General features: G+C 49.5%; 1 protein-coding gene and 1 pseudogene across 6 annotated transcripts; one reads left to right on the top strand and one right to left on the bottom strand.

Annotated features, from left to right (window-relative positions):
- Positions 1 to 28,561: 28,561 nt before the first annotated feature.
- On the bottom strand, positions 28,562 to 140,639 carry LOC139228531 (tyrosine-protein kinase JAK2-like). Of its 6 annotated transcripts, XM_070859611.1 has the most exons (25): positions 140,485 to 140,639; positions 123,127 to 123,255; positions 117,183 to 117,396; positions 115,708 to 115,831; positions 109,332 to 109,449; positions 105,991 to 106,136; positions 100,005 to 100,302; positions 95,665 to 95,784; positions 92,745 to 92,902; positions 86,853 to 86,964; positions 85,560 to 85,740; positions 76,368 to 76,492; positions 68,245 to 68,376; positions 66,698 to 66,785; positions 64,987 to 65,120; positions 54,554 to 54,692; positions 53,204 to 53,355; positions 51,001 to 51,151; positions 49,899 to 50,038; positions 47,240 to 47,429; positions 39,178 to 39,302; positions 34,274 to 34,446; positions 32,398 to 32,515; positions 30,914 to 31,021; positions 28,562 to 29,450 (listed from the first exon to the last, which is right to left on the bottom strand). In XM_070859611.1, exons 3-25 carry the CDS (start codon positions 117,373 to 117,375, stop codon positions 29,346 to 29,348), a joined length of 3,330 nt encoding a protein of 1,109 aa, XP_070715712.1. In that variant the 5' UTR covers positions 117,376 to 117,396; positions 123,127 to 123,255; positions 140,485 to 140,639; the 3' UTR covers positions 28,562 to 29,345. The 6 variants fall into 6 exon arrangements, with proteins under 6 accessions (XP_070715712.1, XP_070715711.1, XP_070715714.1 ...); XM_070859610.1 differs by lacking the exon at positions 123,127 to 123,255; XM_070859613.1 differs by lacking the exons at positions 123,127 to 123,255; positions 140,485 to 140,639 and adding an exon at positions 124,208 to 124,317.
- Positions 113,708 to 113,946, top strand: LOC139229508 (U2 spliceosomal RNA; annotated as a pseudogene).
- Positions 140,640 to 144,179: the final 3,540 nt, after the last annotated feature.

Raw genomic sequence — 144,179 nt, 5'->3', positions numbered from 1 at the left:
TGGGTAATCCTTGCCACTGGACCAAGACCTCGCTCTGTCAAGCCCGTGTGGTGGCTGGTGTGCAACAGTCACCACACGTTAAAAAAATCCACCCACAGGCATCTTCCACCCTTCAACATGTAGTTCTGGACCTGGAATATTAGGTCCTTCATTGAAACATCTGTGAACTCATCCCTTTTCTGTGCGGAAGCAAGTCATCCTCGATACGAGGGACTGCTTAAGAAGACAACAATGACTACACTCCAAAAAGTACTTCATTGGCTATAAAGTGCTTTGGGCCATCAGGTGGTCGTGAAAGGCGCTATATAAATGCCAGTCTTTACTTCCTTTTGTCACATTTCTGTCACATTTTTCTGTTAACATTTTCCATTATAAATTCCTGTCTTCATATTATTAATGAAAAATGCCTATGTAAACTCGTCACACTGTAATTATACCCTCCCACCAGTGGTGGCGATGTCAATGCTTCATTTTTACATCCCCCGCTTCTTCAGCCAGCACTGCTTCCGACCAACTCTTCTTCTCTGATCCTCAAATCGCTGTAACTTTTTGCTAATTAACCATAAATAATATAAACCAAAGCCTATCTAAAAATAAGGACGAAATGTATGACTTTAAATTTGGGACTACGTTATGTCTGCGCGCCCTCGTCTAATTATTCACCTGATAACTACACTTTATCTGAACATCTGCATGCATTGCCATGGAAGGTCAGCTTGTATCTTATTAAAATTCTTTCACAGGGTATGCGCCTCCTGTCTGAAAACCTTACTTCCTGTGTCACAATTTTTGGTCATGTTTTTGTGTTAACATTTACCATTTTAAATTGCTATGTCAACATTTTCCATTCACTTTTGCTATGTCAGCTGTCACGCTATAGTTGCAGGCTCTGGCCATTAGATGGCATGGCGGAGTTCATTTTTAAAGTCTCTCTCCCAGCTCCATTGTATTTTTAATGGTGGAAAGACTTTGGGGAGTCAGGAGGTGAGGCACTCACCGCAGAATACCCAGCCTCTGACCCGCTCTTGTAGCCACAGTATTTATGTGGCTGGTCCTGTTAAGTTTCTGGTCAATGGTGACCCACAGGATGTTGATGGTGGGGGATTCAGCGATGGTAATGCTGTTGAATATCAAGGGGATGTGTTTAGACTTGTTGGAGATAGTCATTTCCTGGCACTTGCGTGGCGCGAATGTCAAGTCCGAATGTCAACCAGGTCTTGCTGCATGCGGGCATGGACTGATTCATTATCTGAGGGGTTGCGAATGGAACTGAACACTGTGCAATCATCAGCGAACATCCCCACTTCTGACTTTATGATGGAGGGAAGGTCATTGATTGAGCAGCTGAAGATGGTTGGGCCTAGGACACTGCCCTGAGGAACTCCTGCAGCGATGTCCTGGGGCTGAGGTGATTGACCTCCAATCACCACAACCATCTTCCTTTGTGCTGGGTATGACTCCAGCCAGTGGAGAGTTTTCCCCCTGATTCCCATTTACTCGGGCTCCTTGATGCCACACTCGGTCAAATGCTGCCTTGATGTCAAGGGCAGTCACTCTCACCTCACCTCTGGGATTCAGCTTTTTGTCCATGTTTGGACCAAGGCTGTAATGAGGTCTGGGGCCGAGTGGTCCTGCCGGAACCCAAACTGGGCATCGGTGAGCAGGTTATTGGTGAGTAAGTGCCGCTAGATAGCACTGTCGACCACACCTTCCATCACTTTGCTGATGATTGAGAGTGGACTGATGGGGGGGATAATTGGCCGGATTGGATTGATCCTGCCTTTTGTGGACAGGACATACCTGGGCAGTTTTCCACATTGTCAGGTAGATGCCAGTGTTGTAGCTGTACTGGAACAGCTTGGCTAGAGGTGTGGCTAGTTCTGGAGCACAAGTCTTCAGCACGACAGCCGGGATGTTGTCAAGGCCCATAGCCTTTGCTGTATCCAGTGCGCTCAGCAGTTTCCTGATATCACGTGGAGTGAATCGAATTGGCTGAAGACTGGCTTCTGTGATGGTGGGGACTTCAGGAGGAGGCCAATATGGATCATCCACTCGGCACTTCTGGCTGAAGATGGTTGCAAACGCTTCAGCCTTGTCTTTTGCTCTCGCGTGCTGGGCTCCGCCATCATTGAGGATGGGAATATTCATGGAGCCTCCTCCTCCCGTTAGTTGTTTAATGGTCAACCACCATTTATGACTGGATGTGGCAGGACTGCAGAGCTTTGATCTGATCCGTTGATTGTGACATCGCTTAGCCCCGTTTATAGCATGCTGCTTCTGTTGTTTAGCATGCATGTAGTCCTGTGTTGCAGCTTCCCCAGGTTGGTACCTCATTTTTAGGTACACCTGGTGCTGCTCCTGGCATGCTCTTCTACACTCCTCATTGAACCAGGGTTGGTCCCCTGGCTCGATGGTAATGGGAGGGTGAGGGATATGCCGGGCCATGAGGTTACAGATTGTGGTGGAATACAATTCTGCTGCTGCTGATGGCCCACAGTGCCTCATGGATGCCCAGTTTAGAGCTGCTAGATCTGTTCTGAATCTATCCCATTTAGCACAGTGGTAGTGCCATACAACACGATGGAGGGTGCCCTCAGTGTGAAGACAGGATTTTATCTCCACAATGACTGTGCGATGATCACTGCTACCAATGCTGTCATGGACAGATGCATCTGCGACAGGTAGATTGGTGAGGACGAGGTCAAATAGGATGAGTGCAGCTCCAACAACACTCAAGAAGCTCGACACCATCCAGGACAAAGCAGCCCGCTTGATCGGCTCCCCATCCACCACCTTCAACACTCACTCTCTCCACCACCGGCGCACCGTGGCTGCGGTGTGTACCGTCTACAAGATGCACTGCAGCAACTCGCCAAGGCTTCTTCGACAGCACCTCCCAAACCCGTGACCTCCACCACCTTGAAGGACAAGGGCAGCAGGCGCAATTCACACACCATCCTGACTTGGAAATACATCGGCCGTTCCTTCATCGTCGCTGGGTCACAATCCTGGAACTCCCTCCCTAACAGCACTGTGGGAGTACCTTCACCACACGGACTGCAGCGGTTCAAGAAGGCGGCTCACCACCACCTTCTCAAGGGGCAATTAGGGATGGGCAATAAATGCCGGCCTTGCCAGCGACGCCCACATTCCGGGAGCGAATAGAAAAAAACATCGCCCAGAGGGTAGAAAGCACGATATTCAAACCCTCTGCATTACCCGTGTGTCACTGTGGCCAAGAGCTGATTGCTGACGATATTTGTGGATGAATGCATTTCACATTCTTTTAAAATAAACAAATACTTGCTTTAAAACAGCGGCCAGAGGAACGCCATGTGAACACGTCAAGCGCGCATCGCTGACAGTAATTTCTGGGCTGGGCTCGTTAATGGTGTCTATTCCTCTGTAACTGAACATTATCACTTTTATCACATTTTGCTAATTTTTAATCGTCTAAAGCACAGTCACATCCCTGGGGTTTGGGCATCTCTGCCAAATCTGGGCGTATTTGTCATCCAAGTGCTAGTTGGGCCATCTGTCACATTCTGCAATATTAGCAAACTGCAAAAAAAAAATATCCTGTGAATCTTTCATTGAAAGATCAAGCTCAGCGTCAGGGTGATGAGGGATGGGGGGCTTCATTATGAGGAGGGGTCGGAAAAGCTCGGACTGTTCCCCTTGGAACAGAGAAGGTTACGAGGTGACCCAATAGAGGTTTTCAAGATGATGAGACGTTTTGATAGAGTAGATGGAGACTAACTATTTTCTCTGGCCAGTGGGTCAATAACCAGAGGCCACAGATTTAAAATCATTGACAAAAGATCTAGACGGGGAGATGAGGAGAATTTTTTTCACTCAAGAGAGGTGTCGGAATCGGGACATAATCTAGACGGACACTCCCAGGGCAGTGCTGAGGGAGTGCTGCACTGTCGGAGGTGCCGTCTTTCGGATGAGACGTTAAACCGAGGCCCTGTCTGCCCTCTCAGGTGGACGTAAAAGATCCCGTGGCCACTACTCGAAGAGCAGGGGAGTTATCCCCGGTGTCCCGGCCAATATTTATCCCTCAACCTACATCATCAAAACAGATGATCTGGTCATTATCACATTGATATTTGTGGGAGCTTGCTGTGCGCAATTTGGCTGCTGCATTTCTTACATTACAGCAGAGACTAGACCTCAGAAAATACTTCATTGGCTGTAACATTCTTTAGGACATCCTGAGATTGCGAAAGGTCCTATAGAAATTCTAGTTCTTTCTTTCAATAGCTCCAATGTCTTTCTTATCCTATATTTTTTGCTGATATCTTTTCAAATCCTTCTAGTTTCTTCCTTCAAAGAAATGAAACAGATAAAAGCCGTATCTGTCCGTAGGTTCTTTGGATCTTGCTGGCCACTGAATGTTCTTGAGGCCAAAGAGTTCTTTGGCTTCCATGATCTACAAAAACCCTCACAGCAAAGGAAACAGGGAGTGAGTGAAGCAAGGGAAAAACTTGTATACACAGCGCCTATCCCATCCTCAAAACGTCACTATGTGCTTCACAGCCGATTGCAAACGTCTAACATGCAGTCGCTGTTGTCAGAAAGAGAAGAAGAGAAGGACGTGAGGAAAGAGGGAAAGATAGAAACATAGAAAATAGGTGCAGGAGTAGGCCATTTGGCCCTTCGAGCCTGCACCACCATTCAATAAGATTATGGCTGATCATTCACCTCAGTATCCCCCCCAACCACCCCCCCTCTCTCTCCCCCCACTCATCCCCCCCTCTCCCTCCCCCCCCACCCACCCCCTCTCTCTCCTCCCACTCATCCCCCTTTCTCCCTCCCCCCCACCCACCCCCTCTCTCTCTCCACCCCCTCTCCCCCCCACCCATCCCCCTCTCTTCCTCCCCCCCCACCCACCCCTTTCTCTCTCTCTCTCCCCCCACCCACCCCCCCTCTCTCTCCCCCCCACCCATCCCTCTCTCTTCCTCCCCCTCTCTCTCTCTCCCCCCACCCACCCCCTCTCTCTCTCCCCCCCATCCATCCCTCTCTCTTCCTCCCCCTCTCTCTCTCTCCCCCACCCACCCCCTCTCTCTCTCCCCCCCACCCATCCCTCTCTCTTCCTCCCCCCCCCACCCACCCCCTCTCTCTCTCCACCCCCTCTCCCCCCCCACCCACCCCCCTCTCTTCCTCCCCCCACTCACCCCCTTCTCTCTCTCTCCCCCCACCCACCCCCCCCTCTCTCTCCCCCACCCATCCCTCTCTCTTCCTCCCCCCCCACCCACCCCCACACCCCCCACCCAACCCCCCTCTCTCTCTCTCTCTCTCTCTCTTCCCCCCCTCTTCCCCCCCCCCCCCCCCGCAAAGCAAGCTCTTCCCCCACAACAAAGGTGAGAAGGGGGGTGGAGAAGGGAAGGAGAGGAAGAAAGGGGAGAAGGGAGAGAGAAGAAGGGATGGTGAAAGAGGAGAAGGGAGGGAGGGGGAGAAGGGAGGGAGGGGAGTAAGAGGAGAAGGAGGGAAGAATGATACCTGGACTTCAAGGGTTAAGTTACAAGATTACACAAACTAGGGGTGTATTCCTGGAGTTTAGAACCTTCGCTGCACTCCCTCATTCTTGCTATTGAGGGAGTGCAGCGAAGGTTCACCAGACTGATTCCCGGGATGGCGCGACTGACCTATCAAGAAAGACTGGATCAACTGGGCTTGTATTCACTGGAGTTCAGAAGAATGAGAGGGGATCTCATAGAAACGTTTAAAATTCTGACGGGGTTAGACAGGTTAGATGCAGGAAGAACGTTCCCAATGTTGGGGAAGTCCAGAACCAGGGGTCACAGTCTAAGGATAAGGGGTAAGCCATTTAGGACCGAGATGAGGAGAAACTTCTTCACTCAGAGAGTGGTGAACCTGTGGAATTCTCTACCACAGAAAGTTGTTGAGGCCAATTCACTAAATATATTCAAAAAGGAGTTAGATGTAGTCCTTACTACTAGGGGAATCAAGGGATATGGCGAGAAAGCAGGAATGGGGTACTGAAGTTGCATGTTCAGCCATGAACTCATTGAATGGTGGTGCAGGCTCGAAGGGCCGAATGGCCTACTCCTGCACCTATTTTCTATGTTTCTATGTTTCTATGTTTCAAAGAGGCGATCTGATCGAAGTTTTCAGGATATTAAGGGGAACAGACAGGGTAGATCGAGAGAAACTATTCCCACTTGTTGGGGAGTCTAGGACTAGGGGCATAGTCCAAACATTAGAGCCAGACCTTTCAGGAGTGAAATTAGGAAACACTTCTACACACAAAGGATGGTAGAAGTTTGGAACTCTCTTCCGCAAACGGCAACTGGGTAAATTGTTAATTTTAAATCTGAGATTGATAGCTTTCTGTTAACCAAAGTTATTAAGGGAGATGGGATAAAGGCGGGTACATGGAGTTGGGTCGCAGATCAGCCATGATCTGATTGAATGGCGGGACAGGCTCGAGGGGCTGAATGGCCTACTCCTGCTCCTATGTTCCCATGGGGAAGCGAGGGAGGAGAAAAAAGGGGAGAAGGGAAGGAGAGGAGAGAAGGGAGGGAGGAAAGAGGGAATGGGAGGAACGAGGAAGGGAGGAATAGAAAAAGAAGGGGAGGAAGGGGGGAGAGAGAGAGTCAGAGGTGAAATAACGAGACTTGCATTTATAACACACCTTTCCCACCTACAGGGCAGAGGAGATGGCTGCAGAAGCAACTCAGTGAATGGGGAGAGGAAGGGGCCCTTCCACCCAACCTGCAGATTGATGTTATGAGGTGCGTTATAAAGTCAACATATAACCAACACTGATTGAGGGTTAAATATTGGCCCAGGACACCGGGGAGAACTCCCCCGCTCTTCTTCGAAATAGTGGCCATGGGATCTTTCACATCCACTTGAGAGAGCAGACGGGGCCTCGGTTTAACGTCTCATCCACAAGACGGCACCTCTCCCTCAGTACTGCACTGGGAGTGTCAGCCTGGATTTTTTTTCTTGTGCTCAAGTCCCTGGAGTGGGACTCGAACCCACAACCTTCTGACCCATTGACACCAACCTCTAGCAAAATGCACAAACACTGCAGAATGTTTACACACTGCATTAAAAATCCTATCGCAACATATTACAGCTTAAATGAACCTGTCGCCCCCTTTCCCACCCCCCCCCGCGGCCTGGGTGGAGGGGGCTACATATTTAGCTGAGGCCCCCCAGCACAGGCCCTATAGGTAGGCGAATTCACCCCCTGGTGGGAGTTGGGGAGCCCCTGGGCTACAGAGAAGGGGTAAACCAGGTGAGAGTTGTACCACAAGTAACCAGTCCAATGCTGGAACCAGCGAGCCTCTGTCCTGGCTGCACCAGTGACACCGTGTACCGGGATACGGATATAATCCCTGACATTCCCGAGCTCGTGAGGCAAGAGAAAGCAGGACAGAGTGTCAGGTGGAGAGGCGTCTTGGGGCATCTTAGCGGGCAGTTGGGCAGCAAGCCCGGCGGGCGGAGGTGAGGTCAGACTGCGCCCATGCCCAGCTCGGTTAGGCTGCTTCAGATGTGTATCACGAGCAGGAGAGCACCAAAGGAGCAAAAAATAAAATAAAACAATGAAACAAAGAGAGAGGTGAAAAGACAAGTATTTCTCGCTTTCTGCCAAAGAAGTAAGTAGGCTGTGCAGCTGGCATGCTATCAGTTTGGGAAGGAACACAAAGTTCGGCAGAACATCAAAAAAAAAGCTGCGCGGAGAACCTTTGTGTCGACCCTGCGATGTTGCACTTCATGTTGGCCAGCACGAGAAACATGCATAGGGCTTCTCCATCTGCAAACATGTTAATTTGTTGCATCGGGGGCTGGAAAACATTTCAGGAGGCTCTAGCCAAACTTCATGGGCGATTTGCACTTGTGCAAGGGTGCTCTGGGCCTGTTGAGAACCATCTGTGCATCGAGGAATCCAACACCAGCAGCTGCACGTCACCAAGCCTCGGAAGCGATTTTTGTCTGATTCGAAGCGAGGGAGGACGGGGTGAGACGTTGAGAGCCGCTGGCCGTTTGCCTCGAGGGCCTGGGTCCGAGCCGGCGGCGGACTGCCCTCCCTCTCTCCACTGTCGGGCCGTTTGTGCAGTCACTCCCGTCGTTCCTGAGAGGACGACAGCAGAACGGAGAGGCTGTGACATGTCAGGATAGACGAGGGGGCTCTTTGCTCGAAGAGGCTTTTAAAATTATGAAAGGGGCTTTGAGAGGATAGAGGTAGAAAAGATGTTTCCACCTGTGCGGGGAGTTCAAAACTAGAGGCCTTCAATATAAGATAGTCGCTGATAAATCCAACAGGGAAATAGCGCATTCTTTACTCAGAGAGTGGTGAGAATGAGGAACTCGCTGCCTCAGGGAGGGGTTGAAACATAGAAACATAGAAAATAGGTGCAGGAGTAGGCCATTCGGCTCTTCGAGCCTGCACCGCCATTCAATAAGATCATGGCTGATCATGCAACATCAGTACCCCACTCCTACTTTCTCTCCATACTGTTGTGTATCTGTAAAGCATGCACTCCCATGTTCCGCCACCAGGGAGTGCATCCCCTGAAATCCCAAGGGATCCCAGCATCCCTTGGGAGCACTGTATATAAGCCGGCCCCTAAGGTCTGTTCCTCACTCTGGAGTGTCTTAATAAAGACAGAGGTCACTGTTACTTTAACCTCCCTGTGTGCAGCCTCACCTGTCTTTGGAACACAACAACTGGTGACGAGTATACGAATCCAACGCAAAGATGCAGCAAACTGTGGGCATCCTGGAGAAGTTCTCGACGGGTGAGGACTGGGAAGCCTATGTCGAACGGCTAGACCAATACTTTGTAGTCAATGAGCTGGATGGAGAAGGAAGCGCTGCAAAAAGGAGAGGGTCCTCCTCACGGTCTGCGGGGCACTGACCTACAGCCTCATGAAGAATCTTCTGGCTCCGGTGAAACCCACAGATAAGTCGTATGAGGAGCTGTGTACATTGGTTCGGGAGCATCTTAACCCGAGGGAGAGCGTGCTGATGGCGAGGTATCGGTTCTACACGTACCAGCGATCTGAAGGTCAGGAAGTGGCGAGCTACGTCGCCGAGCTAAGGAGACTTGCAGGACAATGTGAGTTTGATGGCTACCTGGAGCAAATGCTCAGAGACTTTTTTATACTGGACATTGGCCACAAGACCATCCTACAAAAACTTTTGACTGTAGAGACACCGACCCTCAGTAAGGCCATTGCGATAGCACAGGCGTTTATGTCCACCAGTGATAATACCAAACAAATCTCTCAGCACACAAGTGCTAGCAATGTTCATAAATTAACTGGAACTGTGTTTGCGAGCAGAAATGTACAGGGCAGAAACCACGAGTCTGCAACTGCCAGCAGGCCTCAGGTGACCCAGATGACTCAGAGTCCCCAACAAAGGATGAATGCAAGGCGATTCACACCTTGTTGGCGTTGTGGAGGCTACCATTCAGCCTATTCATGCCGCGTCAAAGGGTATGTTTGCAAGAGTTGTAGAACAATGGGGCACCTCGAACGAGGTTGCAGACGAGCTGCAAGCTCTGCAAAACCTGCTAAACACCACGTGGTAGAGGAAGATCGGTCCATGGTGGATCAAAGCAATTTCGAGCCTCAGAGACATGAGGCAGATGCTGAAGTACACGGGGTGCACACATTTTCGACGAAATGTCCACCTATAATGCTAAATGTAAAATTGAATGGCTTACCCATAGCCATAGAACTGGACACTGGCGCTAGCCAATCCATCATGAGTAAAAAGATGTTTGAGACACTGTGGTGCAACAAGGCATTCAGACCAGCCCTGAGCCCCATCCACACGAAACTGAGAATGTACACCAAAGAGCTCATCACTCTCTTCGGCAGCGTCATGGTCAAGGTCACCTACGAGGGCACAGTGCACAAACTGCCACTCTAGATTGTCCCGGGCGATGGCCCCACACTGCTTGGAAGGAACTGGCTGGGCAAAATCCGCTGGAACTGGGATGACATCCGAGCGCTATCACATGTCGATGAGGCCTCATGTACCCAGGTTCTTAACAAATTTCCTTCCCTTTTTGAGTCAGAGATTGGAAACTTTTCCGGAGCGAAAGTGCAGATCCACTTTGTTCCAGAGGCACGACCCATTTACCACAAGGCGCGAGCGATACCTCACATGATGACGGAGAGAGTGGAAATCGAGCTGGACAGGCTGCAATGCGAGGGCATCATCTCCCCAGTGGAATTCAGTGAGTGGGCCAGCCCGATTGTTCCAGTACTCAAAGTGATGGCACTGTCAGGATTTGCGGCGATTATAAAGTAGCTATTAATCGTTTCTCACTACAGGACCAATACCCGCTACCTAAGGCAGACGACCTATTTGCGACGCTGGCAGGAGGCAAGACATTCACCAAGCTTGACCTGACTTTGGCCTACATGATGCAGGAGCTGGAGGAGTCTTCGAAGGGCATCACCTGCATCAACACGCACAATGGACTGTTCATCGACAACAGATGCCCGTTTGGAATTCGGTTGGCTGCAGCAAACCTCCAGAGAAACATGGAGAGCCTACTCAAGTCGGTACCACGCATGATGGTTTTTCAGGACAACATATTGGTCACGGGTCGGGACACCGTCGAGCACCTACAAAACCTGGAAGAGGTCCTCCAGCGACTGGATCGCGTAGGGCTGCGGCTGAAGAGGTCGAAATGCGACTTCATGGCAACAGAAGTGGAGTTTTTGGGGAGAAAGATCGCAGCGGATGGTATTCGGCCCACAGACGCCAAGACAGAGGCTATCAGGAACGCACCCAGGCCACAGAACGTCATGGAGCTGCGGTCGTTCCTGGGACTCCTCAACTATTTTGGTAACTTCCTACTGGGGTTAAGCATCTTCTTAGAGCCCCTACATGTGTTATTGCGTAAAGGTGAGAACTGGGTATGGGGAAAAAAACCAAGTAATTGCTTTTGAGAAAACCAGAAACATTTTATGCTCCAACAAGCTGCTTGTATTGTATAACCCTTGTAAAAGATTTGTGCTAGCATGTGATGCATTGTCGTACGGAGTCGGGTGTGTATTACAACAAGCTAACGTTGTGGGGAAGTTGCAACCTGTCGCCTATTCCTCCAGGAGCTTGTCTAAGGTCGAGAGGGCCTACAGCATGATTGAGAAAGAGGCATTAGTGTGTGTGTTCGGGGTAAAGAAAATGCATCAGTACCCGTTTGGCCTCAAATTTGAGCTCGAAACCGAACCGAACCGAACATTAAAACGGACTGCAAAAGCTTCTATAGATATGTAAAGAGAAAAAGGTTAGTATAGACAAACGTAGGTCCCCTGCAGTCAGAATCAGGGGAAGTCATAACGGGGAACAAAGAAATGGCAGACCAATTAAACAAGTACTTTGGTTCGGTATTCACTAAGGAGGACACAAACAACCTTCCGGATATAAAAGGGGTCAGAGGGTCGAGTAAGAAGGAGGAACTGAGGGAAATCCCTATTAGTCAGGAAATTGTGTTGGGGAAATTGATGGGATTGAAAACTGATAAATCCCCAGGGCCTGATGGTCTGCATCCCAGAGTACTTAAGGAGGTGGCCTTGGAAATAGCGAATGCATTGACAGTCAATTTCCAACATTCCATAGACTCTGGATCAGTTCCTATGGAGTGGAGGGTAGCCAATGTAACCCCACTTTTTAAAAAAGGAGAGAGAGAAAGTAAACAGGGAATTATAGACCGGTCAGCCTGACATCGGTAGTGGGTAAAATGATGGAATCAATTATTAAAGATGTCATAGCAGCGCTTTTGGAAAGAGGTGACATGATAGGTCCAAGTCAGCATGGATTTGTGAAAGGGAAATCATGCTTGACAAATTTTCTGGAATTTTTTGAGGATGTTTCCAGTAGAGTGGACAAGGGAGAACCAGTTGATGTAGTGTATTTGGACTTTCAGAAGGCTTTCGACAAGGTCCCACACAAGAGATTAATGTGCAAAGTTAAAGCACATGAGATTGGGGGTAGTGTGCTGACGTGGATTGAGAACTGGTTGGCAGACAGGAAGCAAAGAGTAGGAGTAAATGGGTACTTTTCAGAATGGCAGGCAGTGACTAGTGGGGTACCGCAAGGTTCTGTGCTGGGGCCCCAGTTGTTTACATTGTACATTAATGATTTAGACGAGGGGATTAAATGTAGTATCTCCAAATTTGCAGATGACACTAAGTTGGGTGGCAGTGTGAGCTGCGAGGAGGATGCTATGAGGCTGCAGAGTGACTTGGATAGGTTAGGTGAGTGGGCAAATGCATGGCAGATGAAGTATAATGTGGATAAATGTGAGGTTATCCACTTTGATGGTAAAAACAGAGAGACAGACTATTATCTGAACGGTGACAGATTAAGAAAAGGGGAGGTGCAACGAGACCTGGGTGTCATGGTACATCAGTCATTGAAGGTTGGCATGCAGGTACAGCAGGCGGTTAAGAAAGCAAATGGCATGTTGGCCTTCATAGTGAGGGGATTTGAGTACAGGGGCAGGGAGGTGTTACTACAGTTGTACAGGGCCTTGGTGAGGCCACACCTGGAGTATTGTGTACAGTTTTAGTCTCCTAACTTGAGGAAGGACATTCTTGCTATTGAGGGAGTGCAGCGAAGGTTCACCAGACTGATTCCTGGGATGGCGGGACTGACCTATCAAGAAAGACTGGATCAACTGGGCTTGTATTCACTGGAGTTCAGAAGAATGAGAGGGGATCTCATAGAAACGTTTAAAATTCTGACGGGGTTAGACAGGTTAGATGCAGGTAGAATGTTCCCAATGTTGGGGAAGTCCAGAACCAGGGGTCACAGTCTAAGGATAAGTGGTAAGCTATTTAGGACCGAGATGAGGAGAAACTTCTTCACCCAGAGAGTGGTGAACCTGTGGAATTCTCTACCACAGAAAGTTGTTGAGGCCAATTCACTAAATATATTCAAAAAGGAGTTAGATGTAGTCCTTACTACTAGGGGGAATCAAGGGGTATGGCGAGAAAGCAAAAATGGGGTACTGAAGTTGCATCTTCAGCTATGATCTTATTGAATGGCGGTGCAGGCTCAAAGGGCCGAATGGCCTACTCCTGCACCTATTTTCTATGTTTCTATGTTTCTATGATCACATGCCCCTCATATCCCTGTTTGTTGAAAATAAGGGGATAAATACTAATGCCTCAGCCTGCATACAAAGGTGGGCACTCGCGCTATCAGCGTATAACTATACCATCCACCACAGGCCAGGCACCAAAAACTGTGCGGATGCTCTCAATCGGTTACCATTGCCCACCACGGGGGTGGAAATGGCGCAGCCTGCAAACTTGTTGATGGTGGCATAGCCCGCAGACTTGTTGGTGATCATGAAAATGATAAATCAGCTATCACGGCCCGCCAGATTAGGACTTGGACCAGCCAAGATCCTCTACCGTTCCTTGTAAAAAAACTGTGTACTGCATGGGAGTTGGGCCAGCATCCCCGTTGAAATGCAAGAGCTAATCAAGCCGTTCCAGCGGCGAAAGGACGAGCTGTCCATTCAGGCAGACTGCCTGTTGTGGGGTAACCGCGTAGTGCTACTCAAAAAAGGCAGGGAGACATTCATCTCAGATCTCCACAGCACACACCCGGGTATAGTAATGATGAAAGCGATAGCCAGATCCCACGTGTGGTGGCCCGGTATCGACTCTGACTTAGAGTCCTGTGTACGGCAGTGCAGCGTGTGTGCTCAGTTGAGCAACGCGCTCAGAGAGGTACCACTAAGTTTGTGGTCCTGGCCCTCCAGACCATGGTTGAGGATCCATGTCGACTATGTGTGCCCGTTTCTCGGTAAAATGTTCCTGGTGGTGGTGGATGCTTTTTCAAAATGGATTGAATGTGAAATAATGTCGGGAAGCACAACCACCGCCACCATTGAAAGCCTGAGGGCCATGTTTGCCACCCACAGTCTGCCTGACATACTGGTCAGTGACAACGGACCATGTTTCACCAGTGCCGAATTTAAAGAATTCATGACCCGCAATGGGTTCAAACATGTCACCTCGGCCCCGTTTAAACCAGCCTCCAGTGGGCAGGCAGAGCGGGCAGTACAAACAATCAAACAGAGCCTCAAACGAGTCACAGAAGGCTCACTCCAAACCAGCCTGTCCCGAGTACTGCTCAGCTACCGCACGAGACCCCACTCACTCACAGGGGTGCCCCCGGCTGAGCTACTCATGAACAGGACACTTAAAACCAGACTCTCGCTGGTTTACCCCAACCTGCATGATCAGGTAGAGAGCAGGCGGCAGCAACAAAATATAAACGATGGTCGCGCCACTGTGTCACGGGAAATTAATCTGAATGACCCTGTGTATGTGCTAAACTATGGACATGGTCCCAAGTGGATCGCGGGCACGGTGATAGCTAAAGAAGGGAGTAGGGTGTTTGTAGTCAAACTAGACAATGGACAAATTTGCAGAAAGCACCCGGACCAAATGTGTGGGCCAAATGCCGTCCGCCGCGATCTTTCTCCCCAAAAACTCAATTTCTGTTGCCATGAAGACGCATTTCGACCTCTTCAGCCGCAGCCCTATGCAAACCAGTCTCTGGAGGACCTCCTCCAGGTTTTGTAGGTGCTCGGCGGTGTCCCGACCCGTGACCAATATGTCGTCCTGAAAGACCACCGTGTGTGGTACCGACTTGAGTAGGCTCTCCACGTTTCTCTGGAAGATCGCTGCAGCCAACTGAATTCCAAACGGGCAGCTGTTGTAAATGAACAGTTCCTTGTGCGTGTTGATGCAAGTGAGGCCCTTCGAAGACTCTTCCAGCTCCTGCGTTGTGTAGGCCGAAGTCAGGTCGAGCTTGGTGAACGTCTTGCCTCCTGCCAGCGTCACAAATAGGTCGTCTGCCTTAGGTAGCGTGTATTGATCCTGTAGCGAGAAACGCTTAATAGTTACTTTATAATCGCCGCAAATCCTGACCGTGCCATCACTTTTGAGTACTGGAACAATGGGGCTGGCCCACTGGCTGAATTCTACTGGGGAGAAGATGCCCTCGCTTTTCAGCCTGCCCAGCTCAATTTCCACCCTCTCCCTCATCATGTGGGATACCGCTCGTGCCTTGTGGTGAATGGGTCGTGCCTCTGGGACCAAGTGGATCCACACCTTCGCCCCAGAAAATTTCCAATGCCTGGCTCAAAAAGGGAAGGAAATTTGTTAAGAACCTGGGTACATGAGGCTTCATTGACATGTGATAGCGCTCGGATGTCCTCCCAGTTCCAGTGGATTATGCCCAGCCAGTTCCTTCCAAGCAGTATGGGGCCATCGCCCGGGACAATCTAGAGTGGCAGTTCTTGCACCGTGTCCTCGTAGATGACCTTGACCATGGCACTGCCCAGGACAGTGATAAGCTCTTTGGTGTACGTTCTCAGTTTCATGTGGATGGGGCTCAGGGCTGGTCTGAATGCCTTGTTGCACCACAGTCTCTCAAACATCGTTTTACTCATGATGGATTGGCTAGCGCCAGTGTCCAGTTCCATGGCTATGGGTAAGCCATTCAATTTTACGTTAAGCATTATAGGTGGACATTTCGTCGAAAATGTGTGCACCCCGTGAACTTCAGCATCTGCCTCCTCTCTCTGATGCTCGAAATTGCTTTGATCCACCATGGACCGATCTTCCTCTGCCACATGGTGATTAGCAGGTTTTGCAGAGCTTGCAGCTCGTTTGCAAGCTCGTTGGAGGTGCCCCATTGTTCCACAGCTCTTGCAAACATACCCTTTGAAGCGGCAGGAATAGGCTGAATGGAAGCCTCCACAACGCCAACAAGGTGTGAATCGCCTTGCATTCATCCTTTGTTGGGGACTCTGAGTCATCTGGGTCACCTGAGGCCTGCTGGCAGTTGCAGACTCATGCGTTCTGCCCTGTACATTTCTGCTCGCAAACACAGTTCCAGTTAATTTATGAACATTGCTAGCACTTGTGTGCTGAGAGATTTGTCTGGTGTTATCACTGGTGGACATAAACGCCTGTGTTATCGCAATGGCCTTACTGAGGGTCGGTGTCTCTACAGTCAAAAGTTTTTGTAGGACGGTCTTGTGGCCAATGCTCAGTACAAAAAAGTCTCTGAGCATTTGTTCCAGGTAGCCATCAAACTCACATTGTCCTGCAAGTCACATTAGCTCGGCGATGTAGCTCACCACATCCAGACCTTCAGATCGCTGGCATGTGTAGAACCGATACCTCGTCATCAGCATGCTCTCCCTCAGGTTAAGATGCTCCCGAACCAGTGTACACAGCTCCTCATACGACTTATCTGTGGGTTTCACCGGAGCCAGAAGATTCTTCATGAGGCTGTAGGTCAGTGCCCCGCAGACCGTGAGGAGGACCGCTCTCCTTTTTGCAGCGCTTCCTTCTCCGTCCAACTCGTTGGCTACAAAATACTGGTCTAGCCGTTCGACATAGGCTTCCCAGTCCTCACCCTCCGAGAACTTCTCCAGGATGCCCACAGTTTGCTGCATCTTTGCGTTGGATTTGTATCCTCGTCACCAGTTATTGTGTTCCTGCACAGATGAGGCTGTTCACAGGGAGGTTAAAGTAACAGTGACCTCAGTCTTTAATAAGACACTCCAGAGTGAGGAACAGGCCTTAGGGGCTGACTTATATACAGTGCTCCCAAGGGATGCTGGGATCCCTTGGGACTTCAGGGGATGTGCTCCCTGGTGACGGAACATGGGAGTGCATGCTTTACAGATACACAACAGATAGGGTGGCTAGAAAGGGCTCATTTCTCTTCGCAGAGGGGTCAACTACCAGGGGGCATAAATTTAAAGTAATGGGTAGAAGTATTAGAGGGGAGTTGAGGAGAATTTTTTCACCCAGAGGGTGGTGGGGGTCTGGAACTCACTGCGCGAAAGGGTGGTAGAGGCAGAAACCCTCATTGCATTTAAAAAGTACTTGGATATGCACCTGAAGTGCTGTAACCTGCAGGGCTACGGACCTAGAGCTGGAAAGTGGGATTAGGCTGGGTAGCTCTTTGTCGGCCAGCCCGGACACGATGGGCCAAATGGCCTCCATCTGTGCCGTAAATTTCTCTGATTCTATGAAGAGTGGAGGAAGCTCGTATGGAGCATAAACACCGGCCTGGAGCAGCTGGGCCGAATGGATTGTTCTGTAAATTTTATGTAATCCTCAATCCAGGTTCGAGCCAGCGTGGTGGTGAGGCTCGAAGGGCCGAATGGCCTACTCCTGCACCTATTTTCTATGTTTCTATGAGTCTACAACACAATATTACTCTGTCCAGACCCCTCATGATTTTGAACACCTCGATCAAATCTCCTCTCAACCTTCTCTGCTCCAAGGCGAACAACCCCAGCTTCTCCAGTCTATCCCCGTAACTGAAGTCCCTCATCCCTGGAACCATTCTGGTCAATCTTTTCTGCTCCCTCTCCAAGGCCTTCACATCCTTCCGAAAGTGTGGTGCGCAGAATTGGACACAATGCTTCCGTTGGGGCCGAACCAGTGTTTATAAAGCAACGGCCACCACACGTTAAAAAAGTTCAGGCACAGGCATCTTGCACCCCCTCAATTGGAGTTCAGGACTGGAACATCGGGTCCTTCATTGAAACATCTGTGGACTTGTGGAAGCAAGTCATCCTCGTTTGAGGGACCGCTTATGATGATGATGAGAAAGCTTCATCATAACTTCCTTTCTTTTGTACTCTCTGCCTCTGTTTCTGAAGCCCAGGATCCCGTAAGCTTTTTTAACCTCTTTCTCAACCTGCCCTGCCACCTTCAACGATTTTCACACATACACCCCCAGGTCTCTCGGTTCATGCACCCCCTTTAGGATTGTACCCTTTAGTTTATATTGCCTCTCCTCATTCTTTCTATCAAAATGTATCACTTCGCACTTTCCTGCGTTAAATTTCATCTGCCACGTGTCCGCCCATTCCACCAGCCTGTCTAATGTCCACGAAGTCTATCCCTAGCCTCCTCACTGTTCACGTTACTCCTACGTTTTGTGCCGTCTGCAAATGTTGAGATTGTGCCCTGTGCACCCAAGTCCAAGTCGTGAATATACATTAAGAAAAGCAGTGGTCCCAGTGTCAACCCCTGGGGGAACACCACACTCATCTTGTGCCTGTAATTGTGGACTTTCCCGTCTCGGAGTTTGGTTGGCTCTCCAGTTGCCGTGAACGATGTCACACACGGTTCAGCAGCTACGGCGAGCAGTGATATTTGCAGGTTGTGTTTAGTCCTTTCATAAATCACACTTATCTTGACGGTGAAATGCCCCAACAAGCTTTCCCATCATGGCGTTGCGCTTTTAGTTTTGTCACCTGTCAGGCTGAATGATGTGGAAATGTCCTCTCACTGTATCACCCATGCAGTAAATCAACGTGCTTACTTCTCTAATTCCACTCTGTCTGTCGGCCTGACGTCCGGTGACGTTTCCATGGAGTTGCTGTAGCAACATCTGTTTCTGTCGTAATTAGTTTTGCTTGACACTTATCGCGGGCGGAGGCGAAAGATCCCACGGCCACTATTTCGAAGAAGAGCAGGGGAGTTCTCCCCGTGCCCTGGCCAATATTTATCCTTCAAACAATATCACTAAAAAATATAGTTTATCTGGTCATAATCACATTGCAGTTTGTGGGACTGCCACGGGAGGGAGGGAAGGAAGGAAGGAAGGGAGGGAGGAAAGGGATGGAGGGAGGGAGGAAAGGGATGGAGGGAGGGAGGAAAGGAAGGGAGGGAGGGAGGAAAGGGATGGAGGGAGGGAGGGAGGGAGGAAAGGGATGGAGGGAGGGAGGGAGGGAGGAAAGGGATGGAGGGAGGGAGGGAGGAAAGGGATGGAGGAAGGGAGGAAAGGGAAGGAGGGATGGAGGAAAGGGATGGAGGGAGGGAGGGAGGGAGGGAGGAAAGGGATGGAGGAAGGGAGGAAAGGGAAGGAGGGATGGAGGAAAGGGATGGAGGGAGGGAGGGAGGGAGGGAGGAAAGGGATGGAGGGAGGAAGAAAGAAAGACTTGCATTTCTTTAGCGCCTTTCATCTGAGACATCCCAAAACACTTTACAGCCAATGAAGTACTTTTAGTCACTGTTGTAATGTAGGAAACGCAGCAGCCAATTTGCGCACAGCAAGCTCCCACAAACAGCAATGTGATAATGACCAGATCATTAGTTTTAGTAAAGGTGGTTGAGGGATAAATATTAGTCAGGACACCGGTGAGAACTCCCATGCTCTTCTTCAAAATAGTGGCCCTGGAATCTTTTACGTCCACCTGAGAGAGCAGACGGGGCCTTGGTTTAACGTCTCATCCGAAAGACGGCACCTCCGACAGTGCAGTGCTCCCTCAGCACCGCACTGGGAGTGTCAGCCTGGATTCTTGCGCTGATAGTGGGGCTCGAACCCACGACCCGCGAACTGGGAGACGCGAGAGTGCTGCCCACTGAGCCACTAAGCGAGCTTCATTCTATTTGCTGTTGAGATTGCTCTCTGCGCGGAACATGAGTGCAAGGGTTCAGACTGCGGGCATTCACTGCAACCCAGACCAGCACAACCCCGATGTGTGAAGCTGGTCTCTGCGCTGACCACTTGTGCCCATGAGCCAGGACGGGATGCAGATTGTGGACACATGTTTGCGATACAGGCCCGGGTCTTCAGTGGTGTGAGACAAAAGCCTCTTTGTGCGCCTGTTCTGTTGGAGAAAAAGACTTTGTATCCGTCACTGTAGAGGCCTAAGGAGCCCTTTGTACTTGAATCATCCAATCTTTGAGATGTACAGAGAGACGTCTGTTGTGACCTTGTGGGGATCATTCTGTTAATAACAGTGCCTGCCAAAAGGATTAAAAGTTTCCAAAATGTTTCTAAAAAGTTTACCACAGAAGCTGGGATAGCCTGTTTTATTGAATAATCAGAAAGCTGAATAGTGGGAGGCATGGAAAGGCCTGACTCAAGGCCCCTTGATCTCTGGAAACCGTTTTCTTTTGTTTCCCCTGCGTCAGCTGTGACTTCGTGGGCCGCACTCGGGCCTGAGCGAGAAGGACCCCACTAACAGCAATGCACCAATGACCAGATCATCTGGGGTTTTTTTTTTAGTGGTGTTGGTTGAGGGATAAATATTGGGCCTAGAGCACCGCGGGGAGAACGTAACCCCCCCCCCCCACTCTTCTTCGGAAATAGTGGTCGCGGGATCTTTTACGTCCACCCGCGAGAGGGCAGACGGTGCCTCGGGTTTAACGTCTCGTCTGAAACACGGCACCTCCGACAGTGCGGCACTCCCTCGGCACTGCACTGCACTGGGAGTGTCAGCCTGACGGGACGTGTTATACGCACTTCGGTGAAAAAACACTGGCAGTGCCGTTAAAGAAAGAAAAGAAAGAGAGACTTGCATTTATATAGCGCCTTTCACAACCACCGGACGTCTCAAAGAGCTTTACAGCCGATGAAGTACTTTTGGAGTGTGGGCGCTGTTCTTCTCCTTCGGCTGTCCCCCGCCCCCCCCCGGAGTCGAGGAAGACTTGCTTCCACACTAGGAGTTCTCAGGTGACTGAAGAGACCAATGCGGGACCTACAGTCTCTGTCACAGGAGGGGCAGACGGTGGTTGGAGGGACGGGTGGGTGGGGGGCTTGGGTTGTCGTACACTCCTTCCCCTGTTTGCGCTTGGAGTCACTGTTGTAATGTGGGAAACGGGGCAGCCAACGTGCGCACAGCAAGCTCCCACGGGCAGCAAGCTGATGATTACCAGATAATCTGTTTTTAGTGGTGTTGGTTGAGGGATAAACATTGGCCCCAGGACACCGGGGAGAACTCCCCTGCTCTTCTTCGAAATAGTGGCCGCGGGATCTTTTGCGTCCACCTGAGAGAGCAGGTGGAGGGCCTCGGTTAAACGTCTCACCCGAAAGACGGAAAGGGGGCGAGGAATCGGCGAATGATACCCCTGTCTGATTTTTTTCCGCCTGTTAACCCACGTTACCTTAGTTGAGCATCCTGATCGCACAGGCCATTTGGGATGGGACGGTTACAGCACAGGAGGAGGCCATTCGGCCCGGCGAGCCCGTGCCGGCTCTCGGCAAGAGCACCTCAGCCAGTCCCACCACCACCACCACCACCCCGCCCTCTCCCCGGTCTTTTCCTTCCGGTATGTGTCAGTGTGGCTCAGTGGGCAGCAAACTCGCCTCCGAGTCAGAAGGCCGAGGACTGAAGTGCCACTCCATAGACCTCTTGAGCACACAAGTCCAGACTGACACACCAGTGCGGCACCGAGGGAGCGCTGCGCTGCCGGAGGTGCCTCTCCCCCCCGGATGAGACGCCAAACCGAGGCTCCCATCTGCTCTCCCGGCTGGACGTAAAAGATCCCACGGCACTGTCTCGAAGAAGAGCCAGGGGGAGCCGATGGGGGCCGACCCACTGGTCCGTGCAGTTCAGTATCTCACTGAGAACCCATCGAGTCACTGAGGGAATCCCCCCATTTGTTTGTTTTGATTTCCGTTAAGCCCCTGCTGTGGGGAGAGCTGTTAGCCCCACAGCCTTGAGGCCTGCTTAACGGTGGTCCGGACCTGGTCTTCAGTGAGAGCAACACGAACCAGGTCCGCAGATGAAGTACCTCTTGTATTATTGGGATCAGCACAAACAACAATAATGTGGAGCTGTGGTAAGTTAGCAGTTAAAAAATTCTTCTGCATGCTGGCAGCAAATTGAATACTGAGCTGGGTCGATAAGATCATAAGAAATAGGAGCAGGAGTAGGCCATACGGCCCCTCGAGCCTGCTCCGCCATTTAATACGATCATGGCTGATCCGATCATCTCCACTTCCCTGCCCGCTCCCCATAACCCCTTATCCCCCTCTCATTTAAGAAACTGTCTATCTCTGTCTTAAATATATTCAATGTCCCATTACAGGGAGTGCCGCACTGTCAGAGGGGCAGTACTGAGGGAGCGCCGCACTGTCGGAGGGGCAGTACTGAGGGAGCGCCGCACTGTCGGAGGGGCAGTACTGAGGGAGTGCCGCACTGTCGGAGGGGCAGTACTGAGGGAGCGCCGCACTGTCGGAGGGGCAATACTGAGGGAGCGCCGCATTGTCGGAGGGGCAGTACTGAGGGAGAGCCGCACTGTCGGAGGGGCAGTGCTGAGGGAGTGCCGCACTGTCGGAGGGTCAGTACCGAAGGAGTGCCGCACTGTCGGGGGGGCAGTGCTGAGGGAGTGCCGCACTGTCGGAGGGTCAGTACCGAGGGAGTGCTGCACTGTCAGAGGGGCAGTGCTGAGAGAGTCCCGCACTGTCGGAGGGGCAGTACTGAGGGAGCGCTACACTGTCGGAGAGGCAGTACTGAGGGAGCGCCGCAAAGTCGGAGGGGCAGTACTGAGGAAGCGCTGCACTGTCGGAGGGGCAGTACTGAGGGAGTGCCGCACTGTCGGAGGGTCAGTACTGAAGGAGTGCCTCACTGTCGGAGGGGCAGTACTGAGGGAGCGCCGCACTGTCGGAGGGTCAGTACTGAGGGAGTGCACGCACTGTCGGAGGGTCAGTACTGAAGGAGTGCCTCACTGTCAGAGGGGCAGTACTGAGGGAGCGCCGCACTGTCGGAGGGGCAGTACTGAGGGAGTGCCGCACTGTCGGAGGGGCAGTACTGAGGGAGCGCCGCACTGTCGGAGGGGCAGTACTGAGGGAGCGCCGCATTGTCGGAGGGGCAGTACTGAGGGAGAGCCGCACTGTCGGAGGGACAGTGCTGAGGGAGTGCCGCACTGTCGGAGGGTCAGTACCGAAGGAGTGCCGCACTGTCGGGGGGGCAGTGCTGAGGGAGTGCCTCACTGTCGGAGGGGCAGTACTGAGGGAGCGCCGCACTGTCGGAGGGTCAGTACTGAGGGAGTGCCGCACTGTCGGAGCGTCAGTACTGAAGGAGTGCCTCACTGTCGGAGGGGCAGTACTGAGGGAGCACCGCACTGTCGGAGGGTCAGTACTGAGGGAGAGCCGCACTGTTGGAGGGGCAGTACTGAGGGAGTGCCGCACTGTCGGAGGGGCAGTACAGAGAGAGCGCCGCACTGTCGGAGGGGCAGTACTAAGGGAACGCCGCACTGTCGGAGGGACAGTACTGAGGGAGCGCCGCACTGTCGGAGGGGCAGTACTGAGAGAGCGCCGCAATGTTGGAGGGGCAGTACTGAGGGAGTGCCGCACTGTCGGAGGGGCAGTACTGCAGGAGTGCCGCACTGTCAGAGGGGCAATACTGAGGGAGTGCGCACTGTCGGAGGGGCAGTACTGAGGGAGCGCCGCACTGTCGGAGGGGCAGTACTGAGGGAGTGCCGCACTGTCGGAGGGGCAGTACAGAGAGAGCGCCGCACTGTCGGAGGGGCAGTACAGAGAGAGCGCCGCACTGTCGGAGGGGCAGTACTGAGAGAGCGCCGCAATGTTGGAGGGGCAGTACTGAGAGAGCGCCGCAATGTTGGAGGGGCAGTACTAAGGGAGTACTGCCCCTCCGACACTGCGGCGCTCCCTCAGCACCGCACTGGGAATGTCGGAGGGACACTAGTTGATTTTTTCCCTTCTCTCTCATCTGAGCCTGGGACATTCATAGACCGCGTGGCTCAGCAACATACCAGACACCGAACCTACGCTAACATCGTGGTGATATTACTGGACCAGTAATTGTAATCGAGCCTGGACTAATGATCCAGAGACATGAGTTCAAATCCCACCACGGCAGCTGGGGAATTTAAATTCTGTTAATTAAATAAATCTGGAATTTAAACATTACAGCTAATATCACTAATGGTGCCTGTGAAACTTCCGGATTGTCATTAAAAACCCACCTGGTTCACTAATGTCCTTACCTGGTCTGGCCTATCTGCCATCATCATAGGCAGTCCCTCGGAATCGAGGAAGACTTGCTTCCACTCTAAAAGTGAGTTCTCAGGTGACTGAACAGTCCAATACGGGAATTACAGTCTCTGTCACAGGTGGGACAGACAGCGGTTGAGGGAAGGGGAGGGTGGGACTGGTTTGCCGCACGCTCCTTCCGCTGCCTGCGCTTGGTTTCTGCATGCTCTCGGCGACGAGACTCGAGGTGCTCAGCGCCCACCCGGATGCACTTCCTCCACTTAGGGCGGTCTTTGGCCAGGGACTCCCAGGTGTCGGTGGGGATGTTGCATTTTATCAAAGGAGGCTTTGAGGGTGTCCTTGAAATGATTCCCCTGCCCACCTGGGGATCGCTTGCCATGTAGGAGTTCCGAGTAGAGCGCTTGCTTTGGGAGCCTCGTGTCGGGCATGCGGACAATGTGGCCCGCCCAACCGAGCTGGTCGAGTGTGTGGTCAGTGCTTCGATGCTGGGGATGTTGGCCTGGTCGAGGACGCTAACGTTGGTGCGTCTGTCCTCCCAGGGGATTTGCAGGATCTTGCGGAGACATCGCTGGTGGTATTTCTTCAGTGATTTGAGGTGTCTACTGTACATGGTCCACGTCTCTGAGCCATACAGGAGCGCGGGTCTCATTACAGCCCTGTAGACCATGAGCTTGGTGCCAGATTTGAGTTGCTGGTCTTCGAACACTGTCTGTGACTCCAGACCCACAGCAACGTGGTTGACTGTTAACCGCCCTCTGAAATGGTGGCCCAGCATCACCTCCTCGAGGGTAATTAGAGATGGGCAATAAATGCGCGCCTTGTCAGCGATGCCCACATCCTATGAATGAGGGAGTGCTGCACTGTGGGAGGTGCCGTCATTTGGATGAGACGTTAAACCGAGGCCCCCGTCTGCTCTCTCGGGCGGATGCAAAAAAAATCCCACGGCACTATTTCGAAGAAGAGCACAGGAGTTATCCCCGGTGTCCAGGGGCCAATATTTATTCCTCAATCAACATAACAAAAACAGATTATCCGGTCATTATCACAATGCTGTTTGTGGGAGCTTGCTGTGCGCAAATTGTCTGCCGCGTTTCCCCACATTACAACAGTGACTGCACTCCAAAAAATTGGCTGCAAAGCGCTTTGAGACATCCGGTGGCCGTAAAAGGCGCTATATAAATGCAAGTCTTTCATTCCTATGGATAAAGAAATTTATTTAAAAACCTACCGACTGGGAGCTAGCTGCTACAAGGTGGCTTTCGATAGAGTGCTCTGCGACCTTGCACCTGGATTGATTTTTTGCTCCCTTGAGGCTTGTACCATTGCTTTTCTCCCCCATTGTTTGATGGTTACTATTTTTCTTGGCTGCATTTTTTTCCAACCTCAGTCATTCCCTCTCCGACACCCGCCCCACCACCCGCGTACATTTTTTCTGTTTTTCAAAACGGTGCGGGTGCAAACCACTCGGCGAACCCAGAACATTGTACCTGTCCGTTATTTTTTTCATGAATCAGCCTTTGCTTCATTGCTCTTTCTGGTGCTCTTTCCCCTCCGCGGTTTAGCTTTCTCCTTGAGCCAGCGACTGGTCCTCGGGGTAGGAGAGTGAGGGGCGGAACAAGCATCGGATGTTTAAGAAAGAAAGAAAGAAAGACTTGCATTTATATAGCACCTTCCACGATCTCAGGACGTCCCAAAGCGCTTTACAGCCAATGAAGTACTTTTGGAGTGTAGTCGCTGTTGTAATGTGGGAAACGCCAATTTGCACACAGCAAGCTCCCACAAACAGCAATGTGATAATGACCCAGGTAATCTGTTTTTGTTATGTTAATTGAGGGATAAATATTGGCCCCAGGGCAGACGGGGCCTCGGTTTAACGTCTCATCTGAAAGACGGCACCTCCGACAGTGCAGCACTCCCTCAGCACTGCACTGGGAGTGTCGGCCTGGATTTATGCTCCAGTCCCTGGAGTGGGACTTGAACCCACAACCTTCTGGCTCAGAGGCGAGTGTGCTACCCACGGAGCCACGGCTGACAAAGGAGAGGTGCCGAGGAGGGCTGGCATGGTGTCTACTGGACCATCCTACGTTGCTGGATTGGGTCAGTCTGGATTGGACCCAGACTCAGGGCCCAGATGAAACAGTGTTCTCAGGTGGAGGTGTTGGTTGGGTGGGAGTGCAAGCAGGAGTTGGAGCTTGGGGTTAAACCTGGATCTGCTGAGCCTCCTCCCCCAACGCCAACAACAGCTTGGATTTATATAGCACCTTTAACGTAGTAAAACGTCCCAAGCTGCTTCACAGGAGTGTTGTAAGACAAAAGATTTGACCCCAAGCCACATAAGGAGAAATTAGGCTGGGTGACCCAAAGCTAGGTCAAAGAGGTAGGTTTTGAGGATTGTTTTAAAGGAGATGAGAGGTAGGAAGGTGGAGAGAATAAGGGAGGGAATTCCAGAGCTTGGGGCCTTGGCAACAGAAGGCACTGCCGCCAATGGTGGAGTGATAGAAATCGGAGATGCACAAGAGACCAAAATTGGAGGAGTGCCGAGATCTTGGAGGGTTGTGGGGCTGGAGGAGGTTACAGAGATAGGGAGGGGGTGAGGCCATGGAGGGATTTGAAAATAAGGATGAGAATATTAAAATCGAGGCGTTGCTTAACTGGGAGCCACTGTAGGTCAGTGAGCACAGGGGGTGATGGGTCAGCGGGACTCGGTGTGAGTTAGGACACGGGGCAGCGAGCACAAGGATTGATGGGTGAGCGTGACTTGGTGTGAGTTAGGACACGGGGCAGCGAGCACAGGGGGTGATGAGTGAGCGGGACTGGGTGTGAGTTAGGACACGGGGCAGCGAGCACAGGGGGTGATGGGTGAGCGGGACTTGGTGCGAGTTAGGACACGGGGCAGCGAGCACAGGGGGTTGATGGGTGAGTGGGACTCGGTGCGAGTTAGGACACGGGGCAGAGAGCACAGGGGGTGATGGGTGAGCGGGACTTGGTGTGAGTTAGGACACGGGGCAGCGAGCACAGGGGTTGATGGGTGAGCGTGACTTGGTGTGAGTTAGGACACGGGGCAGCGAGCACAGGGGGTGATGGGTGAGCGTGACTTGGTGTGAGTTAGGACACGGGGCAGCGAGCACAGGGGGTGATGGGTGAGCGAGACTCGGTGTGAGTTAGGACACGGGGCAGCGAGCACAGGGGTTGATGGGTGAGCGGGACTTGGTGTGAGTTAGGACACGGGGCAGCGAGCACAGGGGTTGATGGGTGAGCGTGACTCGGTGTGAGTTAGGACACGGGCAGCCAAGTTTTGCATGACCTCTAGTTTATGTTGGGCGAAATGTGGGAGGGTGGCAGGGAGAGCGTTGGAACAGTCAAGTCTGGAGGTGACGTAGGCACGGATAAGGGTTTCAGCAGCAGATGAGCTCAAGCAAGGGTGGAGACTTTTCCTAAAAGATCCAACCTGGGAGTTGTGAGTGGGGGGGGGGGGGGGGGCGGGGGGGGGGGGGGGTCAGAGGCACATCATCTGCTTGCCTCTGAAATGTCTCCAGAGCGTGTTGGAGGATTTCTGGCGATATTCCAGGGTCCCAGGGGAATTCCACCCACCGCGCGCGTCTGCCTCCCAATAGACCCAACGCTCTCTGAGAGCAGGCCTGGGTTCTGTTGTGGGCCTTACAAGAAAAGGCCCAAAGGTGAATACCTGCATAGGCCACCGACCCCAGGGGAGCTGATTACCTTCGAATGACTGCGCACGCAATCAATCACCCTGTGCTCACTGACCTACAGTGGCTCCCTGTTAAGCAACGCCTCGATTTTAATATTCTCATCCTTATTTTCAAATCCCTCCATGGCCTCACCCCCTCCCTATCTCTGTAACCTCCTCCAGCCCCACAACCCTCCAAGATCTCTGCACTCCTCCAATTTTGCCGAAACCGGGTGGCGCTCCGAGAGTTCGGAGGCACAGTGGGGCATGCGGGTCCGTTAGACAGGTTGTCCGCCCCAATTATTCCCATGACCCCCTCCCCCGCCCCCATATGCAACATTCGAGACGGGGGGGGGGGGGGTCCAAGTGAAGCCTCGTTCTGCTGCCCTTCCACCCCTGTGAGTGTGTTTGCTGAAGATCTGGGCAATGTTCTATCTGGCTGAGGCGCAAGCCAGGAACCAACATTCATTCTCAGGATGTGGGCGTCGCTGGCAAGGCCGGCATTTATTGCCCGTCCCTAATTGCCCCTTGAGAAGGTGGTGGTGAGCCGCCGCCTTGAACCGCTGCAGTCCGTGTGGTGAAGGTGCTCCCACAGTGCTGTTAGGGAGGGAGTTCCAGGATTGTGACCCAGCGACGATGAAGGAACGGCCGATATATTTCCCAGTCAGGATGGTGTGTGACTGGGAGGGGAACGTGGAGGTGGTGGTGTTCCCATGTGCCTGCTGCCCTTGTCCTTCTAGGCGGTAGAGGTCGTGGGTTTGGGAGGTGCTGCCGAAGAAGCCTTGGCGAGTTGCTGCAGTGCATCTTGTAGATGGTGCACACTGCAGCCAGGGGGCGCCGGTGGTGGAGGGAGTGAGTGTTGAAGGTGGTGGATGGGGAGCCGATCAAGCGGCTGCTTTGTCCTGGATGGTGTCGAGCTTCCTGAGTTTTGCTGGAGCTGCAACTCATCCAGGCAAGTGGAGAGTGTTCCATCACACTCCTGACTTGTGCCTTGTAGATGGTGGGCAGGCTTTGGGGAGTCAGGTTGTTTTAATAAAACAGGTAAGTGAACAGAAGTCAGTGCAAAAACAATTTCTATATGTATAATTTATTAAAATTGGTACAAAGGCTGCATGCTGTATTGGAAAGAGCAGTAACAATCTATCCTGGGCTTTGCAATATTACCACGTCTGTAGTTAGCTGTCACGATTCCCTGTGATGCCTGCAGGTGGTGCTATACTGGGATTTCCCATTTGAAGCCGAGCTGTGGCAGGTCACGGAGTCCCCGTCACACCAGCTGGTCCGATTAGTACCAGCAGATGGCACTATAGAGCCCCTCACTCACCCAAACCCACAGCTACCAGCGGGCAAACGCCCCAGCCATTCTGCCCAGCCTCAGCATCCGTGCCAGGAAAGATATCGACTGCAAGTTAGCTTAAGCAAGGAAATCTATCAAGCTCACGCTGCCCGTGCCTCCCTTCGCACTCCCCGCTGCACTCGGAGAGGGAGCTCGCTGCTATTCAAACGTCACAAGAGTGCGAGAGAAGCGCCTCCTTTGTGTCGGCCTCCTGCCAACAAATCGCAGCGTGACGTCCGGTCGGATATTTTGGGAAGGCGGCGATTTGCGGGGCAAAACTGGACCAGCCGTGGCAGGGCAATACCCGGCTGCCCAACACATGCCACAGTCACCGAGCCTTCCGGGAGTAATCAATTACGTGACGCGCGCTGAGACACTTCCAACAACTTGAGAAGGCGATATACAAATGTAAGTGGTGTGAGTTTCGTTACGGATCTGTCTGGTGTCCATCGGGAGGGGCAGTGAGGCAACGACGCAGTGCCCACACGGACCTCAGGCTTGCTCGGTGAGTGATGCTGCTCAGCGAATGGCATCTCGCATCGCCTCGATCTTCTGCAGCAAGTCTGCGAACGTCGGTCGTTGCGAGGGGTTGTGGTTCCAGCAATTCAGCATTATGTTGTACATCTGAACAACATTAAAAAAAAAGCGATAAAGATTATCATCAATAATCCATGCCTTTGTTACCTCTACACTTGACTTTTCCAAAGCACTCCCACATTCTACCCTACGTATGAGGAGGAATTTCTTCTCTCAGAGGGTTGTAAATCTGTGGAATTCGCTGCCTCAGAGAGCTGTGGAGGCTGGGTCATTGAATATATATATAAGACAGAGATAGACAGTTTCTTAACTGATAAGGGATTAAGGGGGGGACAGGGAAGTGGACCTGAGTCCATGATTGGATCAGCCATGGTCGTATTAAATGGCAGAGCAGGCCCGAGGAGCCGTATGGCCTACTGCTGCTCCTATTTCTTATGTTCTTATGTTCTTAACTAGAGGTGATCCTGTTATGTATGGAGAAAGAGTCAGACTGAAGACTGTGAGCTCAAAGTAAAGTGTGACCTTAGACTTTTATTGCAGGTCTCCAGAGTGCCTCTCCAACCTGTGAGGCGTCCTTAAATACCTCTGCGCCCAAGGGATTATGGGATCCCTTGGGACTCCAGGGGATGAGCCCTCTGGTGGCTGTACAGAGTATATACAAGTATACATATATAACGACTCCAAAACTCGGCAGCCCGTGTCCTAACTCGCACCAAGTCCCGCTGACCCATCACCCCCTGTGCTCGCTGACCCGTGTCCTAACTCGCACCGTCCCGCTGACCCATCACCCCCTGTGCTCGCTGACCCGTGTCCTAACTCGCACCGAGTCCCGCTCACCCATCACCCCCTGTGTTCGCTGCCCCGTGTCCTAACTCGCACCGAGTCCCGCTCACCCATCACCCCCTGTGCTCGCTGCCCCGTGTCCTAACTCGCACCGTCCTGCTGACCCATCACCCCCTGTGCTCGCTGACCCGTGTCCTAACTTGCACCGAGTTCCTCTCACCCATCAACCCCTGTGCTCGCTGACCCGTGTCCTAACTCGCACCGCGTCCCGCTCACCCATCATCCCCTGTGCTCGCTGACCCGTGTCCTAACTCGCACCGAGTCCCGCTGACCCATCACCCCCTGTGCTCGCTGACCCGTGTCCTAACTCGCACCGAGTCCCGCTCACCCATCACCCCCTGCGCTCGCTGACCCGTGTCCTAACTCGCACTGAGTCCCGCTCACCCATCACCCCCTGTGCTCGTTGACTTACATTGGCTCCCGGTTAAGCAACGCCTCGATTTCAAAATGATCATCCTTGTTTTGAAATCCCTCCATGGCCCTCGCCCCTCCTGATCTCTGTAATCTCCCCCAGCCCCACAACCCCCCGTGGGTGAGCGTGCGACGCCATGGTTAGTGCTACTCTCTCACCTTTGGGCGGAAAATTGCAGAGTTTGAGGCAGCACCTCCCGCCCGGCGTTAAAATCAGCACTCTGCCCCTGTCACCGCCCCACAACCGGCGGGCCCGGAGTTCGACCGCAACCTGGACACCCCTGGCACCTCCTTACCTCTCTGGGACAGTCCTGTGGTGGTGGGAGGCGCTTGGTTTTCAGGACCTCAAGCATCTGGAAGACAATCTGGCCCTGCTTGTCTGAACCAATCATCTGCAGAAACTCCTTTAAAAAAAAGAAATGGAAAAGGAACGTTACTTTGATTCTCGGCCGTCTCCAAACTTTCCTCCCTTGTTCCCGCGGGCAGCCTTACACGTTACTCCTCTTCACTCAATCTCAACGGGTCGTAATCAAGAGCGCCTCCTAATGCAATGTATTCTCGCCCTGGGCCCTTCTACCGTCCAAAGATTCTTAAACACCAAACTTGGCATAACCCACCCACTACTGGGACTTTCCCCCTTTCCCAGTCTTAGTGCTGTCCTGCACCATAACTTCAACTGGTTTCCTCACTAATCCCAATACAAAGAGATCTTCTTGTGTCTGGACACACTTTCTGTCTGCAAGTCTTTACCTCCTGTTGCCGTGTTTTAGTCACACCTCGGTGTCTGTAATATAGAGCTCCATCTACTGGACTAGTGAGGTAATGCAACTGCTGGTGTAAAGACAATAAAAGGATCATGTGACAAGGTCACCTGACAAGTTCCTGTAGCGCCATCTTGTATGTGTGTGTGTTTGTGATGTCGTGAAGACTATATCGCAGTGTCAACGTTTTCCATTGTAAAATTCCTGTGTCCACATTTCTAATCGAAACTCAGGGGGAGAAATTGGGGTCATTTGAGCCTCCTGTTCGTGCCCATGGAGATAAAGGATTACAGTTACGTGGACAGACTGGAGAAGCTGGGGTTGTTCTCCTTGGTGCAGAGAAGGTTGAGAGGAGATTTGATCGAGGTGTTCAAAATCATGAGGGAGTCTGGACAGAGTAGATAGAGAGTGAAACTGTTCCCATTGGTGGAAGGGTCGAGAACCAGAGGACACGGGTTTAAGGTGATTGGCAGAAGAACCAAAGGCGACACGAGGAAACACCTTTTTACGCAGCGAGTGGTTAGGATCTGGAATGCGCTGCCTAAGAGGGTGGCGGACTCAATCGAGGCTTTGAAAAGAGAGTTGGATAAATACTTGAAGGAGAAAAAAATTGCAGGGATATGGGGAAAGAGCGGGGGGGAGTAGGACTAGCTGGATTGCTCTTTTGAACGACAAGGGGGTCAAGGGTTATGGGGAGCGGACAGGGATGTGGAGTTGAGGCCAAGATCACTTCAGCCATAATCTTATTGAATGGCGGAGCAGGTTCGAGGGGCCAGATGGCCGGCTCCTGCTCCTATTTCTTATGTTCTTCGAAAGAGCCATCGCAGACGCGATGGGCCAAGTGGCCTCCTTCGGTGCTGTAACTATTCTATGATTCTACAAGACAGAGGGATGGAAGGATCGCCACATTTTGACAAACCACAGATTTGTCACGTAAAGCCAAGATCTATCGCTGATCGCGACTGAAGCCCAAGCGTGGCAGCAGCTGGCCACGACCGATGGCTCCGTCTCCTCCTCACCATTGGCGGACTCCTGCTCCGATCGCTGTACGTGAACAACTCGTAAAGCACGACACCGAAGCTCCACACATCCGACTCTCTGGAAAACTTGCTGTCAGTCAGAGATTCCAGAGCATACCTAAACACAAAGGGAGTTCGATAAAAAACAATGCGGTCTGGACGTTCTACACAACGTTGTCAAGTTGGCAGGATTTTTTACAAAATCCTTCACGGGATGTGGGCGTCGCTGGCAAGGCCGGCATTTACTGCCCGTCCCTAATCGCCCCTCGAGAAGGTGGTGGTGAGCCGCCTTCTTGAACCGCTGCAGTCCCGTGTGGTGAAGGTGCTCCCACAGTGCTGTTAGGGAGGGAGTTCCAGGATTGTGACCCAGCGACGGTGAAGGAACGGCCGATATATTTCCAAGTCGGGATGGTGTGTGACTGGGAGGGGGACGTGGAGGTGGTGGTGTTCCCATGCGCCTGCTGCCCTTGTCCTTCTAGGAGATAGAGGCCGTGGGTTTGGGAGGTGCGGTTGGAGAAACCTCACCAGTGCTGGTCAAGAGGTTACCAGCAAAATATACCAGAGTGCGATACTTTTTCAAATTTGATTATTTTAATTTCCTTTCTCAGTAGACGGTGCACACTGCAGCCACGGTGTGCCGGTGGTGGAGGGAGTGAGTGTTTAAGGTGGTGGATGGGGAGCCAATCAAGCGGCTGCTTTGTCCTGGATGGTGTCGAGCTTCCTGAGTGTTGTTGGAGCAGCAACTCATCCAGGCAAGTGGAGAGTATTCTCAGAGGTGTAATAAAGCTACAGGGACCAAAATTGCCCCCTTTTTAAGGCCCGTTACAGCCTCTACAAGCGATGCGCGCCGCCATTTTAATTTAATTGTCGGCAGACTCTGCAGTCGGCCGATAATGGCGGCCGTGGGTTCGGCCAGGCCACCAACAGGCAGCCCGACACCGTCCCTTTGGGTCCCAGACCGCTGGTCCGGCCGAAACCTTCCCTGGTGGTCTGGGGGGGGTGGGGGATGGGGGGAGGGGCGAGGGGCGGGGGGGCGAAACAAGGTTGTTGCCCGGGGGAAGGGATAGCACTTCCCGGGAAATTGCCCCAGAGGTTTGGGGGGGGGCCATGTGTCATTAGCCCCAGGCTAGAGCATGCACAGCGACCCCCGTTCCGACCCCTCACCGCCCCATGGGGGAAATTGGAGGGGGCGTTGCTAGGCGTTAGCGCGGCGTGTCCGCCTCGCGCCGACGCCATAGGTGCCGCGCCGAAGTGCTCAGCGTGGCGCTAAACGACAACGCCCGCCTTCCGCCCTGCTCCCATCCCCCAACACCGCCCTGTGCACCGGCCGAATTTCGATCCATCCTCCGCCCCATCTATTCTGGCGGTAGCTCTCCATTTAATTCGAATTGTCAGCTCCGAGCGGGCACGGAGGGAAATTTCCAGCCCGATAACATTTCGATCTTTCGTTACACAGCAGTCCTCAACAGTCAAACCAAGGAGCAACCATACCCACTGATGGGGGAGACTAGAACTAGGGGGCATAATCCACCCATTTAAAACTGAGATGAGGAGGAATTTCTTCTCTCGGAGGGTTGTAAATCTGTGGAATTTGCTGCCTCAGAGAGCTGGGGAAGTTGGGTCATTGAATATATTTAAGACAGAAATAGACAGTTTCTTAACCGATAAGGGAATAAGGGGTTATGGGGAGCGGGCGGGGAAGTGGAGCTGAGTCCATGATCGGATCAGCCATGATCGTATTAAATGGCGGAGCAGGCTCGAGGGGCCGTATGGCCTACTCCTGCTCCTATTTCTTATGTTCTTAACCCTGTGCAGTAACTCACTGAGTCATCAAGAGGCGCCCTCATTGTCCACGCACAACATCGACTGCTCTTACCAAAAGATGGGGCTCTCCCCGGGCTCCAGCACTTTGTAATAATCCTTGTCTCCAGGCAGAATCTTGGTCAGTCCGAAGTCACCGATTTTCACACAGGTGTCGCTTTCGACCAGGATGTTCCGTGTTGCCAGGTCCCTGTGCACATAGCGTTTGGAGCCAAGGTATTCCATTCCCTTTCAAAAAGGAACAGAAAGAGTTGTCACGTTGGGAGCTGTGCGGATCGGAGCATTTCAACGTTGCTGCCTTCTTAGAGAAAGTTAACCGATCTCCAAAAGCACCTGGGGCAGAATAAGGGTTGCTAACCCTCCCGGATTGCCCTGGTGTTTCCAGGAATTCTCCCGGGCGGACACTGGGAGAAAAGTCATCGGGGCAATAATATAAACTATGTGCTTGAAAAAATAAAGGGGGCAAAGTTGCCCTTTTTATAGCCCCATTAGCAACTCCGGAGGGGGGGCGGTGAAACAAAGTTATCGCCTGGGGGGAAGGGGTCGATAGCACCTCCCGGGAAGTTGCCCCTGGATGTGTGGGGGGAGAGGGGTGGTGTGGTTAGTGCCGCACCTCGCGATTTGTGCCCCGGGCTGGCGCATGCACTGTCGGAGGGGCAGTACTGAGGGAACGCCGCACTGTCGGAGGGCCAGTACTGAGGGAGCGCCGCAGTGTCGGAGGGGCAGTACTGAGGGAGTGCCGCACTGTCGGAGGGGCAGTACTGAGGGAGTGCCGCACTGTCGGAGGGGCAGTACTGAGGGAGAGCCGCACTGTCGGAGGGGCAGTACTGAGGGAGTGCTGCACTGTCGGAGGGGCAGTACTGAGGGAACGCCGCACTGTCGGAGGGCCAGTACTGAGGGAGCGCCGCAGTGTCGGAGGGGCAGTACTGAGGGAGTGCCGCACTGTCGGAGGGGCAGTACTGAGGGAGTGCCGCACTGTCGGAGGGGCAGTACTGAGGGAGAGCCGCACTGTCGGAGGGGCAGTACTGAGGGAGCGCCGTACTGTCGGAGGGCCAGTACTGAGGGAGCGCCGTACTGTCGGAGGGGCAGTACTGAGGGAGAGCCGCACTGTCGGAGAGGCAGTACTGAGGGAGTTCTGCACTGTCGGAGGGGCAGTACTGAGGGAGCGCGCACTGTCGGAGGGGCAGTACTGAGGGAGCGCCGTACTGTCGGAGGGGCAGTGCTGAGGGAGTGCCGCACTGTCGGAGGGGCAGTACTGAGGGAGCGCCGCAGTGTCGGAGGGGCAGTACTGAGGGAGCGCCGTATTGTCGGAGGGGCAGTACTGAGGGAGCGCCGTACTGTCGGAGGGGCAGTACTGAGGGAGTGCCGCACTGTCGGAGGGGCAGTACTGAGGGAGCGCTGCACTGTCGGAGGGGCAGTGCTGAGGGAGTGCTGCACTGTCGGAGGGGCGGTACTGAGGGAGCGCCGCACTGTCGGAGGGGCAGTACTGAGGGAGCGCACGCACTGTCGGAGTGGCAGTACTGAGGGAGCGCTGCACTGTCGGAGGGGCAGCACTGAGGGAGTGCTACACTGTCGGAGAGGCAGTACTGAGGGAGCGCCGCACTGTCGGAGGGCCAGTACTGAGGGAGCGCCGCACTGTCGGAGGGCCAGTACTGAGGGAGCGCCGCAGTGTTGGAGGGGCAGTACTGAGGGAGCGCCGTACTGTCGGAGGGGCAGTACTGAGGGAGCGCCGCACTGTCGGAGGGGCAGTACTGAGGGAGCGCCGTACTGTCGGAGGGGCAGTACTGAGGGAGTGCTCCACTGTCGGAGGGGCAGTACTGAGGGAGCGCACGCACTGTCGGAGTGGCAGTACTGAGGGAGCGCTGCACTGTCGGAGGGGCAGCACTGAGGGAGTGCTACACTGTCGGAGAGGCAGTACTGAGGGAGCGCCGCACTGTCGGAGGGCCAGTACTGAGGGAGCGCCGCACTGTCGGAGGGCCAGTACTGAGGGAGCGCCGCAGTGTCGGAGGGGCAGTACTGAGGGAGCGCCGTACTGTCGGAGGGGCAGTACTGAGGGAGCGCCGCACTGTCGGAGGGGCAGTACTGACGGAGCGCCGCACTGTCGGAGGGGCAGTACTGACGGAGCGCCGCACTGTCGGAGGTGCCATCTTTCGGATGAGACATTAAACCGAGGCCCCGTCTGCTCTCTCAGGTGGACATAAAAGATCATATGGTGCTATTTCAAAGAAGAGCAGGGGAGTTATCCCCGGTGTCTTGGGGCCAATATTTATCCCTCAATCAACATAACAAAAACAGATTATCTGGTCATTATCACATTGCTGTTTGTGGGAGCTTGCTGTGCGCAAATTGGCTGCTGCGTTTCCCACATTACAACAGTGACTACACTCCAAAAGTACTTCATTGGCTGTAAAACGCTTTGAGATGTCCGGTGGTCGTGAAAGGCGCTATATAAATACAAGTCTTTCTTTCTAACGAATAAAGAATTTTGAAAAAAATCTACCAACTGGGAGCAACCGACTGCCTTAAGACTTTTTTTTCAAGATATTAAGGCGAACAGATAGGGTAAATAGAGAGAAGCTATTTCTGCTGTTTGGGGAGTTTAGGACTGAGGGACATTGGGCCGAACTTGGTCAAAGGACCGGCGAGTGACCGGTGGCAAAATAACGACTTACGCCGTCAATCTGGGCGGCAGCGGGCGGAAGCTCCCGATCTCGGCGGCAAACGAGCTTGCCGCCCAAGTCCTGTCGAGGATTGAGTCGGGCCCGGGGGGGGTGGGCGGTGAGGGGGGGGAACAGATAAAAATAAAAATCTTCACCAAAAAAACACCTTCAGGGGCCCCAGCTGTTTACATTGTACATTAATGATTTAGACGAGGGGATTAAATGTAGTATCTCCAAATTTGCGGATGACACTAAGTTGGGTGACAGTGTGAGCTGCGAGGAGGATGCTATGAGACTGCAGAGTGACTTGGATAGGTTAGGTGAGTGGGCAAATGCATGGCAGATGAAGTATAATGTGGATAAATGTGAGGTTATCCACTTTGATGGTAAAAACAGAGAGACAGACTATTATCTGAATGGTGACAGATTAGGAAAAGGGGAGGTGCAAAGAGACCTGGGTGTCATGGTACATCAGTCATTGAAGGTTGGCATGCAGGTACAGCAGGCGGTTAAGAAAGCAAATGGCATGTTGGCCTTCATAGCGAGGGGATTTGAGTACAGGGGCAGGGAGGTGTTGCTACAGTTGTACAGGGCCTTGGTGAGGCCACACCTGGAGTATTGTGTACAGTTTTGGTCTCCTAACCTGAGGAAGGACATTCTTGCTATTGAGGGAGTGCAGCGAAGATTCACCAGACTGATTCCCGGGATGGTGGGACTGACCTATCAAGAAAGACTGGATCAACTGGGCTTGTATTCACTGGAGTTCAGAAGAATGAGAGGTGATCTCATAGAAACGTTTAAAATTCTGACGGGTTTAGACAGGTTAGATGCAGGAAGAATGTTCCCGATGTTGGGGAAGTCCAGAACCAGGAGTCACAGCCTAAGGATAAGGGGTAAGCCATTTAGGACTGAGATGAGGAGAAACTTCTTCACCCAGAGAGTGGTGAACCTGTGGAATTCTCTACCACAGAAAGTTGTTGAGGCCAATTCACTAAATATATTCAAAAAGGAGTTAGATGAAGTCCTTACTACTAGGGGGATCAAGGGGTATGGCGAGAAAGCAGGAATGGGGTACTGAAGTTGCATGTTCAGCCATGAACTCATTGAATGGCGGTGCAGGCTCGAAGGGCCGAATGGCCTACTCCTGCACCTATTTTCTATGTTTCTACATACAGATAAATCGGTGGGAAAAAAAAATTAAGAGAAGTTCACTGACCTTTTTTTTGCAGGTCTTCTCACTTACCGTCGGGGTTAGACCTGCCTCCACGCGGCGGCCCTTCCCCCGCTGCCGCCGACTCCCGCCGCACCAATATGGCAGCTTGACGGACGGGAGGCCACTTACGCGACTTGCCCATCAGCGGGCGTCAGCGGGCGGGTTCCCGGCGGTACTCCCCTCCCGCCAGCGGGAGACCAAGAGGAATCTGACACCGTGGGGAGACCGCCCAAAACACTCGGCGGCAGCCGGCGGTAAGGCCACCAATTTCAGCCCCTATGGCCAAAAATTAGAGCTGGGCCTTTCTGGAGTGAAGTTAGGAAACACTTCTACATGCAAAAGGCAATTGATGGTATGTCAACTCAAATCATTTCTGTTATGTATGTAAACCTGTAATTACCACGTCTAACTATCAGGGGGCTTATCCCCTGGAGTCCGAAGGGATCCCACAATCCCTTGGGAGCACCTGTATAAAAGGAGGCCTCATAGACTGGAGAGGCACTCTGAGATCTGGAGTAAAGGACTACGATCACTGGATACTTTGAGCTTTCAGTATCTAGTCTGACTCTTTATCCAAGACATAACAATTTATATAGCGCCTTTCACGACCACCGGACATCCCAAAGCTCTTTACAGCCAATGAAGTATTTTTCAAGTGTAGTCACTGTTGTAACGTGGGAAACACGGCAGCCAACTTGGGCACAGCAAGCTCCCACAAACAGCAACGTGATAATGACCAGATAATCTGTTGTTTTTCGTGATGTTGATTGAGGGATATATATTGGCACAGGACACCGGGGATAACTCCCCTGCTCTTCTTCAAAATAGTGACATGGGATCTTTTACGTCCGCTTGAGAGAGCAGACGGGGCCTCGGTTTATCGTCTCATCCGAAAGATGGCACCCCCGACAGTGCAGCACTCCCTCAGTACTGCACTGGGGGCGTCAGCCTGGATTTTTGTGCCTGGAGTGGGACTTGAACCCGCACCCTTCTGACTCGGAGGCGATTGCGCTGCCCACTGTATCACGCAGTGTAATGAACGGCCACGCCATGCAAGTCCAACCCTCTGGCCTTTGGCCTCCTTACCTTACATATTTGTGAGGCGTACAGCAGGAGCTTTTTGTGATCCAGCCTGTGCTTGTTCTTTTGCAGGTAATCGCGCAGACTTCCATATGGCAGGTACTCCATGATCAGTCTCAGGTTCCTGCGCCCTGTGGGAATAAAACAACAGTTATTTCTGACACAAGAGGTGTTACATGGGCGTGTCGCACTGCTGAATCACTCAACGCGTAGAAATGAGAACACAGATTTTCATCTTTATTGGAGAATTATCACTGAGGAATCCTTCCCTCACCTCTATTTTCGAAACCCTCCCTGCTTGTAATCTTTCTCTTGTCTTTTTCTACTTTCTATCGATGCAACTGCAATCCTCTCCCATTCTTCCTCGAATACCATCCCACACGCTCTTGCTTCACACTCAACCCTCGCTGTGTTGAAATCAAGACTTATTGAACCATCACCTTCTCATGGGGTCTCCAAACTGTGGGACTTCTGATGCCCATCAGCCTTTGCTTCCCTCTACAGCCTTCAGAATTTTTTTTTCAAGATGTAATATCGAAAGTTCCGGCCTGGCCGGGTGCGTATAGAGTGCGCACGGACCCAGCGAGGCCTCGCAGAAGCTGGTCCTCGGGGCGTGATGTGCACGCGCCAAAAACCGGCTTTTCCACTTTGTCCAGATTTCTCCGTACTGATCCTCCGCACTCCTGGGAGAACATCCGTGCGGGAGAGATTGGGCTATTTGGGTAATGTCCTTCAAACTCTTACGCCTGGTAAAAGCAGGCACATAGCTTACTTTTGCCAGTGTAGGAGTTTTAAAAATGAAACGTAGTCATACATTTTTATGTTAAAAAAAACTCTGTCCATTAAGGTAAGATAATTTTAAACCTTATTAAAACACACTAAAAATATCAAAAACATTTTTTTTTTCTAAAACATTTAATTAACTTTAATTTCAATTAATTTTAAATATGTGAGTTGTTTTTTTTTCCATTTATTATGCTGTGTTTCGATGCTTTAGGAGGTTTTTCTCATTGATACTAATGGGATCTCGAACAAACGGAGTTCCCATTATTATCAATGAGAGTACTGCCCAGTGATTGGTGGCCCAGGCCCACGTGCCTCCAGCATTTCCCTACGGACGGGGAAGTCACCTCCCCACACGCTGCACATCGAACCAAGGCCTCCGACCGCAATCGCAGGCACCTCCGGGACTGCCAGTTCCTTTGGCAACATTTTTCCAGGTCGGAGGCATTCGTCTGAAGGCAGCCTCCGACTAGAATTTCCCCCCAATAAGAGGAACAGATGGAGGGAGACTATTCTCCGCTGGTTGGGGAGTCTCGGACTGGGGGCATAGTCTAAACATTAGAGCCAGACCTTTCAGGAGTGACATTAGGAAACACGTCTACACACAAAGGGTGGTGGATGTTTGGAACTCTCTTCCGCAAACGGCAATTGATGCGAGATCAATTGTTAATTTTAAATCTGAGATTAATAGATTTATGTTCACCCAAGGTATTAAGGGATAGGAGGCAAAGGCGGGTATATGGAGTTAGATCGCAGATTAGCCATGATTTCACTGAATGGCGGAACAGGCTCGAGGGGCTGAATGGCCTCCTCCTGTTCCTATGGTAATAGGGTCGAGGGGCTGAATGGCCTCCTCCTGTTCCTATGGTAACAGGGTCGAGGGGCTGAATGGCCTCCTCCTGTTCCTATGACTTATAATACTAAAGACTGGCATTATTTAGCCAAACTGAGATGAGGAGGAATTTCTTCTCAGAGGGTTGTAAATCTGTGGAATTTGCTGCCTCAGAGAGCTGTGGAAGTTGGGACATTGAATAAATTTAAGACAGAAATAGACAGTTTCTGAAACGATAAGGGAATAAGGGGTTATGGAGAGTGGGCAGGGAAGTGGACCTGAGTCCATGATCGGATCAGCCATGATCGTATTAAATGGCGGAGCAGGCTCGAGGGGCCGTATGACCTACTCCTGCTCCTATTTCTTATGTTCTTATGTAACACTGCGATCAAATAGGCCTGCGGCAAAATGGATTTATGCCTTGCTGCATTTTTCGACCTGTGTTTCTGTGCTGTTAGAATCAGCATGTGAAGGGTTAAATCGGCATTGCTCCAGGTAAGGGAAATACATCATTTTAACTTCAGATATCCGGAGAGACTGGAGAAGCTGGAATTGTTCTCCTTAAGAGCAGAGAAGGCTACGGGGAGATTTGATGGCGATGTTTAAAATTCTGAAGCATTTTGATAGAGTAGGCAGGGAGAAACTGTTCCCGGGGGCAGGGGTGGTCGGTTACAAGAGGGTACAGACGTAAGATAATTGACAAAAGAACCAGAGGGGGGTTGAGGAGAAACTTTTACGCAGCGAGTGTTGTGATCTGGAACATGCTGCCTGAAAGAGCAGCGGAAGATGTCATGTATCTTACATTATTATATATAACTGTATCCTAACATGCTATACATGACTGTAATAAGATATGACCTGTAACCACCAGCATACCTTACCACCAGGGGTGCACTTGCAAGAGACAGGTATATAAGGACAGGTCTCAGGCAAGTGCAGCATTCCAGAGCTGTGAAATAAAAGGGGCAGGTCAAGAGTGACCTTAACTTCACTACATGCCTCGTGTGAATCTGTACTGAGGGGACAGGACTTTACAGTGGCGACGATTGCAGAATCCACAGAATGGCGAACAACGGATCAGATGAAAAGTACAATGCGGGAGACAATTAGGAGGACTTTATAGAAAGGCTCCAGCAAAGTTTTGTAACCAAAGACTAGTTAGGTGACGATAAGGCAGACAAGAGAAGAGCCCATCTCTTGACCAGCTGTGGCTCGAAAACATACGCTTTAATGAAGGATCTGTTGGCACCCGAGAAACCAGCAAGCAAGTCGTTTGAAGAATTGAGCACACTGGTAAGAGACCACCTGAAGCCAGCGAGCAGCCTACACATGGCCAGACACAGGTTCTACAACTACAGACGCTGTGTGGGCCAGAGCATACCCGACTTCGTGGCGAAACTTCGGAGGTTGGCTAGTTTATGTGAATTCTCTGATGAACTGAGGAGAGAAATGCTGAGAGACTTTTTCATTGAAGGAATAGGCCACGCAGGCATATTCTGAAAGCTCATAGAGACCAAGAACCTGACCTTAGAGGCAGCAGCACTGGTTGCACAGACATTCTTGGTAGGGGAAGAAGAAACGAGGTTGATTTACAATGCAGGTACGACAACTAACGAAATATCGGAACAAGAAGTTCACAGCACTAAACAAGCTGCTACCCCCACACACAGACAAAACCGGCAGAACAGGCTCTCGACAGCAGGCAGAAGCCATCAAGGGCCACAGGAACGGCCGTTCACACCTCATCAACCCACAATGCGAGCAATCAACTACAAACTGAGAGAAGCTCAAGAGAGATCAGCCAGACGCAGCTCATTCTTTGGGAACACTTTGAACAATGGAACAGGTCTGTGCTGGAGGTGTGGGGGTGGGCACTCGGCAAGGGGATGTCGATTTCAGCAGGCTGTTTGCAGAAATTGTGAATATACAGGGCATTTGGCCCGCATGTGCAAAAAAACGGCAGTTCGGCTGGTATACGAATCGGATGGGTCGGAAAGCGGACCAGAAGAGGGGACAGTACCCGGGACACCGATGTACAGCAGGTCAACACGATCAATGGCCGCTGCTCCTACGACAGGACGCCTCCTATAATGATGAGGGTCCTACTCAACGGGATATCTGTCAACATGGAGCTGGATACGGGAGCGAGTCAATCTCTCATGGGCGCTCAACAATTTGAACTGTGGCCGCATAAAAGAGACAGACCATAACTCACAAGGGTCGACACCACACTAAGGACCTATACCAAAGAAATCGTACCAGTCCTCGGCAGCGCCATGCTCTCTGTCACACACAAAGGGACAGTGAACCGACTTCCCCTGTGGATTGTCCCTGGAGACCCCCCAGCACTGCTGGGGAGAAGCTGGCTGGCAAAACTAAACTGGAAATGGGATGATGTCCATGCCATGTCATTAAAGGAACGGACCTCCTGCTCAACAGTTATAAAGTGATTTGAACATCTCTTTCAGCCAGGTGTGGGCACATTCAAAGGGGCCAAAGTCAAAATCTACATCACACAGGATGCTAGACCGGTCCATCACAAGGCCAGAGCTGTACCCAATGTGATGAGGGAAAAGATTGAACACGAACTAGACAGGCTTCTGCGGGAAGTCATTATATCATTTGTGGAATTTAGCGACTGGGCAAGTCCCATCATCCCAGTCATGAAGCCTGATGGATCCGTACGAATCTGTGGGGATTACAAATCTACCATAAACAGAGTCTCCCTACAGGACCAGTACCCGCTGCCCAGAGCGGAGAACTTATTTGCCACATTGGCTGGAGGTAAACTTTTCTCAAAATTAGACCTCACATCTGCGTATATGACGCAAGAATTGACCGAGGAATCCAAGCTACTCACCACCATCAACACACATCGAGGCCTTTTCATGTATAATCGATGCCCATTCGGCATCAGGTCGGCAGCTGCCATATTCCAGCGCAACATGGAGAGTCTGCTCAAGTCCATACCGGGGACAATTGTATTTCAAGACGACATACTTATCACGGGCAGGGACACCGACTCCCATCTCCGTAATTTGGAGGAAATACTAAAGCAGTTGGATCGGGTAGGCCTACGAGTCAAGAAATCCAAGTGCCTGTTTCTTGCACCCGAGGTTGAATTTTGGGCAGAAGGATTGCCGCTGATGGAATCCGTCCAACAGAGTCCAAAACAGAAGCAATTCGCCTGGCACCCAGGCCCCGGAATGTCTCAGAACTGCGCGCCTTTCTCGGGCTACTCAATTACTTTGGGAACTTTATGCAGAACTTAAGCACACTGCTGGAGCCTCTCCACGTGCTACTCAGGAAGGGGTGCGATTGGTTTTGGGGGGACGCCCAGGAACGCGCCTTCAATAAGGCACGCAACCTTCTGTGTTCCAACAGTGTTTTGACTTTCTTTGACCCAGGTAAAAAGCTAGTTCTCACATGCGATGCGTCAGCGTATGGGGTCGGGTGCGTTTTGCAACATGTCAATAGTGCGGGTAAATTACAACCAATAGCTTATGCCTCCAGGTCACTTTCGCGGGCGGAGTGCGGGTACGGAATGGTAGAGAAGGAGGCGCTCCCGTGCGTGTACGGTGTCAAAAAGATGCACCAATACCTTTTCGGGGCCAAGTTCGCGTTAGAAACCGACCACAAGCCCCTCACGTCCCTCCTATCCGAGAGCAAGGCAATAAATGCCAACGCCTCGGCGCGAGTTCAACGGTGGGCACTCATGCTGGCGTCCTACAACTACACAATAAGGCACAGACCAGGCACAGACAACTGTGCCAACGCGCTCAGCAGGCTACCCCTGGCGACCACGGAAGGGTCTGATGAACAGGACTGTGAGATAGTCAAGGCAATCAATGCCTTTGAGTCCACAGGTTCGCCCATGACGGCTCGCCAAATCAGAGCTTGGATGGCCAGCGACCCCACGTTATCCTTAGTAAAAGGATGTGTCCTAACCGGTGACTGGGCAGAGGCTCGCAATGCCTGCCCCGAGGAATTAAAACCCTTTCACAGGCGCATGCATGAGCTATCACAACAAGCAGACTGCCTGATGTGGGGCAGCCGAGTAGTCATGCCTCTGCGAGGCAGAGAGCCATTTGTCCGGGAGCTCCACCGCGAGCACCCGGGGATCGTTCTCATGAAGGCCATAGCCAGATCCCACGTCTGGTGGCCTGGTATTGACGCGGACTTGGAGCTCTGCGTCCGAAGGTGCACCATTTGTGCCCAACTCAGCAATGCCCCCAGGGAGGCTCCATTGAGCCCCTGGCCCTGGCCTACCAAACCGTGGTCGCGGGTGCACGTAGACTATGCGGGCCCATTCATGGGCAAAATGTTCCTTGTAGTTGTAGATGCATTTTCAAAGTGGATCGAATGCACCATTTTAAACTCGAGCACAACCTCCACCACTGTGGAGAGCCTCGCAACAATGTTTGCAACGCACAGAATCCCTGACATATTGGTCAGTGACAATGGTCCCTGCTTCACCAGTGCAGAATTCCAAGACTTTACAATTGACCACGGCATAAATCACATCAAGACGGCACCGTTCAAGCCGGCCTCCAACGGCCAGGCAGAGAGAGCAGTGCAAATCATTAAACAAGGCATGCTTAAAATCCAAGGTCCCACGCTGCAGGGTCGCCTGTCGCGACTGCTGCTGGCATACAGATCTCATCCGCACTCACTGACTGGGATCCCCCCCCGCACAGCTGTTGATGAAAAGGACTTCAAAAACAAGGCTCTCATTAATCCTCCCAGACATGCACGAAATCGTTGAGGCAAAGCGCCGTAAGCTGACTGAGTACCATGACAGAAATTCGAGGGGGAGATGGAATGGGATAGGGGACAAAGCGTTTGTACTAAACTATGGCAGGGGTCCCAAATGGCTTGCAGGGACAGTAACGGGCAAGGAAGGAAACAGGCTACTGGTAGTACAAATGGACAATAGCAAAACCTGCCGGAGGCATGTAGACAAGTCAAAAGCAGATTTCCCAACAACACTGCGGAACCAGAGGCAGACTACAATGTGGAACTCGCACCACACCTGGTGGACAGACAGAGGGAACAACCTGAGGAAAGGGCAATCCCAACAGACAGCCCAGGCGAGTCAACAACAATCACACCAATCGAAACAGACAGGCGAGATACCAGCAACCACACCCAAAGAAAAACAGACACCAAGGCAAACAACTGAACCACAACTCAGACGCTCCACGTGAGAGCGTAGACCACCTGAGAGACTGAACCTATAAAGACAATAAGACCTTGGGGGAGGGTGATGTCATGTATCTTACATTATTATATATAACTGTATCCTAACATGCTATACATGACTGTAATAAGATATGACCTGTAACCACCAGCATACCTTACCACCAGGGGTGCACTTGCAAGAGACAGGTATATAAGGACAGGTCTCAGGCAAGTGCAGCATTCCAGAGCTGTGAAATAAAGGTGCAGGTCCAGAGTGACCTTGACTTCACTACATGCCTCGTGTGAATCTGTACTGAGGGGACAGGACTTTACAAGGGGAATGAGGAGAAACTTTTACGCAGCGAGTGTTGTGATCCACAACGTGCTGCCTGAAAGGGCAGCAGAAGCAGAACCAATAGTAACTTTCAAAAGGGGAATTGGAGATATTTTGAAGGGGAAATATTTTCAGGGCTCTGGGAAAAGAGCTTTTCCACCTGTAATGTATGCACCTGTGAGTATGCTCACTGGTTTGTGGAGCTGTTGTCCTTGTGCGGAGAGGAGCGGGCCGGTCGGAAGGCCTCCTCATAGGACTGCTCCTGGGCATGGCCAAGGGAGCCATTAACCGGTCCAGGCAACGGGCGGTCGAGGGGGTCGTTCAGCCCGACTGCCTGCCTCTCTTCCGTGTGTACATCCGAGCCATGGCGTCCCTGGAGATGGAGCAAGCGGTGTCCACCGGTACGCACGCGGCCTTCCGTGAGAGGTGGGCGCCGGAGGGACTGGAGTGCATCTTCACCCCCTGGCAACCAAATTTTAATGTGATTGTTTTTTTATTAATTTGTCACTTCTGGTGTCCCTTTAATAAAGGGGCTCTGGTATTATCGTTACTTTAAAACAGTTGTAGAGCTGTTGCATTGTGAGTGGCTTAGCCAGTCACATGATGTTCGCAAGACTCAATAAAACCCCAGCCAGTTGGGTCTAGGTCATCCTCGATGAGGTATGCAGTTGTGAGCCTAGTGGATGAACCGGTAATGTGTAGTGTGATTGTTAAACCTTTGTTAATAAACCAACTAGTTCTTAATAGTAATGTGTTACTCTGAATTCTTAAGCAAAGAACCCTTGAAGCAAACCCATTACACCAGCCTGGAGTATGGAACTTGGCTGTTCCATCTCAATTCTGCACTCAACACAATTGCAGGCATGGAACTCCCAGTTCCAAAAAGCACTTCTTAACGAATAAAGGAAAGAAAGAATTGGATAAACATTCCCACTCACCGACACTGTAGCAGACGCCTTTGTATTTCACAATGTATTCACTGTGCAGGTTCTTGACGACCGCAATCTCTCGCTCAAAGTCCCGAAGGTGCTCGGTTGTGCTGTGCTGCAACTTTTTCACGGCTACCAGGTCTCCCGTGTTGTCTCCGAGTGGATCGTAGCGGCACAGCTCCACGCTGCCAAAGTTTCCCTGTCAGTGGAGGAACATGAGAGACTGAGATAGCTGGGCCTGTGCGTACAGGGGTCGCTGACCGTGCAGGGTTGCACCGGGGTCTCCAGGAATTAACGACTAATCCCCGGGACAGTGCTGCGAGCATCGGGAGCAGCAGCCCAGGTGGTTACGTCTCTGGGCCAGTAACCCAGAGGCCGGGACTGACGATCCGGAGACATGGGCCCAGGAATCCCGGAAGGCCGCTTCCCGCGGGCGATCGGGTAAAAAAGTTTTAAAAATAATGCGCACTTACCTTATCCCGCTGCGACCCACGCGAGTTCCCGGTCCTGAGGCCTCCACTGACTGCGCGTCGCAGCGCGTGCACAGCGGGACGTGCGCAGGGCGGGAGCTGCAGTCACATGGCTCTGGGCAGCCAATCAGGTAAAGCATGTTCTCATTCATAATAATGGCCAATCCGTAAGTTGGAGTTCCCAGTGTTATGACTGAGAAACACCCCCCGAAACACACAAAACATTAATAAAAAATAGAAAAAATACACCACATAGTTTTATTAATTTAAATTAAAGTTATTTATATATTTTAAAAATATATACTTTTCCAATTTAAAAAAAAATTAATTATGGTTTAAAATAAACTTACCGTAGTGAGGAGGGATTTTAACTATAAAATGTGTTTTTATAATTTTATTTTACTATGTTTTTGTGTGTTTTAAAACTCTTACGCCTGTAACAGTAAGCTATGCGCCTGGTTTTAGCAGGCGCAAGAGTTTTGAGGACATTTGCTGGGCAGGATACGGGTAAATCCCGCAATCTTGCCCGTGCGAATGTCCTCGCTCCCGATATGTGAAGGATCTGTCTAGCTCCAGCTCAACAGATCGGAAAAGCTGGTTTTCAGCCAATGCCTATTGTGCGCTGAAAACCGGCTTTGGCGATGCCTTCCCGGGTCCGTAGACACTCCGTACAGAACTGGGGAGGCCGAGATTTCTGGGCCGTGAGTTCAAATCCCACCATGGCAGCTGGGGAATTTAAATTCAGTTAATAAATAAATCTGGAATAAAAAGTTAATATCAGTAACGGTGACCATGAAACAACTGGATTGTTGCAAAAACCCATCTGGTCCATTTATGCCCTTTAGGGAAGGAAATCTGCTGCCCTTACCCGGTCTGGCCTATATGTGACTCCAGACCCACAGCAATGTGGTTCACTCTTAACTGCCCTCGGTAATGGTGGCTCACCAGCTCCTCCTTGAGGGGCAATTAGGGACGGGCAATAAATGCTGGCCTTGCCAGCGACGCCCACATCTGTGAAGAATAAATTTTTTTAAAACACCTGGGAGGAAAAACCCAAGGGGAACATAAAAAAGATGTGTCAGAGGTGCTGTTTGTCGGATGAGACGTGAAACCGAGTCTGGCACCTCAGGTGGATGTGAAAGATTCCACGGCATTATTGCAAGAAGGTGCCTTTAGACCAACACGTGTCTCTGAACCAACATCATTAAAGCGAGTGATCTGGTCATTTATCTCACGGCTGTTTGTGGGATCTTGCTGTGCGCACACATTGGCTGCCACCATATTTCAGCAGTGACTAGACTTCCAAAACACTTCATTGGCTGTAAAGCTCTTTGGAACATCCTGAGGACGTGAAAGGCGCTATATAAATGAGTTGAGTTCAGCTACACCAGGAATTTGAAAGGTGACCTTCATGCTCACATCTAACGACAATACAGGGTAGGGAATTTAGGACTGAGATGAGGATAAATGTCTTCACTCAGAGGATGGTGAACCTGTGGAATTTACAGAAGGCTGTGGAGTCCAAGTCATCGAATATATTTAAGAAGGAGATAGATAGATTTCTAGATACAAAAGGCATCAAGGGGTATGGGGAGAAAGCGGGAATATGGTGCTGAGATAGAGGATCAGCCATGATCATATTGAATGGCAGTGCAGACTTGAAGGGCTGAATGGCCTACTACTGCTCCTATTTTCTATGTTTCTACGTAACCCTCTCCTTCAGTGTCAGCCATGGCTCAGTGGGTAGCACTCCCATCTCTCAGTCAGAAGCTTCAAGCCCTGCTCCAGATATCTAAGCATAAAAATCTAGGCTGACACTCCAATGCAGTGTTGAAGGAGTGCCGCACTGTCGGAGGTGCCGTCTTTCGGATGAGACGTTAAACTGAGGTCCTGTCTGCCCTCTCAGGTGGGCGTAAAAGATCCCATGGCACTATTTCAAAGATGATCAGGGGAGTTATCCCCGGTGTCTTGCCCATTATTTATCCCTCAATCAATAGCACTAAAACCGGTTATCGGGCCATTATCACATTTCTGTTTGTGGGAGCTTGCTGTGCGCAAGCTGCCTGCCGCGTTTCCTACATTACAACAGTGACTATATTGCATTGTCTGTAAAGTGCTTTGGGAATGATGGTGGTTGTGAAAGCTGCTATAGAAATGCAAGTCTTCATTTCTTTCTTTGAGTACAATATTAATACTACCTTGCCCAATATCGAGATGAATTTAAGGTGCCTCTCTTCAAAGAAACTGGGATCATCCTGTTTCCTGATGTCGACAAAGTGCCAGAAGGCATCTGTATTCGGGAGCTCGCCAGGGGACAGGTCACACAGCCGTTCATAATCTGCAACACGACAGTGATTGGATTAGCAACTGGGTGATTGATGCAGGGCCAGACACCGACCTTTCACCTTTAGGGCCTTGTTCGATTCCAACCCAAACTAATGTGATGCAAATCTTCTTTGTCTGCGGAGGGTATTGTGAAATACGGTTTATCTCTCAACCCTGTTTCAGAACAGTGTAAAACTGCCTCTAATTTGGCACCAAATAGTTCTAACTTGTCAATCTCATTCAGGCCACAGAGGGCACTCTTCAGAGATTGGGTTGCGACACATTGATGGGGACAGTGTAGCTTTACTCTGTATCTAATCCCGTGCTGTACCTGCCCTGGGAGTGTTTGATGGGACAGTGTATAGGGAGCTTTACTCTGTATCTAACCCGTGCTGTACCTGCCCTGGGAGTGTTTGATGGGACAGTGTAGAGGGAGCTTTACTCTGTATCTAATCCTGTGCTGTACCTGCCCTGGGAGTGTTTGATGGGGACAGTGTAGAGGGAGCTTTACTCTGTATCTAACCCCCTGTACCTGCCCTGGGAGTGTTTGATGGGACAGTGTAGAGGGAGCTTTACTCTGTATCTAACCCCGTGCTGTACCTGCCCTGGGAGTGTTTGATGGGGACAGTGTAGAGGGAGCTTTACTCTGTATCTAACCCCCTGTACCTGCCCTGGGAGTGTTTGATGGGACAGTGTATAGGGAGCTTTACTCTGTATCTAACCCCGTGCTGTACCTGCGGGTGGTGAGGATTGGTGGATCGGCGGGTGGCGAGGATCGGAGAATCGGCAGGTGGCGAGAAGCGCCAACAGCGAGGTCTAAAATCCGGCAAAATCCGAAAACCGATACGATCTTGGCCCCGAGGTTGGCGGATTTCAGACGTTTCACCCGTATCCCCAAATGTTTTTTCTACGAGGCCCCGACTATCTGATAGCCCTCCAGCAGCGGGACTGCAGCGACTTGCAGAAGCTGCTCACCTGACGTGTTGAGCCTGTTGAGCTCTCTGATGATGGCCCTGAAGGAGGGCCGCAGGTGGGGCTGGTAGTTCATGCAGTGGTTGATGAGGTTGGCTAGTTCTGTCCACCTGGGAGCAGGGAGCTGAAGGCGGTCTTCATAAAACTCGAGCTTCTGAATCACAAATGAGACATAAAAAAAGAGCGGAGATGTTTGAAATATAGAAAACACAATTACATAAGAACATAAGAAATAGGAGCAGGAGTTGGACATTCGGCCCTCGAGCCTGTTCCGCCATTTAATGAGATCATGGCTGATCTTCTACCTCAACTCTACTTTCCTGCACTGTCCCCATATCCCTGGATTCCCTTAATATCCAAAAATCTTTCGACCTCTGTCTTGAATATACTCAAAGACTGAGCCTCCATACCCTCTGGGCCAGAGAATTCCAAAGATTCACAGCCCTCTGAGTGAAGAAGTTTCTCCTCATCGCAGTCCTAAATGGCCGACCCCTTATTCTGAGACTGTGACCCCTGGTTCTAGACTCCCCAGCCAGAGGAAACATCTACCCTGTCAAGCCCTGTAAGAATGTTGTGTGTTTCAATGAGATCATCTCTCATTCTTCTAAACTCTAGGGAATATAGGCCTAGTCTCCTCAATCTCTCCTCATAGGACAATCCCCCCATCCCAGGAATCAGTCTGGTGAACCTTTGTTGCACTCCCTCGATGGCAAGTGTATCCTTCCTTAGGTAAGGAGATCAAAACTGTACACTGTATAATATACAGCTATATAAGGTATTGGTGAGACCACACCTGGAATACTGCGTGCAGGTTTGGTTTCCATATTTACGAAAGGATATACTTGCTTTGGAGACAGTTCAGAGAAGGTGCACTAGGTTGATTCCGGAGATGAGGGGGTTGACTTATGAGGAAAGGTTGAGTAGGTTGGGCCTCTACTCAGTGGAATTCAGAAGAATGAGAGGTGATCTTATCGAAATGTATAAGATTATGAGGGGGCTTGACAAGGTGGATGCAGAGAGGATGTTTCCACTGATGGGGGAGACTAGAACTAGGGGGCATGATCTTAGAATAACGGGCTGTCCATTTAAAACTGAGCTGAGAAAAAATTTCTTCTCTTAGAGGGTTGTAAATCTGTGGAATTCGTTGCCTCAGAGAGCTGTAGAAGCTGGGACATTGAATAAATTTGAAACAGAAATAGTCAGTTTCTTAACAGATAAGGGAATAAGGAGTTATGGGGAGTGGGCAGGGAAGTGGAGCTGAGTCCACGATCAGTTCAGCCATGATTTTATTAAATGGCGGAGCAGGCTCGAGGGGCCGTATGGCCTACTCCTGCTCCTATTTCTTATGTTCTTATGTTTGTTCTTACAATACTCCAGGTGCCGTCTCACCAGGGCCCTATATAATTGCAGTGAGACGTCTATTCTCTATAATATATACAGGGGCTGCTATTCTCTATAATATACACAGGGGCTGCTATTCTCTATAATATACACAGGGGCTGCTATTCTCTACAATATACACAGGGACTGCTATTCTCTATAATATACACAGGGGGCGCTATTCTCTATAATATACACAGCGGCTGCTATTCTCTATAATATACACAGGGGCTGCTATTCTCTATAATATACACAGGGACTGCTATTCTCTATAATATACACAGGAACTGCTATTCTCTATAATATACACGGGGACTGCTAATCTCTATAATATACACAGGGGCTGCTATTCTCTATAATATACACGGGGACTGCTAATCTCTATAATATACAGAGGGGCTGCTATTCTCTATAATATACACAGCGGCTGCTATTCTCTATAATATACACAGGGGCTGCTATTCTCTATAATATACACAGGAGCTGCTATTCTCTATAATATACACAGGGGCTGCTATTCTCTATAATATACACAGGAGCTGCTATTCTCTATAATATACACAGGGGCTGCTATTCTCTATAATATACACCGGGACTGCTATTCTCTATAATGTACACAGGGGCTGCTATTCTCTATAATATACACAGGGGCTGCTATTCTCGAAATATGATGAGTTTTTATTGTGGGGTTTTCTGGTATTTAGAAGTCGGACAATTTCAGTTGTTGAACTCCCCCGGTGTTGCCCCCTGCCGTTCTTCGCTGGTGACTAATTGTGGAACAAGAATGGCTGAGGATGTTGAGGAGCTGGACGCGGACTCTCCTTACCCGCGTGGGCTCCATGCTGCTGAGCGGGAGGTCTCCTCCGCTGAATATCTCCCACAACGTTGTCCCAAAGCTCCACTTGTCTGATTCGAGAGCCAGGTGTTCTGGTTGGTCAATGCACTCGGGAGCCACCCAGGGAATCCGGTCAACTCGCACTGCAAAGCAAACCCAGTTATATGTCAGCCTCGTTGTTAGTCGCTAGGTATTTCCAAACCCGCGACCCCCACCACCTAGAAGGACAAGGGCAGAAGGCGCATGGGAACACCACCACCTCCACCTTCCCCTCCAAGTCACACTCCATCCTGACTTGGACAGAAATCGGTTGTTCCTTCATCGTCGCTGGGTCAAGATCCTGGAACTCTTCTGGAGGTTAGAAGAATGAGGGGTGATCTCATTGAAACATGCAAAATTCTTACAGGGCTTGACAGGATAGATGTTTCCCCCGGGCTGAGGAGTCTAGAACCAGGGGTCACAGCCTCAGGATAAGGGGTCGGCCATTTAGGACTGAGATGTGGAGAAACTTCTTCACTCAAGAGGGTGGTGAATCTTTGGAATTCTCTGCCTCAGAGGGCGGGGGAGGCTCAGTCTTTGAGCATATTCAAGACAGAGATCGATAGATTTTTGGATATTAAGGGATATGGGGACAGTGCAGGAGAGTTGAGTTCGATGATCATCCATGATCTCATTGAATGGGGGAGCAGGTTCAAGGGGCCGAATGGCCAGCTCCTGCTCCTAATTCTTATGTTCACTCTCTCCCTAACAGCACTGTGGAAGCACCTTCACCACACGGACTGCAGCGGTTCAAGAAGGCAGCTCACCACCACCTTCTCGAGGGGCAATTAGGGATGGACAATAAATGCCGGCCTTGCCAGCGATGCCCTCATCCCAGTCGTGATGTTTCTTCTGAAAGGGCATCGTTGCACACCTGTCATATTGACTGGGTGGAAAAAGTCTTGCCATTATTACACGATGGGCCTCCTTCTGTTTCGTAATTTTTCCATGATTTTATGAATATTCTTGCCCCCAGCATTTCCCAGCTTGATGGACAGTCCCTCTCCCCCACCCCGTACTGAAGGGCTCCCTCAGCACTGCAGTGTCAGCCTAGATCTTTGTGCTCAAGACTCTGGAATGGGCCTTGAACCCACAACCTTCTGACCCACAGGCGAGGGTGCTGCCCAGAGAGCCATGGCTGACATGGGAGGGGGAGGATCCAGCTGTCAAGTTCCACGCAGGAACCAACGTCATAGGTAGAACTAGGAATGCGGTTCTGCTGAGAGAGTTTGAGGAACTCCCCAACAGAAACCGACCTATTCACTGGGGTAAAGTTCGCGTCAATCTCTCCCGCCCTCTCACCTTCGACCGGCACGATTGTGACGCTGACCCCGGGGTCGCTCAGCTTGATGAAGGGAGGGCTTCCGACCATTGCGTCTCCCTCCCGCGTCAGCAGGACGTTCTTTGCGCAGACGTTGCCGTGGACAATGTGCTTGTCCTCCTGCAGAGCAGAAAGCCTCAGGTTAAGGGGGGGGGGGATCGGCAGCAAGGGGTAGGAGCTGAACCTAAAAACAGCAAATGCTGGAAACACTCAGCAGGTCGAGCAGCATCTGTGGCGAGAGAAACAGAGTTAACGTTTCGGGTCTGTGACCCTTTGTCAGAACGGGAAAAGTTTGAGATGACAGCACCTCATCTTTCGTTTAGGCACTTTACAGTCTTCTGGATTCGCCATCGAGCTCAACACTTTCAGACCATAAACTCTGCCCATATTTTTTTCCCCTTTACTCAACTTTTTCCCTCCATCCCACGGCAGCTGCCGATGATTCCGTCATTCACATCCCATCTCGACTCATCTTTTGTTTTTTTAACTTGTCCCATTACCATCTCATTTTGCCCCTCGTCCCTTTTGTCTCTCTAATCTCTCCTGTCTTCCACCCTAACACAGTCCTTCCCTTTTGGTCTTTCCCCCTTTCACTGTCCCTGCACTTCCTGAAGAATCTGTTACATCTCAAACTTTTCCCGTTCTGACGAAGGGTCATCGACCTGAAACGTTCACTCTGTTTCTCTCTCCACAGATGCTGCCTGACCCGCTGAGATTTCCAGCATTTTCTGTTTTTATTTTAGATTCCAGCATCCTTTTGGCTTTGTTTTAGAGCTGAACATAGTTGAGCTGGTGAAGGATAATTTTGACAAGTTATTCACCCTCAGAGAGGGAGGTTTCAGCGGGGAGCCCTTTAAGGGTTACAGGGCAGAGTGAAGAACCTGGACCAGTAATTTCAGATGCTCCAGGGCCACAGGAGGAGCGAACACAGCTGAAGGGCAAGTACAGGACGTCTGCCAGTAAGTATCTCTTCACACAGAGTGGTTAATTCCTGGGATGAGGGGGATTGTCCTATGAAGAGAGATTGAGTAGACTAGACCGATATTCTCTGGAGTTTAGAAGAATGAGAGGTGATCTCATTGAAACATACAACATTCTAACAGGGGCTTGACAGAGTAGATGCAGGGAGAATGTTTCCCCCGGGCTGGGGAGTCTGGAACCAGGGGTCACAGTTTCAGAATAAGGCGTCGGCCATTTAGGACTGAGATGAGGAGAAATTTCGTCACTTAAAGGGTGGTGAATCTTTGGAATTCTCTACCCCAGAGGGCTGTGGAGGCTCAGTCTTTGGGCATATTCAAGACAGAGATCGATAGGTTTTTGGATGTTAAGGGAATTCAGGGATATGGGGATCGGGCAGGAAAGTGGAGTTGAGGTAGAAGATCAGCCATGATCTCATTGAATGGCGGAGCAGGCTCGAAGGGCTGAATTGCCTACTGCATGGCTCCTAATTCTTATGTTCTGAATGGAAGGAAAAGTGTACCAAAGAAGGATGATTAAGGCCTGGATTACTTCACCAAGTAGTTGGATGCTGTTAGGAAAGACAGTCGGGATTGGTATTCAGGAAGGAGGAGATCAACTGAGCCCAAGAATCCAAACGTACCGTGTGATAGCAAATGGGTCTCTTGCATTAGTCAAGCTATTTCTTGTAGGTGGATAAATTGAGAATTACAGAATGAAGCCAACTGGCCCATTGAGTCTGTGCCAGCTCTTTCAAAGTAATCCAGTTAGTCCCGCTCGTGGGAAGATAGGAAGCATAGAAACATAAAAACATAGAAAATAGGTGCAGGACTAGGCCTGTTGGCCTTTCGAGCCTGCACCACCATTCAATAAGATCATGGCTGATCATTCACCTTAGTACCCCTTTCCTGCTTTCTCTCCATACCCTTTGATACTTTTAGCCGTAAGGGCCATATCTAACTCTCTCTTGAATATATCCAATGAACTGACATCAGCAACTCTCTGCGGTAGGGAATTCCACAGGTTAACAACTCTCTGAGTGAAGAAGTTTCTCCTCATCTCAGTTCTAAATGGCTTACACCTTATCCTTAGACTATGTCCCCTGGTCCTGGACTTCCCCAACATCGAGAACATTCTTCCTGCATCTAACCTGTCCAGTCCCGTCAGAATTTTATATGTTTCTATGAGATCGCCTCTCATCCTTCTAAACTCCAGTGAATACAGGCCCAGTCAATCCAGTCTCTCCTCATATGTCAGTCCTGCCATCCCGGGAATCAGTCTGGTGAACCTTCGTTGCACTCCCTCAATAGCAAGAATGTCCTTCTCAGATTAGGAAACCAAAACTGCACACAATATTCCAGATGAAGCCTCACCAAGGCCCTGTATAACTGCAGCAAGACCGCCATGCTCCTATACTCAAATCCCCTAGCTATGAAGGCCAACGTACCATTTGCCTTCTTCACCGCCTGCTGTACCTGCATGCCAACTCTCAATGATTGATGTACCATGACACCCAGGTTTCGTTGCACCTCCCCTTTTCCTAATCTGCCGCCATTCAGATAATATTCTACCTTCCTGTTTTTTGCCACCAAGGTGGATAACCTCACATTTATCCACATTATACTGCATCTGCCATGCGTTTGCCCACTCACCTAACCTGTCCAAGTCACCCTGCAGCCTCTTAGCATCCTCCTCACAGCTCACACTGCCACCCAGCTTAGTGTCATCTGCAAACTTGGAGATATTACACTCAATTCCTTCATCTAAATCATTAATGTATATTGTAAATAGCTGGGGTCCCAGCACTGAGCCCTGCAGCACCTCACTAGTCACTGCCTGCCATTCTGAAAAGGACCCCTTTATCCCGACTCTCTGCTTCCTGTCTGCCAACCAGTTCTCTATCCACGTCAATACATTACCCCCAATACCATGTGCTTTAATCTTGCATACGAATCTCTTGTGTGGGACCTTGTCAAAAGCCTTTTGAAAGTCCAAATACACCACATCCGCTGGTTCTCCCTTGTCCACTCTACTAGTTACATCTTCAAAAAATTCTAGAAGATTTGTCAAACATGATTTCCCTTTCATAAATCCATGCTGACTTGGACCGATCCTGTCACTGCTTTCCAAAAGTGCTGCTATTTTATCTTTAATAATTGACTCCAACATTTTCCCCACTACTGATGTCAGGCTAACCGGTCTATAATTACCCGTTTTCTCTCTCCCTCCTTTCTTAAAAAGTGGTGTTACATTAACTACCCTCCAGTCCATAGGAACTGATCCAGAGTCGATAGACTGTTGGAAAATGATCACCAATGCATCCACTATTTCTAGGGCCACTTCCTTAAGTACTCTGGGATGCAGACTATCAGGCCCCAGGGATTTATCGGCCTTCAATCCCATCAATTTCCCCAACACAATTTCCCACCTAATAAGGGTATCCTTCAGTTCTTCTCACTAGACCCTCGGTTCCCTAGTACATTCGGAAGGTTATTTGTGTTTTCCTTCGTGAAGACAGAACCAAAGTATTTGTTCAACTGGTCTGCCATTTCTTTGTTCCCCATTATAAATTCACCTGAATCTGACTGCAAGGGACCTACGTTTGTCTTCACTAATCTTTTTCTCTTCACATATCTATAGAAGCTTTTGCAGTCAGTTTTTATGTTCCCAGCAAGCTTCCACTCGTACTCTATTTCCCCCTCCTAATTAAACCCTTAGTCCTCCTCTGCTGAATTCTAAAATTCTCCCAGTCCTCAGGTTTGCTGCTTTTTCTGGCCAATTTATATGCCTCTTCCTTGGATTTAACACTATCCTTAATTTCCCTTGTTAGTCACAGTTGAGCCACCTTCCCCGTTTTATTTTTACTCCAGACAGGGATGAACAATTGTTGAAGTTCATCCACGTGATCTTTAAATGTTAGGAAACCAGAGGGCACAGATTTAAGGTGATTGGCAAAACATAGGAACAGTAGGCCCATTCAGCCCCTCGAGCCTGTTCCACCACTCAATGAGATCTTGGCTGATCTGTGACCTAACTCCATATACCTGCCTTTGCCCCATATCCCTTATACCTTTGGTTAACAAAAATCTCTCAATCTCCGATTTAAAATTAACAACTGATCGAGGATCAAATGCCATTTGCGGAAGAGAGTTCCAAACTCTGAGCAGTCTTTGTGTATGGAAGTTTTCCTAATTTCACTCCTGTAAGGTCTAGACTACTCCCCCGCTCTTGCCCCAGACCCCTGCAATTTTTTCTCCTTCAACTACTTATCCAATTCCCTTTGGAAGGCTAGTAGTGAATCTGCCTCCACCACCCTATCGGGCAGTGCGTTCCAAATCCTAACCACTCGCTGCGTAAAAATGTTTCTCCTCATGTCGCCTCTGGTTCTTTTGCCAACCACTTTAAATCTGTGCCCTCTGGTTACCGATCTCTCAGCCACTGGAAAAAGCTTCTCTTTATTTACTCTATCTAAACCCTTCGTGATTTTGAACATCTGTGTAATGTATGCACTGGTTGGCAGACAGGAAGCAAAGAGTGGGAATAAACGGGTCCTTTTCAGAATGGCAGGCAATTACTAGTGGGGTACCGCAAGGTTCAGTGCTGGGACCCCAGCTATTTACAATATACATTAATGATTTAGACGAAAGAATTGAATGTACTATCTCCAAGTTTGCAGATGACACTAAGCTGGGTGGCAGTGCGAGCTGTGAGGAGGCTGCAGGGTGACTTGGACAGGTTAGGTGAGTGGGCAAATGCATGGCAGATGCAGTATAATGTAGATAAATGTGAGGTTATCCACTTTGGTGGCAAAAACAGGAAGGCAGATTATTAACATAAGAAACATAAGAATTAGGAACAGGAGTAGGCCATCTAGCCCTTCGAGCCTGCTCCGCCATTCAATAAGATCATGGCTGATCTGGCCGTGGACTCAGCTCCACTTACCCGCCCGCTCCCCATAACCCTTAATTCCCTTATTGGTTAAAAATCTATCTATCTGTGACTTGAATACATTCAATGAGCTAGCCTCAACTGCTTCCTTGGGCAGAGAATTCCACAGATTCACAACCCTCTGGGAGAAGAAATTCCTTCTCAACTCGGTTTTAAATTGGCTCCCCCGTATTTTGAGGCTGTGCCCCCTAGTTCTAGTCTCCCCGACCAGTGCAAACAACCTCTCTACCTCTATCTTGTCTATCCCTTTCATTATTTTAAATGTTTCTATAAGATCACCCCTCATCCTTCTGAACTCCAATGAGTAAAGACCCAGTCTACTCAATCTATCATCATAAGGCAACCCCCTCATCTCCGGAATCAGCCTAGTGAATCGTCTCTGTACCCCCTCCAAAGCCAGTATATCCTTCCTTAAGTAAGGTGACCAAAACTGCACGCAGTACTCCAGGTGAGGCCTTATCAATACCCTGTACAGTTGCAGCAGGACTGAATGGCGGCAGATTAGGAAAAGATGAGGTGCAACAAGACCTGGGTGTCATGATACATCAGTCATTGAAAGTTGGCATGCAGGTACAGCAGGCAGTGAAGAAGGCAAATGGCATGTTGGCCTTCATCGCGAGGGGATTTGAGTATAGGAGCAGGGAGGTCTTGCTGCAGTTGTACAGGGCCTTGGTGAGGCCACACCTTGAGTATAGTGTGCAGTTTTGGTCTCCTAATCGGAGGAAGGACATTCTTGCTATTGAGGGAGTGCAGCAAATGTTCACCAGACTGATTCCCGGGATGGCAGGACTGACATATGAAGAAAGACTGGATCGACTAGGCTTATATTCACTGGAATTTAGAAGAATGAGAGGGGATCTCATAGAAGCATATAAAATTCTGCCGGGATTGGACAGGTTAGATGCAGGAAGAATGTTCCTGATATTGGGGAAGTCCAGAACCAGGGGTCACAGTCTAAGGATAAGGGGTAATCCATTTAGAACCGAGATGAGGAGAAACTTTTTCACCCCGAGAATTGTGAACCTGTGGAATTCTCTACCACAGAAAGTTGTTGAGGCCAATTCGTTGGATATATTCCAAAGGAAGTTAGATGTGGCCCTTACAGCTAAAGGGATCAGGGGGTATGGGGAGAAGGCAGGAGTGAGGTACTGAAGTTGCATGATCAGCCGTGATCATATTGAATGGTGGTGCAGGCTCGAAGGGCTGAACGGCCTACTCCTGCACCTACTTTCTATGTTTCTATGCACCTGTGAGTAAGCTTGGTGGTTTGTAGAGCTGTTGAGTTGGGAGTGGCTTAGCCAGTCACGTGATGTTCACAAGACTCAATAAAACCCCAGCCAGTTGGGTTCGGGGGATCCACGATGAGGCAGGTGGTTGTGAGCCTGGTGGATGAAGTGGTAATGTGTAGTGTGATTGTTAAACCTTTTGCTAATAAACCAACTAGTTCTTAATAGCAATGTGTTGCTATGAATTCTTAAACAAAGAACCCATGTAGCAAATACTTTACAGCCTCTATCACATCTCCTCTGAGCCTTCGCTGCTCCAAGGAGAATATTTATGCTCTAAAATCATGTAAATTCTACTTAGAGAATCCAAAGTCATCAGTGACAGCTGCCTTGTGCTCTTGTACTTTATTCTTTAGTTTATACTTTGGTGTAATTTATGTTCCATGTGACTTTTAAGACACTGAGAAGATAGACGAGCAACTTGCTCCGATGAGCCTCTCAATGTAATTCTATAATCAAAGGGTAGAGGGTGCATGAGGCTAGCAGCTGCTGATTATTCTGGTCTGTATTTCCTTCTCTTCATAGAATCACAGAACGGTTACAGCATGGAAGGAGGCCATTCGGCCCGTCGAGCCCGTGCCCGCTCTCTGCAAGAGCACCTCAGCCAGTCCCACTCCCCCCCCGCCCTTTCCCCGTAGCCCTGCAATGTTTTTCCCTTCAGGCACTTATCCAACTCCCTTTTGAAAGCCACGATTGAGTCTGCCTCCACCACCCTCTCAGGCGGCGCATTCCAGATCCTAACCACTCGCTGCGCAAAAACGTTTTTCCTCATGTTGCCTTTGGTTCTTCTGCCAATCGTTAAATCTGTGTCCTCTGGTTCTCGACCCTTCCCCCAATGGGAACAGTTTCTCTCGAGTTCCTCTGTCCAGACCCCTCATGAAATCTCTTCTCGACCTTCTCTGCTCCAAGGAGAACAACCCCAGCTTCTCCAGTCCATCCACGTAACTGAAGTCCCTCATTCCTGGAACCATTCTCGTAAATCTTTTCTGCTCCCTCTCTAAGGTCTTCACATCCTTCCTAAAGTGTGGTGCCCAGAATTGGACACAATGCTCCAGTTGAGGCCGAACCAGTGTTTATACAGGTTCATCATAACTTCCTTGCTTTTGTACTCTATGCCTCTATTTATGAAGCCCAGGATCCTGTCTGGAATTATTAACGCTTTGTCAACCTGCCCTGTCACCTTCAACAATTTGTGCCAGTTCGCACTGTCCCTGCACCCCCTTTAGGATTGTACCCTTTAGTTTATATTGCCTCTCATCATTTATATTGCTTCTCTTCCTCAGGAGCAGTAGTCTCGCCTCAAAAACGCTCCCTTCCTTCTCCCTACATTCTAACTCATTATTCTAGTGTCAGCTGTGGCTCAGTGGGCAGCACTCTTGCCTTCTGAGTCAGAAGGTTGTGGGTTCAAGTCCCACTTAAGCACAAAAATCTAGGCTGACACTCCCAGTGTAATGCTGAGGGAGTACTGCACTGTTGGAGGTGTGCTGTCTTTTGGATGAGATGTTAAACCGAGGCCCTGTCTGCCCCCCTCAGGTGGATATAGAAGATCCCACTTCACTATTTCGAAGAAAAGCAGGGGAGTTCTCCCTGGGGGCCAATATTTATCCCTCAATCAACGTAACAAAAATAGATTATCCGGTTATTATCACATTGCTGTTTGTGGGAGCTGGCTGTGGTTTCCCACATTACAACAGTGACTACACTTTAAAAGGACTTCATTGGCTGTAAAGCGCTTTGGGATGTCTGGTGGTCGTGAAAGGCGCTATATAAATGCAAGTCTTTCTTTCTTTTTCTTTTTCCCCAGCACCGCAAGAGTTTGCCACCCTTCCCTCTGCATTCCACAAACTTGCAGTCAGCTCACCGCTGCTCCATAAAGAAAGAACTTGCATTTATATGGCACCGTTTGCCGTGGAAGTGTGGTCACTGCGGTAAAGTAGAGAAACGCGGCGGCCAATTTGCGCACAGCAAGCACTGAGATAATAATAAGAACATAAGAAATAGGAGCAGGAGTAGGCCATACGGCCCCTCGAGCCTGCTCCGCCATTTAATACGATCATGGCTGATCCGATCATGGACTCTGCTCCACTTCCTTATGGCCAGCTCCCCATAGCCCTTTATTCCCTTATCTTTTAAGAAACTGTCTATTTCTGTCTTAAATTTATTCAATGTTCCAGCCCCACAGCTCTCTGAGGCAGCGAATTCTACAGATCCACAACCCTCTGAGAGAAGAAATTTCTCCTCATCTCTGTTTTAAATGGGCGGCCCCTTATTCTAAGACCATGCCCTCTAGTTCTAGTCTGCCCCATCAGTGGAAACATTCTCTCTGCATCCACCTTGTCAAACCCCCTCATAATCTTATACGTTTCGATAAGATCACCTCTCATTCTTCTGAACTCCAATGAGTAGAGGCCCAACCTACTCAACCTTTCCTCATAGATCAACCCCCTCATCTCTGGAATCAACCGAGTGAACCTTCTCTGAACTGCCTCTAAAGCAAGTATATCCTTTTGTAAATATGGAAAGCAAAACTGCACGCAGTATTCCAGGTGTGGCCTCACCAATACCCTGTATAGCTGTGGTAAGACGGGTTTATCCGTTTTAGTGATGTTAGTTGAGGGATAAATATTGGCCCCAGGAGCATTGTTCTCTGTAAGCTGCACTTCCTTCTGCTGTGCCTGTTTCTTTTAGCGCACGGTCACTTTAAACATGGCGGGATTTACAACAGAGAAGGCGATGAGCAGCCTGATCAGGACCTTTCCCATCACTGTGTGGCCGCTTAGAGGGAACATCGGGGAGAACTCCCCAGCTCTTCTTCGATTTTCCTCGGTGCCGTGGGATCTTTTACACCTACCGAGAGGGCAGAGGGGCGTCAGTTTAATCTCTCATCCAAAAGGTGGCACCTCCAACAGTGCAGCACTCCCTCAGTACTGGAGCCATAGCTTAGATTACATACTCAAATCTCTGGAGTGGGACTTGAATCCATGACCTTCGGAGTCAGGAGTGTTATCACTGAGCCAATAAAGAAAGCCATGTATTTATATAGTGCCATTCACAACAACCAGATGTCTCAAAGCACTTTATAGCCAATGAATTACTTTTGGAGTGCAGTCACTGTTGTAAGGTAGGAAAGACAGCAGCTGATTTGCACACAGTAAGCTTGTCACAAACAGCAATGTGATAATGACCAGATAATCTCCCTCAGCACTGCACGGAGAGTGTCAGCCTAGATTTTTGTGCTCCAGTCTCTGGAGCGGGAACTTGCATCCATGACCTTCGGACTCAGAGGCAAGAGTGCTGCCCACTGAGCCACAGCTGACACCCTGACATGTAGGCTCCATAGGATGCATTATACTAGAGGCAGGCGAGAGAGACTCCCTCCTCTGGGCAGTGCCCAGTTGTACAACGACAAACTTGACATTGGTGCAAAGCTGATTCACTTTGTAGTGTAAACCTGAAGCAGAATGAAACCCCCTCTTCCAGGTCATGATGCTAAGGTTGCAGTGCAATTGCAGCCTTATTTATCTCATCTCTTTCCTCTTTTTCACCTCAGCATGTCTTACACTGTAAATCTTCTTAACCCTTCACTTAGGATGACCCATGTCCTGCCATTCTGTAGGATAACCTATGCCCCGTCATTCCATAGGATGACCTATACCCTCTCACCCATGGGATGATCTACATCCTCTCACCCATGGGATGACCTATACCCTCTCACCCATAGGATGACCTATACCCTCTCACCCATGGAATGACCTATACCCTCTCACCCATGGGATGACCTATACCCTCTCACCCATAGGATGACCTATACCCTCTCACCCATGGGATGACCTATGCCCTGTCACTCCATAGCAGTGTTGGCTAGTGGCCTGCTTCTGGTGATGTTCCTTCTGCCATCCAGCTCTGACCAACCCGACCATCATCACTCTCACTCCGACCGCTGTTGGAGAGAGAGAAAAGCTTCTTATCCAGCCGCAAGTGGCCTCAATGCTCGTCTCTTGCGCCTGCAACTCTCCCAAACCCATTTTGAAGCCTTGCAGACATCAGGGAGAGGCGATTTTTCACCCCCTCAGTCTACAGTGACATTGAACCGAGTGTGAGAGATGGAAGGGCAGCTCGCTAGCCCGAGGTCCAACATACACCAAGACAGCTCAGGATGGTTCGGAGACACAGTTGCAGTGACTTGCAGGATAGCTGCCCGTGCTAGATGTTATAACACTTACCAGGAAATTCATCGCATAGGCAAGCTGTTTCGCAACCTCCAGTTTCCAGCTAATATTGACACAGCTTTTGTTTTTATTCTTTTTCAAGTATATGTCCAGGGCTCCGTACTTCACGAACTCCTGCACCATGATATCTGTAAGGTAGTGGGAGTGAATTAAAGGCACAGACACTGTGTGGCTACCAATTGGAATGCCTGAAGAATGCTTGCTGTTTGAATGGAAGTGCACATTGGCTGTTTTTAAGGTTGTTATAACTCAATGTGCTGCCCATCCTACCATCGTCCATCACTCTCATTTCCTCCACATAACACCAACTTGTATTTATATAGCGCCTTTAACGTAGTAAAACATCCCAAGCTGCTTCACAGGAGTGATTGATGATCAAACAAAATTTGACACTGAGCCACAGAAGGAGATATTTGTACAAGGGGTGGTTTTAAGGGATGCCTTTAAGAAAGAAAGAGAGCTAAAGAGGCAGAGAGGCTTCGGGAGAGAATTTTAAAAAGAAAATATTTATTCATTCCCAGGATGTGGGCATCGCTGGCAAGGCTGGCATTTATTGCCCATCCCTAATTGCCCCTTGAGAAGGTGGTGGTGAGCCGCCTTCTTGAACCGCTGCAGTCCGTGTGGTGAAAGTGCTCCCACAGTGCTGTTAGGGAGGGAGTTCCAGGATTGTGACCCAGCGACGATGAAGGAACGGTCGATATATTTCCAAGTGAGGAGGGTGTGTGACTTGGAGGGGAACGTGGAGGTGGTGGTGTTCTCATGCGCCTGCTGCCCTTGTCCTTCTAGGGGGTAGAGGTCGCGGGTTTGGGAGGTGCTGCCGAAGAAGCCTTGGCGAGTTGCTGCAGTGCGTCTTGTAGATGGTACACACTGCAGCCAGGGGGCGCCGGTGGTGGAGGGAGTGAGTGTTTAAGGTGGTGGATGGGGAGCCGATCAAGCGGCTGCTTTGTCCTGGATGGTGCCGAGTTTCTTGAGTGTTGTTGGAGCTGCAACTCATCCAGGCAAGTGGAGAGTGTTCCATCACACTCCTGACTTGTGCCTTGTAGATGGTGGAGAGGCTTTGGGGAGTCAGGTGGTTTGCCTGATGTGAGCGGCTCCCCGTGATAATCTGATTGAATGGCGAAACAGGTTCGAGGGGTTGAATGGCCTGCTCCTGTTCCTGTCACAGTACAGCGTGTTACAATGAGGGCTTTTTAATAATTCACATTTTAATGGTGGCATAGTGGTTATGTTACTGGATTAGTCATCCAGTGGCCTAGTTGAATGACCTGGGAGCTGAGTTCAAATCCCACCATGGCAGCTGGGGAATTTAAATTCTGTGAATAAATAAAACGTAAAATAAAAAGCTAGTCACAGTAATGGTGACCATGAGATTAACAGATTGTCGTTAAAAACCCATCTGGTTCACTGATGTCATTTCAGGAAGGAAATCTGCCGTCCTTACCCGGTCTGTCCCATATGTGACTCCAGACCCACAGCAATGTGGTTGATTCTTAAACTGCCCTGTGAAATGGCCCAGCGAGACACTCAGTTGTATTCAAGAAGGTGACTCACCACCACCTTCTCACGAGCAATTAGGGATGGGCAATAAATGGCGGCCTTGCCAGCAACGCCCACATCCAATGAATACATTTTTTTTTTTAATTGTCACTGGAAAAAAATGAAAGATGACAATTCGATCAGGCACCGTGAAAATTCCAAGACTCACTTTCTTTGCTGACTGCACAGATTCCATAAACCAGGATGAGATGTTTGTGAGAAACTTGACTCATTACACTGGCTGCCTCAAAGAATGACTGTGAGGGTAAAAAAAAAAGAATTCAGGTTTGATCAAGCGATGCAACTTAACACTGTGGTTATAATAATCATAGAATCATAGAATGGTTACAGCACATTTTCTGCACCCTCTCTAAGGCCTTCACATTCTTCCTAAATTGTGGTGCCCAGAATTTGACACAATGCTCCAGTTGAGGCCGAACCAGTATTTTATACAGGTTCTTCATAACTTCCTTACTTTTGTACTCTATGCCTCTATTTATGAAGCCCAGGATCCTGTATGGCTTTTTTTTTTAACCCCTTTCTCAACCTGCCCTGCCACCTTCAACGATTTGCACACATATACCCCCAGGTCTCTCGGTTCATGCACCCACTTTAGGATTGTACCCTTTAGTTTATATTGCCTCTCCTCATTCTTCCTACCAAAATGTATCACTTCGCACTTTTCTGCGTTAAACTTCATCTGCCACGTGCCCGCCCATTCCACCAGCCTGTCTATGTCCTCCTGAAGTCTATCATTACCCTCCTCACTGTTCACTATACTTCCAAGTTTTGTGTTATCTGCAAGTTTTGAAATTATGCCCTGTACACCCAAGTCCAAGTCATTAATATATATCAACAAAAGCAGTGGTCCCAGTACCGACCCCTGGGGAACACCACTGTATACCTTCCTCCAGACCGAAAAACAACCGTTCACCACTACACTCTGTTTCCTGTCACTGAGCCAATTCCGTATCCATGCTGCCACTGGCCCTTTTATTCCAGAGGCATCAATTTTGATGGCAAGCCTCCAATCTCCTCCAGCCACATATTATCTCCCAGTGTTCGGTTTCTCTGGCTCTGGCCTCCTATGCAACCTCCCTGCCCAACCCCCCCTCCCCCCTCTAATCCCTGAAAATCCTTCTCTAAACATCTGTGGCTTTCCATCTCTTTCCGCTCCTGTACCTCTCAAAACCCAATTTTGACCACGTTTTCAGTCACCAATCTAATCTCGCTCTTCGCCCTTCGATATCTGTTGTCCTCAGTGCCAGCGATTCAATGCACTGAGCATAGGGACAAGAGGAGTTCATTCAGCCCCTCGAGCCTGTTCCGCCATTCAATTAGATCATGGCTGATCTGCATTTTAGCTCCATTGGTTCCGTGACCCTTAATACCTTTGCCTAACAATAATCGATCAATCTCAGCTTTGGCATTTTCAACTGACTCCCCCAGCTTCAACAGCTTTGTTGGGGGAGAGAGTTGCAGATTCCCACGGCCCTTTGTGTGAAGAAATGCTTCCTGACATCACCCCTGAACAGCCTGGCTCTCATTTTAAGGTCCTGCCCCTTGTTCTGGACTCCCCCCCCACCAGAGGGAATAGTTTCTCTCGATCTACCCCATCAACTCCTTTAATCATCTTAAACACCTCGATCAGATCGTCCCCTTAATCTTCAGCTGAGGAAAGTCCCTGGGGACCAGAATGGAACGCGGGGGAGTTACCTCGGCGTAGTTCCTGTGCGTGTGATCCAGGACTTTCAGTAACACGTCCATCTGGTAAAAGTCACAATCTGCGTTTCCCTCTCTTGTTCCTTTGAAGATCTTGGTAAAGGTGCCTTGACCCAGACTCTCACCCTGTTGTGAATGAAGCAAGGTCTGACCATTAATACAAAAGAAACAATACTGCGGATGCTGGAATCGGAAATAAAAACAGAAAATGCTGGAAATACTCAGCGGGTCAGGCAACATCTGCAGAGAGAGAAACAGAGTTAACGTTTCAGGTTGGTGACCTTAGTCAGAACTGGCAACAATTCGAAAGGTAACAGATTCTTAAGGCTACACCTTGAATATTGTGTATAGTTTTGGTCTCCTAATCTGAGGAAGGACATTCTTGCTATTGAGGGAATGCAGCGAAGGTTCACTAGACTGAATCCCGGGATGGCAGGACCGACATATGAAGAAAGACTGGTTCGACTAGGCTTATATTCACTGGAATTGAGAAGAATGAGAGGGGATCTCATAGAAACATAGATAGGTTAGATTGCAGGAAGAATGTTTCTGATGTTGGGGAAGTCCAGAACCAGGTATTACAGTCTAAGGATAAGGGGTAAGCCATTTAGGACCTAGATGAGGAGAAACTTCTTCACTCAGAGAGTTGTGAACCTGTGGAATTCTCTACTACAGAAAGTTGTTGAGGCCAGTTCGTTAGATATATTCAAAAGGGAGTTAGATGTGGCCCTTACGGCTAAAGGGATCAAGGGGTATGGAGAGAAAGCAGGAATGGGGTACTGAAGTTGCATGATCAGCCATGATCATATTGAATGGTGGTGCAGGCTCGAAGGGCCGAATGGTCTACTCCTGCACCTATTTTCTATGTTTCTATGTTTATAATGTAAACTGTAACGCTGTAATTACACCCTACCGCCAGTGGAGGTGCTGCAGGCCCAACAACTGTGGAACTTGCATTGGAAATATTAAATAAATATTTACAGCACAGATAAAGGCCATTCAGCCCAACTGGTCCGTGTCGGGGTTTATGCTCCACACGAGCCTCCTCCCACTCTCTTTATCTCACCCCATCAACATATCCTTCTATTCCTTCTATTATATTTGCAGAAAAGATTTACGAGAATGATTCCAGGGATGAGGGACTTCAGTTACGTGGATAGACTGGAGAAGCTGGGGTTGTTCTCCTTGGAGCAGTGAAGGTTGAGAGGAGATTTGATCGAGGGGTTCAAAATCATGAGGGGTCTGGACAGAGTGGAGAGAGAGAAACTGTTTCCATTGGTGGAAGGGTCGAGAACCAGAGGACACAGATTTAAGGTGATTGACATATGATCCCAAGGCGACATGAGGGAAAACGTTATTTTACGCAGCGAGTGGTTAGGATCTGGAATGTGCTACCTGACAGGGAGGTGAAGGCAGACTCAATCATCTTTCAAATGGAAGTGATAAGTATCGGAAGGGAAGGGCAGGGGAGTGGGACTAGCTCAGAGTTGGCACAGGCTTGATGGGCCCAATGGCCTTCTTCCGTGCTGTAACCATTCTGATTCCTTTCTCCCTCATGTGTTTATCCAACTTCCCCTTAAATGCATCGACACTTCACCTCAACCACTCCCTGTGGCAGCGAGTTCCACATTCTCACCACTCTCTGGGTAAAGAAGATGCTCCTGAATTCCCTATTGGATTTATTGGTGACTATCTTATATTGATGGTCCCATGGTCCAAGAGGTGGAACCAAGAGTCTGTCCCATTATAAGACAAATGATGAGCTGTCGGTGGGACTCCCTAAACCAGAGTTCCCTGCCTGGCCCGGGATAGGTGGTGGCTGATATTCTGAATGAGTTGAGGTGTGCAGCATTGCCAAGGGCATGTGTGTCTGCCCAAGTGCTTTATTGGAACAGTCAAAGGTTGGTTTAAGGGGTGGGGGCAAGGGTAATGGACTAGACAACCCCCGTTCTCCACGGGCAGGCAGAGATGGCCGATTTCCCACTGGCATGGGATGGGCAAACCCCCAAATGTGCCCCAGTTAGCCCCATGGCCATGAGGTGCCCTCTGTGGCAGGGTTCAGTGATGGTGGGCACCACTAGGGCACAGCTCCAGCACAACTACTGGGATCACCGCCCGTGGAATTCCCGAGTCATCATGTTCTCTGATCAGCCAGTATATACACCCTCATATAAATGGCCCAAAGTGAAAGCAATTTTACAGTCTATACGTATGGTCTGTAAATAAAGATATTACAGTGATGATAAAATAATGAGGAGCCTAGATAGAGTAGATGGGAAGGACCTATTTCCCTTAGCAGAGGAGTCAGTAACCAGAGGGCATAGATTTAAAGTAATGGGTAGAAGGTTTAGAGGGGATTTGAGGGGAACTTTTTTCACCTAGAGGGTGGTGGGGATCTGGAACACACGGCCTGAAAGGGTGGTAGAGGCAGAAACCCTCACCACATTTAAAAAGTACTTGGATGTGCACATGAAGTGCCGTAACTTGCGAGGTTACAGACCTAGAGCTGGAAAGAGGGATTAGGCTGGGTAGCTCTTGGTCGGCCGGCACGGACACGATGGGCCGAAATGGCCTCCTTCCGTGCTGTAACTTTCTATGATTCTGTTATTCTATAACCCATGTAACAGTCAACATGGGTTTTCATTGGCCAAAGCAGGTTTTTGGTGCCATATCTCACAGAGTCCACAGACAGAGTGTGTGATATCAACAAGTATAATTTCACCTCTTGGAACAAATTCCACACTTTGCTGCACCAATTAGTTGCGTGAAATAATCTGAAGAGATTCTATGTGCATGCGTGTATCCAGTGCTTCTCCGAGTTACGGTTATGGGCAAAAGAAAAGAAAGAACTAGCATTAATATAGCGCCTTTCACAACATCAGGACGTCTCAAAGCGCTTTACAGCCAATTAAGTACTTTTTGGAGTGTAGTCACTGTTGTAGCGTGGGAAATGCAGCAGCCAATTTGTGCACAGCAAGCTCCCACAAACAGCAATGTGATAATGACCAGATCATCTGTTTTTTTGTTATGATGGTTGAGGGATAAATATTGGCCCCAGGACACCGGGGATAACTCCCCTGCTCTTTTTTGAAATAGTGCCGTGGGATCTTTTACGTTCACTGTTTAGGGCAGAAGGGGTTCGGTTTAACGTCTCACCTGAAAGAGTTCTCCTCGGTGACTTGGCCAATATTTATCCCTCAATCAACATCACTAAAACAGATGATCTGAGTCATTATCCCATTGCTGTTTGTGGGAGCTTGCTGTGCGCAAATGGGCTGCTGCGTTTCCCACATTACAACAGTGACTACACTCCCAAAGTACATCATTGGCTGTAAAGCGCTTTGAGGCGTCTTGTGGTCGTGAAAGGCGCTATATAAATGTAAGTCTTTCTTAAACGTAAATCTTTCTTTTAACAGATGAACTGTCCGCACACTTAGGATCTTTTATGTCCACCTGAGAGAGCTGTAACTGAACATGAAATTGGGACAGTCAGTCAGAATGGCACAAGAGGTTTTGCAATGAAACCAGCTGACCAGCAGAATAAAGTTGACAATTATAACAAGGACATGCATTACACATTGAACAATGAGACCCACAACAACAAGAACATCCTGCATTTATATCGCGCCTTTAACAACGTCCTGAGCAATCTTCCCTCTAATATGTTTTTGGGCGAGTGGCCCCTTTATCGGGCTGAGCGGCCCGTTCAAGTTTCTGCGCATGCGCAATGTTTCTATTTGAAAAGCCGATGATCTGGCCGCGCAGGACCTCCAGACCGCTGCAGAGCTTAACGGGTCCCAAGGCGTTTCACAGCAGCGTAATCTGACGAAAAAATTGACACCGAGCCACATAAGGAGGTATTAGGACAGGTGACCAAAAAGAAGTCGGTTTTAACAACAACAACTTGTATTTAGATAGCGCCTTTAACGCAGTGAAACGTCTGAAGGCGCTTCACAGGAGTGTTATGAGACAAAACAATTGACACCGAGCCACATAAGGAGAAATGAGCGTAGGTGACCAAAAGCTTGGTCAAAGAGGTAGGTTTTAAGGAGCGTCTTGAAGGTGGAGAGAGAGGGAGAGAGGCGGAGAGGTTTAGGGAGGGAATTCCAGAGCTTGGGGCCCAGGCAACAGAAGGCACGGCCACCAATGGTTGAGCGATTACAATCAGGGATGCTCAAGTGGGCAGAATTAGAGGAGCGCAGACATCTCGGGGGGGGTGGGGGGTTGAGGGGCTGGGGGAGATTAGAGAGATAGGGAGGGAGCGAGGCCATGGAGGGGTTTGAAAGTAAGGATGAGAATTTTGAAATCGAGGCGTTGCTTAACCAGAAGCCAATGTAGGTCAGCGAGCACAGGGGGTGATGGGTGAGTGGGACTTGGAAGCGAGTTAGGGCATGGGCTGCCGAGTTTTGGATCACCTCTTGTTTACATAAGGAGTGTCTTAAAGGAGGAAAGAGAGGTGGGGAAATTTAGGGAGGGAATTCCAGAGTGTAGGGCCTCGACAGCTGAAGGTTATTTTCGAGAACCAGAACAATGAACTGTTTGTTGAACTTAGCTCATGACTGCATTCTCACCGTGGTGAAATCCAAACACATCACGGTGTCACTCACTTGAAACTGCGTCAGCCTGGGTTCTGAGGTTATCGTTACAGGAAAATATATATTTCTATTTCACGTTACATATCTTCTACAGGCACTGAAGTAGTTCGTTCTGTGATTATGCAATCCTTATACTCCAATAACTCACTCTCTGTCACAGTCTTCAGCGCCATAGAATTTTACAGCACAGCAGGTGGCCATTCGGCCCATCGTGTCTGTGCCGGCTCTTGGTTGGAGCAGCCCAGAACTAATCCCACTAGCCCTGCCCTTGCACCCGACACCAGTACCTTCTTCTGCACCAAATATCTATCCCATTTTTCCATAAAAGATGCAATGGATTCTCCCTCAACCACGTTCTGTGGCAAAGCACCCCATCGCCTAGATGGGTCGGAGAGGAAGTTCCCAAATTTTTCCCCCCAAATTGGCCTGGGTTTTATTTCTGATTTTTTTTTTGCCTCTCCCAGGGTTTCGGATGGGGGTGGAGTGTATACTTTGAGATACGCAAGGTAACGCAATTGTGTGGGACAGGCTCGATGGACCAGAGGGTCTTTACCTGTCCGGCATTTTTCGTATGTCCTTATGCCCCCACAAACCTTCCACTAAAGACATTTCTTCCTGCTCCTTCCCCTCATTTCCTTAGCGACAATGTTAAATTGATGACCACTCATTACTGGTTCCCCGACCAGAGAAAATAGACTAACCCTATTCACGCTATCGAAACTGTCCATCATGCTCCAGTTTATCGACACTACCACTGTCACTGTTCCTCTGAATGTTAGATACTTGTCACTCTAAATTCCGTAAGTGTCCTACAAACTCTTTCTCCGCTCGCTGTGTTGAAATCCAGGGTTGTCACATTCATTCTTTCCAATTCATTCCTTCTCCAGGCCCTCAAAACTGTGGAACTCCTCACTTCCCTCGATCCTCCCTTCCACTTATCAGCCGTAGCTCAGCGGGTAGCACCCTCGCCTCGGAGTCAGAGAGTTGTGGGTGCCACTCTGGAGACCTGAGCACATGTCTCCGCTCAAGGAAGATATCAGAGTGACCAATAGCCAAGCGGCTGTGATCTACCAGCCCCCCTCCTCCAGAGACCTGAGCACAAATATCTAGGCTGACACTCCCGGTGCAGTGCTGAGGGAGCGCTGAACTGTTGGAGGTGCCGTCTTTCGGATGGGATGTTAAACCAAGGTCCCTCTGCCCTCTCAGGCGGACATAAGAACATAACAACATAAGAAATAGGAGCTGAATGGGTCATTTGGCCCCTTGAGCCTGCTCCACCATTCAATAAGATCATGGCTGATCTGATCTTGGCCTCAACACCACTTCCCTGCCCGCTCCCCATAACCCTTGACTCCCTTATCATTCAAAAATCTGTCTATCTCCACCTTAAATATACTCAATGACCCAGCCTCCACAGCTCCCCGGGGTAGAGAATTCCAAAGATTCACGACCCTCTGAGAGAAGAAATTCCTCAATACTGTTTTAAATGGGTGACCCCTTATTCTGAAACTATGCCCCCTAGTTCTAGATTCCCCCACGAGGGGAAACATCCTCTCTGCATCTACCCTGTCAAGCCCCCTCAGAAACTTATACGTTTCAATAAGATCACCTCTCATTCTTCTAAACTCCAATGAGTATAGGCCCAACCTGCTCAACCTTTCCTCATATGACAACCCCTTCATCTCAGGAATCAACCAAGTGAACCTTCTCTGAACCACCTCCATGGTAGTATTTGAGGAAGAGCAGGGGGAGTTATCCCTGGTGTTCTGAGTCTCAATATTTATCCCTCAATTAACGTCACTAAAAAACAGATGATCTGGTCATTGTCACATTGCTGTTTCTGAGAGCTTACTGCTCTCGGCAATGAGGCTCGAGGTGCTCAGCGCCCTCCCGGATGCACTTCCGTGCATCCGGGAGGGCGCTGAGCACCTCGAGTCCCGTCGCCGAGAGCATGCAGAAATCAAGCGCAGGCAGCGGAAAGAGCGTGCTGCAAACCTGTCCCACCCTCCCTTACCCTCAACGGCTATCTGCCCCACCTGTGACAGGGACTGTGGCTCTCGTATTGGACTGTTCGTCCACCTAAGGCCTCATTTTAAGAGTGGAAGCAAGCCTTCCTCGATTCCCAGGGACTGCCTATGAATAAATGATTGTGCACAAACTGGCTGCTGTGTTTCCCACACTGACTATACTTAAAAAGTACTTCATTGGCTGTAAAATCTTTCTCACCTTTCCTCCTGTAATCTACAGCTTTCAATATACCGGTTTGTCCTCACCTAACCTGTATTTCTTGGAAACTGGGTGTTGCAAGCTACAAGACTTTCACTTCTGGGTTCAAAGACAGCACCGGCACGGGTCCTGCGTACAATGAATTTAGACAATCTCCGTCCGTCTCCGAGTCGTTCGGGGCTACGGCACGAAACTGTTCCAAATTTGGCACTCAGCCTCGCTCAGAACTGGGAGAAGGTCGCACTGCCGTAGTGAGCGATGTTGGTGTATTTTGTTGGGGGGAGAGTAGAGGGAGCGTTAATCTGCCCCTCGCTGTACTACACCTGACCCGGGTGTGCCTGATACTGAGTGCCGGGAATCGGACATTCCTCACCTTAATCCTTGATAGGAACATAAATATAAAAGGAACAAAAATATTCAAGCTTGACATCACCTCGCCCTCCCACTCTCTGAGTTGCAAGTGCACCTGAGCGTGAAATTGCAGCACCAGGTTGGCTAAATTCATTGCCATGGTAATTGGGGTGGATTTTCGGCTGTCCTATTTTCGGGGCGGGGGATTTATCGCCCGGTTAAAGTTGGCGCTTTGCGGAGCAACTTTTGCAATTTGGGCCCTGCGCCGGGCGCAAAGGGAGGCGTTGTACGACTTTTTCCGGCGCAAAAACGGGACCCTCGCCAACGTTAGTGCGGGGCCGGGAGCGCTCTGAGAGAGGCCTTGGGAAAACATTCACCAAGGTATTCAAAAAACATTGCCAGCCTCCTTTACAACGTAAATCGCTGCAAAAAATAAATAAATGAGTAACAACGGGAACTTAGTTTTTTTGCAGTTTATCCAACTCACCGCCGTCGGCACGGCCGGCCGCTGTGTTTTCCCGGCGGGCATCGCTGGGGCGCGTTTCGCGGCGTACGGCTCGGGTGAGTCTCGAAACCCGGACGGTGTCGCAATGCCAGCCGGTGCAGCTCTCTCCGGCGTTGTGTCTAAGCAAAACACCGACCCGAGGATCACGCCCGGACGCAAAAGAGCTCACCGCCCCATTTTTCGCCGCGGAGGGTCAAAAGCCGGCGATAAACCGGGTCGCAAATGACCCGGAAACCAATGATTTGACCCTTCGTACTCTATGCCATGAACTTGAAGTCAACGTCCAATGTTCCATTCTGAAACGTCAACTCTGTTTCTCTCTCCACAGATGCTGCCTGACCCGCTGACCGTTTCCAGCATTTCCTGATTTTCCAGCATCGGCAGTGTTTGCCTTTTATTGTGTTAAACGTTCCATTTTCGTGCCACGATGATTGACTCACCCAGATCAGCTCTTCCTTCTTTACTTTGTGGAACATCATCTGATTTACGTTTCTCCGTTGCATGGCAGGCGAGGTGAGCAGGTCAGAAGTGCAGTTACTGCGTATGATAATCAAGTTGGACTTTTCTGGAAAGGCAGAGCAAAGGGAAACATTGATCAGGACTGGAGCAACGAGGGAAGAGCCAACTGCGGGCAGTTCTGGTCACCACATTACAGCAAAGATGTGATTGCACTGGAAAGGTGGCAGAGGAGATTTACGAGGAAAAGAACATAAGAAATAGGAGCAGGAGTAGGCCATACTGCCCCTCGAGCCTGCTCCGCCATTTTATACGATCTTGGCTGATCCGATCATGGACTCAGCTCCACTTTCCCGCCCGCTCCCCATAACCCCTTATTCCCTTATCGGTTAAGAAACTGTCTTACATTTATTCAATGTCCCAGCTTCCACAGCTCTCTGAGGCAGCGAATTCCACAGATTTACAACCCTCTGAGAGAAGAAATTTCTCCTCATCTCAGTTTTAAATGGGCGACCCCTTATTCTAAGATCGTGCCCTCTAGTTCTAGTTTCCCCCATCAGTGGAAACATCCTCTCTGCATCCACCTTGTCAAGCCCCCTCATAATCTTATACGTTTCGATAAGATCAACTCTCAATCTTCTGAATTCCAATGAGTAGAGGCCCAACCTACTCAACCTTTCCTCATAAGTCAACCCCCTCATCTCCGGAATCAACCGAGTGAACCTTCGCTGAACTGCCTCCAAAGCAAGTATATCCTTTCGTAAATATGGAAACCAAAACTGCACGCAGTATTCCAGGTGTGGCCTCACCAATACCCTGTGTAACTGTAGCAAGACTTCCCTGCTTTTATACTCCATCCCCTTTGCAATAAAGGCCAAGATACCATTGGCCTTCCTGATCACTTGCTGTACCTGCATACTAACCTTTTGTGTTTCATGCACATGTACCCCCAGGTCCCGCTGTACTGCAGCACTTTGCAATCTTTCTCCATTTAAATAATAACGTGCTCTTTGATTTTTTTTCTGCCAAAGTGCATGACCTCACACTTTTCAACATTATACTCCATCTGCCAAATTTTTGCCCACTCACTTAGCCTGTCTATGTCCTTTTGCAGATTTTTTGTGTCCTCCTCACATATTGCTTTTCCTCCCATCTTTGTATCGTCAGCAAACTTGGCTACGTTACACTCGGTCCCTTCTTCCAAGTCGTTAATATAGATTGTAAATAGTTGGGGTCCCAGCACTGATCCCTGTGGCACCCCACTAGTTACTGTTTGCCAATCAGAGAATGAACCATTTATCCCGACTCTCTGTTTTCTGTTCATTAGCTAATCCTCTATCCATGCTAATATATTACCCCCAACCCCGTGAACTTTTATCTTGTGCAGTAACCTTTTATGTGGCACCTTGTCAAATGCCTCTTGGAAGTCCAATTACACCACATCCACTGGTTCCCCTTTATCCACCCTGTTCATTACATCCTCAAAGAATTCCAGCAAATTTGTCAAACATGACCTCCCCTTCATAAATCCATGCTGACTCTGCCTGACCGAATTTTGCTTTTCCAAATGTCCTGCTACTGCTTCTTTAATAATGGACTCCAACATTTTCCCAACTACAGATGTTAGGCTAACTGGTCTATAGTTTCTTGCTTTTTGTCAGCCTCCTTTTTTAAATAGGGGCGTTACATTTGCAGTTTTCCAATCTGCTGGGACCTCCCCAGAATCCAGGGAATTTTGGTAAATTACAACCAATGCATCCACAATCCCTGCCGTTACTTCTCTGAAGACCCTAGGATGCAAGCCATCAGGTCCAGGGGATTTATCTGCCTTTAGTCCCATTATCTTACTGAGTACCACCTTCTTAGTGATTGTGATTGTGTTAAGTTCCTCCCCCCCTATAGCCCCTTGACGATCCACTGTTGGATATTGTTAGTGTCCTCTACTGTAAATACTGATACAAAATATTTGTTCTGAGTTTCTGCCATCTCCATGTTCCCCATTACTAATTCCCCGGTCTCGTCCTCTAAGGGACCAACATTTACTTTAGCCACTCTTTTCTTTTTTATATACCTATAGAAATTCTTGCTATCTGTTTTTATATTTTGCGCTAGTTTACTTTCATAGTCTATCTTCCCTTTCTTAATCATTTTTTTAGTCGTTCTTTGCTGGCTTTTAAAAGCTTCCCAGTCTTCTGTCCTCCCACTGGTTTTAGCCACTTTGTATGCCCTTGTTTTTAATTGGATACCGTCCTTTATTTCTTTAGTTAGCCACAGATGGCTATCTTTTCTCTCACACCCTTTCCTCTTCACTGGAATATACTTTTCTTGAGAGTTGCAAAATATCTCCTTAAATGTACACCACTGTTCATCAACCATCCTACACTTTAATCTATTTTCCCAGTCCACTTTAGCCAACTCTGCCCTCATACCTTCATAGTCTCCTTTATTTAAGCTTAGTACGCTGGTTAGAGATCCAACTTTCTCACGCTCCATCTGAATTTGCAATTCAACCATGCTATGATCACTCATTCCAAGTGGATCCTTTACTAGGAGATTGTTTATTAACCCTGTCTCATTACACAGGACCAGATCTAAGATAGCCTGCCCCCTGGTTGGTTCCGTTACGTACTGCTCAAGGAACCCGTCCCTTATGCACTCTATGAACTCTTCCTCAAGGCTACCCTGACCAATTTGATTTGTCCAATTAATATGAAGGTTAAAATCACCTGTTCCCTTTTTACAAGCCTCCACTATTTCCTGGTTTATATCCGACCAACAGAGTTGCTACTGTTAGGGGGCCTATGGACTACGCCCACCAGTGACTTTTTCCCCTTATTATTCCTTATCTCCACCCAAACTGTTTCAATGCCCTTATCATTTGAGCCAATATCGTTTCTCACTGTTGCAGTGATTTCATCCTTTATCAATAGAGCTACCCCACCTCCTTTTCCTTTCTGTCTGTCCTTCCGGATTGTCAAGTACCCCTGGATATTTAATTCCCAATCCTGGTCACCTTGCAACCACGTCTCTGTAATGGCCATCAGATCATACCCATTTGTCTCAATTTGTGCTCATCTATTTTGTTACAAATGCTACGTGCATTTAGACAAATTGCCTTTAAATTTGTTTTTTTTTACCCTTTTTTCCTGCTTGTTTCCTCTCTCCTTCAAACTCACTTTCTTTATTTTTGCTTTCTAATTCCAGCTTTACTCCCCTCCCTACTTTCAGGTTCCCATCCCCCTGCCAAGCTAGTTTAAACCCTCCCCAACAGCACTAGCAACCCCCCTCCCCACGAGGATATTGGTCCCGAATGTTGCCGGGACTGGAGAATTTTGGCTATGAGGAAAGATTGGAGATGCTGGGTCTGCTTTCTTTGGAGAAGGAGGCTCAGGGGAGACCTGATTGAGGTGTATAACATTATGAGGGGCCGAGATAGAGTGGATAGGAAGGACCTGTTTCCCTTGGCAGATGGGGTCAACAACCAGGGGACATCATTTAAAGTAATTGGGGGGAAGGTTTAGAGGAGATATGAGGGGAAATTACTTCACCCAGAGGGTGGTGTGGGGGTCTGGAACTCACTGCCTGAAAGGGTGGTAGAGGCAGAAACCTTCACCACATTTAAAAAGTACTTGGATGTGCACCTGAAGTGCTGTAACCTGCAGGGCTACGGACCTAGAGCTGGACAGTGGGATTAGGCTGGATAGCTCTTTGTCGGCCGGCGCGGACATGGTGGGCCAAAATGGCCTCCTTCTGTGCTGTAAATTTCTGTGATTCTATGATTTCTAGGGAAGGTAATCTGGTAGAACAGTTGGCCCGTTATAGAAGCTGCCCGATTTTCATTCAGGTTATCCTCTGCTAATTCACCGCCCAGGCATTGATGAAAATCTACCCCCATTGTTGCTGGAACCAGAACTTCTCTTTTATAGCAGGAATCTGGGTCACAATCCTGGAACTCCCTCCCTAACAGCACTGTGGGAGTACCTTCACCACACGGACTGCAGCGGTTCAAGAAGGCGGCTCACCACCACCTTCTCAAGGGCGATTAGGGATGGGCAATAAATGCCGGCTTTGCCAGCGACGCCCACATCCCAGGAACTAATATAAACAAAATCTAAGAGCTCATCTTTCACCATCTAACACCAATCCCGTAATTCTGTAAGGAACACCAGTGGAGATATCTCATGCAATATTTCATTGCCTGTAGAACTATCTCCCAGTGATACTGCAGTGTTAGAGAAATGAAAGGAAACTTCATGAAAGTTATATTTAGAAACATAGAAACATAGAAAATAGGTGCAGGAGTAGGCCATTCGGCCCTTCTAGCCTGCACCGCCATTCAATGAGTTCATGGCTGAACATGCAACTTCAGTACCCCATTCCTGCTTTCTCACCATACCCCTTGATTCCCCTAGTAGTAAGGACTCCATCTAACTCGTTTTTGAATATATTTAGTGAATTGGCCTCAACAACTTTCTGTGGTAGAGAATTCCACAGGTTCACCACTCCCTGGGAGAAGAAATTCCTCCTCATCTCGGTCCTAAATGGCTTACCCCTTATCCTTAGACTGTGTCCCCTGGTTCTGGACTTCCCCAACATTGGGAACATTCTTCCTGCATCTAACCTGTCTAACCCCGTCAGAATTTTAAACGTTTCTATGAGGTCCCCTCTCATTCTTCTGAACTCCAGTGAATACAAGCCCAGTTGATCCAGTCTTTCTTGATAGGTCAGTCCCGCCATCCCAGGAATCAGTCTGGTGAACCTTCGCTGCACTCCCTCAATAGTAAGAATGTCCTTCCTCAAGTTAGGAGACCAAAACTGTACGTAATACTCCAGGTGTGGCCTCACCAAGGCCCTGTACAACTGTAGCAACACCTCCCTGCCCCTGTACTCAAATCCCCTCGCTATGAAGGCCAACATGCCATTTGCTTTCTTAACCGCCTGCTGTACCTGCATGCCAACCTTCAATGACTGATGTACCATGACACCCAGGTCTCGTTGCACCTCCCCTTTTCCTAATCTGTCACCATTCAGATAATAGTCTGTCTCTCTGTTTTTACCACCAAAGTGGATAACCTCACATTTATCCACATTATACTTCATCTGCCATGCATTTGCCCACTCACCTAACCTATCCAAGTCGCTCTGCAGCCTCATAGCATCCTCCTCGCAGCTCACACTGCCACCCAACTTAGTGTCATCCGCAAATTTGGAGATACTACATTTAATCCCCTCGTCTAAATCATTAATATACAGTGTAAACAGCTGGGGCCCCAGCACAGAACCTTGCGGTACCCCACTAGTCACTGCCTGCCATTCTGAAAAGTCCCCATTTACTCCTACTCTTTGCTTCCTGTTCTCAATCCATGTCAGCACACTGCCCCCAATCACATGTGCTTTAACTTTGCACATTAATCTCTTGTGTGGGACCTTGTCAAAAGCCTTCTGAAAGTCCAAATATACCACATCAACTGGTTCTCCCTTGTCCACTCTACTGGAAACATCCTCAAAAAATTCCAGAAGATTTGTCAAGCATGATTTCCCTTTCACAAATCCATGCTGACTTGGACCTATCATATCACCTCTTTCCAAATGCACTGCTATGACATCCTTAATAATTGATTCCATCATTTTACCCACTACCAATGTCAGGCTGACCGGTCTATAATTCCCTGTTATCTCTCTCCCTCCTTTTTTAAAAAGTGGGGTTACATTGGCTAACCTCTACTCCATAGGAACTGATCCAGAGTCAATGGAATGTTGGAAAATGACTGTCAATGCATCCACTATTTCCAAGGCCACCTCCTTAAGTACTCTGGGATGCAGTCCATCAGGCCCTGGTGATTTATCGGCCTTCAATCCCATCAATTTCCCCAACACAATTTCCCAACTAATAAGGATTTCCCTCAGTTCCTCCTCCTTACTAGACGCTCCGACCCCTTTTGTATCCGGAAGGTTATTTGTGTCCTCCTCAGTGAATACCGAACCAAAGTACTTGTTCAATTGGTCCGCCATTTCTTTGTTCCCCGTTATGACTTCCCCTGATTCTGACTGCACGGGACCTACATTTGTTTTTACAAACCTTTTTCTCTTTACATATCTATCGAAACTTTTGCAATCCATCTTAATGTTCCCTGCAAGCTTCTTCTCGTACTCCATTTTCCCTACCCTAATCAAACCCTTTGTCCTCCTCTGCTGAGTTCTAAATTTCTCCCAGTCCCCGGGTTCGCTGCTATTTCTGGCCAATTTGTATGCCACTTCCTTTGTGGGATTACTGGTCCAGTATCACAACTACCACACTACAGTACCCTTAATATTGAACAAGCATTTAGGAAGGAAAATGGTATGTTGGCCTTTATTGCAAGGGGGTTGGACTATAAGAGTAAGGAAGTCTCACTACAATTGTACAGGGCTTTGGTGAGACCACACCTGGAGTACTGCGCACAGATTTGGTCTCCTTATCTGGGGAAGGATATACTTGCCTTGAAGGCAGTGCAACGAAGGTTCACTAGTTTGATGCGAATGTGATGCAAATCATTGGTTAGGCCAAGTCAGGATATCATGTCCAGTTTTGTAAATGCAGCTCTGTCCGTCTGTTTTAGGTATATCAAGGCCATGGAGAGGGTGCAGGAAGGTGGGACTGAGCCAAGTAATCAGCTTTTGCTGAGCAGGTAGCACTCTCACCTCTGAGCCGGAAAGGCAAGGGTTCAAGGCCCACTCGAAAGAGGCATAATCCAGGCTGACACTCAAGTGCAGTACGGAGGGGTGAGGTTAAACCGAGGTCCCATTTACCCTCTCAGCCAACAAAGTTCTGTTAAAGTGTAATCGCTGTTGTAGTGTAGGAAACACGGCAGTCGGTTTGCGCACAGCAAGCTCCCACAAATAGGTAAAAGATCCCACGGCACTATTTCGAACAAGAGCAAGGAAACACTCCCTGTGTCCTGGGGCCAATTGTTATCCTTCAATCAAGATCACTAAAACAGATGATCTGGTCATTATCTCATTGCTGTTTGTGGGAGCTTGCTGTGCGCAAATTGGCTGCTGCGTTTCCTATTTTACAACAGTGACTACACTTCAACAGAACCTTGTTGGCTGTAAAGTGCTTTGGGATGTCCTGAGACATGAAAGGGGCTATATAAATGCAAGTTCTTTCTTTGACAAAGATAATATTAGGAATGAAAGGTTTTAGTTTTGTATCACTAAAGAAACTGGAGCTCCTTTGATTAGAAGAAAGCAGGTTAAGAGGAGCTCTGATAGAGTATTCAAAACTATGAGGGGCTTTGAGGAGGTGAATTGGGAATAACTGCTTCAGCTGATCAGTGAGTCGGTACCCAGAGGGCTGAAGTTTAAGATCATCCTTAAAACAATGAAGAGCGAGGTGAGAAAGATGTGTTTTATGACCAAGGGTTGTCTGTACTTGGAAATCCAGCGCAGAAACAGTGGCACTTAGCAGAATCCATTATAGTTGTACAAACAGAAGTGGGATTAATATGTAAAAAATTAAATTAAAAAAAGATTGTGGGGGTAACGCCAAGTTAATGAGACTAAAGAAGATGTGGTGTATTTGGATTTCCAGAAGGCATTTGATAAGGTGCCACATAAAAGGTTACTGCACAAGATAAAAGTTCACGGGGTTGGGGGTAATATATTAGCATGGATAGAGGATTGGCTAACTAACAGAAAACAGAAAGTCAAGATAAATGATTCATTCTCGCGTTGGCAATCTGTAACTAGTGGAGTGCCACAGGGATCGGTGCTGGGACCCCAACTATTTACAATCTATATTAATGACTTGGAAGAAGGGACTGAGTGTAACGTAGCCAAGTTTGCTGACAATACAAAGATGGGAGGAAAAGCAATATATGAGGAGGACACAAAAAATCTGCAAAAGGACACAGACAGGCAAAGTGAGTGGGCAAAAATTTGGCAGATGGAGTATAATGTTGGAAAGTGTGAGGTCATGCACTTTGGCAGAAAAAAAATCAAAGAGCAAGTTATTATTTAAATGGAGAAAGATTGCAAAGTGCTGCAGTACAGCGGGACCTGGGGGTACTTGTGCATGAAACACAGAAGGATAATATGCAGGAACAACAAGTGATCTGGAAAGCCAATGGAATCTTGGCCTTTATTGCAAAAGGGATGGAGTATAAAAGCAGGGAAGTCTTGCTACAGTTATACAGGGTATTGGTGAGGCCACACCTGGAATACTGCGTGCAGTTTTGGTTTCCATATTTACGAAAGGATATACTTGCTTTGGAGGCAGTTCAGAGAAGGTTCACTCGGTTGATTCTGGAGATGAGGGGGTTGACTTATGAGGAAAGGTTGAGTAGGTTGGGCCTCTACTCATTGAAATTCAGAAGAATGAGAGGTGATCTTATCGAAACGTATAAGATTATGAGGGTGCTTGACAAGGTGGATGCAGAGAGGATGTTTCCACTGATGGGGAAACTAGAACTAGAGGGCATGATCTTAGAATAAGGGGTCACCCATTTAAAACTGAGATGAGGAGAAATTTCTTCTCTCAGAGAATTGTAAATCTGTGGAATTCACTGCCTCAGAGAGCTGTGGAAGCTGGGACATTGAATAAATTTAAGACAGAAATAGATAGTTTCTTAAACGATAAGGGGATAATAAGGGGTTATGGAGAGTGGGCAGGGAAGTGGACCTGAGTCCATGATCAGATCAGCCATGATCGTATTAAATGGCGGAGCAGGCTCGAGGGGCCGAATGGCCGACTCCTGCTCCTATTTCTTATGTTCTTATGTCTCTTACAGAGATCTGGCACAGGCCTCTTTCTGTGCTGTAAAGTTCTACGATTCTCTCCTCAGTCCCCGCGGCCAGGTAACACTCACTGCCTAGGGTCACTCAGGAAGAATGGCCTCTTGGCTGAGGTAGCAGAGGTCAGTCAGCGCCCATGGGGTCATATCTAGCGTCAGTTGCTGGCTTAAGCCAAGGATGAGCAACATCAACTTGCATTTATATAGTGCCTTTAACATAGTCACGGGAGAGATTAGCAAACAGAATTTGACACCGAGCCACCTGCGGAGATATTGGGACAGGTGGCCAAATTATCGGTCATAGAGGTAGGGTTCTACAGAGCGTCTTAAAGGAGGAGGGAGAGGCAGAGAGGCTTAGGGAGGGAATTCCAGAGAGAACATTGGGAATAGAAAGCCCTTTACCTTTAGGTCTGGGTGGACAGCAGGTGTTGAGCTGGATGTTGACGCCCTCTGACATGAGGCCAGTGCTGTGATAGTAATTGAGAAGCTCCTTCAGGCTCTCAAACTGCCGTTGCACGCCAGCCAGAGCATAGGTCTTCTCCTTTATAATCAGGCAGTCCTTGTAATCCTTTCCAAATTCCGTCTGCACCAAACAAAAGGGTATTATCAAACGCACTGAAATCCCAGTGGAATTGGTATATAATTCCTCACATACCTTGGCCACAGCAGCCTTTCCGAACCCAAGGTGGGTATCATGTCATAAGAACATAAGAAATAGGAGCAGGAGTAGGCCACACCATACAGCCTCCCAAGCCTGCTCCGCCATTTAATACGATCATGACTGATCCGATCATGGACTCACGTCCACTTCCCTGCCCGCTCTCCGTAACCCCTTAATCCCTTAAGAAACTGTCTCTCTCTCTGTCTTAAACTTATTCAATGTCCCAGCTTCCACAGCTCTCTGAGGCAGCGAATTCCACAGATCTGAGAGAAGAAATTCCTCCTCATCTCAACTTGTCATTACCAATTCTTAACTTAGCTCAGGACAAAGCAGCCCGCTTGATGGGCCCCCCATCCACCACCTTAAACACTCACTCCCTCCACCGCCGACGCACCGTGGCTGCAGTGTGCACCATCTACAAGATGCACTGCAGCAACTCGCCAAGGCTCCTTCAGCAGCACCTCCTGAACCCGCGACCTCTACCCACCTAGAAGGACAAGGGCAGCAGGAGCGTGGGAACACCTCAAAGGATGCATGGTGTGTCTCAAAGCGCTCTACAGCCAATGAAGTACTTTTGGAGTGCAGTCCCTGTTGTAATGTGGGAAACACGGCAGCCAATTTGCATACAGCAAGCTCCCACAATCAACAATGTGATAATGACCAGATAAACTGTTATTTTTCTTATGATGATTGAGGGATAAATATTAGCCAGGACTTTGGGGATAACTTCTCTGCTTTTCTTTGAAATAGTGCCGTGGGATCATTCACGTCCATCTGAGAGAGCAGACGGGGCCTCGGTTTAACGTCTCATCCAAAAGACAGCACCTCCGACAGTGCAGCACTCCCTCAGTACTGCATTGGAGTGTCAACCTAGATTTTTGTGCTCAAGTTCCTGGAGTGGGACTTGAACCCACAGCCTTCTGAGCCAGAGGCCAGAGTGCTACCCACTGAGCCACGGCTGACACCCTTTACTACATGAGTAGGAGAATGTATTTCCAAACCAAAGCAGTTGGCAACCTAAGCTAGCACCTTACTTCAACACAAACGGTCAGGAAGTATTTGTTGAACTCCTTGGGGCTGCAACGCAGGATGTAGAGACCTTTCCCGTTTCCACGTTTCTTCAGCTTGTACACGGCAAACTCAGAGCTGTTGAGGAAGAACAAGCAACTTAAAATAAAAACAAGAGCCTGAAAATACCACAGAGGGTGGAGGTGGGGTGGGGGGGGAACAATTGCTGCCATGGGGTTGCCAGCACTGCTTTGGTCTGACTTTGGGGGGGAGGTGATGTCATGTATTCAACCAGCATTGTAACCCATGTATAACCTGACTAGTTGTTCACTGTGAGAACAATGACCACTAGGTGGTGAACTTGTGGGAGACACTCCTAACCTGGACCTTTGGGTATAAAAGGGGAAGCTCCACCCACTTTCATCATTATCGGTGGCGTCCTGGTGTATGAACTGTATACGTGCTCCACATGAACTCGCTGAACTTCAGCTTCCAGCGATTTCCCCCAGCGTTCATTTCTGCAATTTTTGCAGGTATTTTGCTCATCTCTGCAAACTCCGGCTGAGTGTGTGCCTCCACGCCTCCAGCATGAGCTGTTGTTGGAAACAAAAGGTCCCTTGCCAGTCGATCGTCCCTGACTGCCCCTGTGACTGTCCTTGAGTGTGCCATTAACAGGTGTTGATGGCCCCATTACTGGCCGCATTGTCCCTTGCAATGACGTGAATCGCCGTTCAGCTTGCCATTGTCTCTGTCGAACTCCCCCGCTGGGTTTGACTACATGTTGGGGCATGCCCGATTGCCCTTGTCTGCCTGGAGAACTGTGTGCTGCTTTAACAATGTTGAATCTCTGTCCCAACCATTCCTTAACACAGTACCTCTCGTCTATTCTGCTAGTGGCCATGCTCGCGTGGTTTAAATCCCAGTTTCTCGTCGCCATTGATACGTCCTTACTATACAGTATAAATGCACACGAGGCCCATGCTTGAGAGAAGGTCAGTCTGTGACCTGTCCTTTATTCCTTAGCACTCAAGTGATGAAAGTGGGTGGAGCTTCCCCTTTTATACCTGAAGGTCCAGGTTAGGAGTGTCTCCCACAAGTTCACCACCTAGTGGTCATTGTTCTCACAGTGTACAACTTAGGTCAGATTATACATGGGTTACAATGCTGGTTGAATACATGACAGATGCCATACCACAAGTAGAACATTTCTGCTGGTTAGTAAAGCACCCTTGTGGCCCTTTGTTTGAGCGAGACTGACACTGATCAGGGACAGACTAAGAATTGGATCGGCATTTTGCAAACTTTTTGCGCAATCGCAAGGCAGAGGAAGCCCATTCGGCCCATCTTAACTTATCCTCCAATTCTGCCCTCTTGAGCATCCCTGTGTTAATCACACCACCATTGGTGGCCGTGCCTTCAGCTGCCTGGGTCCTAAACTCTGGAATTCCCTCCCTAAACCTCTCCACCTCTCTGCCTTCCTTAAGGGTCAGCTGTAGTTCAATGGGTAGCACTCTTGCCTCTGAGTCAGCAGGTTGTGGGTTCAAGTCCCACTCCAAGGACTTGAGTACGAAAAATCTAGGTTGACACTCGCAGTGCAGTGCTGCGGGAGTAGTGCACTTTTGGAGGTGCCGTCTTTCAGCTGAGATGTTAAACTGAGGTCCCGTCTGCTCTCTCAGGTGGAAGTAAAAGATCCCACGGCACTATTTTGAAGAAGAGCAGGGGAATTATCCCTCTGTCCTGGGGCCAATATTTATCCCTCAATCAACATAACAAAAACAGATTATCTGATCATTATCACATTGCTGTTTGTGGGAGCTTGCTGTGTGCAAATTGGCTGCCGTGTTTCCCACATTACAACAGTGACTACACTCCATAAAGTACTTCATTGGCTGTGAAGTGCTTTGGGACGTCCGGTAGCCGTGAAAGGCGCTATATAAATGCAAGTCTTTCTTTCTTTAAGACATTCCTTAAAATCTACTTCTCTGGCCAAGTCCCTGTCCCACTATGTCCTTATATGGCTCAGTCGGATTTTGTTTTGATAACAATCCTTTGATAACCTCCTCCGCCCCTACAACCCTCCCTATCTCTGTAACCTCCTCCAACCTCACAACCCTCCCTATCACTGTAACCTCCTCTAACCTCACAACCCTCCCTATCTCTGTAACCTCCTCCAACCTCACAACCCTCCCTATCTCTGTAACCTCCTCCAACCTCACAACCCTCCCTATCGCTGTAACCTCCTCCAACCTCACAACCCTCCCTATCTCTGTAACCTCCTCCAACCTCACAACCCTCCCTATCTCTGTAACCTCCTCCAACCTCACAACCCTCCCTATCTCTGTAACCTCCTCCAACCTCACAACCCTCCCTATCTCTGTAACCTCCTCCAACCTCACAACCCTCCCTATCGCTGTAACCTCCTCCAACCTCACAACCCTCCCTATCGCTGTAACCTCCTCCAACCTCACAACCCTCCCTATCTCTGTAACCTCCTCCAACCTCACAACCCTCCCTATCTCTGTAACCTCCTCCAACCTCACAACCCTCCCTATCGCTGTAACCTCCTCCAACCTCACAACCCTCCCTATCTCTGTAACCTCCTCCAGCCCCTACACCCCTCCCTATCACTGTAACCTCCTCCAACCTCACAACCCTCCCTATCACTGTAACCTCCTCCAACCTCACAACCCTCCCTATCACTGTAACCTCCTCCAACCTCACAACCCTCCCTATCTCTGTAACCTCCTCCAACCTCACAACCCTCCCTATCACTGTAACCTCCTCCAACCTCACAACCCTCCCTATCGCTGTAACCTCCTCCAGCCCCACAACCCTCCCTATCTCTATAACCTCCTCCAACTTCACAACCCTCCCTATCGCTGTAAACCTCCTCCAGCCCCACAACCCTCCCTATCTCTGTAACCTCCTCCAGCCCCTACACCCCTCCCTATCTCTGTAACCTCCTCTAGCTCCTACACCCCTCCCTATCACTGTAACCTCCTCCAACCTCACAACCCTCCCTATCGCTGTAACCTCCTCCAGCCCCACAACCCTCCCTATCTCTGTAACCTCCTCCAACCTCACAACCCTCCCTATCACTGTAACCTCCTCCAACCTCACAACCCTCCCTATCGCTGTAACCTCCTCCAGCCCCATAACCCTCCCTATCTCTGTAACCTCCTCCAGCCCCTACACCCCTCCCTATCTCTGTAACCTCCTCCAGCCCCTACACCCCTCCCTATCTCTATAACCTCCTCCAGCCCCTACACCCCTCCCTATTGCTGTAACCTCCTCCAGCCCCACAACCCTCCCTATCTCTTGGGATGTTTTGCTGCATTAAAGGTGCTATATAAATGCAAGTTATTGTTATTGTTGTTAACCTATCCATCGAGAAAAAGCTACAGTCCCCCCATCACAGCATCCAACCGCCTTCTAAACGATCCCAGGGCTTTTTTTGGCTCCACTATCCGATGCGGAAATCCATTTGTCGTTTTGTAGGAAGAACGTCCCAAGGTCAGTCATAACATTTCCATTAATTGGTTTGGACCTATTCCCACTTGTCCCAGTGTCAAAATTAGACTCTTGTACCAGACTTCTGAGAGAGGGCAATCCTACATCCTTAGTCTGGTTTGGATTCAAATCCAGGTTCCAGAGCGGGATAGTCAATGTTCTAACCCACCCTGACACATTGATCTCCTGTGCCAGAATTCACTGCACTTGTGTCATGCTCTGTGGATACAACAACAACACGCATTTATATCGCGTAGTAAACACCCCTTATACTGAAACATTCTACACTCCAACCCAACCGGAGCCATGTGAGTTCCAGAGCTTGGGGCCCAAGCAGCTGAAGGCACGGCCACCAAAGGTCAGGTGATGTAAATCACAGATACGCAAGAGGCCAGAATTGGAAAAGTGCAGAGATCTTGGGGAGGTTGTGGGCTGGAGGAGGTTACAGCGTTAGTGAGGGTTGTGGGGCTGCAGGAGGTTACAGCGTTAGTGAGGGTTGTGGGGCTGTAGGAGGTTACAGCGTTAGTGAGGGTTGTGGGGCTGTAGGAGGTTACAGCGTTAGTGAGGGTTGTGGGGGGCTGTAGGAGGTTACAGCGTTAGTGAGGGTTGTGGGGCTGTAGGAGGTTACAGCGTTAGTGAGGGTTGTGGGGCTGGAGGTTACAGCGTTAGTGAGGGTTGTGGGGCTGTAGGAGGTTACAGCGTTAGTGAGGGTTGTGGGGCTGGAGGTTGTTACAGGGATGGGGAGGGTTGTGGGTGTTATGTATGTAAACATTGTAACTGTGTAAGACTTGCCACCAGAGGGCGCAACTGTTGGAGGCCCAAGGGTCACCTGCACACCTCGTGCAAGGGAGTATAAAAGGTTGTCTGCCATGCTGCTTAGGCACTTTGGAGTTGTATTAAAGAGACTAAGGTCACATCAGTTTTAGCTCACAGTACTCAGTCTTGTGGAATTCTTCCATACTTAACAGTGGGGCTGGAGGAGGTTACAGAGATAGGGAGGGTTGTGGGGCTGGAGGAGGTTACAGAGATAGGGAGGGTTGTGGGGCTGGAGGAGGTTACAGCGATAGGGAGGGTTGTGGGGCTGGAGGAGGTTTCAGAGATAGGGAGGATTGTGGGGCTGGAGGAGGTTACAGCGATAGGGAGGGTTGTGGGGCTGGAGGAGGTTTCAGAGGTAGGGAGGTGTGTAGGGCTGGTGGAGGTTACAGGGATGGGGAAGGTTGTAGGGTTGGTGGAGGTTACAGCAATAGGGAGGGTTGTGGGGCTGGAGGAGATTACAGCGATAGGGAGGGTTGTGGGGCTGGAGGAGGTTACAGCAATAGGGAGGGTTGTGGGGCTGGAGGAAGTTACAGAGATAGGGAGGAGGCGAGGCTGTGGAGGGATTTGAAAAGAAGGATGAGGTGTTTAAATCGAAGTGTTGCTGGACCGAGAGCCAATGTCGGTCAGCGAGCACAGGGGCGATGGGTGAGCGGGATTCGGTGCGAGTTAGGATTATTCATGTTTATAAAGGATATGTATTGATGGTGGAGGAACATGGTGCTACAGGGATGGTACTTGGGTGATGGTGCGTTGTGTCACATGTGGTGGGACTCCAACAAGATGTCTCATAGAGTACCGGCAGAGCTTGATACCCACCCCATGGGTTCCCATTGTAGGGAGGAGCAAAATGGATGACAGGCATCTTAACAAGGAGGAAGAGACAATAAAATGGAAACCATTGTCATAGTCACCATAGGGTGCACTTGGTGAATAGCACCGGCAGAAACCTGGATGCAAGTTCTTTGTCTGCCTATTCTTTCAGGTGGATGATATAATGTGACCAGTGGGAAAAAAAAGAAAAAAATACTTGCATTTATATGGCACCTTTCACATCTCAAAGCGCTTTACAGCCAATGAAGTAATTTTGGAGTGCAGTCACTGTTGTAATGTGGGAAAGGCAGCAGCCAATTTGCGCACAGCAAGCTCCCACACACAGCTATGTGACAATGATCAGATAATCTGTTTTAGTGACGTTGATTGAGGGATAGATATTGAGCCAGGATACCGGGGATAACTCCCCCTGCTCTTCTTCAAAATAGTGTCGTGTGATCTTTTATGTCCACCTGAGAGAGCAGACAGGGTCCCGGTTTAATGTCTCATCCGAAAGACGGCACCTCCAACAGTGCAGCACTCCCTCAGTACAGCACTGCGAGTGTCAGCCTGGATTTATGTGCTCAAGTCTCTGGAGTGGGACTCAAATCCACAACCTTCTGACTCTGAGGAGAGAGTGCTACCCACTGAGCCACAGCAAGGAATAGAAACTGAAGAAGATAATAAGAGTTTAAAGACACATATAGTTCTAATCACTCGTCCCCTAAAGGAGATGGTCCACCCTCACTCGGAGAGTTGTAATGTCCAACCCTTGAACATACGTGATGGGTCCGTGGCAATTGTCTTCAATGTGGTCCAACAGCTTCGGTGGAGCAACCTCTTTGCAGAAATAGTGATGTGCATCGGCCGTCAGTCTATAATACCCGTCGATAAGAGCCACGAAGGAGAGCGCCTCTCTCAGAGTGGGAAACTCGGCCTCCTGTGAGGTAGAAGGAGCGAGACAGCTGTTAGACAGACGTGCGCCCAGACAGGAACAGTCTGCCAATCAGAATGAAGTCATATTCCTTAAAACTACAGTAAATAAGAACCACACTAAAGAGTTGGCCTGTATACTTTTGAGTTGAAAAACAGCACAAGTGCTCAGCAGATATTGTGGAGATAAAGCCCATAACGTGTGCACCCGTGATTATCCTCGCAGGTTTGTAGAGCTGTTGCCCCACGCTCCTGATCTTTGGGCACCCTGTGCGGAGGGGAGCGGGCAGGTCGGAGGGCCTCCTCGTAGGACTGCTCCTGGGCCTGGCCAAGGTGGCCATTAACCGGTCCAGGTAGCGGGCAGTCGAGGGGGTCGTTCAGCCCGACTGCCTGCCTCTGTTCCGCGATTACGTTCGAGCCAGGGTGTTCCTGAGGATAGAGCACGCGGTGTCCACCAGTACGTTCGCAGCCTTCCGTGAGAGGTGGGCGCCGGAGGGACTGGAGTGCATCATTACCCCCGGAAACCAAATTTTAATTTGATCCTTTAATGTTAAAAGTTTAATTTGTTTAATTTGTCGGTTAATAAGGGGGCACTTGATTTATAGTTTTCACCAAAATAGTTGTAGAGCTGTTGCATTGTGAGTGGCTTAGCCAGTCACATGATGTTCACAAGACTCAATAAAATCCCAGCCAGTTGGGTCTAGGTCATCCACGATGAGGTATGCAGTTGTGAGCCTAGTGGATGAACTGGTAATGTGTAGTGTGATTGTTAAACCTTGGTTAATAAACCAACTAGTTTTTAATAGCGATGTGTTGCTATGAATTCTGAAACAAAGAACCCTTGGAGCAAATACTTCACGGAGCCCAAGTTCGTTCATGAATTGAGCACAGCTACCGATTCAGATAATCTCTCAGACAATTCTCACACACTCCTGGATCTTTATAAATGGGAACCTTGCTATCTGCTCACTGCTCTTTCTCTAACTCCGAAACCTCCAACCACACTCTCTTTGCCAGCTATTGTTCTTTATTTTAGACACAGCCATTGCTCCTCTGCATTCCCCTCTCTTGCTACTCCCTCTCATTATAAACCGCGTGTCTTGCTATTGGTTGGTTAATGCTTCAGGATGCCTGTATGACGTAAGGTGGTGTATAAATACCGGCTCGTTCCTTCATTCAGCTTCAGCACTCCCGAGTCAGGTACGTAAGAAACATAAGAACATAAGAGATAGGAGCAGGAGTCGGCCACCTGGCCCCTCGAGCCTGCTCCGCCATTCAATAAGATCATGGCTGATCTGATCCTGGCCTCAACTCCACTTCCCCGCCCGCTCCCCATAACCCTTTACTCCCTTATCGTTCAAATATCTGTCTATCTCCGCCGTAAATATATTCAATGACCCAGCCTCCACAGCTCTCTGGGGCAGAGAATTCCAAAGATGCACGACCCTCTGAGAGAAGAAATTTCTCCTCATCTCCATTTTAAATGGCCGACCCCTTATTCTGAAACTATACCCCCTAGTTCTAGATTCCCCCACGAGGGGAAACATCCTCTCTGCATCTACCCAGTCGAGCCCCCTCAGAATCTTATATGTTTCAATAAGATCACCTCTCATTCTTCTAAATTCCAATGAGTACAGGCCCAACCTGCTCAACCTATCCTCACAAGACAACTCCCTTCCTCTCAGGAATCAACCTAGTGAACCTTCTCTGAACAGCCTCCAATGCAAGTTTATCCCTCCTTAAATAAGGAGACCAAAACTCTACGCAGTACTCCAGGTGTGGTCTCACCAATACCCTGTACAGTTGTAGCAGGACTTCCCTACTTTTAGTAGAGCTCCCTCTGTACTGCCCCATCAGGTATTCCTGGATCAGATAGAGCATGGCTTAGGCACAGAACAAACCTCGCTCAGACTTCCACAACAGCCTCAATGATATACTTACAACACCACCCATTGCTATAGCCTTTCTGGCTGAGGTGGACCTTGTCGTTATAGAATCATAGAATGCTACAGCACAGAAGGAGGCCATTCGGCCCATCGTGCCTGTGCCAGCTCTTTGGAACAGCTATCTAATTAGTTCCACTCCCCCCTGCTCTTTCCCCGTAGCCCTGCAAATGTTTGATCTTTCAAATACTTATCCACTTCCCTTTTGAAAGTCACTCTCGAACCTGCTTCCTCCACCATGTCAGGCAGCGCGTTCCAGATCACAACGACTCGCGGTGTAAAAAAACAATGTTCCCTCATCTCTCCCTCTGGTTCTTTTGCCAATCACCTTAAATCTGTGTCCCTCTGGTCAGCCACCCTCCTGCCACTGCAAGCGGTTTCTCCTTATTTACACAACTCATGCTTTTGAACACCTCTATCAACCTTCTCTTGAACCTTCTTTGCTCCATGTGCTAAACTAATAAGCAGTTTGGCACCGAATCGAGAGCAAAGCAAACAGTTTTTCTTCGGGAACCGTAGACCGGTCTGTGAGAGCCGTCTTTCACCACAGCGATCTGGGCTGGACTTGAACCAAGGTTCCCGAGGTCATGGCCAGTGTTCTTGGCTCTGTAGGGGAGCGTTGGACATTTGGCAAAAAGTTTTTAAAAAAGCATATTATATATTTTTATATATATATATATATATATATATATACATAGGAGTAAATATTATGAATGAGCTTTCGGGCTTGCTGCTGAGAAATGACAGACTCAGCTCTCTGATCGGTGCTTTCGATGTGTTGACAACGTGCTGGGAATGTGAAAGTCGGCATTTAGTTAACGCTTACCAAAAGCTTGTTGTCTTGTTTAGTAAGTGTGACAATCCGGCTTTCTTCCAAGACGTAATCGCGGCTGGCTTGCTTGAGAGTAATGTCCACGATCTCTGGGAAGTCACAAAACGGCTGCCACTGCCAAACAAGAGAGAAAGTCAAAGAGAGAACATCTTAGCATCCAGCAATCAAGCGAGTTACAGCCAGGGTTTTATTATAAACTGATCGGAATAGTCTATCTTGTAGCCTAAGAGCTTCTGTTCACCCATTGTGTTCTGCCCGAAGCTCCTAATCTCAAGTTTCACACAAGAGATTCTTGAGCCACTGAGGAGGGAGGAGTAGCTGAGCTGTGAGAAGAAGATTTTCCTCATTTGGCCTTTGGTTCTTCTGCCAATCACCTTGAATCTGTGTCCTCTGGACCTCGGCCCTTCTGCCTATCTACTCTGTGCAGACCCCTCTCCTACATTCTGTTCCATTCTCCTCCTTCTTTAGGTTTCTTTGAGCCATGGACCACGAGATAGGCCGGGCCATTTCTTCCCAGAACTACTGACGTCACTCTCGCCTATTGCTCGGATAATTCACCTTTGGTTTCCCCTCACTCCCTCCCTCTCGGGCAGATGCCTCCGATCCCCGCGCTGGTTGGAAAGTTGGTGCTCAGTGAGTTTGTTATGTCTGTGATTTACTTATAAATGACTCCACGAGGCAATGTGTTGTACTCAAACGGTAGTGACCTTGGTCCTTTATTCGTAACTCCAGAGTGAGGCACAAGCATGGTGGGCATCCTTTTATACTGGGCCCTGCACACCTATGCAGGTGACCCTCAGGTCTCCCACCGCAGTGCCCTCTGGTGGACAGCCTCTGCCACAGGGGCAGGAAACCCCAGTCTCCACCAGTTGCACCCTCTAGTGGTGCCAGCATAGTATATACACAGTGTAAACCTTATTGACAGTACATCAGGTAACCAGTCTCCATCTTATGCAACTATACAGTGACTACACAGAGAGTATATCTATAGTCTGCATATATAACAGAGTTGAAGGGCCCTACATGTTAGAGAATCAAGCTGCTGTAACACCCTCCTCCAAAGTCCACACTGTGTGGAGTTAGATATTGAGAAGGAGTATCATCGAACCCAATGTCTACCGACAGTTTTCAAATTGGAAAACATCATTTACAGCTGACAAGAGATGGGGGCAAAATTGGTCCTCGCTCCAGTTTCGGGGATGGGACTTTTACCGCCTGGCCCGGAGGTCCCGACCCCGACGCGGAATTGGGCCTCACTCCCCTCAGAGGGATCGGAACGCTGTCCCGGTGCTCCGCTTCTACTGAGGGGCGCTACCGGGGCAGTAGGGTAGTGCTGAGGCCAGCGTTAGGCTGATGCTCCGTGTTGTGCCTCACTGTCCCTCCTCTTCCATTAAAGGGGAAGGGCCGCTGAGCACTCTGTAGGCCCTTGGTGGCCACCACCGGGCCACCAGTGATGGGTCAGACCGGGCCAGCGGCCTGCCACCCAAAGCAGAGCGCCGGGCTGCACGCTGGAGTGCCGGTCAATGCGAAGGTTCGCCATTGTCGGGGCGATGCAAGAGTTGGCCGACAAATAAAGGCGTCGGCCCGGGGAGCTGAAGGCCTCCCCTTTAAGGGGCGTTCCTGGCAGCGGATGTCAGCCAGCTTCGCGGCCCGCCGGGGCAACTTACCGCGCGGGGCGGAAAAGGGCCGGCGTGGGGGCGGTGAGAGGTTGGCACGCACGGCGATTACATCATCGACAGTTGCGCGGCAGCCTGGGGCGCTAACGGTGGGGCGCGGCACTGCCGGGACAATGCCCTCCCCCAAACCTCCGGGGCATTTTCCCAGGAGCCGGCAATGCCTCACCTTCCCTGGGCAAACGTGCCATTGCGACCCACTAGCGCCCCCCAGAGGTGCTGATGGGGTTATAAAAGGACACACTTATTTGTACGGCAAAAATGGCCAACAGGCTCCACCCCTTATTTCTGATTGGCCCCCTTGGAGAACGATTCAGCTGGGGAGGCGGGGGAAGCGGAGCTTGACAGGGGGCGTGGCTTGTCACCTGTCTGTCAAAAAAAATTGCAGTACAGAAAATTAATCTTGTTATAAAAAGGGGCAATTATGCCCCCATGGAATTAGACCAGCCATACTTGAGGTTTGGGAATGGGAATAAGCTTGAAGGAAAACCCATGGAATTGAATTGCTCAACGGTAAAGCCATGGATTGACAGATCTTTGAAGGTGGCAGGATAAAGCTGTTGAAAAAAGCCGAGAGGATCCTTAGCTTTATAAAAGCAAGGAAGTTATCCTAACTCTTTAGAAATCTCTGGTTAAACCTCAGCTGGAGTATTGTGCCCAACTCAGGCCACCACAGTTTAGGAAGGATGTCAAGGCCTTGGAGTGGGTGCAGAGGAGATTGACTGGAATGGTCCCAGGGGTGAGGGGTTTCAGCTATCCAGAGAAACTAGAGAAGCTGGGGTTGTACTGAGAGCAGAGAAGGTTAAGAGGCAATTTAATAGAGGTGTTCAAAATTATGAAGGGTTTACATATGATTACATTCCCTATCGAATATACGACACCGAAACAGGCCATTCGGTCCAACCAGTCCATGCCGGTGTTTATACTCCACTCGAGCCTCCTCCCATCTTTCCTCATCTAAATCTGTGCCAGCGAGTTCCACATTCTCACCACTCTCTGGATTCTCGCTCAGGCCAACATCCCCAGCATCGAAGCATTGACCACCTCGCCCGCATGCCCGACACGAGACTCCCGAAACAAGCGCTCTTCTCAGAGCTCCGACACGGCAAGCGAGCCCCAGGTGGGCAGAGGAGACGTTTCAAGGACCACCCTCAAAACCTCCTTGATAAAGTGCAACATCCCCACCGACACCTGGGGGTCCCTGGCCCGAGACCGCCCAAAGTGGAGGAAGAGCATCCGGGAGGGCGCTGAGCACCTCGAGTCTCTTTGCGGGAGTTCGCTGAAGCCAAGCATCGACAGCGGAAGGAGCGTGAGGCAAGCCAGGCACCCCACCCACCCTTTCCTTCAACCACCGTCTGCCCCACCTGTGACAGAGATTGCAGGTCCCGCATTGGACTCTTCAGTCATCTGAGAACTCATTTTTAGCGTGGAAGCAAGTCACCCTCGACCCTGAGAGGCTGCCTAAGAAGAGAAGACTCTTCGGGTAAAGAAGTTTCTTCTGAATTCCCGATTGGATTTCTTGGTAACTATCTTATATCGATGGCCTCTAGTTATGCTCTTCCCCACATTCTCCCTGTATCCCCTCTATCAAAACCTTTCATAATTTTAAAGACCTCAATGAGGTCATCCCTCAGCCTGGTCATCCTTTCCTGATATGTGTACCCTCGCATTTCTGGCATCATCCTTGTAAATCTTCTCTGCACACTGTTGATAGAGCAGATAGATAGATAGAAACTGGCAGGAGGCCCGGTAACTTAAAGGATACAGATTTAAGATGATTGGCAAAAAAGCCAGGGGGGAGATGAGCTGAAGCTTTGTTACACAGCGCGTTGCTGTGATCTGGAACGTACGGTTTGGAAGGGCGGTGGGAGCAGATTCAATAGTAACTTTCAACAGGGAATTGGATCTTTACTGCAAAAAGGAAAATTTGCAGGGCTATGGGGAGTGGGTCTTGCAGCAAACCGGAATGGGTATGATGGGCCGAATGGCCCCCTTCGGTAATTCTGTGAGTTTCCTCGATTTGATTAAACAACAACAGCTTGCATTTATATAGAGCCTTCAGCGTGGTGAAACGTCCCAAGGTGCTTCACAAGAGTATTCCGAGATAGAAAATTGACACCGAGCTGCACAAGGAGAAATTAAGGCAGGTGACCAAAAGCTTGGTCAAAGTGGTAAGTTTTAAGGAGCACCTTGAAGGAGGAAAGAGAAGCAGAGAGGTTGAGGCAGCGAATTCCAGAGCTTGGGGCCCAGGCAACAGAAGGCACTGGCCACCAATGGTTGAGCGATTATAATCAGGGATGCTCAGGAGGGCAGAATTAGAGGAGCGCAGACATCTCGGGGGGTTGTGGGGCTGGAGGAGATTACAGAGATAGGGAGGGGCGAGGGCCATGGAGGGATTTGAAAACAAGGATGAGAATTTCGAAATCGAGGCATTGCCAGACTGGGAGCCAATGTAGGTCAGCGAGCACAGGGGGTGATGGGTGAGCGGGACTTGCTGCGAGTTAGGACACGCGAGTTAGCCGAGTTGTGGATCACCTCTAGTTTACGTTGGGTAGAATGTGGGAGGGACAGCCAGGAGAGGCAAGACTGTTCCAGTCAGCAGAGGTCCCTTCATTAACTGCATTTGCGCGCCCATGCGCTACGCCAAAAGTAAGCACTAACCTCATCCTCCTTTAGACTCCACTGAATTCCATGCTCTCCAGAGACACAGATGAACTTGTGAACTTCCTGCCCTTGGTGGTCCCACGTTGGGTCTTTCACGCGGAAGGTCTCCCTGCTGGGCACGGTCTCCAAACTTTCCATGTCCATCAGGTACTTGAGCTTCAGATACCGCAGGTCCGTCTCGCAATGGCTGATCTTCTTCAGGAATTTGTAGAACTTCCTCCGGATCCTCTTCCTTGTCAGGAAGTTGTGCTGCTGGATCTGACAGCGGAGGGTGGCTGGGATGCAAGATTTGTAGCTTGAAATGGAATGAGAATTGTCAAGTATTTGCTTCGGCAGCCATCGCAACACATTGCTATTAAGAACTAATTGTTTTACTAGCAAGAGGTTCAACAATCACACTACACACTATGGCCAGGTCGGGGGCGAAGGAGCAGCGAGATTGTAGAGCGACGTGATCGGGGCCTAGAGGAGGTGTGAGTTCGGGGCCCAGGGGCAGCACGGGCCCAGCCCACACTGTGCGATATGTGCGCGCACTAAGTCCGTGCAGCAGAGCAGGTCTCCAGTCCTCCTGGTTAACTCTTGTCGCTGGACCAAGACCTCGCTCTGTCAAGCCCCGTGTGGTGGCTGGTGTGCAACGGTCACCACACGTTAAAAAAATCCACCCACAGGCATCTTCCACCCTTCAGGATGTAGTTCAGCATCTGGAATATTAGGTCCTCATTGAAACACCTGTGAACTTTTTGGCGTGGAAACAAGTCATCCTCGATTCGAGGGACTGCCTATGATGATGATGACTTTACCAGTTCATCCACCAGGCTCACAACCACCTGCCTCATCGTGGATTCCCCGAACCTAACTGGCTGGGGTTTTATTGAGTCTTGTGAACACCATGTGACTGGCTAAGCCGCTTACAACTCAACAGCTCTACAACTATTTGAGCAGAACATTAAATCAAGCGCCCCCTTTTGGCAAGGAAACTAAAAGCCACAAATTTCCAATTAAACGTTTACGGAAAAGTAAATCAAATTAAAATTTGGATTCTGGGCGTGATGATGCACTCCAGTCCCTCCGGCGCCCACCTCTCGCGGAAGGCTGAGAGCGTACCGGTGGACACTGCGTGCTCCATCTCCAGGGACACCCGAGCTCGGATGTAACTGCGGAAAAGAGGCCGGCAGCCAGGCTGAATGACCCCCTCGACCGCCCGCTGCCTGGACCGGTTAATGGCCACCTTGGCCGTGCCCAGGAGCAGTCCTACGAGGAGGCCTTCCGACCTGCCCGTTCCCCTCCGCACAGGGTGCCCAAAAATCAGGAACGTGGGACTGAAGTGCAACCAGAATTTGAGGAGCAGCCCCTTCACATAATGGAACTGTACATACTGTACATTGACATGGAACACAGACTCCTCCAGACAGTAGAAATTGCAGGTGGCCTGGGAGTCCATGAACCGACTTAAAAGCTTATTGCACGGGACTGCCCCATGTCAACAGCTCTACAACTATTTTGGTGTAAACTGTAAATCAAGTGCCCCCTTATTAAAGGGGCACTAAAACCGACAAATTTAAACAAATTAAACTTTAGACATTAAGGATCAAATTAAAATTTGGTTGCGGGGGTGATGATGCACTCCAGTCCCTCCGGCGCCCACCTCTCGCGGAAGGCCGCGAGCGTACCGGTGGACACCGCGTGCTCTATCTCCAGGGACACCCTGGCTCGGATGTAACCGCGGAAGAGAGGCCGGCAGTTCAGCAGTTCCACAAACGTGTGAGCATCCCCAAAGGTGTATACATTACAAGAATGAATTGATCAGCAGGAGAGCCAGTTGTCGAGCACTTTGATGCTCTGCACTGCCTGCTGGGAAATACACAACGACAAGGGGGCTGATAACGGGCTGAGAATTGTAAGATGCACATGATTCGGTTTAATCGGATGTGATTAAGAGTTTTGCAACCTCTTCACTTATACATAGGTTGCAGAATATGTTGAGCATATTCAAGACTGAGATCGATAGATTTTTGTGCACCAACAACAACAACAACTTGTATTTCTATAGCGCCTTTAACGCAGTGAAACGTCCCCAAGGCGCTTCACAGGAGCATTCTGAGATTTAAAAAATTGACACCGAGCCACATAAGTAGAAATTAGGGCAGGTGACCAAAAGCTGGGTCAAAGAGGTATGTGTTAAGGAGCGTCTTGAAGGAGGCAAGTGTAGAGAGGCGGAGAGGTTTAGGGAGGGAGTTCTAGAGCTTGGGGCCCAGGCAACAGAAGGCACGGCCACCGATGGTGGAGCGATCATAATCAGGGATGCTCAAGAGGGCAGAATTAGAGGCGTGCAGACATCTCAGGAGAGGGAGGGGCATGGGGTTGTGGAGCTGGAGAACATCACAGAGGCAGAGAGGCCTCAAGGGATATGGGAAGGTGGAGTTGAGGTCGATGATCAGCCATGACCTTATTGAATGGCGGGGCAGGCTCGAGGGGCCGCATGGCCTGACCCTGCTCCTATTTCTTATGTTCTTATGTTCTTAAATAATAAAATGGTTACGTTCGTAACTGTGGTGTCCCTGCACCTTACTACAAATTCACACGAGGCATGTATTGCAGACACAGTCACTCTGTGACCTTAACCTTTATTCACAGGACCAAGGAATGTTGACCCTGGGTGGGACCTCCCCTTTTATACCTGGAAACCCAGGTGATGAGTGTCTCCCGCAAGTTCACCCCCTGTGGTCAGGGTGTGCATTTCTAGGGTATAAGTGCAGTGTACAGGAGTTGCATGAAGGTTACAGTTACATGAAGATTACCATTGTATGATGGTTACATACATGACAGTAACCTAGGTGTCATATTTGACCCTGAAATGAGTTTCCGGCCACACATCCGCGGCATAACTAAAACCGCCTTTTTCCACCTCTGTAACATTACCCGTCTCCGCCCCTGCCTCAGCTCTTCTGCTGCTGAAACCCTCATCCATGCCTTTGTTACCTCTAAACTTGACGACTCCAACTCACTCCTGGCCGGCCTCCCACATTCCACACGACGTAAACTTGAAGTCATCCAAAACTCAACAGCCTGTGCCCTAACTTGCACAAAGTCCCGCTCACCCATCACCCCCTGTGCTCGCTGCCCCGTGTCCTAACTCGCACCAAGTCCCGCTCACCCATCACCCCCTGTGCTCGCTGCCCCGTGTCCTAACTCGCACCAAGTCCCGCTCACCCATCACCCCCTGTGCTCGCTGCCCCGTGTCCTAACTCGCACCAAGTCCTGCTCACCCATCATCCCTGTGCTTTCTGACTGACATTGGTTCCCAGTTAAACAACGCCTTGATTTCAAAATTCTCATCCTGGCTTACAAATCACTCCATGGACTTTCCCCTCCCAATCTCTGTAATATTTTTCAGCCTCACAACTCCACAAGATGTCTGCGCTCCTCAAATTCTGGCCTCTTGAACATCCCTCATTATAACTGCTCAACCATCGGTGGCCGTGCCTTCAGCTGCCTGTGCCCCAAGCTCTGGAACTCCCTCCCTAAACCTCTCCACCTCTCTACCTCTCTTTCCTCCTTTAAGACGCTCCTTAAAACCTACCTCATTAAACAAGCTTTTGATTGTCTGCCTTAATTTCCTCTGTGGCTCGGTGTCAAATTTATCTGTTTGTCTGTAACACTCCTGTGAAGCACCTTGGGAAGTTTTACGACATTAAAGGCGCTATATAAATAAAGGTTATTATTATTATTGTTATTATTAATAATAAGTTGCTCATTCCCAGAATTCTTCCAGGTATGGATGACATTTAGCAAGAAAAAGCTTTGTTAGAGGTCTTTTGTAGGCAAGGCATGCCAAATAAGGGGTGACTGGCCTCCCAGATAAGAGGATAGTGTCTATCACAAACAAACAAGATAATGACCAACAGGCCAGTTAGGGAACTGACAAAATAACTCCTATCATGCCATAATGAATCACCAAGGTTGCAAGGACAGTGAATGTGATTAGAGCCTCCGAAAGATCTTAAGCTTTCCTTTACAATTCGGAGAGAGAGAGAGACACGGACAAAAGATTCCGGAGTGCAAGCGGCTAATATCGTTTATAAGAACACAAGAAATAGGAGCAGGAGTAGGCCATACGGCCCCTCGAGCCTGCTCTGCCGTTCAATGAGACCATGGCTGATCTGGTCATGGACTCAGCTCCACTTCCCTACCCACTCCCCATAACCCTTGACTCCCTTATCGCTCAAAAATCTGTCTATCTCCACCTTAAATATATTCAGTGACCCAACCTCCACAGCTCTCTGGGGCAGAGAATTCCAAAGATTCACAACCCTCTGAGGGAGGAAATTCCTCCTCATTTCTGTTTTAAATGGACAACCCTTTATTCTGAAACTATGCCCCCTAGTTCTAGATTCTCCCACGAGAGGAAACATCTCTCCGGATGGTTATTGTTTGAGACGTTGAGAGTGTCAAGACTCGGTCGAACACAATAAAGATTATCTGAAAAGGGAGAAATTGGTGTCAAACCCAACAACCTGAGAGCAAAGGCCATTGTCCATCCAGGTTTGATCATTCCGCTTTGAAGGCGCGCTCCCATCACCATGGTAACCGGTATATCTACACTCGCAGGCGCTTACCCAGCCGCCTCCATTCAAAGAGAATCACGGGCCGGGTTGCACCGGCCAGGCAGCGGGCAGTCCGAGCTTGATGCAAGGCCCAATGGAACCGGACTGGGGCTTGATCAATAGCCACAATTGGGCTTCATTCCCACACCGTCCACAAGCAGCTCGGTCACTCCGAACCGATTGGTGCGAGCCGAGAATCCGGCAGCTCCGGCACGAAGCCCAGTTGGTGCTGATGAGTTAAAGGGGATGAGGGCTGCCCCGTGTCCTAACTCGCATCGAGTCCCGCTCACCCATCACCCACTGTGCTCGCTGCCCCGTGTCCTAACTCGCATCGAATCCCGCTCACCCATCACCCACTGTGCTCGCTGCCCCGTGTCCTAACTCGCATCGAATCCCGCTCACCCATCACCCACTGTGCTCGCTGCCCCGTGTCCTAACTCGCGCCCAGTCCCGCTCACCCATCACCCCCTGTGCTCGCTGCCCCGTGTCCTAACTCGCATCGAGTCCCACTCACCCATCACCCCCTGTGCTCGCTGCCCCGTGTCCTAACTCGCGCCCAGTCCCGCTCACCCATCACCCACTGTGCTCGCTGCCCCGTGTCCTAACTCGCGCCGAGTCCCGCTCACCCATCACCCCCTGTGCTCGCTGCCCCGTGTCCTAACTCGCACCGAGTCCCGCTCACCCATCACCCCCTGTGTTCGCTGCCCCGTGTCCTAACTCGCACCGAGTCCCGCTCACCCATCACCCCCTGTGCTTGCTGTCCCGTGTCCTAACTCGCACCGAGTCCCGCTCACCCATCACCCACTGTGCTCGCTGACCTACATTGGCTCCCGGTTAAACAATGCCTCGATTTCAAAATTCTCATCCTTGTATTCGAATCCCTCCATGGCCTCGCCTCCTCCCTATCTCTGTAATCTCATAGGCAGTCCCTCGAAACGAGGATGACTTGCTTCCACGCCAAAAAGGGATGAGTTCACAGGTGTTTCAGTGAAGGACCTAATATTCCGGATCCCGAAATACATCCTGAAGGGTGGAAGATGCCTGTGGGTGGATTTTTTTAACGTGGGGTGGCCGTTGCACACCAGCCACCACACGGGCTTGACAGAGCGAGGTCTTGGTCCAGTGGCAAGGGTTAACCAAGACGACTGGAGACCAGCTCTGCTGCACGGACCTAGTGCGCGCACATATTGCAGTGTGGGCTGGGCCCGTGCTGCCTCTGTGCCCTCGCCTCTTCTGAGCCTCAAACCCACATCTCACTCCACGAAGCACCTTGGGACGTTGCATTATGTTAAAGGCACTATATAAATACAAGTTGTTGTTGTTGCGGGGAGTCGGGTGGAGGGAGAGGGAGGCATGAGCTGATGTGCTCACTGTCGCACCTGATGTCGTCACAGACTTGTCTCAAGCTCCATTTTTTCTCCTTCGATAACCTCATTATGTCCAGCACTGCCATTCCCAGACATTCCTCTTGCATCTGCAGGTTCAGTGGGACTTTTATGAGCCCACTGACAAAGTCAGAGCGTGACTAAGTGGGGAAAAAAAAACATAGCAATGATTAGCAAACGCGATAGTCCCCATTTGCTTGCACAACAACCCAGATCGGATGTTTTTAATAATGTCGAGTTTCCTCCTTTGATAAGATCACACTTCCTCATCAACAACTTAATTATGCTCGATCAAGCTGAGGTGATTTTGAACCAGGCTGATCAGCAAGTAAGTAACTAAGAGAATGTTATTAATAGACTTGTATTTTTAGACGTATGCTCAGAAGATAGGAGCAGGAGGAGGCCGTTCAATCCCTCGAGACTGCTCCGCCATTCACTTAGATCCTGGCTGATCTGCAACTCAACTCCATTTACCTGCCTTTGCTCCAGACCATTGACACTCTTACCCAACAAAAACCTACCGGTCTCATTCTTGGAAGCTCCATTTGACCCACAGCATCCACAGCCTTTTGTGGGAGAGAGTTTTCCCCCAATAGTAAGGGAGAATTCTACTCCCATTGAGAAGACTAGGCCTATATTCCCTAGAGTTTAGAAGAATGAGAGGTGATCTCATTGAAACATATAAAATTCTTACAGGGCTTGACAGGGTAGATGCAGAGAGGATGTTTCCCCCCTGGGCTGGGGAGTCTAGAATTAGGGGTCACACAGTCTCAGGATAAGGGGTCGGCCATTTAGGACTGAGATGAGGAGGAATTTCTTCTCTCAGAGGGTGGTGAATCTTTGGAATTCTCTGCCCCAGAGGGCTATGGAAGCTCAGTCGTTGAGTATATTCAAGACACAGGCCGGTAAATTTTGGGGAACTAAGGATATGGGGATCGGGCGGGAAAGTGGAGTTGAGGTCGAAGATCAGCCATGATCTCATTGAATGGCGGAGCAGGCTCGAGGGGCCGAATGGCCGACTCCTGCTCCTAATCCCTATGCTCTTAAGTTCCAAACTCCTACAGGATTACCTGTTGTGTGTAGTGCTTCCTGATTTTGCGCCTGAACTTTAATTTTAAGATCATGGTCCCCTTGTTCTTGATTCCCCCCCCAACCAGAGGAAATGGTTTCTCCCCAGCAAATTTCTCTAACGTTTTTAAACAACTTGATCAGATCACCCACCCCTCAATCATCTCCACTCGAGAGGATATAAGCTAAGCTCGTGCAACCTGCCCTTATATTGTAATGTAACCTTCGAACTGGCGAAGCTGGCTGATCACCTGTGGCATTGCTCATTGCTGGTCTAGGATATTGCAGAAGGGCTTGTGAGGTCTAGTTGCTAACCAAGCCCACCCCTGTCAGGGAACTGCTCAGGCATTTTTTTTACTGTTTGCAGGGAAATTGTATAAGTAAGTCCTGAAGCTAATTAGAAAGTAATGAACTAGAAACAGAAAATGCTGGAAATACTCAGTCGGTCAGGCAACATCTGTGGAGAGAAAAACCGAGTTAACATTTCAGGTCGGTGATTCTTCGTCAGAAGTGGAAAAAGTTAGAGACGTGACAGGTTTTGAACCAAGTGTCGGGGCGGGGAAAGCGGGAGGGGAGGTCTGTGATAGGGTGGACGTCAGAAGGAATGGACAGCAGATTCATGGCCATTACCTACTGGCTGAAAATAATGGGAGTAGTTTGGACCTGAAATTGTTGAACTCAATGTTGAGCCCTGGAAGGTTGCAAAGTGCCTAATTGAAAGATGAGGTGATGTTCCTCCAGCTTCTGTTGAGCTTGTTTGGAACAGTGCAGGCGGCCGAGGACGGAGAGGTCAGAGTGCGGAATTAAATCGCAAGCGACCGGAAGCTCGGGGGTCACACTTTATAAAACATTCGGTCAGGTCATTCTGCCCAACAGGTTTATGCTGGTGTTCAATGCTCCAAACGAGCCTCCTCCCATTCCACTTCATCTCATCAGAATATCCTTCTATTCCCTTCTCCTTTGTGTGTCCTTCGGATAAAATTCTGACTGGGTTGGACAGACAGGATGCGGGGAGGATGTTTCCCCGGGGCTGGGAAGTCTAGAACAAGGGGTCACAGGCTCAGGATGCGGGGTAGGAAATTTAGGACCGAGATGAGGAGAAATGTTTTCACTCAGAGGGTGGTGAACCTGTGGAATTCTCTACCACAGGAGGCTGTGGAGGCCAAGTCATTGAATATATTTAAGAGGTCAATAGATAGATTTCTCAAAACAAAAGGCATCAAGGGGTATGGGGAAAAAGCGAGAATATGATGTTGAGATAGAGGATCAGCCATGATCATATTGAATGGCGGTGCAGACTCGAAGGGCGAATGGCCTACTACTGCTTCTATTTTCTATGTTTTTCTGTGTTTATCCAGTTTCCTGTTAATTGCATCCACGCTATTCACCTCAATCCCTCCCTGTGGCAGCGAGTTCCACATTCTCACCACTCTCTAGGTAAAGAAGTTTCTCCTGAATTCTCCATTGGATTATTAGTGGCTGTCTTATATTGATGGCTCCAGTTCTGGTCTCAACCGCCTGTGGAACCATCTTCTCTACGTCTACCCTATCAAACCTTTTCATAATCTTAAAGATCTCCACCAGGTCACCCCTCAGTCTTCTCTTCAAAAAGAGTCCCGGGCTGTTCAGCTTTTCCTGATAGTTATAACCTCTCAGTTCTGGTATCATTCTAGTAAAATCTGATTTGCATCTTCACCAGTGCCTCTAGAAATAGGAAATAAGAAATCGGAGCAGGAGTAGGCCATACGGCCCCTCGAGCCTGCTCCGCCATTCAATAAGATCATGGCTGATCCGATCTTGGCCTCAGCTCCACTTCCCCGCCCGTTCCCCATAACCCTTTACTCCCTTATCGCTCAAAAATCTGTCCATCTCCACCTGAAATATATTCAATGACCCAGCCTCCACAGCTCTCTGGGGCAGAGAATTCCACAGGTTCACGACCCCCTGAGAGAAGAAATTCTTCCTCATCTCAGTTTTAAATCTCTATATCCTTTTTATAATATGGAGACCAGAGCTGTCTAAGTGTGGTCTCACCAAGGTTCTATACAAGTTTAACATAAGTTCTCTGCTACTCACGGACATCCCTCTAGAGAGGAACCCCAGTGCTCGGTTTGCTTTTTTTCTAAAGGACTTATTGACCTGCGTTGCTACTTTTAGAAAGTCTTGGCCCCAGGCATTAAGGTTCTAACGTTAACAAACATTTCCCAATGTGGGAAAGATCCCGGCCTTGTTCGTATTGCCTGAGGGGGTAAAATTTTCAGGGTTACCTGAGCAAAGAGGTAGTCTATGATGGAGTAATCCAAGACGGTGTTAATACGTTCCTTCGTCAGGCCATAGCGATACGACCTCTTGCTGCCTTGACCAAACCAATTGGGGAAGAAAAATCTAGACAAGCAGAGAGAGAGAGAAAGAGAGAGAGAGATGAGGCCATCTGTATAAAAACACACCGAGTGTTTCTCGTTCGTTCATGGGATGTGGGCGACACCAGCAAAGCCCTCGTTGTTGCCCACCCCGAGATGGCCCGAGGGCGTTAAGGGTCAATAATGCGGTGTGGGATTGGAGTCACGTGTAGGCCGAGCCGGGTAAGTGAGGCAGGCCCCCCTCACCTGAAAGACAATGGTGAACCAGTGTGGGCTTTTACACATTCCAGCAGCTTTTATGGGCATTTCATTCTGGTGCCAACCCCACAAAGCGACAGATTTATTGAATTGAATTTCACGAATCACAATACGGTAAAGCACCGAATATGGTGAAGCACCTTCACCATGGGGTAAATCGTCCCAAGGCCTTTCACAGGATTTGACACAAGCACAAAATCTTTACCCAGCACAAGAGAGAGAGAGAAAGAGAGAGAAAGAAAGAGAGAGAGAGAGAGAGAAAGAGAGAGAAAGAAAGAGAGAGAGAGAGAGAGAGAGAGAAAAAGAGAGAGAGAAAGAGAAAGACAGAAAGACAGACTTGCATTTATATAGTGCCTTTCACAACCACCGGACGTCCCAAAACACTTTACAGCCAGTGAAGTACTTTTGAAGTGTAGTCACTGTTGTAATGTGGAAAACGCAGCAGCCAATTTGCGCACAGCAAGCTCCCACAAACAGCAACGTGATAATGGCCAGATAATCTGTTTTAGCGATGCTGATTGAGGGATAACTCCCTCTGCTCTTCTTCGAAATAGTGCCACAGGATCTTTTGATGTTACCAACTGAGCCGCGACTGGCAAGTGGAGAATTATCTTGCCAATTGGCAGCCATTTAGTTTATTGATTGATCAAATGTGCTAGCTTTTTTGGGACACCAAGAACTACCCAGAAGTCCATTCACTCAGAGGGTGGTGAATCTCTGGAATTCTCTGCCCCAGAGGGCTCAGTCGTTGAGTATATTCAAGGCTGAGATCGATAGATTTTTGGACTCTAGGAATTGAGGGATATGGGGTTCGGGCGGGAAAGTGGAGTTGAGGTCGAAGATCAGCCGTGATCTTATTGAACGGCGGAGCAGGATCGAGGGGGCTGTAGGGCCTACCTCTGCTACTAATACTACACAGGAAGAAACACTTGCTATCACAGTGTAGATCTCCCCTGGTAGGTGGGCAGAGTTTCCTGTTTACGATTTTGTACAAACATTGCATAGGGCAACTCTTCGCTCCTTGTTTCCAATGCCGGAAATGTAACAACCCAACTGGGGCAAACCATTGCTTCGTTCAAATCTTCGGCTTTTGAATTTTGTGTTTATCAAGGTGCAGGGTGTTAGCGTGTGAGATGGACTTGCCCATCCTGGGGTTCAGCACAATATCAAGAGCTCGCAAGGCAAGTATGGAACATTAACCAGTTATCAGACGGTAAAGGGTCAGGAACAGGACTGTAACAGCAACAACTTACATTTATATAGCGCCTTTAACGTTGTGAAATGTCCCAAGGCGCTTCACAGGAGTGTTTTGAGATTTGAAAAATTTGACACCAAGCCACATATGTAGAAATTGGCGCAGGTGACCAAAAGCTTGGTCAAAGAGGTAGGTTTTAAGAAGAGTCTTGAAGGAGGAAAGAGAGGCGGAGAGGTTTAGGCAGAGCTTGGGGCCCAGGCAACAGAAGGCACGGCCACCACTGGTGGAGCGATTATAATCAGGGATGCTCAGGAGGGCAGAACTGGCACGTCAAGCATCGGAGGAAAAAGTGGGAAGGGTTAAATCGTTCTTATCCTTTTGACTTTTTGCTGCTGTCTGTTCAAAGTTTGAGTTATTTTTATCATTGGTCACTGAAGAGCTGGTTACTTGTCCGGCATGCAGGGGCCATTGTCGATCGTTCCCTCCATTCCAGAACGAACTCGTCATGATCAGCGGACAATGGGCTCCAAGAATTCTTAGAATGCAATTTGTTTATGGCTCTGTGATTGTGTGAGGCCTTGGACAGGCAATGGAGAGTCAGACGGCATCTAAAGAGGATGCACCCCACCAGATATTAATCCGGTACCCCCACAGAATATACAGGCAGCACAGGTCATATGAGGGCCTTAGTGAGGAGATGTAGAAGCACAGGGAGCGAAATTGGGCTCCTTTGCACCTCCTGTTTGCGCCTTGGGTGGTGGGGCCGGGGGGGGGGGGGTGGAGTTACTTCAATTTCTTGATGACTATCTTATATTGATGGCCTCTAGTTATGCTCTTCCCCACAAGTGGAAACACTCTCTCTCTACCCACTCAATCAAAACCTTTCTTGGTCATTTTAAAGACCTCAATTAGGTCACCCTTCAGCCTTCGCTCTTCAAGTGAAAAGCGACTCAGCCTGTGCGTACTTTCTCTGCCAATCGGGCTTTCAAAGCCATGGCTTGGCATCACCAACCTACCACTTCCTGGTTTGCCTCAACTTTTATTTTACTTTTTCATTGCTTGGTAATGATCTATAGTTCCTCTCGGTTCCGTAAAAGAGAAAGACAACTGATTTTCGCAGCGTCTGACACTCTTCAAATAGTCGCCGTTTAAAAGCAGAACTGAAACAAACTGCCTTCGAAGAATTCGTGGAGTCCGTTTTCCGCTCGTCTGGACAAGGTAAAAGGGAAACTATTGACAATGGCACCTAGATGTCAGAATTATATTGAAATTATGGAATCGCAGATTCATAGAAATTTACAGCACAGAAGGAGGTAATTTCGGCCGACAAAGAGCTACCCAGCCTAATCCCACTTTCCAGCTCTTGGTCCGTAACCCTGTAGGTTACGGCACTTCCAGTGAACATCCAAGTGCTTTTTAAATGTGGTGAGGGTTTCTGCCTCTAACACCTTTCAGGCAGTGAGTTCCAGACCCCCACCACCCTCTGAAATCCCCTCTAAACATAAGAACATAACATAAGAATTAGGAGCAGGAGCAGGCCATTCAATGAGACCATGGCTGATCTACCTCAACTCCACTTCCCTGCACTATCCTCATATTCCTTGATTCCCTTAATATCAACATGGAGTTCAATCATTTTAGATCATAACCTCCTTCCAATCACTTTAAATCTATGCTCCATGTTTGTTGACATCTCTGCTAAGCGAAATAGGTCCTTCCTATCTGCCCTATCAAGGAACATTCGCAAGATTAGGTTTCCGGTACCATAAAACAGCGATAAAAATACATAAAACTTTGGACAATCAGCAGAAAAAAAACAACAAAACTGTAACACGAAAGCAAAATACTGCGGATGCTGGAAATCTGAAATAAGAACCAAAAATGCTGGAAATACTCAGCGGGTCAGGCAGCGTCTGTGGGGAGAGAAACAGAGTTAGCGTTTTGGGTCGATGACCCTTCATCAGAACTGGAAACGGTTAGAGGCAGGGGGAAAGGGGGGGAGGGAAGGAAAGAAAGACTTGCATTTATATAGCGCCTTTCACGACCACCGGACGCCTCAAAGCGCTTCACAGCCAATGAAGTACTTTTGAAGTGTAGTCACTGTTGTAACGTGGGAAACGCGGCAGCCAATTTGCGCACAGCAAGCTCCCACACACAGCAATGTGATAATGACCAGATCATCTGTTTGATGTTGATTGAGGGATAAATATTGTCCAGGAAAGAACAAAAGGGGAAGGTCTGTGATAGGCTGGAAGGCAGGAGAGATCAAATGACAAAATGGGATGATGGTGCGATGTAAAAGGAGATGGTGATGGGGCAAGTAAAGAAACAAAAGATGGGTCTAGTGGAGGTGTAAATGGGAATGGCAGAATCAACAGCTACCCTCCGAAAAAATGGAAGCAAAGGTTATGGTCTGAAATTGTTGAACTCAATGATAAGTTTAGAAGGCTGTAAATTGCCTAAACGAAAGATGAGGTGCTGTTCCTCGAGCTTGCATTGAGCTTCGTTGGAACAGTGCAGGAGGCCGAGGGCGGAGAGGTCAGAGTGGGAGTGGAGAGGGGAATTAAAGTGACAAGTGACCGGAAGCTCAGGGTTACACTTGCGGACTGAGCAGAGGTGTTCCGCAAAGCGGCCACCACAAAAATGTAATGACTGCTTAACACGTTTCGCTTTGTTCTCTTATACCTGACGTGTTACTGTATTGATAAAGTGCAACATCCCCACCGACACCTGGGAGTCCCTGGCCAAAGACCGCCCTAAGTGGAGGAAGAGCATCCGGGAGGGCGCTGAGCACCTCGAGTCTCGTCGCCGAGAGCATGCAGAAATCAAGTGCACTTCTCGGCCTTTTGGCTAAGATCATGCATAACTGACCTGACAGGGGAGTAGCCACCATGACCTCCGGGTGGTTCTCCCTGGATCAGGAAGGTATATGCTTGCTTTTTTGGAAACAGGAGGTGGGTGGGGTGGCTTGACCCATCCACCTCCACGGAAGTGTGTGGGGGACCTGACCCATCCACCTCCATGGCACGAACCTGGTATTGCAATACTTCCAGGAACGGTGCAGTGGCTCTAGGCCTTTTGGCTAAGAGCATTGGCGCAGAGTGATCCTTGGCGTGTGCAAGGTGACCTCTGGCGTTTGTGATTTGACAAAGAATTGGAACGATTGGCTACGAATTTCAAAAAAAAAAAAATGCAGAAATCAAGTGCAGGCAGCGGAAGGAGCGTACGGCAAACCAGACTCCCCACCCACCCTTTCCTCCAACCACTGTCTGTCCCACCTGTGACAGAGACTGTAATTCCTGTATTGGACTGTTCAGCCACCAGAGAACTCACTTCAGGAGTGGAAGCAAGTCTTCCTCGATTTCGAGGGACTGCCCATGATGAAGACGACTGTATTCTACCTGCCATGTTACAGCTCTATACCTGACACATCAGACAAGGATCAACTATGATCAGCCATGATCGTATTGAATGGCGGTGCAGGCTCCAAGGGCCGAATGGCCTACTCCTGCACCTATTTTCTATGTTTCTATGTTTCTATGAGATTAGAAGCCCTCTTCTATTTTTGACCAGGACCGTCCCTGGTTGTCCTAGAGATGCTGGGTGGACCTACTTGGGTTTGGGAGCAGTATTCAAGCATGGGCAGCTCTTGCCTGCATGAATTTGTGTGACAGTGTGGTGACTGCCATTGCTTTGTTGCCGAGAAGTTGTCATGGCAAATAGGAAGCATCGTTCTACAGCTGATCATCTGACAGTTTCCTATCAATGTCAAATAACCGATAAATGTCAAATAAACGATATCAATGTTATAGCACGGGTGGAATCCAGGGTGGAGCTGCGTATAGATTGGGATTACTTTTTAATACATTTGAAGAAAAATTAGAGAAAGTAGCAGGACCTGCAATATAGGGTCCATGAGTAATTGAAATGTCTTCAGTGTAGGCACAGTGTCATCTTAGCTTAGCTTCTTATTGTAATGTATTTGCTTCATGGGTTCTTTGCTTAAGAATTCATAGCAACACATTGCTATTAAGAACTAGTTGGTTTATTAACAAAGGTTTAACAATCACACAACACATTACCAGTTCATCCACTCGGCTCACAACTGCATACCTCATCGTGGATGCCCCAGACCCAACTGGCTGGGGTTTTATTGAATCTTGTGAACATCACGTGACTGGCTAAGCCACTCACAACTCAACAGCTCTACAACTATTTTTGTTGAAACTATAAATCAAGTGCCCCCTTATTCATCATCATCATAGACAGAGCCTTGGAATCAAGGAAGACTTGCTTCCACTGCTGAAGTAAGTTCTTTGGTGGCTGAACAGTCCAATACAAGAGCCACAGACTCTGTCGCAGGTGGGACTGATAGTCATTGAGGGAAGGGGTGGCTGGGTACAGTAGATACCTCAAGTTGCTGGAGAAATATCACCAAAGATGTCTCCACAAGATCCGCCCCCGGAGCATTAAAACCGGCAAATTTAATCAAATTAAACTTTTAACATTCAAGAATTAAATTCACATTTGGTTGCCGGGGGCGATGATGCACTCCAGTCCCTCTGGTGCCCACCTCTCGCTGAAGGCCACGAGCGACAACAGCTCTACAATCCCATGAGCATGCTCACAAGTGCATACATGACACTTGCCGAATCTATTACCCAATCTCCCCTGTCGGCCTCCGCCTGTCCACATACAAACCGCGTCCTTTTCCCCTGCTTCCACTGTCGGCCCAGCCTCAAGGCCAGCAACAGCAGGGCAAGGACTGTTTGCCACCGTTAATACTGACCATCAGTGTCCATAGCGTGAACATAACACACCACAACTTGCCTGATCCGGTACAGGAGAACCTGCTGAGGAGACCCATCCACTTGGAAGATGTGGTTCGGGGGAAACCAAACTTTCATATCTTCAGACGCAAGAGCAAAGAGGCTGTTGTAGACCGGCAGGATCCCTGGGTGGCAGACAGAAAGGTTCAAGAGTCAAAGGCGGACGCAAAGAATTGAGAACTGAGAGGCTGCAGCTAAGGGGCGACTGATGGGCTCAAAGTTGATGGTCAAAGATGAAATGCAAAAGACCATTGTCACCGTATTGAGAGATTGAGTAAATTGGGCCTCTACTCTCTGGAGTTTAGAAGAATGAGGTGATCTCATTGAAACATACACATTACTGAGGGGATTAACAGGGTGGATGCTGTGAAGTTGTTTCCCCCTCGCTGTAGAGTCTGGAACCAGGGGCACAGTCTCAGGATAAGGGGTCGGCCATTTAAGACATGAGGAGGAATTTCTTCACTCAGAGGGTGGTGAATCTTTGGAATTCTCTGCCCCAGAGGGCTGTGGAGGCTCAGTCATTGAGTATATTCAAGGCAGAGGTCGACAGATTTTTGGATATTGAGGGACTCAAGGAATATAATCAGTTGTAGTGATGCTCATTAAGGATAAATATTAGCCAAGACACTAGGGATAACTCCGCTGCTCTTCTTCGAAAAAGTTCCTTGGGATCTATTACATCCACCCGAGAGGGCAGACAGGGCCTCGGTTTAAAGTCCCATCTGAAAGACGGCACCTCCGACAGTGCAGCACTCCCTCAGCACTGCACTGGAGCATCAGCCTAGATCTTTGCGCTCAAATCTCTGGAGTGGGATTTGATAACTGAAAATCCAGCCTACAGTGACTCTAAACCCAAGTGAGACATTTGGCCTAAAAACCCTTCAACATAATACTGAACAGATTCCCATTCAGATCTGTATGTGACATCATTTAATCCCTGTTCCTTTTTCAATGCAATAATTTTTACCCTCATAAATCAAAGATTAACATAATGAGGAATTGCTGAGATTTTACCGCTGTAAACCCTGATTATTATCTTGACACATCAAGTTACGAAACTAGTCCATCTGTTACCAAAATATGTGCAGTATAAGCTTTGTCATTGTCAATGTAGTTATCTTCCGTACGGAATCTGGAAAGAGCTTAAGAGAATTGGGTCATACTTCTATTGAAAGCTTGTTATAGGAACATAAGAGTTAGGAGCAGGAGTCGGCCATTCGGCCCCTTGAGCCTGCTCCGCCATTCGATAAGATCATGGCTGATCTTCGACCTCAACTCCACTTTCCCGCTCGATCCCTGTATCCCTCAATTCCCCGAAAGTCCAAAAATCTATCGATCTCAGCCTTGAATATATTCAACGACCGAGCATCCACCGCCCCTTGGCACAGAATAATGTTAAAAACAGAGGAGTTCAGAGCAGTGCGGAAGAGTTCAAAGCTTTCCTACGGAGCTGGGCCGTCAAACAAAGGCACTTACCACTTGCCTTTGCAGCCAGAATGCAAAGTTCCTCCGCTGTGTACCCGCCCGAGCTGAAGACCAAGGTGTCTCCACTGGGCTCCGTGATGGGGTGATAGAGGTACACCTTCAGACCTGAGCCTTCAGCTGCCTGTAGGTCATGAACCGTGTCATCACGAGCAGCCATTTCTCCAAAGCTCTGTAATGGTGGCATCGAGAAAGAAGATGGTACCTCCTGGGTGAAAGGAAAAAGAGAAACATTTTAAGCTTTTATTTCCTATTAATTGGCCCATTTAGGCCACCATCATTCTACATTGAGTAGAATGGGGTCTATATTCGATGGAGTTTACAAGAATGAGAGGTGATCTCATTGAAACGTATAAAATTCTTACAGGGGCTTGACAGGGTAGATGCAGGGAGGATGTTCCCCCCCTGGCTGGGGAGTCTAGAACCAGGGGTCACAGTCTCAGGATAAGGGGTCGGCCATTTAGGACTGAGATGAGGAGGAATTTCTTCACTCAGAGGATGGTGAATCTTTGGAATTCTCTACCACAAAGAGAGAGAGTTAAAAATTTCTACTATCCTTTGTGTGAAGAAATTATTATGAATGTCCTGGCTCTGATATTAAGATTATGTCCCCTTGTTCTGGGCTCCCCCATCAGAAAAAATATGTTCTCTGTACCGAGTCCAACGAATTCTTTTAACATCTCAATAGATCTTCGATACTCAAGGGAAAACAAGTCAAGTTTTTGCAAGCTATCCTAACGATAGAATCCTTTATGCCCTGGTATCATTCTGTTGGACCCCTCCAAGGTCAACATATCCTTTCCTGAGGTGTGGTTCCCAGTACTGAAAGCAATATTCAAGATGGAGTCTCACCAGCTATACAACTGGAGCATAACCTCCCACCCTTTGCGTTCCAGCTCCCCTTGTACAAGCATTGTAGGGATTGATCTTTGGCCAAATGATAGCGGACAGTCAAGCAGCATGGACTTCTGTTCTCTTGAACTCCCCATTCCATGGAGCATTGCTCCTTGCCAAGGCTTTTCACCTGGTGGCTAAAGGAAAGAAAGAAAGACTTGCATTTCTATAGCGCCTTTCATGACCACCGGATGCCCCAAAGCGCTTTACAACTAATGAAGTACTTTTGGAGTGCAGTCACTGTTGTAATGTGGGAAACGCAGCAGCCAATTTGCGCACAGCGAGCTCCCACAAACAGCAATGTGATAATGACCAGGTACTGTAATCTGTTTTTGTGATGTTGATTGAGGGATAAATATTGGCCCCAGGACACCGGGGATAACTCCCCCTGCTCTTCTTCGAAATAGTGCCGTGGGATCTTTTACATCCACCCTGAGAGAGCAGACGGGGCCTCGGCTTAACGTCTCATCCGAAAGACGGCACCTCCGACAGTGCGGCACTCCCTCAGTAGGTTTATGTGCTCAAATCCCTGGAGTAGGATTTGAACCCACCATCTTCTGACTCAGAGGCAAGTTGTGCTTCCCACTGAGCCACAGCTGACACTGAGAGGGGTCTGAGGTGTCACAAAACGCTGGCCCTAAAATTACCATCGCAGAGGCACTTGATGCAGTTTCCTGGGAGGAGTCAATGGTTCTCTAAAATGGCGGAGAAGGGTTTCCGACAAAGGCTGACGCTCCCGTCTCAGAGTGTCACAATGGCACCCTAAGACTGGATTTCTCTCTTCCTGCTGGAGTTGGCTTGGGGCAGGAAAGCTGCCCACTGTCTCAATCCCCCCCCTGCCCCCGCCATCCAACCCAGCGACCTCGACCCATCAAGCTTCAGGGCGGGCGGGCTCCCGCTAGGATCTCCGCCACCAGGAAGGTGCCCCCCCCCCGACCCCCACCCCCCGCTGCCGACGAGTACGATGCGGAGAGAGGACCACATTTAAAGTGGGGAGAGGGAGGGGTAGTGCAGAAGATCCATGGAGATCTGCCGATTGGATTGATTTCCACGTCCTGGGGAGCGGGTAAACCTTGGGCTTGGCGAGCCAGACTTTCGGCTTCACCGTCGGTGATTTTCTCGGCGGTACAGTTGGTTTGCCGCCCGGCGAGAGTTTGCACGCAGGTTTTTGCCTTGGTATCGCCCACATCTGAAGTCGCCCGCCGGGACCAGACCGCCCGCGTGCAGCGCCGAGAACAACCGCCAGGGCGTAAGTTTGGCCTCAACCACCGGCGTCCAGATCGGTGAGAGACCCGCCCGGTAAACGCTGCTTAAACCGGGCGGTAAGGGGGGGTACCCTGCAAAGAAAGGTCAGTTAAAGGTTCTTTAATTATTTTTTTTTTAATTTTAGGGTTAAAACTGTCTTGGGAATGCTTTGTATTTTTTTTAATGAAAATTGTTTTTTGCGTTTTCCCCCTCCCTAGGCCCAACCGCAGCCTCAGGCTAAATTTTACTGTCCATTCCGGTTACGAGCGCCCATTTGGCTAACTTTGCACTTACCCGCCGAGAGACCGCCGACAATGAGTGTGCAACGCCCATTTTTTATCGCCGGCCGATTAGCTTTAATTACTTTCACCTTTCCGATGGAAATCCTCGCCGGCTTTTTGCGCCGAACATTAGCGGTGCTTCTCAGCGGGCAATTGGCCGCCGAGGGCCTTTCGGGAAAGTCTGGCCCAGAGAGAGGTGCCCACTAGGGTGCTACCCGCTGACACCAGACAGGTGGCAAGATCGGCTTCTGGGGCCACTTCGAGGGATTCTGGTGTTCAATAAGTGGAGTGGGAAGTGGGAGGGGGCGAGTCCATGCCGGGGGGTGGGGGGGTCAATCCTACTCCAATGACATCATACAAATGCAGAGAAGGAGCCCACACAGGGGGACGGCTTTGGGCGGGTGTCCTTGCTGCCTGTTCAGTAGAGCAGGTTGAGATGCGAAATGGACAGCTCCTGATGCTTTCCATCGGGTGGGTAGGGTTCATATCGCCCTCCCACCGCCAATTTGTGTGAAGTGCTTTGCAACGTCCAGAGGGATAGGCTACAGCGCCCTTTTAATTTGCAATGGGAGATAACACAGAGACACAGAGAACGGCAACTGTATCAAAGGTGATTGAATTTTCAGCGCTACTGATATACCGTGACAAAGATCACATACATAGCTCCAACTGTCGCAGGAAGTCAGCGCTACAATTGTCTGATTACCGGGCCAAAAGGAAGTAATTCCACATGTAATAATAGTTTGGCTTTAAGATTGTAGAATCTCATTTAACCAACACACACTCAGATAGTGCATATTACCACGCATCTGCCTTTCAGATGAGACGTTAAACCGAGGCCCCGTCTGCTCTCTCAGGTGGACATAAAAGATCCCACGGCACTATTTTGAAGAAGAGCAGGGGAGTTATCCCCGGTGGCCTGGAGCCAATATTTATCCCTCAATCAACATAACAAAAACAGATTATCTGGTCAAAATATCTGGTTAATAGCCCATTCTACTCAACCTATCTTCATAGGACAGCCCTCTCGTTCCAGGAATCAATCTGGTGAACCTTCGTTGCACCCTCTCGAAGCCAAGTATATCCTTCCGTCGGCAAGGTGACCAAAACTGAGCACAGTCCTGTAACTGTGCCTCCCCTCAGGCTTGTTGAAACATCGTTCACTCCCTCCCACCCTGACCTTCCCCTCCCCCCCCCCATCCCCAGCCGAGAGACTGAGCGACAAATGGACAGTGGATGTCACACCTCTTCCTGTTCTTGATGAAGGGCTATTTTTGATGTCTGCGTGAGTGGGTTGTCATCTGAATTTTCCAGCTTGTGCTTGTTGTGGCTTCGCCGTAATGATGTCACCCTCGATGTGGAAAGAAATGCAAGGGCCACATTTGCCAGAAGCGGACACTGGCTTTGACACTGTGCTAGGTCACACTTAGAGCAACACCTGCAGCCTGTGTTTGTATAGAGCCTCTAATGCAGAGATGGTGCGAAATCGCAGTCAGAAAAAACCTTCAGGAGAAAAAATTCTGGCACACCCAATTATTTAAAATATACTCGTTCACAGAGAACTACAAGGTAGTATTCCTTTAAAGTTCCTGAACCTTTCAAGGAAAACAACAGGTTCCTGTGCACACTAGACGAGAAATGGTTCTGGGGAAAGTTCTCGCCTAGAATGAAAACACTTGCATTTATCTCTTTAATTTATTCATTCACGGGATGTGGGCGTCGCTGGCAAGGCCGGCATTTATTGCGCATCTCTAATTGCCCCTTGAGAAGGTGGTGGTGAGCCGCCTTCTTGAACCCCTGCAGTCCGTGTGGTGAAGGTGCTCCCACAGTGCTGTTAGGGAGGGAGTGCCAGGATTTTGACCCAGCGATGATGACGGAATATATTTCCAAGTCGGGATGGTGTGTGACTTGGAGAGGAGCTTGGAGGTGGTGGTGTTCCCATGCGCCTGCTGCCCTTGTCCTCTTTGTCCGTCACTTCAGGTATTTGGGATTAAATCTCAGCCGATGGAGCTTTCCCTCCTGTGCGAAGGCTTCTGAATGAACTGACCTGGGACCAACCTCAGCCCACCTTGGCTGTGCACCAGACTCTTGTAATCATGTCTCACTCTTTTAACTGACAAGAACAAAAGCAACATTGCAAGAAGATGTGTGACAGTGTGGTGACTGCCATTGCTTTGTTGCCGAGAAGTTGTCATGGCAAATAGGAAGCATCGTTCTACAGCTGATCATATAACAGCTTCCTATCAATGTCAAATAACCAATAAATGTCAAATAAACGATATCAATGTGGAATCCAGTGTGGAGCTGCGTATAGATTGGGATTACTTTTTAATACATTCGAAGAAAAATTAGAGAAAGTAGCAGGACCTGCAATATAGGGTCCATGAGTAATTGAAATGTCTTCAGTGTAGGCACAGTGTCATCTTAGCTTAGCTTCTTATTGTAATGTATTTGCTTCATGGGTTCTTTGCTTAAGAATTCATAGCAACACATTGCCATTAAGAACTAGTTGGTTTATTAGCAAAGGTTTAACAATCACACAACACATTACTAGTTCATCCACTAGGCTCACAACTGCATACCTCATCGTGGATGACAGATCCAACTGGCTGGGGTTTTATTGAGTCTTGTGAACAACATGTGACTGGCTAAGCCACTCACAATGCAACAACTGTACAACTATTTTGTTGTAATCTGCAAAACATAATCATTAAATCAAGTGCCCCCTTGTTTTTTTAGGGGGGTTTGGTTTTTTTTTTTGAGGGCACCAGAAACACAAATTATACAAGTGCCCCCTGGCTAAAAGGGCGGGGGGTGAGGGGGGAGCACTAAAACCGACAACTTAAACAAATTAAACTTCAGACATGAAATCAAATTAAAATTTGGTTGCCGGGGGTGATGATGCACTCCAGTCCCTCCGGCGCCCACCTCTCGCAGAAGGCCGCGAGCGTACCGGTGGACACCGCGTGCTCCATCTCCAGGGACACCCTGGACCGGATGTAACCGCGGAAGAGAGGCAGGCAGTCGGGCTGAACGACCCCCTCAACAGCTCTACAACCCTGTGAGCAACCTCACAGGGGCATACATTACACTTGCCTTCTCTCTTGTGTTGGCCTCTCCCCTCTCTCTTCACGCCCTAACTACATGCACATTTTGGAATTTCTCTCCATCACCCATAATCTTCCCTTTCATCCCACAGTTTTCTGTTAAGCAATTTGCAGGTCATGCAACCCATTGACACCCTCTCTCTGCTTATTCATTCTCCCATTCCCCTCTCTTTCTTTCTCCTTCTTCCCCCAAATTTAAAAACATAAGAATCAGGAGCAGGAGTCGGCCATTCGGCCCCTCGAGCCCGCTTCGCATTCAATGAGATGGCGGCTGATCTTCGATCTCAACTCCACTTTCCCGCCCGATCCCTTGATTCCCTTATTTTCCAAAACTCGATCGATCTCAGTCTTGAATATACTCAACGACTGAGCCTCCACAGCCCTCTGGGGCAGAGAATTCCAAAGATTCACCTCTGAGTGAAGAAATTTGTCCTCATCTCCGTCCTAAATGGCCGACCCCTTATCCTGAGACTGTGACCGGTGGTTCTAGACTCCCCAGCCCGGGGGGAAACATCCTCCCGGCATCTCCCCTGTCAAGCCCTGTAAGAATTTTATATTTCAGCATCTTTTACTTTCATTTCATTTCTCTCCGCACCCCTCCCCATCGCCCTGCCCCACTCCCCCCATCGCCCTGTTCCCCCCCTGTCCCCCCCATCGCCTTGCCCCACTCCCCCGTCGCCCTGCCCTCCCCATCGCCCTGCCCTCCCCATCGCCCTGTTCCCCCCCTGTCCCCCCCATCGCCTTGCCCCACTCCCCCGTCGCCCTGCCCTCCCCATCGCCCTGCCCCGCCCCCCCCGCTGCTCACCGCTCCCTGTCGACCCGCCCTGCCCCAGCAATCCCCTCGCTCCCCGCCCCCCCAGCCCCTGTCACCCTGCCCCGTCCGGCCCCAACTCCACTGCCCTGCCCTGCACCCCCATCCCCCCCCGTCGCCCTGCCCTGCCCCCCCCCACCCCACCTCCTGCTCCACCCCCCCTCACCACGTCCCCTGCCCTGCCCTGCCCAGCCCCGCCCAATAAACTTTATCAGATATAAGAAGATCAAGGTTGAGTTGAAATGACGGTATGCGATTTGGGGAAGAAAGCGATGAACAAATCCTGATGAAAGTTCTTTTGTCTGTTAGTTCAATGAATGTGTTGACTTGCAAACGGGCGGGATTTTCGGCTTTGATGATGTCGGGGCGGTAATGGCGGCGGGGCGGGAAAGTTAGCGCCCCGGGAACAGTTTGCGGCACAATTGGGCAGCTGGGCGCTGAGTCAGGGGGCACAGTGCTAAGGGAGGCGTTGTACACCTCTCTCGGAGCGTTAGGGTGGGAAACTCCCGAGCTAAAGAGCCGGCCGGGGAGCGCTCCGAGAGATGCCTGGGGGCGGGGGGAGGGGGGGAGCTAAAGAATAGCCACAAAAACATTCCCAGAACATTGCCCAAGCCAAACACAAATCGCAATTCCTTTTTAAAGAAAACACAATCACACTTACCCTCGGAGTCCATTACTTACCCCTCTACTGTCGGGATGCTTGGACCGCCCTGATTTCCCAGGCGTTCACTGCGGGGCGTACGGGTCGGGCAAGAGTCAAAACTCGCGCTGGTGTCGCAACCAGGGGCGGTGCACACCGGCTCCGTGCTGCTCCGTGCCGCCAAACTGGAGCGGAGGATCGCCGTGGGGCACTGGAGACTGATCCCCCGCCCAGAACACCTCACCGCCACCATTGCCGCTGCTCCGGGGCGAGAAATGGAATGCAGAGCAGTCAAAAAACCCGCCCCGGTTGTGTTTTGTTTTGGGGGGGGTGAAGTTTGCTTTTGTTTTCACGCTGAGTTTAACACCACTTTGTTTTTGATCCGAGTTTGTGGTCTCTGGGCGCCTATTTCTTGCAGCAACTTCCTCTGGCACTTCCTGAACCTGCACGCATTTTACTTCAACAAAACTCAAACAACAGTTGTGACATTCTGACCACGTTCGTGACCCCACCCTATTCCCGTGAGAACATTTACTTTCAGCTGAGAGGCCTCGGTTTAACGTCTCATCCGAAAGACGGCACCTCCGACAGTGCGGCGCTCCCTCAAGTCTCTGGAGTAGGGCTCAAACCCACAGCCTTCTGACTCAAAGGCGAGAGCGCTGCCCACTGAGCCAACGCTGACACTAGGTGCAGTTGCCATTCTCTAACGCCTCTTCCAAGTGACCGTCCTTCATATGTGCCCCTGGACAGTGACTATGTGGTGGGGGGGAGGGGGTAGGGTATTAATAGCAGATCCTCATGCAACACCCACCCACAGGAACAGGAACCCCCTTAATTGAAGCCAATGACAGTGCCTCAACCGCAACAGCTAACCCACAACAGACCAGGAAACAGGGGCCCTGAGATCGCTTTCCGTCGGGTGCACGCTGCCTTAATTAATTGAGCCACTGGGGGAGCTGTTGGCCAGTGGGCAACACTCCCACCTCTGGGCCAGAAGGTCGTGGGTTCAAGTCCCACTCCAGAAACTTGAGCACATAAATCTGGGCTGGCACTCCCAGTGCAGTGCTGAGGGAGTGCAGCACTGTCGGAGAGGCTGTTTTTCAGATGAGGCGTTAAACCGAGGACTCTCAGGTGGATGTAGAAGATCCCGTGGTGCTATTTTGAAAAGGAGCAAGGGAGTTATCCCCGGGGTATCCTGGCCAATATTTATCCCTCACTCAACATCACTAAAAACAATTTATCTGGTCATTATCACATTGCTGTGTGTGGGAGCAGGGCCGGCACAACCATTGGGCGAACTAGGCGGTTGTCTAAGGTGCCAACATTTTTGGGGGTTGGGGGGGAGGGGGCAAAAAATTGAATTGAACGAATCTCTCCAAGGGACGCACGGGGAAATGGGTTCAAATGCAGCGGGAATTCTCCTAACTAGAGCGCTTGATGATGAACCTGCCTTGAGTATTTTGTAACTAGTGCGCGAACGGCGGTGCACTTAGTGTTATATAGAACAGCGAGATCCCGCAGAACTAAAAGGGGGCAGGTTGGAGAGGTGGGTGGGGAGGAGGAAATAAAGGTGTGCAAGTGATATCGCCCTCTTTCTTACTGCGTCGTTACTCTGATGCTGCCCTGAGCTGATCTTTCACTTAAACACCTTGACGTGTTTGAAGACCAGGGCAAACCGGAAAGATTTGGAAGCTGAAAAAAGATGGAGCCAGGCGCTGCTGGTCATTGAGCAACAGCAGAGCATCAAAGTTAACAGTGGGTTCCCAACTTTCCCTTTAAATTTAATTCTCATTTGATTTTCGTCGCTGGTGGAGAGTGGGGGTTTTTGTTTTACCGTACACACGCGCACCATGTGAGCCGCCAAACTGTCTGTTTGCCCACCCCCTCCTCCCAGAGACGGCCTCCCAGAGACGGAGAGTGAAATGGACACGGCGAAGTTGGCAGGCGGCAGACACACTCCCGCCAGGGCAGAATATTATCTGAATGGCGGCAGATTAGGAAAAGGGGAGGTGCGACGAGACCTGGGTGTCATGGTACATCAGTCATTGAAGGTTGGCATGCAGGTCCAGCAGGCGGTGAAGAAGGCAAATGGTATGTTGGCCTTCATAGCTAGGGGATTTGAGTACAGGAGCAGGGAGGTCTTACTGCAGTTGTACAGGGCCTTGGAGAGGCCTCACCTGGAATATTGTGTTCAGTATCCTAATCTGAGGAAGGACGTTCTTGCTATTGAGGGAGTGCAGCAAAGGTTCACCAGACTGATTCCCAGGATGGCAGGACTGACATATGAGGAGAGACTGGATCGACTGGGCCTGTATTTACTGGAGTTTAGAAAGATGAGAGGGGATCTCATAGAAACATATAAAATTCTGACGGGACTGGGACAGGTTAGATGCAGGAAGAATGTTCCCGATGTTGGGGAAGTCCAGAACCAGTGGACACAGTCTAAGGATAAGGGGTAAGCCATTTAGGACTGAGATGAGGAGAAACTTCTTCACTCAGAGAGTTGTGAACCTGTGGCATTCTCTACCGCAGAGAGTTGTTGAGGCCAGTTCATTGGATATATTCAAGAGGGAGTTAGATGCGGCCCTTATGGCTAAAGAGATCAAGGGGTATGGAGGGAAAGCAGGAAAGGGGTACTGAGGGAATGATCAGCCATGATCTTATTGAATGGTGGTGCAGGCTCGAAGGGCTGAACGGCCTACTCCTGCTCCTATTTTCTATGTTTCTCTGTTTCTATCACATGCAGGTCAGCACAGCTCAGCTCCGATCAGATGAGGCAACCATCCAGCCCCACATTAAAAGGACAAGCGCTGTGTGAAGAGTGGGTGAAAACATACTTTAAATGGAGACAGTTCTGTCGCACAGAGTTTGGCCGCTGCTTCTGATTTATCCTTTTAAGACCCTTTTTGTCTTCCGAATGAGTCCCCATTACAGATACTAATCTTGAAAATGTCCCACTCTCTCCCATCTTTATCACACCTCTCTTTCCCCAGTAAATCATCAACTCTCTGGCAACTGTGGTGCTGTATTTTTTTTTAGCGTCGCCTAGTCCAAAAAAATAAATGAAGTGCCACTTTATATCATCTACTTTAAAATACAACAGTATTGTCCTCTGCAGAGTGAAACATATCTGGGTCATCATCATCATAGGCAGTCCCTCGGAATCGAGGAAGACTTGCTTCCACTCCGAAAGTGAGTTCTTTGGTGGCTGAACAGTCCAATACGAGAGCCACAGACCCTGTCACAGGTGGGACAGATAGTTGGAGGGGGAAGAGGGGGGGGGGTGGGACTGGTTTGACATGGATGGTCACAGGATATTCGCCAATACAGATTGTGTTGTATATACTGGTGTATTGTATATACTGGTGTATGGTACTATAGGTGCGCAGTTAACATACACGGAGGTATACTTATAAAACTTACATATGTATATTACATGTGCATTGTAAGTATTATTGGACAATCTGATTAAGCAACAAGTTGAATAGATTTTATCACCATAGCACCGATTGCAGCTTTTGATCGCAGGGTTTTACTGTGTTAGCAGTGATCAGCTATCTCTGCACCTGGGCAGGACTGGTACCAATGTCCGAGGGGGAGTGTTTGCTAGTGCTGTTGGGGAGGGGTTAAACTAATATGGCAGGGGGATGGGAACCTATGCAGGGAGACAGAGGGAAGTAGAATGGGGACATAAGCAAAAGATAGAAAGAAGAAAAGTAAAAATGGAGGGCAGAGAAACCCAAGGCAAAAAACAAAAAGGGCCACATTACAGCAAAATCCTAAAGGGGCAAAGTGTGTTAAAAAGATAAGCCTGAAGGCTCTGTGCCTCAATGCGAGGAGTATTCGTAATAAGGTGGACAAATTAACTGCGCAGATAGCAGTTAACGGATATGATGTAATTGGCATCACGGAGACATGGCTCCAGGGTGACCAAGGCTGGGAACTCAACATCCAGGGGTATTCAACATTCAGGAAGGATAGACAGAAAGGAAAAGGAGGTGGGGTGGCGTTGCTGGTTAAAGAGGAAATTAATGCAATAGTAAGGAAGGACATTAGTTTGGATGACGTGGAATCTATATGGGTGGAGCTACGGAATACCAAAGGGCAGAAAACGCTAGTGGGAGTTGTGTACAGACCACCAAACAGTAGCAGTGAGGTTGGGGACAGCATCAAACAAGAAATTAGGGATGCGTGCAATAAAGGTACAGCAGTTATCATGGGTGACTTTAATCTACATATTGATTGGGCTAACCAAACTGGTAGCAATGCGGTGGAGAAGGATTTCCTGGAATGTATTAGGGATGGTTTTCTAGACCAATATGTCGAGGAGCCAACTAGAGGGCTGGCCATCCTAGACTGGGTGATGTGTAATGAGAAAGGACTAATTAGCAATCTTGTTGTGCGAGGCCCCTTGGGGAAGAGTGACCATAATATGGTAGAATCCTTTATTAGGATGGAGAGTGACACAGTTAATTCAGAGACTAGGGTCCTGAACTTAAGGAAAGGTAACTTCGATGGTATGAGACATAAATTGGCGAGAATAGACTGGCAAATGATACTTAAAGGATTGACGGTAGATAGGCAATGGCAAACATTTAAAGATCACATGGACGAACTTCAACAATTGTAGATCCCTGTCTGGAATAAAAATAAAACGGGAAAGGTGGCTCAACTGTGGCTAACAAGGGAAATTAAGGATAGTGTTAAATCCAAGGAAGAGGCATATAAATTGGCCAGAAAAAGCAGCAAACCTGAGGACTGGGAGAATTTTAGAACTCAGCAGAGGAGGACTAAGGGTTTAATTAGGAGGGGGAAATAGAGTATGAGAGGAAGCTTGCTGGGAACATAAAAACTGACTGCAAAAGCTTCTATAACTATGTGAAGAGAAAAAGATTAGTGAAGACAAACGTAGATTCCTTGCAGTCAGATTCAGGTGAATTTATAATGGGGAACAAAGAAATGGTGGACCAGTTAAACAAATACTTTGGTTCTGTCTTCATGAAGGAAGACACAAATAACCTTCCAGAAATACTAGGGAACCGAGGGTCTAGTGAGAAGGAGGAACTGAAGGAAATCCTAATTAGGCGGGAAATTGTGTTAGGGAAATTGATGGGATTGAAGGCCGATAAATCCCTGGGACCTGTTAGTCTGCATCCCAAAGTACTTAAGGAAGTAGCCCTAGAAATAGTGGATGCATTGGTGATCATTTTCCAACAGCCTATCGACTCTGGATCAGTTCCTATGGACGGGAGGGTAGCTAATGTAACACCACTTTTTAAGAAAAGAGGGAGAGAGAAAATGGGTAATTATAGACCAGTTAGCCTGATAGTAGTGGGGAAAATGTTGGAATCAATTATTGAAGATGAAATAGCAGAGCATTTGGAAAGCAGTGACAGGATCAGTCCAAGTCAGCATGGATTTATGAAAGGGAAATCATGCTTGACAAATCTTCTAGAATTTTTTGAGGATGTAACTAGTAGAGTGGACAAGGGAGAACCAGTAAATGTAGTGTATTTGGACTTTCAAAAGGCTTTTGACAAGGTCCCACACGAGAGATTGGTGTGCAAAATTAAAGCACATGGTCTTGGGGGTAATGTACTGACGTGGATAGAGAACTGGTTGGCAGACAGGAAGCAGAGAGTCAGAATGGCAGGCAGTGACTAGTGGGGTGCCGCAGGGCTCAGTGCTGGGACCCCAGCTCTTTACAATATACATTAATAATTTAGATGAAGGAATTGAGTGTAATATCTCCAAATTTGCGAATGGCACTAAGCTGGGTGATGGCGTAAGCTGTGAGGAGGACGCTAAGAGGCTGCAGGTTGATTTGGACAGGTTATGTGAGTGGGCAAACACATGGCAGATGCAGTATAATGTGGATAAATGTGAGGTTATTCACTTTGGTGGCAAAAACACGAAGGCAGAATATTATCTGAATGGTGGCAGATTAGGAAAAGGGGAGGTGCAACAAGACCTGGGTATCATGGTACATCAGTGATTGAAAATTGGCATGCAGGTACAGCAGGCGGTGAAGAAGGCAAATGGTATGTTGCCCTTCATAACTAGGGGATTTGAGTATAGGAGCAGGGAGGTCTTACTGCAGTTGTACAGGGCCTTGGTGAGGCCCCACCTCAAATATTGTGTTCAGTTTTGGTCTCCTAATCTGAGGAAGGACGTTCTTGCTATTGAGGGAGTGCAGCGAAGGTTCACCAGACTGATTCCCAGGATGGCAGGACTGACATATGAAGAGAGACTGGATCGACTGAGCCTGTATTCACTGGAGTTTAGAAGGATGAGAGGGGATCTCATAGAAATATATAAAATTCTGACGGGACTGGACAGGTTAGATGCAGGAAGAATGTTCCCGATGTTGGGGATGACCAGAACCAGGGGACATAGTCTAAGGATACGTGGTAAGCCATTTAGGACTGAGATGAGGAGAAACTTCTTCACTCAGAGAGTTGTTAACCTGTGGTATTACCTGCTGCAGAGAGTTGTTGATGCCAGTTCATTGGATATATTCAAGAGGGAGTTAGATATGGCCCTTACGGCTAAAGGGATCAAGGGGTATGGAGAGAAAGCAGGAAAGGGGTACTGAGGTGAATGATCAGCCATGATCTTATTGAATGGTGGTGCAGGTTTGAAGGGCCGAATGGCCTACTCCTGCACCTATTTTCTATGTTTCTATCGTCCAGTGTTTGGAGCTTTCAAGGAATATTAATCAGCTGACTGTAAGTCGTATACTTACTATATATCCCGGCAAGCTGTGAGCACACGAAATAATCACTGCTTATTTCAATTTTCCCAATTTATGACCAAACATTGTGCAGCAGGCTCGGGCGTTTCCTGTCTCACACAATCTTCACCACGGCAAGGACGTCGCAAGGACCATATGGAAAAATTGAGACTCTTCATCCAGTTTGTGCAACATCTGCCGGACAGTGTTTGGTCATAAATTGGGAAAACTGAAATAAGTAATGATTATCATTACTAATTTTACTTTGGATATGATAATATCATCATCATCATAGGCAGTCCCTCAAATCGAGGATGACTTGCTTCTATGTCAAAAAGTTCACCAGTGTTTCAATGAAGGACCTAATATTCCGGATCCCGAACTACATCCCGAAGGGTGGAAGATGCCTGTGGGTGGATTTTTTTAACGTGGGGTGACCGTTGCACACCAGCCACCACACGGGCTTGACAGAGCGAGGTCTTGGTCAAGTGGCAAGGGTTAACCAGGACGACTGGAGACCAGCTCTGCTGCACGGACCTAGTGCGCACACATATCGCAGTGTGGGCTGGGCCCTGCTGTCCCTGGGCCCTCGCCTCTTCTGCCCCGAACCCATGCCTCTCCTGGACCCCGATCATGTCCCTCTACAATCTCTCGCCGCTCCTTCGCCCCGGCCTCGCCGCTCCATCACACTGACTGCAGCGGTTCAAGAAGGTGGCTCACAACCATCTTTGCAAGGGCAATTACAGATGGGTAATAAATGCTGGCCTTGCCAGCAACATCCACATCCCATGAACGAATAAAAAAAAGTCACCTTCTCTTTTCAATGATAATAAACCAGTATATCTAAGACATCATGCGATGTTTTTTTCCTTTATATTAGCATTGGTTGAGGTGGAGGGGATGGGAGGAGCGCCAGGTGAATAGTTTGCCTAGGGAGCCAATTGCCCCTGTGTGGGAGCTTGCTGTGCGCAAATTGGCTGTCGCGTTTCCTGCATTACTACAGTGACTGCAGTTCAAAAAAGTACTTCGTTGGCTGCAAAGCACTTTTGGGATGTCCGGTGGTTGTGAAAGGTGTTATAGAAATGCGCGTCTTTCTTTCTGTTGAGTTAGATGAGCAGGATTTTACAATACCGGCGTCAAGCATTCGCCCATAGGTCACTCAAAGTTGTACTGATCACATTGTAAAACTGTTTATGTCAAGGCAGGAAGTCATGTTATCGCTGTGGTACCATTTTTACCATCACAGCTTGAACCATCTTTGGAAACCGCCTCTTGCAATAAATAGGAAGTGACCTCATTTCAGATTTCCCTGAAATATTGCATTAAAATACTGACCAAAAAAAAAAACCCCCTCAAGAATTCGGCAGCTCTTGTCAAAATGAAACGTCTGCAGCTTCGAGGCACTTTCAGGAGGTGTCTTGGCCCATGTTTATCACTCAACCAGCATCGCTGAAGGAACAGGCTATCTGGTCATTTATCTCATTGCTCTTTCTGTGGGAGCTTGCTGTGCGAGAAGTGGCGACCGTGTTTCCTCCATTGCAACAGACAGCGGAGTTCCAAAACATAGTGCTTTGGCTGTAGAGTGTTTTGGGATGTCCTGAGGTTGTGAAAGCCATTAGAGGAATGCGAGTTCCTCTATCTTAAAACGCTAGCTCGGTGATAGAGGTGCTGCAATTGTCCTTGGGGCTCAGCAAAGCCAAACCAGTCAGCCAAGGACCTTTTCCCAGACCGCTATCCAGTGCCGCAATGTGCAAACGTGTGCGCATTGAGTAAGGAGATGGGTTGGGCTCTGCTGTGCAGATCTCCACAATAGAACAGCCCTCTAGTACGTACTGTTGAGGCCAACATCCCCAGCATCGAAGCACTGACCACACTCGACCAGCTCCGTTGGGCGGGCCGCATTGTCCGCATGCCCGACACAAGACTCCCAAAGCAAGCGCTCTACTCGGAATTCCTACACGGCAAGCGAGCCCCAGGTGGGCAGAGGAAACGTTTCAAAGACACCCTCAAAGCTTCCCTGATAAAGTGCAACATCCCCACCGATGCCTGGGAGTCTCTGGTCAAAGACCGCCCTAAGTGGAGGAAGTGCATCCGGGAGGGCGCTGAGCACCTCGAGTCTCGTCGCCGAGAGCATGCAGAAACCAAGCGCAGGCAGCGGAAGGAGCGTGCGGCAAACCAGACTCCCCACCCACCCCTTTCCTTCAACCACTGTCTGTCCCACCTGTGACAGAGACTGTAATTCCTGTATTGGACTGTACAGTAACCTGAGAACTCACTTTTAGAGTGGAAGCAAGCCTTCCTCGATTTTGAGGGACTGCCTATGATGACTGTTGGGGCTCACATGTAAAGAATGGCCACCTGGGCAAGGTCACTGGAGAGAGATCATGGCCCGTAAAACCATACCCCAGCAGGAGTCAGGGTCTTTAGGAGGGGACCCTACCCCAGGAAGAGTCAGGGTCTGTTGGAGGGGACATTGCCCCAGGGAGAGTCAGGAAATCAGGAGGGAACCCTACCCCAGGGAGAGTCAGGGCCTGTTAGAGGGGACCCTACCTCAGGGGGAGCCAATGACAGGACTCCAGCAAGAGTCAATGCTGAGAATTGGTGGAAAGAAACAGAACTGATAAAGAGTTCTGGTTGATATTGTTTCTGTGGTTTTGGTTTGGTGAACAGTTCTATTTTATATTCGCAGGATGTGGGTGACTCTGACAAGGCCACATTCACTGCCCTTCCCTAGTTGCCCTGAGAAGGTGACGGCTGGACCTTCCTTCACCTTTGAGGCCAATCACATAGTGTGGGTCTGGAGTCACGTGGAGGCCTAAGTGGGCAGAGGTGGCAGGTTCCCTTCCCTGAAAGACATTGGTGAAAGAGTTGGTTTCTCGTGGTCCCTTCTTGATGGGGGCCAGCCCAGGAATAACTAGGTTTATGGAATTAAGTTTCACAGTTTGCCTCGGTGGGGTTTGAACCCCGACCTCGGAGTTTGCCTGCTCAGTACCATAATCACTACACGACCGTAAACATAATGGTGAGTAATGATGAAATCATCAGGGGATATTCCGTCAGGGGAGCTACTGTGGCTGACTGTTATTCAGCTGATCACCAGTGAAGACACAGCCTAGGGGTTTTATCAGACTCCGCAGTGCTCTTCAACGTAACCTTGGCAGCACCTCCCAAACCCGCGACCTCTACCACTTCGAAGGACAAGGGCAGCAGGTGCATGGGAACACCACCATCTCCACATTCCCCTCCCAGTCACACACCATCCTGACTTGGAAATATATCGGCCGTTCCTTCATCGTCGCTGGGTCACAATCCTGGAACTCCCTCCCTAACAGCACTGTGGGAGCACTTTCACCAGAACGGGACTGCAGCGGTTCAAGAAGGCGGCTCACCACCTCACACCCTCACACCTTATCAGTTCAGTAGCTCTTCCAAACCAATACCCTTGCTGATGGCACCACCATGTTTTACAGTGACAATTCCTCCTATTCGTCAAGGCAATGAGGTTACTGCTTGAGAATGAGTCACTTTCCCACTCTGGGTCACACAATTTTCAAAAACATATTCAATCGCAGAGAACCACAAAGGAGTATTCCCTTAACGTTCCTGAATCTTTCAATGAAAACAAAACATTCCTGTGCACACTGGATGGGAAATGGTTCTGGGAAAAGTTTCTGCCTAGAATGAAAACACTTCAATTTATCTTTTCTTTAATTTATTCATTCACGGGATGTGGGCATCGCTGGAAGGGCCGGCATTTATTGCCCATCCCTAATTGCCCCTCGAGAAGGTGGTGGTGAGCCGCCTTCTTGAACCGCTGCAGTCCCGTGTGGTGAAGGTGCTCCCACAGTGCTGTTAGGGAGGGAGTTCCAGGATTGTGATCCAGCGACGATGAAGGAACGGCCGATGTATTTCCAAGTCAGAATGGTGTGTGACTGGGAGGGGAACGTGGAGGTGGTGGTGTTCCCACGCGCCTGCTGCCCTTGTCCTTCTTGGTGGTAGAGGTCGTGGGCTTGGGAGGTGCTGGCAATGACCCCTGTCACAACACTCAGAAGCGGACAGAGGCTTCCTTTAAAGTTGGGCAAAGCAGTCAGGTTTAGCATAAAAACATAGAAAGTAGGTGCAGGAGTAGGCCATTCAGCCCTTCGAGCCTGCACCACCATTCAATATGATCATGGCTGATCATGCAACTTCAGTACCCCACTCCTGCCTTCTCTCCATACCCCCTGATCCCTTTAGCCATAAGGGCCACAGCTAACTCCCTTTTGAATATATCCAACGAACTGGACTCCACAACTTTCTGTGATAGAAAATTCCACAGGTTCACAACTCTCTGGGTGAAAAAGTTTCTCCTCATCTCGGTCCTAAATGGCTTATCCCTTATCCTTAGACTGTGACCCCTAGTTCTGGACTTCCCCAACATTGGGAACATTCTTCCTGCATCTAACTTGCCCAATCCCGTCAGAATTTTATATGTTTCTATGAGATCCCCTCTCATTCTTCTATGGAGCTGAACGGTCTCGGGCTTGCGCATGGACCACCTGGCCACTCACTATTCTGAGGTGAATAAAATGAGCTCTATGTCTTCAGCAATATAGCGGGTACGGTAGCATTGTGATTATGTCTTGGAACTGCCTGATTGTCGTAAAAACCCATCTGGTTCACTAATGTCCTTTAGGGAAGGAAATCTGCCGTCCTTACACGGTCTGGGCCTATATGTGACTCCAGACCCACCCGCAAAGCAGTCCCAAGTACTCCTTCCAGGTGAAACAGCGATTTACTTACACTTCTTTCAAGTTAGTATCGCTGTATTCGCTGCTCACAATGTGGGCTCCTCTACATTGGGGAGGCCAAACACAGATTGGGTGAGCGCTTTGCTGAACACTTCCGTAAGCATCACCCCGAGCTTGCCTGTCACTTTAATTCCCCGCTCCACTCTCACTCTGACCTCTCTATCCTCGGCCTCCTACACTGTTCCAATGAAACTCAACGCAAGCTCGAGGAAGAGCACCTCCTCTTTCCTTTAGTCATTTTACAGCCTTCTGGACTCAACATCGAGTTCAACAAGTTCAGAGCATAACCGCTGCCCATATTTTTCTCACTTTTCTCCTATTTTTAAACCCCCCCCGGTCTTATATAATTTTTCTCTCTCTGTTTCCCATGGCAGCTGGTCATTATTCTGCCATTCGCACCCTATCCAGACTCATCTTTTTCTAACTTCTGCCATTGCCATCTCAAGCTGGCCCATCATCCCTTTTGTCTCTCTAATCTCTCCTGTCTTCCACCCTATCACCGACCTTCCCTTTTGTTCTTTCCTCCCCTCCCCCTCTCAATGCTCCTTAAGAATCTGTTCATTTCGAACACTCTCCAGTTCTGATGAAGGGTCGTTGACCCGAAACGTTAACTCTGTTTCTCCCTCCACAGTTACTGCCTGACCCGCTGAGTATTTCCAGCATTTTCTGTTATTATTATAGCTATTAAGAACTAGTTTATTAACAAAAGTTTAACAATCACACGATACATTACTAGTTCATCCACTAGACTCACAACTGCATACCTCATCGTGGATGACCCAGACCCAACTGGCTGGGGTTTTATTGAGTCTTGTGAACATCACGTGACTGGCTAAGCCACTCACAATGCAACAGCTCTACAAACCTGTGAGCATCCTCGCAGGTACATACATTACACCAGCACTGCCCTCATACCGAGAATGAATAAGACAACATTTGATACCGAGCCACATAAGGAAACATTAGCGCAGGTGATCAAATGCTTGATCAAAGAGGTAGTGTCTTAAAGGAGGAGGGAGAGGTAGTGAGGCGGAGAGGTTTAAGGAGATGTTCGAGAGCTCGCACACTGCTTAAACAAAAATATTAATTCAAAAAAAACTGAAGTAAGCTGAGTAAAATGAAAGGATGCTCGTGGCGATAATCCTGAAGGTCACGAGGAATATTCTATAAGTAAAATCTTCTAATGAACCTGTGTTCTGGAATGCATTGCCTGAAAGGGTGATATAAGCAGATCCAACAATCACTTTTCAAAGGGAATTGGATAAATACTTGAAGGGGGAAAATTTGCAGGGATATAGGGAAAGAGCGGGGAGGGGGGAGTGGGACTAATTGGATCGCTCTCAGAGCCGGCACAGGCTCGATGGGCCGAATGGTCTCCTGCCTTGCCGTATCAGTCTATGATCCGATGACAATCCTTCAACGTCGCTGCAGTTTTTACTCGATAACGACAACCCTTGCTGCTTTATTCCCCTTGCCAAATCAAGTGTCATCGAGGCCAATATTAACACCCCTTCCTCCCTGGCCCCAACACCCAGCGGGGAGCAGCTAACTCATCTCTGGTCAGAAACTGATCCTCACTCCCCCATGGTCCCGCCTGGCTCAGTCCCACACCCTGTGATACACTCTCCCACGCAGGAGCTTTCGTTCCCTCGGGTAACAATTCATTTGAAGTTGGTTCATCTGCGATATTGAGGTAATTACTTTAAAATCAGAGTGGGGGGGGGGGTGAAATTGCCCCTTTATAAAGGGCCGTTATCGCCTGTGGGGGGTGGGGGGGACGCTGATGGGGTAGAGGGGACGTTTCACCCTGGGCAGGAGGGCGCTAACATCTCCCGGGAAATGACATCATCGGCGTGCGCGCCGATCCCTCACCGCCCTCACGCCGACCCCTCAAAGCCCCGCGGGGGAAATTGCCCCGCGGGTCACGAAGCTGACCGACCCCCTGCTCTCGGGGCACTCGTTAAAGGGGAGGGCGCCGGGCCTCCCCAGGCCGCCCTCTGTTTCGGATTGCCGACTCGCGGGTCGGCTCCAGTATGGCGGCCCTAGCGTGGTCCGGGCCGTGGTCGTGCATCCCGGCGCTCGGTTCTGGGCACCGAGCTGCCGGCCCGGTCGCACGCTGGCCTAGCGGGGGCTATCCAATGGTCGTGCAGAACCCGCAGCAGCCCTCCCCTTTAAGAGAAGGAGGGAGGGGTTGCACTTGAAGCGCGTCAGCCCTGCACGGAGCAACCGCATATCACTACCCTCCCCGCCCCAGTTGCGCCCTGGGAACTGCCCCCAAAGGAAGTGGAGCGCGTGGGATTGTGCTTCACTTCCCCTGAAGGCGGTAAGCCCAATTCACCGCCCCCAGATGTTTACTGCCCCCAATTTCACCCCTGGAGTGTCTATTGACACCAGTATATCAGCCAATGAGGCAGGGTGAGAGTTACCACAGGACTCGCAGCAAACAGTCTAACTTACAGCAATCAGAGTTTATTTAAACAGCGCACTACTGCAAACAGTCCACAGAGTCTATTTAAACAGTCTCTGTGATCTACAGCAAATTGAACAAATGTGTGAGAGCGTGTTGTGTATATGAGTGTATGTATGTTTGTGTGTGTGTATTTCTTTGTGAGTGAGGGTGTGTGTGTTTGTGTGTGAGGGTGTGTGTGTGTGTGAGAGTGTATGTGTATGTGTGTGACGGTGTGTGTGTGAGAGAGTGTGTGTGAAGGTATGTGTGTGTGTGTGAGTGGGTGAGTGAGTGTGAGTGTGTGAGTGAGTATGAGTGTGTGTGTGAGTGTGTGAGTGTGTGTGTGTGTGAGAGTGTGTGTGTGAGAGTGTGTGTGTGAGAGTGTGAGAGTGTGTGTGAGAGTGTGTGTGTGAGAGTGTGTGTGAGTGTGAGAGTGTGTGTGTGAGAGTGTGTGTGTGAGAGTGTGTGTGAATGTGTGTGTGTGTGTGTGTGAGAGTGTGAGAGTGTGTGTGAGAGAATGTGTGTGAGAGTGTGTGTGTGAGAGTGTGAGAGTGTGTGTGAGAGTGTGTGTGTGAGTGTGTGAGAGTGTGTGTGTGTGAGTGTGTGAGAGTGTGTGTGTGTGAGTGTGTGTGTGTGTGAGTGTGTGAGAGTGTGTGTGTGTGAGTGTGTGAATGTGTGTGTGTGAGTGTGTGAGAGTGTGTGTGTGTGAGTGTGTGAATGTGTGTGTGTGTGAGTGTGTGTGTATGTGTGTGAGTGTGTGTGTGAGTGTGTGTGTGAGAGTGTGTGAGTGTGTGTGAGAGTGTGAGTGTGTGTGTGAGTGTGTGAGTGAGTGTGTATGTGAGTGTGTATGTGAGTGTGTGTGTGAGTGTGTGAGAGTGTGTGTGTGAGAGTGTGAGAGTGTGTGTGTGAGAGTGTGAGTGTGTGTGAGAGTGTGAGTGTGTGTGTGAGTGTGTGAGAGTGTGTGAGTGTGTGTGTGAGTGTGTGTGTGAGTGTGTGAGAGTGTATGAGTGTGTGTGTGAGTGTGTGTGTGAGTGTGTATGAGTGTGTGAGAGTGTGTGTGTGAGAGTGTGAGTGTGTGTGTGAATGTGAGTGTGTGAGTGTGTGTGTGAGTGTGTGTGTGAGTGTGTGAGAGTGTGAGTGTGTGTGTGAGTGTGTATGTGAGTGTGTGAGTGTGTGTGTGTGAGAGTGTGTGTGTGAGAGTGTGAGTGTGTGTGAGAGTGTGAGAGTGTGAGTGTGTGTGAGAGTGTGAGAGTGTGTGTGTGAGAGTGTGTATGTGTGTGTGTGAGAGTGTGAGTGTGTGTGAGAGTGTGAGAGTGTGTGTGTGTGAGTGTGTATGTGAGTGTGTGAGTGTGTGTGTGTGAGTGTGTGTGAGAGTGTGAGAGTGTGTGTGAGAGTGTGTGTGTGAGAGTGTGAGTGTGTGTGAGAGTGTGAGAGTGTGTGTGAGAGTGTGTGTGTGAGAGTGTGAGTGTGTGTGAGAGTGTGAGAGTGTGTGTGAGAGTGTGAGTGTGAGAGTGTGAGTGTGTGTGAGAGTGTGAGAGTGTGTGAGAGTGTGAGTGTGTGTGAGAGTGTGAGAGTGTGTGTGAGAGTGTGTGTGTGAGAGTGTGAGTGTGTGTGAGAGTGTGAGAGTGTGTGTGAGAGTGTGAGTGTGAGAGTGTGAGTGTGTGTGAGAGTGTGAGAGTGTGTGAGAGTGTGTGTGAGAGTGTGTGTGAGAGTGTGAGAGTGTGTGTGAGAGTGTGTGTGAGAGTGTGAGTGTGTGTGAGAGTGAGAGTGTGAGAGAGTGTGTGTGAGAGTGTGTGTGAGAGTGTGAGAGTGTGTGTGAGAGTGTGTGTGAGAGTGTGAGTGTGTGTGAGAGTGTGAGAGTGTGTGAGAGTGTGAGTGTGAGTGAGAGTGAGAGTGTGAGAGAGTGTGTGTGTGAGAGTGTGAGAGTGTGTGTGTGAGAGTGTGTGTGAGAGTGTGAGAGTGTGTGTGAGAGTGTGTGTGAGAGTGTGAGAGTGTGTGTGAGAGTGTGTGTGAGAGTGTGAGTGTGTGTGAGAGTGTGAGAGTGTGTGAGAGTGTGAGTGTGAGTGAGAGTGAGAGTGTGAGAGAGTGTGTGTGTGAGAGTGTGAGAGTGTGTGAGAGTGTGTGTGAGAGTGTGTGTGAGAGTGTGAGAGTGTGTGTGAGAGTGTGTGTGAGAGTGTGAGTGTGTGTGAGAGTGTGAGAGTGTGTGAGAGTGTGAGTGTGAGTGAGAGTGAGAGTGTGAGAGAGTGTGTGTGTGAGTGTGTGAATGTGTGCACACATCTGAAGACAGGCTCGTTCACTCTATAAAGAACATGCTAATATTGAGAAAGCGTTGAGTAAAGTTTCTCTTACCCTGGGATGTTGCTTGTCCTACACTTGGCACTGCTTCCACAATGTTACCGGAGGGAAGCGAGCAGCCAGGAGCTTCTTCATGCTGTCTGGCTGCTGTGCTGTGTGAGCAGCTGCGTTCACTGCATGCGCCCCAGACTTCCTGTTAAGGCTGGATGAGAAAGAGATTGCTTGCTGAGTAGCTTCCTGCTTCTGAACGGCCTCTTTCCCCTCCTTCACCTACATGACAGAACAGCCCGGCCTACACAGCAGCAGTCACTGCACTCCAACGGGGTGAAGTGCTTTGAAACATGTTACCGTTGAATAAGCAATTCTCGATTATCAAGTCATTCAGCACTGAGCGACACCAAACCCTTTCTTTCAGAAATTCTCAAATGCTTATTAAATTCCAAATCTTACATTGCAATCATCAGAACCAACCGCCTTTTTTCTCCCTTGAATGCATGATTTTGTGTGCCATAAATCCTTACCGATAGTCTGGATAGTTGGGGAACGCGCAGGGGAGCGATCAGGAAAGACTGGAAAAGCTCCAAGCTCTGGGGTGAGAGCGTTGTCCTGTGAGGAGAGATTGAGTATACTGGGCCGATACTCTCTGGAGTTTAGAAGAATGAGAGGTGATCTCTTTGAAACATATGGACTGGAAACTCAGCACCGATTGTCGTATGAGGAGAGATTGAGTAGACTAGAAAGAAGGAAAGACGTGCATTTATATAATGTTCAGCCATGAACTCATTGAATGGTGGTGCAGGCTCGAAGGGCCAAATGGCCTACTCCTGCACCTATTTTCTATGTTTCTATGTTTCATGACCACCGGACGTCCCAAAGCGCTTTACAGCCAATGAAGTACTTTTGGAGTGTCGTCAATGTTGTAACGTAGGAAATGCGGCCTCTATTCTCTAGAGTTTAGAAGAATGAGAGGTGATCATACAGAATTCTTACAGGACAGTGACAGGGTAGATGCAGGGAGGATGTGTCCCCCCGGGCTGGGGAGTCTAGAACCAGGCTCAGGATAAGGGGTCGGCCATTTAGGACTGAGATGAGGAGAAATTCTTTCACTCCAAGTGGTGAAACTTTGGAATTCTCTGCCCCAGAGGGCTGTGGATGCTGAATCATTGAAGTATATTCAAGGCAGAGATCGATGGATTTTTGGACTCGAGGATAATCAAGAGAAATGGGGAGCGGGAAAGTGGAGTTGAGGTCAAAGATCGTATAGAATGGCGGAGCAGGCTCGAGGGGCTGTGTGGCCCCCTCCTGCTCCTAATTCTTGTGTTCTTAGTCTGGAATGAAACTTTCACAACCACCGGACGTCCCAAAGCGCTCTACAGCCCATGAAGTACTTTTGAAGTGTAGTCAGTGTTGTAATGTGGGAAACGCAGCAGCCAATTTGCGCACAGCAAGCTCCCACAAACAGCAATGTGATAATGACCCGGATCATCAGTTTTTGTTTCGTTGATTGAGGGATAAATGTTCACCCGGGACACCGGGGGTAACTCCCCCTGCTCTTCTTCGAAATAGTGCCGTGGGATCTTTTACGTCCACCCGAGAGAGCAGACGGGGCCTCGGTTTAACGTCTCATCCGAAAGACGGCACCTCCGACAGTGCGGCACTCCCTCAGAGGCGAGGGGGCTACCAACTGAGCCGCAGCTGGCACAAGGGCAATTAAGAGTCAACCACATTGGTATGGGACTGGAGTCACATATAGGCCCAGGCTGGGTAACTGTTTGGTTAGTCAGTGAGGGGCGGAGGTGCAGGGCAGCAGCAAGGGGAGAAGATGAGGCAAGTTCAGGTGTAACTGTGAGTTGAGGCCAGGTTTTGGTTGGAAAAGCCCATCGGTTGCAGGAGGCAGGGCAGACCGAGGAAGCTAAGGAGTGCCTTAATCCGAGGCTCTGGATTAGAACAACCTCCATGTTCGTGCAATTCCTAGATAAGCCATGGACAGGAAGAGGCTGTCAAAGCTAATCTCTCACATTAGAGCTTCTAACTGCATCCTCAATATCCCTAATCCCTACGTGTAAGATCGTTTCCAACATTTCTCACTCTTTTGCCTAAAGAAGTTGTTTCTAAAATCCCCTGCAACTTGTTACTCGTTTAAGTTGGTGTCCTCTCTTTGACTTTTCCTGGCTTACAGTCAATCAATAGCCCCTGTTCTGCCAGGCCGGCCCCCGTCATACTTTATGTAGCTTGCTGAGGTTACCCTTCACCACCTGCCGAGCCCACATTTGTCAAATTGTTAACCAACAGGATCAGTCTTAAAAAGAAAGAACTTGCATTTCTGCAGTGCCTGCCAGGGCCACCGAACGGCACAAAGCGCTTCACAGCCAATGAAGTACTTTATGAAGTCCAGTCACTGTTGTGAAATAAGGCAACGCGGCAGCCAATGTGCGCACAGCAAGCTCCCACAAATAGCAATGTGATATCGACCAGCCTTGTGTAGAAGTTATGGGTCCTCCGTGTCACTGCGTCACGAGAGTTGGTTGGGGTGGGGAGGGAGCTTGAGTTATTCACGAGTCTCTTCGAACATTACTTTTAACAACTGGAGGGATTTGCCACAACTGAGATGGTTCGCAAAACCATGTACACGTGGAAGGACCTTGTCACTGTGTGTTGATATATCATAAAGGTGGTCGTGTGGATTTGCTCTGCTTGGCTCAGTGGGTAGTGCAATACAGCGCCACCTAGTGGGCTACTGCTCCACCTAGTGGACTACTGTGGTAATGCAACTGCTGATGTAAATACAACAAAAGTCACATGATGTATTGGGGCCATCGTATAAAGTCCGTGGGCCCCCGAAGGCCCCCACCCACCCAAGTGCTGCCCAAAGAGACGCCGATAGCCGGTGAAGTCCCTGACGGTTCTTTGGGCGAGGTTTTCATCACCCAGGTCCCTTGAAGGTCGGCAGACGGCAAAGCAGCGACGTACGCCGCCAATCTGGGCGACAGCAGGCGGCAGCTCTCATTCTCGGCGGCAGAGGCGCTTGCCACGCGAGTGCTGCCGAGGATGGAGTCGAGCCCACGGAGGGTGGAAGAACTAAAAATAAAAAGCATTAAACAAAACCATCTGACGACCTTCATCCCATCCAGGTAAGTCCCTGGAAAGAAATACATTTTTAAAAAAAGTCAGTGATCTGTTTTCCCGGCCTTGACACTTACCGTTGGGGACAGAGCAGCCTCCACACAGCGGTCCACCAACAAGTGCCGCCGATTCCCGCCCGCACCGATCTGGCATCTCGGCGGGCGGGAGTGTAACTTACGCGCATCGGCCGTCCGCTGACATCGGCGGGCGCTTCCCGGCGGCTCTCCCCTCCCGCCCGCTCCAGGCCACGATCGAAAGTGGCACTGGACGGTTCGAGCAGAGGGATGTTGGCAGCAGTGGTTGGCAGTGGGCAGCAACGAGCGGCAGTGGGCAGCAGTGGTTGGCAGCGGGCAGCAGTGGGCGGCAGTGGTTGGCAGTGATTGGCAGTGGGCAGCAGTGGGCGGCAGTGGTTGGCAGTGGTTGGCAGTGGGCAGCAGTGGGCAGCAGTGGTTGGCAGCGGGCAGCAGTGGGCACCAGTGGGCAGCAGTGGGCAGCAGTGGTTGGCAGTGATTGGCAGTGGGCAGCAGTGGGCGGCAGTGGTTGGCAGTGGTTGGCAGTGGGCACCAGTGGGCAGCAGTGGGCAGCAGTGGTTGGCAGTGGGCGGCAGTGGTTGGCAGTGGTTGGCA

The sequence above is a fragment of the Pristiophorus japonicus genome, chromosome 18 (assembly GCF_044704955.1).
Source record: "Pristiophorus japonicus isolate sPriJap1 chromosome 18, sPriJap1.hap1, whole genome shotgun sequence".
Classification (NCBI taxonomy): Eukaryota; Metazoa; Chordata; class Chondrichthyes; family Pristiophoridae; genus Pristiophorus; species Pristiophorus japonicus.
This window is presented reverse-complemented; position numbering and strand designations above follow the sequence as displayed.

What these genes read in the sequence shown, in the direction of transcription:
- LOC139228531 (XM_070859611.1), bottom strand. Translation starts at nt 117,375, where the DNA reads ATGCCACCATTACAGAGCTTTGGAGAAATGGCTGCTCGTGATGACACG. An exon ending in CAAGTCTGTGACGACATCAG is followed by an intron (nt 100,303 to 105,990) that starts GTGCGACAGTGA and finishes TTCCATTTCAAG; the next exon opens with CTACAAATCTTGCATCCCAG. An exon ending in TCATCTCGATATTGGGCAAG is followed by an intron (nt 47,430 to 49,898) that starts GTAGTATTAATA and finishes CTCCACTGACAG; the next exon opens with GGAAACTTTGGCAGCGTGGA.